The sequence below is a fragment of the Schistocerca americana genome, chromosome 6 (genome assembly GCF_021461395.2).
Source record: "Schistocerca americana isolate TAMUIC-IGC-003095 chromosome 6, iqSchAmer2.1, whole genome shotgun sequence".
Lineage (NCBI taxonomy): Eukaryota > Metazoa > Arthropoda > Insecta > Orthoptera > Acrididae > Schistocerca > Schistocerca americana.
Window position 1 is genome coordinate 63,203,503 of NC_060124.1, and position 144,179 is coordinate 63,347,681.

General features: G+C 38.3%; 1 protein-coding gene across 7 annotated transcripts; it reads left to right on the forward strand.

Annotated features, from left to right (window-relative positions):
* The first annotated feature begins 9,876 nt into the window (after nucleotides 1-9,876).
* Nucleotides 9,877-87,670, forward strand: LOC124619247 (far upstream element-binding protein 1). 7 transcript variants are annotated; one of them, XM_047145494.1, is made up of 17 exons: nucleotides 9,877-10,020; nucleotides 20,702-20,774; nucleotides 21,182-21,424; nucleotides 24,041-24,170; nucleotides 26,535-26,640; nucleotides 26,923-27,093; nucleotides 27,364-27,411; nucleotides 27,546-27,659; nucleotides 28,438-28,647; nucleotides 30,178-30,394; nucleotides 39,511-39,668; nucleotides 44,200-44,279; nucleotides 44,374-44,474; nucleotides 60,160-60,497; nucleotides 78,034-78,196; nucleotides 86,111-86,226; nucleotides 86,591-87,670. In XM_047145494.1, exons 1-16 carry the CDS (start codon nucleotides 9,937-9,939, stop codon nucleotides 86,212-86,214), a joined length of 2,340 nt encoding a protein of 779 aa, XP_047001450.1. In that variant the 5' UTR covers nucleotides 9,877-9,936; the 3' UTR covers nucleotides 86,215-86,226; nucleotides 86,591-87,670. The 7 variants fall into 7 exon arrangements, with proteins under 7 accessions (XP_047001450.1, XP_047001453.1, XP_047001454.1 ...); XM_047145497.1 differs by having other exon boundaries at nucleotides 44,389-44,474; XM_047145498.1 differs by having other exon boundaries at nucleotides 44,218-44,279.
* The last annotated feature ends 56,509 nt before the right edge of the window (nucleotides 87,671-144,179 follow it).

A 144,179-nucleotide genomic window follows, 5' to 3' on the forward strand; every position in this document is an offset into this window, starting at 1 on the left:
TTCTATATTTTTAGGTCTCTCACTATCTTGAAATATTATTTTGTTCAAAGCTCTGGCGTCCAAAACGAGCTTAGTTGAACCATCTTTTTTGGGCACCACAACCAGTGGGTTGTTCTACACGCTAATTCCCCTTTCTATGATGTCCCATTTAAGCAATTTCTGAATCATATCTCTCACAGCTTCCTTATGTACTTCCACAACAGCTAACGGCTTTTGGAAGAAATGTGCATCCTCTTTCACAGTTATATAACATTCGTAATCGCGAACTAGTCCTGGCTGGTCAGAAAACACATCCTGTTGCCCTCTCAAAATTTGTTTTAGCTCATCCTTTTGTGTTTCTGTCAAATCATATAATCTCTGTACTTTATCGTTAATTCTTATTCGGATGTTTTCTACCTCAGAAATATCTACTTCCTTCCTTTCGCAATACTCGCTATACCCCACAATATCCTCATTCTTTCTGTAGTAACGTATAGGCATATCACTTTTCTCATCGGATTCATATTGCCTTTTACCAACAAAAGGAATAGCTACTGTTCTTCCCTGCACCACAACGACGGCTTCATTACGTCCAGAATTATGTTCACATAATATGCAAAAATCTGGTGATTTCTCAAGATGGGGAACAATCAAGAAGGGAGTGCCACAAGGTTCGGTCTTGGGTCCTCTGCTGTTCTTAATATATGTTAATGACTTGGCATTCTATATACACGAAGTTGCAAAGCTGGTACTTTCTGCCGATGATACAAGTATAACTGTCACACCTGACAGATAAGAATTAACTGGTGATATTGTAAACAATGTTTTTCAGAAAATCAGTAAGTGGTTCTCTGCAAATGGGCTCTCATTAAACATTGACAAAACAAAGTATATATTGTTCCACACAGTAAATGGAATGACCCCATTAATAAATATAGACTTCGATCAGAAATCGGTAGCTAAGGTAGAATATTCAAAATTTCTAGGTGTATGCAGTGATGAGGGGTTGAACTGGAAAAAACACACTGAGGATCTGCTGAAACGTTTGAGTTCAGCTACTCATGCTATTAGGGTCATTGCAAATTTTGGCGATATACATCTGAGTAAATTAGCTTACCACGCCTATTTTTATTCTCTTCTTTCATATGGCATCATATTCTGGGGTGACTCATCTTTGAGTAAAAGAGTGTTCATTGCACAAAAGTGTGTAACCAGAATAATTGCTGGAGCTCATCCAAGATCATTCTGCAGACACATATTTAAAGAGCTAGAAATCTTCACTGTAGCCTCACAATATAGATATTCACTTATGAAATTTGTTATTAACAATCCCAACGAATTCAAAAGTAATAGCACTGAACATGGCTACAACACTAGGAGAAAGGAAGATCTTCACTACTCAAGGTTAAATCTAACTTTGGCTCAGAAGGGGGTAAATTATGCTACCACAAAAGTCTTTGGTCACTTACCTAATAGCATCAAAAGTCTGACAGATAGCCATGTAGCATTTAAAAGGAAATTAAAAGAATTTCTTAATGGCAACTCCTTCTACTCATTAGATGAATTTTTGGATATAGTAAATGGGTAATTTCCCAATCTCCACAAAAAATTAAAAGTGTTGAGTGCCATGTAATATTTTGTCTAATGTAATATCTTGTATAGACACCTTCTGTTAACCTGACACGTTCCACATCCTTACAAAGTGTCTTATTCATGATCTATGGAACAAGTACTAATCTAATCTAATCTATTCCAAAATCCACTATTCCTTTGTCCTTTTGTAAGAAATCTGCTCCCACCAGAATTTCCACGCTTAAGCGACTTATTATCAGAAAATTCTGGTCCAGCTGTACATCACCGATCCCGTCAGGTAGCATAACTTCATGTTTAACTACATTCTTACTTTTCCCTGTGGCTACAATAATATTTATGTGATACAATGGCATTATAACCACATCCTTAGTAGCAGGGAGAGGATTCAAAAAATCCTGTGACACTGCACATAAATTGGAACCTCTATCCAGTAAACAAGGAACTTTCCCATTAAAAATAGTAACTTCTACTATAGGCGGTCCTGTAGTTTTCTCTCTGACTTCAGAATCAGGTTCGTCTAACAAATCTTGCACTACATCACATCTATTGAATCCTACACCTTCTGTGGAAATTACGCACGTATTTACGGAGTCTTCTTCCTCTTTAAATGTGGCAAATTTAATTAGTCTGTCCACTGCTGACAAATCAAAACACTACTCCAAACACTCTCCTTCTTTAATAATAATATTGTATTCTGCAACCCTTCCTATCGTGTTGTCAGAACTATAAAAATAAGCCCCTGCTTCCTCCACCTCCGTTCCTTCTTCGCCACTATCAGGTACTACTACATCTAATCTATGTAAAACTTCTTCTGCCCTTCTATATGCTTCCTCAGGTACCTCCTACACCGTTTCCCCTATTATGGTGCTAATTCCACAGTTCACTGGAAGCTCCTCATCTACATTGCAGTGAATCTCACACTAACATCCTGTTCTGAATCGTTATTTTCTAATAGCTGTTCCTCATTAATGTGGTTCCTGTAATCGCTGTTATGACCTTTTCTTTCGCAAAAATCTACTAAACTTCACTGAAAAACGCATATTTTAACAGTGCCCCTCTCCTCTGCAACATCCGTTTCTACTACACCAACCCCAAGATGTGCAGTTGGTGGCTGCCTTATAAAAGGTTTTGCTGCAGCAGCCTGCAAACGCCAGCATAATTACAGATGGTGGTGGTGGTAGTTAGTGTTTAACGTCCCGTCGACAACGAGGTCATTAGAGACGGAGCGCAAGCTCGGGTTAGGGAAGGATTGGGAAGGAAATCGGCCGTGCCCTTTCAAAGGAACAATCCCGGCATTTGCCTGAAACGATTTAGGGAAATCACGGAAAACCTAAATCAGGATGGCCGGAGACAGGATTGAACCGTCGTCCTCCCGAATGTGCGTCCAGTGTGCTACCACTGCGCCACATCGCTCGGTGTAATTACAGACTGCCATTGGTTTTCTCTGTCTCCTACACTGTCATTGCCGAGTCCAGTGTGCTACCACTGCGCCACATCGCTCGGTGTAATTACAGACTGCCATTGGTTTTCCCTATCTCCTACACTGTCATTGCCACTGACATTTCTTTCGGCTGTCTGTCTATGTCACTCCGACCAGTCAGCGGACTGCTGTTGTCTATATTCAACGTTTCGATCTCTGTCATTATGTCTACTTCCAACAGGACCCCCTGCCCTCGGTACCTGCCTCTGTAATTACTGGATCTTTGCACCCCTATTCGACTTACACGTGCCTCCACTCTGTTTTCATTATTCTTAATGGGAGGCCTATAATCCTTCCTAGCATTCTCCTCCTCCTTTGGAAGATTTTCTACCTTCTCAAGATATTTTTCACCTGACCAAAACTTGTTTAAAACTTCCATCTGCTTTCGTTTGCTCCAATAGTCCTCAAAAAATGCCTATTTCCTCTATCTTGACATATTTGTCTACTGTCCAATTTCCCCACACTGTAGTTTCACCCATCAAATGTGATGCTATGAAGCCAAATTTTTGCTTATCATTCCATGATTTGGGCAAAAGTCCTCAAAATCACTCCAAAATTCTTTAGGATGTACATTTTTACTTGGATCAAATCACAAAAACTGCTGATGTGTCACATATACAATTTCTGAGGATTCTACAACACCATTGGATATTACATAGTCACTACTGTTTTTAACACTTGTGCTACTCTTTTTAGTCTACCATCATGGTTACGCAGTTGTTCACCTACAGTTCTACTAAACTGGGTTATGTTAATTTCCAGGTTAGTAAATTTAGCAGCCAATTGCACACAAAATTTCTCACACACATCATTTCCTTCCTTGCTTTGTTTTCCCATTACAGTGTGACTATCCTCACATTGTTTTTCCACATTATTTACTTGTTCCTCCATTTTATTTAAATCTACATGTACTTGTTCCCCTAGCTGTTTGATGTCACCAGCAAGTTGCTTAATCTGAGATGTCAATTCATTTTTTACTGTTACAACAGCATTATTATATTCTTGTTTTACTTTACTAATTTCACTTTTTACACTTTCACTAAACAAAGTCATATCGTTTTTCATGAATCTCTTAATTAAGAAATTTTGTTTTGCATTCTGGATTCCATTTCTACTGACATTTTAGTAAATCCATGATTAACTTCAGAAGCCAATCCATCAGCTGCAATATGCAACCCATTTATTTCAGTGTTCAACCCTTTTATCTCAGAACTTGAAGAATTCCTTATGTCAGAATGCATTTCCTTCATTTTAGTGTTAATATCACAGCTTAATGAAATTTTAATTTCAGAACGCAAGCCAATCATTTTGATATTCATATCCCCCACATGTTTCAAAATATCTTCTAACATTGCTGAAACAATATCTTTCTGCTCACAAGCAACTGAAAATGGTTCCTGTTTTACGTCTGTAATAGTAACAGGTGTAAACTTAACATTAACCTCAGATACTGCTTCAATTCCTCCTGAATAGGAATAGATGTGGAGTTTTCAACGTTCGATTCACTTTTTAGTCTTTGAACACAATACAGTGTAAACTTGACATCAGTTTCCACTGTGTTCTGCTCATTGTCTGTCCCTTAATTAGCATGCATCGAATTTGGCAAGCCTCTATCATTTCCTTGTGATGCATCAGAACTAAATTCACCAGCCACTGAATCATCTACATGTATTACTTTCATCAAATCTACCCCCACATTCTCGTCTACTATAGCAGGGTTATTATTTTCTGCCTTGTTCACGAGTTTCTTTCCACACACACACGCCAAACGAAGTAGACTACAACGTAGCTTTTCTCGATCATCGTCAGCACAGCGAGATGTTACAGAGGGTCCGTTCGCCAATCTCTGCCCCCACAGATGTAGTTTCTGGGTCCACACTCCATCCACTGCCGCCAACTGCCGCAGTGCTGGCTGCTGCTGCTCTTTGTCACGCGCTGTTCAGCTGTTGCCGACGTCGTCAGCCGCCTTCTCCACCGGTTGTTCTAGCCACTAAATCTTCCACTTCGCTATTGCTGTCCTTTCTGAATCATCTTCCCCTGATCATATGGTTCCTCTGTCGTTCTATCAAAGTTTATTTATCCACTTGTGGGTCGTTCCTTTTCGGGTTAGCTGCACTGCTGCTTTTGAAGTTTGCACTCATTTGAACTTCACATTTCCCAGAGGGACGGTCGTCTACGTTGTTGTTAATGCTATCGTTCAGTCCACCTACCTCGATAGGATTCTTGCCGATGTTCCTTCACTGTGTGGTAGCAGATACTTGCTAGGCAGTGTAAAACAGCGTTGATGAAACAACTACCTAACACCTACCACCCTCTAGTTAAAGGACAGTTCATGAAAGTCCATGATTAAAAACTCGGGCGTTCGGAATATTCAGTCTACTTGCAGAAAGTAGATTAATTCTGTTTTTTATTTATATATAGGCCTGACGGGATGACGTGTACTACATCTGATGGTCACCTGATATCACTTAACATCTGCCTTGTTACAAGACTCCTATAGAGACAGAGGAGGAGCTGCTGGTATGAGATCCAGCTGTGCAGTAGAAACTAAGAGACAGCAGGTGGGATAGAGAGTGTGTACTGGAACATGCTTCGTACATACAATGTCTGTAACAACGTTGGTGGTCGCCACATCAAGGTGCCATTGTAATGCACCAGTACTGATGTGTATGTACTGTATGCTGGGTTCTTTTTTGCTTTGGATTAATGTTAATGCGTAATAATTATGTGGCTAAGTGATAAATGAATGTTTTCTTTCGAATTGTTACCTAATAATTGTACTGGATCACTCCTAACTCAATTCCTCAACAGAAGTGGATGAGTTATACATCTGAATTGAAACTGTCATATAATGGAAATAGTATGTTTCCAAGGGTTAATTCTAGTGTCCGATTCCACTCATCAGCTTTGAGTGATGATGTCATATCTAAGGTGGAGACGATACATAGGGGCAATCTTTGAAAGCAACTGGTCATATTCATAAACAAACGAATGTAGCATTAGATAAAATTACAAACAAGGTTCACATGATTAATTACTTAGCCACAAATTACACCAACAAGAATTAAAGGTAACGAAAATAAATAAGAACAGAAAAAGAGAAGTATATATGTCTGAAATAAAGTAATATCGTAATTTATACGAGTAAGAAAAGCACAAACAATTTTTAAATCCAGTACAGTATAGCACATGATGAAGTCATAACTTTTAATACTAATTGTTAAATCTAACAGGACCAATAAGCAACTAACAAACACTGACAAAAAGTAGAGTCTAACAAATACTGGAATCGATAACCGTAACTGACCTATATAGGTTAATTCTAGTTACCGATTCCAACCATTTCACTGTTTATCATTGAGGTCGTTTTAACATCGAGTGTGTGCAATAAAGTCTTACAAGATTTCTGCATACAGTATTGCCCTCTTCATTGCTATGAAAAAGAGAAAAATTTGGAAGCTGTACCTACAATATTTATTAGTTTTTTTAGTAGTTTTGAGATCGATAAGAGATCTAGAAATCCTACAAAAACAGATTTAATGCAAAAATGTCCAAAATTATGAACCATCGAATAGTTCGTGTCAGTAATTAGTATTGACCTCCTATATTTGTCAATTCAAATCGAATGGCTGGAATCGGTAACTAGAATTGACATATATAGGAGGTCAATTCTAGTTATCGACTGCAGCCATTCGATGATTTTTTTCATCACTTGTGTGCAATGAAGTATTTGTTGTCATTCGTTTCATTTTCCCGTTTTTCTGATACATTTTAGTTTCTCTCCACCCAAAACCGCAACTTTCCTGCGCTTCTCCTGTTGGATTCAATAATTAATAGTAAAATTAACACTATGGTGTAACGGTATGACTTCATCATGTGTTTTACTGTAATGCAATTTAGAGGTTCTCTGTGCTTTTCTAGTCGAGAATAATTACGAGAATACTTCTTGCCAGACATGAAAATTTGTTTTCAATTCTTGTTCTTAATTATTTTCGGTACCTTCCTTTCGCTTCGATATAAATCATGACTAAGTAAATAACTGAGTGAATGTGATTGTAATTTTATCATATGCTACATTCATTTAATTACAGTATGATACATTGCTTTCATTAATTGCCTATACGCAGTATCTTTGCCTTATGTATGATGTCACTGCTCAGATCTAACGAGTGGAATCGGACACGCAGAATTTACCACATTTCCAGACATCGGTTCCTATTCAAAATATTATGTACTCACTGCCCTCTGCATGTCCTAGAAGTTTGTAGCAGAAATTTCCTAACACCCTGTAGACTATGGCCATGACCTTGCTGCAGTGGATACACCGATTCACATCAGATCACCGAAGTTAAGCGCTGTCGGGCGTGGCCGGCACTTGGGAGGGCGACCATCCAGGCCACCATGAGCTGTTGCCATTTTTCGAGGTGCACTCAGCCTGGTGATGCCAACTTAGCAGCTACTCGACCGAATAGTAGCGGCTCCGGTCAAAGAAAAAAAACCATCAGAACCACTGGGAGAGCGGTGTGCTGACCACACGCCCCTCCTATCCGCATCCTCAGCTGAGGATGACACGGCGGTTGGATGGTCCCGATGGGCCACTTGTGGCCTGCAGACGGAGTGTTGTAGACTATGAATCCCCATTTAGAATTCAGTGTAAATTGAATAAATGGGAATTTAAAATCCCCAGACACTCAGCAGTAAAGTAAAAGAAACCTTCTTGGCCACTCCTATTACTTGTTATTGTATATCGATTTCAAAACAAATGTAAAACTTTTAAAATATTATCTATAACTTTGCACAATTAACATATTACATAATTGAAATATTTTACATGTCTTCATGAAATCCTTCTCCAGGACAGTAAACATCGCTTAGCTTGTGACAGTTATTATTTAGCTAGGTACTCCTTTGGACATCAGCATCAGTGTCGAAAACTGCGAAACCTTTTAACTTCTTCCTTTTGTCAGGAGTCGGAATATCGTTATCAGTCGTTCATGTAGTGAAATTACTCTCCTCATACAAGTATTTTGCGGTGTTATATGAGGAATTACAGGTCTCAAAAGACAACTATAATAATCCATGTCCATTTGGAAATAATTTCGCCAGTCATCAGGTTCGCTGTGTAACTCTTGAAGTAAATTAATGTATGTATACTGCCGTTCATTTAAACCATTCTTTCCTCTTCCGATACACTGTTAGCATTCTTTAAGTATAGTTGTGAAAACAGCAGAATTACCTGCATTACGAGTTGAGCCGGATTCACATACACGCAATAAAAGTACCAGCACAGCTAGTGGCATACTGCAGTTGCAGGTGTGGGCTACCAGTTTTTAATGGCGCAGCTTAAGAGATGGAATTTATGTCATACCATAAAAAGTTCAACTTTGTTGTACTTTGTTGGGCCACTTTCCTTCCATTGCTGCCCCCTGGTGGCAGTATTTCAGAACACGAGCATCCTGTCACGGTACCTTGGAGTAATTGCTGTTGTACTCCATTCGATTTCAGCATGTTTTCATTTTATCACTGAAAAGAATAAAAAATGTTGGGCAGGTACACTTTCGCAACTTTTGGAAAGACAAGAACAGTAATCTATGTTTCATTTTCTGCAGCTGTATATGAGTGTGTATGTGAAATAAATAATCATAATACATGTAACCAAAAAGGCGAGTAGTATCAACTTTGTGACACCAATCGTTGAATGAATTGTGGATTATATGCAGGATATAGCTCCTGAGTGTGATGTAGCAGCTATTAAACTAAAAATTAGTCATTCGAAATGCCTATATCAACGAATACAATAAAATTTTAAAGTCTTGGAAGAGTGGCGTGCCTGCAGATGATATTTACTCGGCAGCTGTTGGTTAGTTTGCAATGCAGACAGCAGTTTCGGCTCCGAGTGTTATTTCTTTTATAAATGTGTTTGTGGCCCCTGATTTCTCTGGATGCAGAATCTATTTTCGGATCCAACGTTTGGTTTTCGTCTTCTTTATTCGTATCTCTTGTCTAATACCATAACCTTCACACGCTCATATGATTTCAGGTGACATCATATTGAAAGCTGTGTAACTACGTAGAATTTGTGGCGTCCTGTGTGAAAGGCAGCTGACGATGCCACTACAGAGAGCCACAAACTATGGCGCTACATTAGTTGCATGTGTGAACCGGGCTTTAACTCCTGGATGTCCTTTGTTAAACGGTAGCCACTGAAAGTTTTTTCCTGTACCAACAAATGGCAGGCCAGCAGTAGATTTGCACTTTACCGTTTGGTCGAACGAGATTCGCGATGATTTATTGCATGCACAGACTCCGGTAGAGATAGATCCTTACGTGTGGAAATGCCAATGTGAATCGACCTAAGTATTTTTATAATCGATGTGTGACTATTATCTCTGCACAGAATGACATACGTAGGCAACATATATATTCTGCGGGTTCCAAAATCAATGCGAAATACAGCGTAATGGCAGCTTATGAAAAGAGGAACTCTGAAATGTTTTTTAAAGTAAATGCATTGTAATATGTCACCTTAAATGAATTGTCACCGTACTGGAGTGTTTATGCCACTGTTAGAGTAATCTCCACAACTTCGCAGTGCCAATAAAGCATGGAAATACCGTTAAGCTTTTCGATAATTGTGACTCACAAGCGGAAAAAGTCTTACACGGTATTACACAGAATGATAACACAACTAATTAGTTCTCGCTACGTGAGTCCATCAGCATGAAATGCATCGCATCATGTCGGAATTTGAAATGGGCGGCAACTGGAATGGCGGCTGATCACGTGAGGTGATGTTGGCGTCATGTTAGCGCCCCTGGCGGCAAACAGCCTAGATCGGTCATTGAGGAAGGCGCCATTTTCCCTATTCTGCTTCATGGTTCAACATGAGTGATTATTCAGCGGTTGCGCCGCCATCAAATTTCAGTCAAAGTTCAGCTTTTGCTGCCGCCCTTCAACGTGCGAGACAGGTACGAATTCAATATAAAAATAAGCAGTAAATGAATTATAATAACTATGTTTTTCGTTCGATCTTGTCGTTTAAAATGGGTACCAAGTGTGGCTGAGCGCCATGCTTTTGTGTTGCATTGTTTGCTTGAGTGTTATCGTAATTATTATGTTTTTCTGTGTTTTAAATCGTCTTTTGCCATAATCGTCTAGGAGTGGCGTGCAGTAATAATTATATTAATACTTATTCGTGTCGCTTCAGCTGGAATGGCCGGCCTTGGAATTTGTAATGGAGGACAGCCACCTTAAGGATGAGTGTAATTTGTCGAATGTGATGTAAGGAGTAGTGGTTCGGATTGTAAGTAGGGTTCACAGTTTGCAAGTGTATCACTTCTATGTATTTCGGCCGTCACCGGCCATCTTTCAGGTCTACTCGAGCAAAATCGATATTTTTTGCGTAGTCCTTACCGCGGCGCGAATACAGCAGAGCCATGGCCCTGCAGTACACGACGCTGAATAGTGTGTTAATGTACACTGACAAATTTCACTGTGATAAATAGCATTTTTAAGACTTGTTCGGATATTCATGTACTTCCGTTACACTGAAGATAAATGTAAGCTGTACCTTTGACTTGTGGAGGACTTGCACTAAATTCCGGCTCACAATGGAAAATGCGCTTCAGGTATATTACTTGCTTAGGTTGGTGTTGACGCGTAGTTTCTAATTGTTACAAATAACTAATACTACAGGGAATGGCTGATAGGGGGCGTTGCAAGTCTGCACCCAATCAGCTTACTAAAATTTACCTGAAAGTAATGTGAAGTTTTCATAGACTACATAGTCATTTGTGTGTTCCTGGTGATTTGTATTAGTTGTTTTCACATTTGAGCGTGTGTAACTAAGCATGGTAATCTTCGTGTATTTGAATGTGTAACAATGAGCTATGGTATTGCACTTCTTATTATATGTGCTGAATGACAGATTGAAATCTGCATGCTATCTCCAAATGTTACTGTTGAATTAAATGATTCCAGTCCCTAAAGTCGTTTCTTTAGTTAGGAGACTGATTAGCTTAATAATTTATTAAGAGATTAACCAGGCTGCATCATTTTTAGATGTAAACATGTCAGATATCCAGTTGTTTTGTTTTGATGTTTATAAGTGTTTAGTTTTCAACCTACTTTTATTATGGTCCTGGAGAGCGGATGTGCTTTCACATTTGTTATATTTTGTATATTTTTGTTGTAAGATGTCTAATTTTCTTAGTTTCTTATTTGGATGCTCAGTTGTAGGTGGCTGTTTAAGCAGTTGTTTCGTGTATGCTCTGAAGTGTAGAAGTGTTCTGGTGTTAGTTAAGACGTGGATAACTGAATGTAGACATTTTCCTCTCTGCAGAGCGTCTTTTTGCAGTTTACTTATAGTATTGACTACTATTTACACAATGTAACAAACTAGTTTGCATTGGTTAAAGGTTTGCATGGAAATGAATGGTTTGAAAGTTATCAACACACAGGTTGATCCTGACCGACAGAAATCGTCAGTAAGCATTGTCTCTTAAGAAACTGTTCAACAGTATATAATATTGAGGATGGTAGTGTAGTTGTGAAATCTTTGACTGCTGTAGATAGTGAAATTTTCATGCTCCGCCACTCCACAGATGCTGTTTGAGGTAGTGTCTGCTCTTGTTTCCCTTCAGTGCTAATGCTGAGTTAACTTGGGTGTCCTTGCTGATCCTTGAACTTCACCACTCGGGTACTTCAGTGCTGTGATGAGCTCAAGCTCACAGTGCCTGCACCATATCTCAATAGTTCTGACCACTAGTTGTGTTTTGGTCGGTTTATTGTTGTGATCGTGTGTTGCGTCATTAAGTTTTGATTTACATCTGTTTGTTACTCAGGATTTGTCTGTTTTTCATTTCCTATAAAGAAAATTAGGCATCATGGTTACACATGAAGAGATAATGGATATATGAACGAGTGTGACAGTCTGTATGTATTATTTGATGTTGACATGAGTGGTAACTCATCCATAGGTTCTGAAAGTTGCAATCCTAAATTGCCTGCATCAGCAGGTGTGGTGTAGCACTCCTGTCTCAAGTTTCAACAAGTGTAATTAATAATTCTTGTGAATATGAAGACTCAAAAACTGATATAACTTTTAGAATGGAACACCAAATCTTGTTTAATTTACTGAAGGAAAAGCCATCTTTACATCTGTGCATTTGTAACAATTGTGAATTTGCAGCTTAGCTTTGAACTCAGAAATTGTTTGCCTCAGTGGTGGCATATCTGTGAAGAGACTTTGTGGAAAGCACTCTAGTGCAAAAGATGAGGGAGGGCTCTTGGATAACAACAGCCTGGGTAGAAAAATATACACAGGCTCCTATGCTGTCTGAAATAGCCTATTAGGTGATTGTCACAGTTCTCAGCTGCTACTGTAGCAAGCATGTTTGCAGGAGCCAAAGGGTAAAGAATTTTTCTGAATTGACAAAGTGCATTTAAGTGTGCTGCAAACCTGGAGTTTATGCTGCGTTACAGGTAACTTCATTAGAACCTTTATTTGGTATTTACATTTGTTGGCTTCGCCAACTCGCAGTTTGCCACCTTCCAATCTGACCTAGACCTTGGGCTGCTGTTCAAATTAGTCTGCCAACACAACCAAGATTTGGGGGGTTTGCAATATTACACTCTACCAACTGATTTTAATAATTTTGCATTTGAAGTGAATGACTTTCAAACTGTGGTAAGCATATGACAGGGTGCAAATTATTTGAGGGGAATTGAAAGGCTTAGTGAAGTTTGCGATACTGCCATAATGGCTTGACCACGGATGATGCTGTTGGCACTCTTTTTTTTAAGAAGTTTGTGGTGGTGGTATGCAGTGTAGTCAGGTATCTTGTTACCGTGGAAGGGGGCATTTTGTTTAATGTGATGATTTGTGTACATTGCACATTGTGTAGTTGTTACCATATGTGATGGAAACCCATAGTTTCAAAATGTGACCTGATATTTTCAAATTTTAATGTTTAAAGGTGTTAACATCCTAGGTTCCAAGTAATTTGATTTTTAGAATATGTTTGACTGTGCCATGTATGTCTGTATTTATGCTATGCCTTACATACAAATTACGTGGTGACAAGCTTTTTGATGGCTTTGCCTGCATACCCATGGTCTTTGACCTGAAAATGTGTGGTTGACACATTGAACATCGTTAGGGAGGCAGATTGTGCTTAATACTCTTTAAAGTATTCAGCTGACTGAGCACAGGAAAGAAACAATGAGATTGTTTTTGGATGTTTATATGTGTTACTACTTCTCATCTCATACCCAGCAGTAATAGGGCTCCCACAGTATTTGTATGCAAATAATGAGTGTCACATTTACACTATTTTTTTTAATCGCTCCAGGTGTTCCACTTATACTTCAGTCATGTCTTTTCACTGCAGACCCTCAGCGTTAGGGGTGTCTGTTTCAGCACACTACTCGCATTTGGGAGGACAACAGTTAGTTCTCTGCAATTTCTCTAAATAGTTCCAGGCAAACAGAATGGTTCCTTTGAAAGTGCACAGCCAGTTTACTTCCCCACCCATAACACAATTCAAGCCTGTGCTCCGTCTCTAGTGACCAAGCTGTCGATGGGACATCAAACCCAGTCTCCATTCCTTTTCCCATCTGAACAAGCCTCTGTAGTCTCACCAGTGCTGACCGACTGCAGTGTCACACTCGGCTGATACATCTGTCACTGGATGCGGGTATGCAGGGGCATGTGGTTAGTCTACCACGCCCCTGTTTTCATTTCTTGTGACTGGAGCCACCACTTTTCACTGAAGTAGCTCCTCAGTTGGCCTCACAAGGACGAAGTGCACCCTGCTTGCTGCCCACCACATCCAGTCTGTCACCCATCCAAGTGCCAGCCAAGCCTGACAGCACTTACCTGATCTGAAGGGAGCTGGTGTTAACCACTGTGGCCAGGCAATTGGCAGTAAAATGTTTAGTGACCCTGGAAGTATAATTTGGCATTGATATCTTCAATTATCAAATATTTTTTCATATCATGTCGTCCCACCCTCGCCATCATGCTGTGGGATGGTTGGGATATATTACCCCCAAAATATATTTACAGAAATAATTATTCAAATATTGATTCAAGTATATACAAAATTTCATTGCTTAACTCTAGAACTGGAGCAATTTAACTTCCACAAGTACAGTGATGGTAGGTGATTCTTACTCCCAAAGAAGCCATTATAATTGGGTGCATGGTATAGGAATCCATAGAAGATTAACAAACATGCATCAAAATACTTGGCGGAGATTTGTTCATTATGTAATACAGTTCTGAATTTACGTTGTGCTTTATTTATAATTGTCAAACATGGGGCGAAGAAAAAAATATTACATTTTTTAACCTATATGCTATACATTGATAGAAGTGCCGTTACAGTGAACAGCATTGTTGCTTTCTTTAAACTGCAAAGCACACAATGCTGTTGGTGGTACCAGAGGTATGTGACTGAAAACAAGGCATCTGTAAAGCTACAGCAACAATGAAGTTGCTTTACATGATTGGAGATGCAAGAAGCAGCTATTCCAAATTAATTTTTGTCATGGCACCTTTTCATGTACAGATTGCAGGGGCAATGCTGTGCCCAGGCCATTAAAATGTTACACTTGACATATGTGTTTAAAGTTGGTAGCGTAACAGGTTAATAAGTGAAGTACAAGAAGCACGAGGTGTTGGATGGGGGGAGGGGTCATGAACCAAGCACAGTGTGGTTATCTCTGGCGGTCGTGATGTCAAAGCTCGCATGTTTGCCGGCCTCCTTTGCTGTGAATATAAACTATGTGCATTGTGTATGGTTTCTACCGTGTTCTTGTGTTGTACTGTGCTATGTTTCACTGTGTTTTAGAAAATTACACTGAAAAAAATTAGTTGGCCCAGTGACAATCCTTTGCGTCAAGGTGTGCTGCTATACAGCGCAGCACCGAAGTTGCTACGGAGAACTTGTGAGCTGTAAGAGCAGGAGGAAGAATATGCAAGTATTCATGGACAGCTATCAGTTCCTGCTGACAAAGTTGTGGAACAAACATCAAAAGATCTTGGAATTAGTGCAAAAACAGTAGTAAGCAAGGGAATGTTATTGTAAAAGTAAAAAATATGTAGATGTGAGCTGTAATGATTCAGAGCCGTCCTGATCAGATAATATATTTTTAGCGAGCCCTGGAAAGTAGGAAAGGCAGCCTCGCCCTGTCACAGGCACGGATTCTTGCAAGGCTGATGCAGTTTGCAGGCATATTTATGCTTACTACAACATGAGAGTATCCTACAGTAGCAAAGTTAACTAGTATCATTAAAAGAAAGTGAACTTTTCAGGGGTGAAAAGTTACTGAAAATTGTTCTGTAACTGAAAATTGTTCTGTAAAGTACTGGCTTCTGTAACAAAACATTAAACAAATGCAAAGTCCTGTTAGAAATTGCACATATTGTTACACCTTGAACCATATTTTTGCACAAAATTGCGGCCAAAAACATTAAGTAAATTTTTGTTTTTAATGACCATGAATACGGTTTTGGTGCTGATTCCGACTACAGTGACGATGAGGAGCTGGATAGAATTGCACTATTGTCACCATAAAATGGTGAACGGAAATCTATGAATATCGGTTATTTATTCCATCGATGCCATTATAAAATGTAGTGAGATATTAGCATCTCGGTTATTATTTATTTTGTAAACTATGTACTGTATATTTTTTCAAGGTATCGGTCATCGTTAAATGTATATTTTCTGTTTCTTTATGCAGTTATCGAAACCGTGTGCTGTATTATGAATATTTCTGCATTGTTATGCAGTTGTTCATTTGCTGTCATTGTGGTACTCATAAATTAAGGATAATCGCAGAATGTGGCGCCACACAATGTGGCACTAAAAAAAACTGGCGTCAATAGCGTAGGCACATAGGGAACACACACGACAGGTCTGTAAGTCCATGGTATTGGTGATAAGTTGAGAAAACAGTCACAAAACAAAAAATGCCACTGTTTCCTGCACATGTACTCAGACATCAATATGGGATATGAACACCATGCACATGTATGCAGGCCGCACAACGGGTTGGCATACTCTGGATCAGGTGGTCGAGCAGCTGCTGGGTTATAGCCTCCCATTCTTGCACCAGTGCCTGTCTGAGCTCCTGAAGTGTCCTGGGGATTTGAAGACGTGCAGCGATATGTAGACCGTGAGCATCCCAGACATGCTCAATGGGGTTTAGGTCTGGAGAACAGGCAGGCCACTCCATTTGCCTGATATCTTCTGTTTCAAGGTACTCCTCCACAATGGCAGCTCAGTGGGGCCATGTGTTGTCATCCATCGGGAGGAAGGTGGGACCCACTGCACCCCTGAAAAGGTGGACATACTGGTGCAAAATGACGTCCTGATACACCTGACCTGTTACAGTTCCTGTGTCAGACATGCAGGGGTGTATGTGCACCAATAATAATCCCACCCCACACTATCAAACGACAACCTCCATACATGTCCATTTCAAGGACATTAAGGGGTGGGTATTTAGTTTCTGGTTCACGTTAGATGAAAACCCGGCAAGAATCACTGTTCAGACTATACCTGGACTCGTCCGTGAACATAACTGGGACCACTGTTCCAATGACCGTGTACTGTATTCTTGACACCAGGCTTTAGGGGCTCTCCTGTGACCAGGGGTCAGTGGAATGCATATTGCAGATTTCTGGGCGAATAAACCATGTCTGTTCAGTCGTCTGGAGACTGTGTGTCTGGAGACAACTGTTCCAGTGGCTGCGTTAAGGTCCAAGGCTACCTGCTGTACTCCGTGGCTGTCTGTGGGCATTGATGGTGAGATATCGGTCTTCTTGTGGTGTTGTACACTGGACATCCAGACTTGCTTGCTTCACTGTACTCTGACATGCACTAGCACACCTCTTCGCATGTGGACTGCTGCCAGCATATGACGACCGCAGGTCAAGTGCACCACATGGTCATACCGCGAAGTGATTTGAACCCGCAAACTGCCTACCAGAGCGTTGTTTCACTATGTGTCAGCATTATCGTTAGGTTATGAGCACGAGTATAAATGGGACAAAAAACTGTATTGTCTGCTATGTGTATAGAGGCTGCAGTTGCAACATCACTATTCCAGTATAGCCATTGTAACTTGATGTGTGAACTGTTAAGTTGAATGTTTCTCCAGTGAGGGTTTAAATACCAGTCTTCTGCTACAACCAAGTTTTCAAGTGACACTGCTATGCGAATTGTATACATGTGGACTAATGTTTTCCAGTATCAATATTTTGGAAACAGTGTACATGTGGTTAGCCTGCCATGTGATTGCCATTTCTAGTTCCAATGTTCAGCAAATTGACATTTCATTGAGTTGCGGCAAATACTTTCCAGTTTGTATGAAATGTTCAGTTGCCAGTTTACATGTCTTACTCCATTCGTAGTGGAGTAGGTCAGCATTGCATTTAGCCTGATAACAAAACTTTTTCTCATTTTGTAGCCGTCATTAAAAGTATTGATTCTTGCTGTCTCGTAGTTTTTATGTGGATGTTGGAAGAATTTACTTTTGAGTAAGTATCACTAAGCTGTGTTTGGTCAGTTTGAGCGTATGAAATTGTTAAACTAAATGGTGTTAGATGTAATGGAAAGTTCATTTGAAGGAAGGGTATTATGTAAACATAAATTTGTCATTGTGCGAGGATTTCTTTTATACTGATCTGTTTCCACAATGGTAACAATTAGCAAGTTAGGTGTCATGTTAGTAATTCACACTATTTACACCAAATAATGTAAACCATGTTTGTTGTTACTAATGTTGTCACACACAAGTTTTTTAGGCATTCATTGCCTTGTATCTGAATTATCTGAATTTAATGTAGCTGTATTTCTGTGGCCTTCCTTGCATTTTCAGCAATTTGCTATTCACAAATCATTCACTTCCTGTAAGTTTCCAGTAGAGTCATACATATTGACTACACTGTCCTGTCACAATAATGTGATGACCATCTTTGTTAGAAATCGGTGTGCAATAACCACTAACAAGACTGCAGGTGTCAGCACAAGCTGTGGAGGGTATAAGAATGAGGGGATGTGGGGAAAAAATGCAATTGTCGTAATGTGGAAATGGAGTGATCTGTCTGACATTCTAAAGGGCATGAACATTGGCTTTCACACCAGAGGTGGAAGCATATCTGAAATGGCAAAGTTTGTAAACTGTTCGCATGCCATTTTGGGCAAAGTATACTGTGCCCGGCAAAATGGAGCTATCCAAAACTTGTGCTGAGGCAAGTGTGGTGCACTATGGGCCTTAGATGACAGGTGGAAAAACATGGCAATCTGTATTTGCAAGTGGTTGTTAAATTCTTGAGTAACTGAGTGCCCAGGTGAAGTGAGGGGCTACCAACAGTCTCCTCAGTGACCATTCAGCGAACATTGCATGTGTGGGTCTCCAGAGCAGGTGCTAGTTTCATGCACCCCTGCTGACTGATGTTCATTGGTGACAAGGCTGGAATTGGCACAGCAATTCTGCAGTTGGCCTTTTTAGGTGAATCAAGTTTGATCAATGGACAGATTGCTGTTGGCATGTACAGCGTGAAATGCCTAAAAGTAAATGCCTTGCAACAATCGTCGGAAGGGGCCAGACTTGGGGGTGGCAATTTTATGGTCTGGGGAATGTTTTCGTGGCATTCTGTGCGTGATCTCACCATGCAGTGGATCAACATAAGTGCGCATCTATCCTTGGGACCCATGACCACCCAAACAGGCAGTTTGTTTTCCTTTGGCATGATGGCATCTGCCAGCAGGACAGTGCACCATAGCTCACTGTTTGAATTGTACGTGTGTTGTTCAAATAGCACCAGGATGAGTTTACCATGCTCCCCGGATTGAAACCCAGTCAAGAATCTGTTGAACCAACTCAATCATGCTGCATGCACCATGGATCCACATCCTTGTCAGTACATTCCAGAACATCATTGACATTCTTCCTGTGTGTGTCATGACAGTCAGCACTTGACCTTACGTAATTTATTCATATTGATACAACCTGTGTGTAGTCTGTGAACTTAAGGGTTAGTGGTGTTTAATGTATGGTTCTTTGATAGCTGTCGTAGTTCAAAATTTTTCACAATAAAGGATGGCAGCCAAAAACAGTTGCAGGATAGAATTTTTTTATTAAAATTCTTGACCAAGGTTTCGGTACATATAAATATACCTTCATCAGAAGTAAACTTCCTGAATAGAAAGACACATTCATTAGAAAAGCCATATCAACGAAAGTGAGAAACAGAAGCTTAAATAACGGTGAAATTGCTAAAGTAATACAGGCACACAATCTTTAGTACTTACTAAAATTACATCATGCACTGGAGAATAATGAAACAATTATGCCAAAAGGCGTCGTCAGTAATTAAAATATCATCTCCATTTGTACAACATGTGTAATGGGCACAGGATCAAAGCGAACAGTTTAACAATGTTACTTCGCCTATGAACTGTTGAGACACGAGTGTGAAGGCACTAGGTAGATTGTTTCGCCGAGAGAGGGCACTTGCATGTGCCAGACTCGCGCATATTACAATCCATAAATACATACATAAGCGCATCAAAAATTACACAGCACTAATCACACTATTGTATCCTTCTGGTCAAGAATTGAGTCAGCTTCATTTATGCAGTTAATAAAATCAGTGATCGGCTTATGTTGATAAGCTTCGCGTGACATTGCCTGAAGCAACTTTTTTAAGGCTGTCAATTGTGACTGGGACACTAGTCATAAATACGGAGCCTTTTTCTGTATAATGGTGTAGTGTAGTGCTTAAAGTATAAACATTGAGTAGAAGGTCAAAGGTTCAAATCTTGTCAAATACTGTGCTGCATCATTTCCATCATAGTACTGGTTTTTTAGTTGCTCTTCTTTTTCATTTTGTCGGTCTTTTTTGTTTGGAATCTACTTGTGTTGCCTATAAACAACAATCAAGTGACCACATGAACTGCTTATTGATTGGTGATGTGGAATTCCATGTAGCCAATGTGAGAACAGTTTCGTGTAACCAGTGACAGTGGGAAATTAGTTAGTATTTATTGCTAAAACTGAAATTCTGCTGCAGACGATGGCTATGCAAACAAACATATTGTGTTCATAGTCAGACATTCAAGTTTTTGTCTTGAAATTGTTCGTAGGGTTAGCTTTAAATTCCGTGAACAAAGTGAGCATGATTTTAATTCTGCTGCAGATTGTTGATTGCCATTTTCTTGGATAAATTGCACATCATGAGGCTGTGGTTAGTTTGGAACAAGAGTTTAAATTCAGATCTACAAAATCTGTCTGCCGTAGTTCAGTCATTGATCACCAAAAATCAGCTATCGACAGAGCATCTTCCATTTTCATCATCCCTTGTGATGGCTGCTTCCACCAGTGCTCCGTGTTACACATCAACTGCATTTGTGAAGTGACCTGCTGTGTGTGTGTGTGTGTGTGTGTGTGTGTGTGTGTGTGTGAGCGCGCGCATGCATGGGGATGTGCGTGCCTCCTGTAATCAAGCGGGCTTGGCAGGATATTTAGATATTGTTTTATCTTGTTGTAAGCTCTCAAACTAGAGCATGTAGGGTGGTGTTGTAAATAGCAATGGTATGTTAATTTATCTGTAAAATAAATCTCTGTTTACAGATTGCAGCCAAGATCAATCCTGGTGGCTCAAGTGAGAGCACTGGTCAAAAACGGCCTTTGGAAGAGGGGACAGGTAAGACTTTCCAAGAGTGTAATATCAAACTTGTCAACTATAAATTAAGACTGAAACATACAGTTTCATTCATGTGTAATATATGTGTATTGTTCCACTATAGCAAGTTTTGTTGAATGGAAACTCTTTCCTATTAATTTATCTAATCACCTCTGCATAGTACATATACTTTTACATTTTCATCAGCGGAAGTGTGTTAGCAGAACTAAATTTGCAGTGTGTTTGGTGCTTGGGTGATTAAATGGTACAGCAGGAAAGGAAAGCTGTACACTGTGTGTGTGTGTGTGTGTGTGTGTGTGTGTGTGAGAGAGAGAGAGAGAGAGAGAGAGAGAGAGAGAGAGAGAGAGAGACACTTAATTCTGTTGTGTGACTCTGTGGAACAAGTTGAATGGGGAAAACAATTGCAGGGGAGCCCGAGGCCAAGAAAGCGGCCACAACTAGTGATCCGCAGATAGCGGCACTTCGGGCACAGCAGACTACTTCACAACCAGTGAACAACGCAGCGGCAGCTGTTCAGGCGGCTGCCGTGGCAGCCAGGGTGGCGGCGGCTGCAGCAGCTGGACTCCCAGGCCTGGGGGGCGTTGGTGTCCCAGGCCTAGGAGCTGTTCAAAATGAAGACATCAGAGTGCCTGACAAAATGGTTGGCCTGAGTAAGTACAGTGTTAAGCAGTTGCTACTTATTTATTTTGTAAAATCTGTAGGACACTTGATAGTTTTTTTTGACAGAACAGAACTTTCCTAATAGTTAAATTACATGAAATGGATGTGGATATTAAATTTTTAAAGATAGATACATGATAAATGGCAAACTTATTTGCTGAGTTCGTTATGAATCTAAAGTTACTGTAATTTGAGAATATGAAATGGTTATTTCCAGTTTTTCCGTAATGTGATATACCGTAGAACCAATTTCGGTTTGAATGACACAATTTTTATTACAGTGTTAATTGTTCACTTAATAAAGGTAATGAATGCTGAGCTATAAAAATGAACTGTAAGGATTGCTTCCTAATCTCCCTCAAACCGTAATGTTAAAGACAAAAGACAAACACTATTTTCTGTAGAAGGGGAGATGGTTTTGGGTAAGCAGAAAAAGGCTGTGTGCAGGGTGGAGCAATTGAAAAGCAGCTCAATGGGCAGTTGGTCTGCATTGGCAATGGGTTGCTGACCAGCTGGCAACACTGCTCTGCACACGGGGCAGCGGCGTATTGGCTTGTTGCACCCAAGCATGTTCCTTTTACACTTGTCATGTAGAGGATAGATTCAGGCTCGGAGGAAGATGTTGTTCCTTGTTGCAAACTAATAAGGAAATGATCAACATTCTGGATTCATTGGTTCATCCAAAGAAATGTAAACTTCAGGCTATATGTAGCAGCCAAGGAGATGTAACAGATTAGAAATTTCTAGCTCTTTATAGAACAACTAAACAGTGCTACTGTGATTTGGTGCAGTTGATTTCTTGTGCCGTGACATAATGGTGGTTTTATAGCCCAAATATTGAGAGATTTATATACATGGAAATGTGCTGGTGGTTTGTGCTTATCAAGTCGGTTAATGTGAACACCATCGTATTTACATTTGTCGGTGATTTGTCTTTGCACTGTTAGTTTCTGCTTGACAGTGTAATTTTGCAGAATGATGAAGGGTATTTAGTCACATAAGAGAACACTATCGGTATGATTTATAATTCTTTTGCACATTTGCTTCCAGTGACGTATGGGTAATTTTACTTTAAATAGTGAATGTTTGGTACACTACATATTTAATATTATAAATTCCTTTTTCCATTTCACACCCTGCTTTGTCTGTCAGATGACTCCTACAGTAGCATAGGAGTTTGTAATTGCATAAAATGGGATGGTTTTAGACTTCTGTACACACCTAATGTTCACAGCCTGCTTGTTCATCTTGAAATGCTGCAAGTTTGAGGCGCCATGTCACGAATTGTGCAGCCCCACCCGCCCGAAGTTAGAGTGCTCCCTCCCTCACGCATGCGCGCGCGCTTGTGTGTGTGTGTGTGTGTGTGTGTGTGTGTGTGTGTGTGTGTGTGTGTGTGTGTGTGTGTGGGGGGGGGGGGGGGGTCGGTTGGTCAGTCCTTGGCATAAGTTATAGTAGTGTGTAAGTCTAGGGACTGATGACATCAGCAGTTTACTCCCTTAGAAATTCACACATATTTGAACCGCTTCAAATTAAACTGGCACACAGCTTTATTAGAGACATGACACAACTCAAATCTAGTGGTAACAAGGGCACCGAATCGCTGGGAACTGATTCGCAACAGGTTGGAAGTGATTGGCTGAAGTCGCTCCAGTCATGCAGTCTGTAAAGGTGCATTAAATTACACGGTTAAAGATTCACTGCCAGCTTATGCGGACAGTGTTGCTTTTGAATGACTCCTTGTTTGGAGGGCCTTCGTATCTTTTCTCCAATTGATTGGAGATTGGCATTCAGGATGAGGTAAAGGAACTAGTTTTACAGCTGTGTGGTCTGAAAGCCAGTGTGTTTTAGTAGGGGTTTTAACTAACAATATCAATACTGTGGTGATTATCTTCATCCAATTTTAGTATGCTGTTATATAATACGTTGTAGTGTAATCTTCTGTTAACATTTTACTGCAAAAACTTTCATTTTGTTTTTTGATCAAAAAGTTCGATGATATAACAGTACACCATCATGAAACATACATTTAATTGAAGTTTTGCATTATTAACATCACATTTTGATTCTGTAGCATTCTTTAGTTTGTGGATTGTCATTGTTTGTGAATATTTGTATTACAAACCATTAACAAGAAGTGTTCAGAAACATTAATGCATTTAGAAGCTCTTGTAGGGGATTATAAATTCATGAACTTCTTTGTTAATTAAAGATCCCTCACTTCCATGGCAATCTTTAGTGCCTCTCTTTTTCTTTCGGTTTTTTATGTTTTGAATATTGCTAGAAAGTATTGAGGGAGAAAGAAAAGAAACTTGATCAGAAGTTACTGTTAAGAAAGAATTCTGAAGGTTGTTGATACTGAAAATAGGTAGTAATTGTTCTCAATACATTTTTCCATTCAGATATTTCTTTAAATCAGCAGAATAGTTCTTATGTCTAATCTATCCAGTCTTATCTATAAGAAACGCCAGTTCTCTAATGTCATTGGTTGTGATGATTGTGGGATTTAAAGTAGACTTGGATTCAAGAAAAAATTTTCGTAGTTTGCTTTCAGTTCTATAACTATAATAACTTGGTAATCTAATATAACTTGTACTATTAATTTACAGTTATTGGAAGAGGTGGTGAGCAGATCAGCAGATTACAGAATGAATCGGGTTGTAAGATACAAATGGCTCCTGATAGTGCTGGTATGCCAGACAGAACATGCACTCTCACAGGAACACGGGAGGCCATTAAGTAAGTACTTCAGAACTATTTTGGTGCCCTTTGCTTGACTGGAAGCATAGTATGTGCTTATCAGTTTTCTATTGGGCAAATAATAAGAGATGAAATTTCTCAGGTGTGAACCAATTGTTCATTACACCTGTAGCCCGATTCATCACACACTAGTCTTTTTAAAGAATTGTTCGTTCAGGTACATTGTTCAGGGCCTATTTTCTTCAGTTTTGAGGCTTGTCCCACTTTTTGTCCCAACATATTTTTATTGAAGTGCTACAATGAGATGTATTTTTAAAGTATTTGTAAGTGTATTGTTGAGGTTGATTGGTCAGATATAATTGTTATAAACTTTTTGTTTATTAAACTCGACTATTTGAGCAGTGAGTTTTTTTTTTTCCCCTCTCTCTTTAAACTTCATCACATTGGTCATAGCACAAACCAAATTATTGTGCCACTGCAGAAGTAGCTTCTGCAAGTTAGTGGAAAAGAGTATCTCACCTTGCTGCAAGTAGTTGCAAGATGCTGGAAATTCTTCTCAAACTTGCAGTAGTTCTGTGTATTCAGTACTGTTACGAAAATGTGTCGAAAAGAATGGGGCAAAAGCAGTGCTGAGATAAATGCATTGATGCAACCCTTAAACATTTCTAGTTGGCCAATGCAGCTATCGAAGCTAAAATGAATTTACCATTTGTTTTACCAGAAGGGAAAGTAGAATGGCAGTACAGACATCTCTAAATTTGAGCTGAATTTTTAAGGTTGGCAGAAATATCAGTGTATTACAATCGTAATGAAAGTAATAAATACTGTTTGCGAAAATAGAATGTTTTGTAATATATTGGTTATATAGCATGCCTCACGTTTGGCTCCAGTTTTCGAATACTTGATGGTATAATAGAAATGTCCAAAACTGGACATGACATCCTCAGAAAATTTCTAATCGGTGTGAAGTCCACGGATTTTATTTCATTTAGTTATTGAAGCTGAAATAGGTATGCCTCTGTATGCATTTTCACCCAAACATTTCATTTTTTCCTAATTATGTTCTTCATAATAATTTTTCTTGCCAACGATAACTTCAGCAGATACACTTCTGCAAGTATGTGCAGTGAGTTCCTGAAATTAATTTGGCAAAAGAACTTGCAGAAGTGAGCTTCAGCAAGTTTTTGTTCTTTAACATTTCAGAATGTGGTTGCAAAAGTTACTTGCTACTGTACACTATACTTTTGTCCCTCTCTCCCTCTCTCCCTCTCTCCCTCTCTCCCTCTCTCCCTCTCTCCCTCTCTCCCTCTCTCCCTCTCTCCCTCTCTCCCTCTCTCCCTCTCTCCCTCTCTCCCTCTCTCCCTCTCTCCCTCTCTCCCTCTCTCCCTCTCTCCCTCTCTCCCTCTCTCCCTCTCTCCCTCTCTCCCTCTCTCCCTCTCTCCCTCTCTCCCTCTCTCCCTCTCTCCCTCTCTCTGTGTGTGTCTGTGTAAGACTAGCAGCTGAAGTATGATGTGTAGAGCTGACGTAAGAATCATGCAGTGCATATCCAGTGAAGTAAACAGTTGTATTAGTGGAAGTACATATTTCTAAATTGCTAGGGAAACAGTGCCATTATAACAATGAAATTGGTGGTATAGATCAGTTTGCAAAAAAATATTCTAGTGCGTAAAGGAGGCTGCATTGTTACAGTTAGTTCACACAATCACTAGGCATGGCCTTTATTGTTCAGTGAAGTTACATTCAGTGCATCAGTTTCAAAGTTATTAGCATAACTTTTATGGACATGTCAGTGTTTTCAAACATTTGCAAATGAATTACTGCTATACATATCAGATTCAAATGACAACTTATGTCAACAGTGAAACATCCCTAATTGCTGCCTGTGAATGGTATTTTTTGTGGCTAGCATGTTGTCTATGAAAACAGTGTTGTTCAGCAAGTGTGCAGTGAAGAAAGGAAAAGTCGTAACTAGAGACATTGATTTATTGCTGACTTCACATCTGGGCCAAGAAATTGATGATGAATTAACAATTGCTGTTGATTGTTAGTAATTTGACCTAATATTTTTGTTAATGAACAGCCCAACACTCTAGCACTTCTGAATTGGATTTTGTTTTGCTACTAACTTGTCTAAGTTGGCTCCCATTACTTAAAAATATCGTGAAGGCAGTTGGAGGGCATTTTACTTGGTGTCAGAAATATTTCTTAAGTTCATTGCAGCTTAAATGGCACTTAAATTGTTCACTATTGCAGGATGTGCTGTAATGTCATTTGCAAAATGTTTGTCAATGGTGCGTAATTGTGCTGTATTCTTCCAGTCGTAATTAGAATTAACATTAAAAATATCCATTTTAAGTTCCCCACTTGTTGTGTCCTAGTAATTTCCTATTTTCTTTCCTATAGTCGTGCGAAGGAGCTGATCATGAATATTGTCCAACAACGCAGTAGAACTGAAGGAACTGGTTCTGGTATGGGTGATATGAACATGGGCTCATCAAACCATGCACATGTAAGTGATAAATCAAATTTAAAACAAAACACCACTTGTAACCAGGAAACATAGATTTATAATTTCATACTTTCTGCACTTTGCTGAAACAAGAGGAACATTTTTGAGGTCTCTTTAATTTTATGCCAAACTTACTTTCACCATTCATATAAAGTAAACTTACTCTATTAATTGTGAGCAAAATTTAAATTTTCATTTGAAGAAACAAGCTTGTAGAAATATTTTGAGAGAGTGAGAGAGGGTAGGGTAGTAGAAACTGGGGAAGACTATCATGTTGTACAGGTGGAGATCATGGTACCTGGTCCAAAAGTAGGACTGATTATTGGGAAAGGCGGTGAAACAATCAAGCAGCTACAAGAAAAATCTGGTGCTAAGATGGTGGTCATCCAAGATGGCCCTGCTCAGGAGCAGGAAAAACCACTGCGAATCAGTGGAGATCCTCAGAAGGTGGAGGTGAGCATTGCAAGAGTTGACTTGTTTAAAAATAGTTGGTGTGATGTTCACTGCTGTGAGATGTGTATTATTATCTTCAAATTGTTGCTTTTATTTTTATGTATAAGAACTATCAGAATGATGTTCCATACTGCAGAGCATGGAGTGCTTGAATTTAATCACTGCTGGATTTTATTACTTCAAATCATGATTAGAATTCTTTAAAAAATAAGATTCAAAATACAGCTGAATTTTGAAGACTCGGTGTTACATGAATTGGTTTCATTTCAGTATGCGAAGCAGTTGGTGTATGACTTGATTGCTGAGAAAGAGATGCAGGTAAGCATGTCAAGTTGCAGATTCGGACAGTGTTTGATATATCAGTAGTTTTTCTACTGGAATCACTGAGAAATGTCGTAAGAAATAAATTGTTTGTGAAGCACTGAGTGACTTGCAAGTGATTGACATGTCAGCAGGCATTCAGCCGCGGGGGCGGAGGGCAGCGTGGGGGTCAGGGGGGCAACCACAACTACGATGAATATGGTGGAGCTGGTGGGGGTGGTGAAGCAGGCGGAGACACAGCTGAGGTTAGTTTTGCCTTCACTTTGTCGAACCCTTAGTGTCCTTACTTAGAAGGCCTTTTCACAACCTGTGGATATGTGCCTCTTTTCAAATTGGTGTTACCAGCATCATAGGAGACCTAAATTTGTTCCTTGTTCTGCATTTATTTGGAGACCTCATTTTAATAATGTTCACATGGTTACAAGTGGTGCTTGTTGCTGGACATGGTTTTGAATGTGAAGAGGCCTCCTAATTCTTAATTTTCCATTATTCTTTAAAATTGTATTGTAATTTTGGGTGATAAGATTCAGGAGATATTTAAAGGACACTCATTAAGACAGTCTCTTGGAAGCATGCATCAGTTGGTTTAAGCACAATTCAATATGCTATCCCCAAGCGTCTGTATTTGTGTCGGTGCTAAATTTTGTGACATAATAAATGGTGTGCAAAAGTTTACTTATTGAAGTTCCCCAGCATGTGCAACACATTGCATCAGTACATTATTGTAACTTGAATTACATCAGACCTGGATGTTTTCTTTACTTTGACTATCCAAACCAACTGATGAAATGCTTCTTGAGGACTGAGCAGCTTGGTAGTGATTTTTGCGTTGTTTCCAGACAAATATTCTTTAATTTCGAAGAATAAATAGTCCTGAATCATTAAATCACCTGCTGCATGTACTTGGATACTTGGGAATTTATAATGAAATCTGCATGGTTGGATTGAACTAACTCTTTTGATTAGTGAATTTAAAGCATTCAAGTAGTTCTGTATTGAAGGTTTGTTGATGTCTATTTTCAGGTTGCAGTGCCAAAGGCAGCAGTAGGTGTTGTTATTGGGAAGGGGGGAGATATGATCAAGAAGATCCAGAATGAAACGGGGGCTCGTGTGCAGTTTCAGCATCAGGGCCGTGACGAAAACCCTGGAGAGAGAAAGTGCCTATTAACAGGCAAACCTCACCAGGTGGAACAAGCTCGTAGAAGGATAGAGGATCTCATTGAGAGTGTCATGGTGAGAAGTTTCCTTCCGCTCCTGTCGTGTCTGTCAATATAGGCTGATTTGCATATTAGTACTGTGGCTTACCACTATGCTACCACTGCACCTATGCCACCCTTTAGGGACATATATTCATATTTGGCTCTGCATGTTGCTCTCTTCCCCATTTTCTTGGGATTTACTTATTGTCTTAACCTAAATTAATACATAAGATATCCATCTACAGTTTCAACATATAGGGCTCTAAATCGCTGCTACATGCGTCTAGTTCTTTAGAGAAATGATAAAGTAAATTTCAGCTTAGTAACATAGGACTTCTGCTCCATGAATTACAGTTAGCACAATGTTCTACATAAATTAATGTAATGCACTAATTCATGAAATTCTTAATTGGCTATTAATATTGGGCAGAGGCAAATTCCTACTTAACGCAGTAGTTTCTGTTGATGGAACGAATTTTTGAAATTGCGCATGTGATGAAAATGAAAAGCACAGCTTCAGACAATTGAGGTTTCTCTCTCTCTCTCTCTCTCTCTCTCTCTCTCTCTCTCGACATAACTGTTCTTAGTTATTGCTTCTGTTTTGTCTTCTCTATTTACCTTAGTGGGGAAAGTCCATGAAAAGTAGCTGATGTTAAGTCTGTCCTTGGATTAGTAGCAATGCAGCTGGATCTGATAAAAATTAGGTTTTGGTAGTTTTCCCTTCAGATTGCAGTTCTTGAATATGTATGACATAGAGGTTTAACATTAAAAATAATGAATTGACGGTTTATTCAGAATATAACACTTAGCTGTCTTGATGCAGGTAAACATTTGGAGAGATTGATACAAACTAAAATTGCTCTTTTCATACCGAAAACAGCCAATATCCTTCCTCAGTCATGTCTTTACTGGTTCCTTCATGCTTTTCTAGTTGGTAGTTCCTTTGCATTGCAGTACTTGTGAGCTGTGGTTGTGGAGCTTTTTTTGGCAGCCTTATTTCAAATACAAAAGGGTGGTATAGATTTGAGGTGCTGTTGATCTAATCCTTGGCAGGGCATAGTTGGATAATTTCCTTGTAGGATGCGAATAACATTCAATGCTCACAAACAGTTTATTTCTTCTGTGTGTTTTAATTTTTAATAAACGGTTCTTAGTATAATAAAGTTAGTTTATTGCTATAAATAAGTGGTAATGTAAGAAGTTTCTCATCAACATAGGGAATAATGTGCGGTGCTAATTAGTCTACATTAATGTAAGAACAGACGTGGAAGCTCATTAAATGCTTATATATATATATGCCTATTTTGGCAATGACAGTGTCGGTATACTCATCTTAGAGAGCAATTTCTTACTGTTAAAACAGAATGTGCTATATCGTTTTTAAAGTGCAAAATTCAATAAGATAATCCAAATCTCTGTGAAGAGTTCAGTTAAAATGTTGGCGTAATGCCTGTGGTTATGCTAATTTAGGTATGTATATCTACCACAACAGGAGCCATAGCTTTTCTTTTGAGTTTACAAATCCACTTTTAGCATCATATTGACAAAATATGTGTGATTACAGCGTCGTGACAATGAGATGGGTCGCGGGCGGGGCCGAGGTGGTCCAGGTGGTGGGGGCGGACCACCTTATGACAGAATGGGCATGCGAGGGGGGGGTGATTTCAACAGTGGTGGTGGCTGGGATCGAAGACCTGGTGGGATGCAGCAAGGACAAATGGATAAACAAGAGGCTACATTCAGTATACCTGCTGCAAAGTGTGGTATTGTGATAGGTAGAGGTGAGTGAAGTATTTCTTTTAATACCTATAAGAAATTGGTTTGTCTTAAATTTTAGTTTTTTTAGGGTACTGGTGTAATTTGAAATACTAGACTGTGTTTGCAAGTCATACAAGAAATAACTGTTAACTTGTTAAGCATAAGGAATGGAAGCAACAGGATGTGGGAAATGAAACTGTAAAACAGTGTGCAGTGAACTTGACATTCAGCTTTTTGGTTGTCGTCTAGTCAGTAATAGTTAACATTTGCACTTATGAACAATGATACGTATTTCAGTATCAAAGGGAATGCTTATCTGGAGGCAAAATGACTTGCCAGTAATTGGTTTAAGAAGGTGGATTCAAAGTACAGCCATCTCACGCGCGCAACATCTGCGTGCACACGTAGACAAAAATTGTCGGTAAGCCCTATCATCTCCAGATTGAAGCTGGACCAGTGCTGCCTCTGACCTCTGTCCTTTAGTCCTTTATATTGCTGTCTCACACCCCTAAGTCTGAGTGATCTGCGTGTCCTTAACCCCTTCCTGTCTCTCCTCGTTACTTACGTAATTATGAGAGTTAAAACTGTTCTTTGTGTTTGCATGTATGTCTACTTAAAATTTCACCTGCTGGAGATACTGGCAAGTCGTCTTGTTACAAACATGAACATTTTCTCAGGTCGGTTTCTCCTTCTATTGCAAGAGGAATGATTTTCACATGCAGATTAGGTAACTTTGGGAAGAGAATCGCTGTTTTTGTTGGTCCAAATATTTTTCAAATGATTTTTCTTCCTAGGACTTGAAGATTGTTTAGTACTGAACTACAAATTACACATTCACTTGCATAAAGATATTCTGGTTTTACTACTGTGTTGTAGGGCTGTATCTTCAAATTTTCAGACAGACACCTTTTGTTGTAGACATTCCTAGTTATTCCATAAGCTTCCTCCATGTTATATACTCTTTCTTCTATAGTGAATTTTTCTAAGCCATTTTCTTGGATAATTTCTCCCAAATATTTAAATTTGATTACCCTCTTTATCTGGCCAATATCTTTTGCTATGGATTCTGGAGCATTTTTAATATTTGTCATATTTTTTTTTCTACAGATATTCTTAAACCTGCTTTGTTGACTGTTTCTTCTAAGAGATTGATTTGTATTCCAGCATTTGTTAGATTTTCAGAAAGAATGGCAAAATCTGCAAATGCTAAACAGTGAATTTCAATACCTTTGTTTTTAGTTCCCAGTTTTGATTGGTGATTGCTTCTCTTCTTTTAGTTTTTGTTTCCATTCTCTACTATTTTCTGTAGTACACAGTTAGAGAGGAGTGGAGACAGGCCATCACCTTGTCTTAACCTGTTTTTATGTTCAATGCCTTAGATATTTCACCCTGTAACTTCACTTTTGATTTGGTGTCTGTGAGTGTTTCACGAATAAGGTTTGTGCTAATTTAGATTTGATGCCAAATTCTCTGATCACTTCATCTAGTGTTACCCTATCAACTGAATCAAATGGCTTTTTAAAATCTATAGATGTTGCAACTATATCTTTGGAGTTTGTAAGTCTTTGGCGAATTATAGACTTAAGGTTGAAAATTTGTTGGGAGCAAGATTTGCCCTTTCTAAATCCACTCTGATACTCTCCCAATTGGCTATCAAGTGGTGTTTCTACCTTGTTCAGTAGTATTGTTGAAAATATTTTATAACCCACTGGCAACAAAGATATACCTCTGTAGTTATTTACATTTTGCTTATCACCTTTCTTGTGCAAGGGGTGGATGAGAGCCACTTTCCAGTCTTCTGGTATCTTTTGTTTCCCATATTTCTTCAAACATGAGCTGAAGGTTAGCTATAAGTTTTGGTTGAGACCATTTAATAAGTTCAGCTGTAATTGAGTGTTCTCCACTGGCTTGCTTGTTTTTTTAGGGTACTTACTACTTTTTTCATTTCTTCAGCTGTAGGTGGTGGATCTGCTTCTGTATTTTCATGGGGATCTGAAAATTCTAGTTTATAGTTTGGTTCTTCACAGTACAATAATTTTTCAAAGTACTTTCTTAGTATTTCACAATTCTGGCTGTTGCATAGACCTACTTTACCATTTTCATCTGTGAAGCAAATGCTTGGAGCTTGGTAGCCCTTTAGATGACTTTTAAACATCTTATAGAAATTCTGGAAGTTATTTTTTACAAAATTGTTTTGTATGTCAAGAAGTTGTAATTGCTCAAAAGATCTTTTAGCAGTCTTTTTATTATTCTTGCTGTTTCTTTCCTTTGCATTCTAAATGAATCAAGGTGTTCAGGCTTCCCAGAACATTTCCATTTCTTCCACTGCTTTGTTCTTTCTGTAACTGCTTCTTCACAGATTTCATTCCACCAGACTTTCTTCTTCATTTTGTTGTTCCAAATACATTTTTTGCTGCGCTTTTGATTTCTTTAGATATTTCTTCCCATTTCCCTCCTTTAATTTCTTCCTGAAAATTTATTACCTATTTGGTGATGTTGAGCCTGCCTGTATTAATTGAATTTTTGCTGTCTCTTGGTTTTTATTGGAAAAAAGATTGTTTAATCTTAGTCAGGTAATGATCAGAATCAAATTCCTTGTTTCTTGCTATTTTTACATTCATGATTTCTTTAAAATTGCATTTAGAAATATCCACGTGATCTAACTGAAACTTCTCTAGTGTTGGATTTGGAGAGATCCATGTTTTTGTCTTTTTTGTAATTTTTTGAAGGAGGTTGACATTACCTTCAACTGAAATGTTCTACAAAGACTCATTTAGTCTTGTGCCATTTTTGTTTGTTCTTTTATGGGCTGGATAATATCCTATTTTTTGAAATGATTTTTCCCTCCCTATTTGTGCATTAAAATCCCCTATTAGTATAACAACATTTGATTTTGGAATTTTTGATATTTCTTCTTCTAGAAGTTACCAGAATGCTTCCACTTTACTTGGATTTTTCTTATGTCGTCATTGATTGGACCATGACAGTTAACAATGGTATACTGTTTATTTTTGCATTTAACTGTGAGAAGAGAGTCTTTCAAGCATGTAAAAGTTCTTATGGAATGATGTCATTTTTCTTCAGTTACGCTGTATACTAGCTAACCATGATCAGCTGATCATCAGTTTTTGACAACGGAGCAAAGAACGTCCTTTTATGAAGTCTCTGATTTTCCTCTCAAGCAGTGTGATTTGTACATTAGTAATTGTAATACTTCTATTGAGTACCTGATATTGCACTTCCTGTACACTTAGGAACGGAGAATTCTTCTAATAACAGCTTAAACACATTACTTCAAAGTTATCGGTATTTAGATTGAGAGATCAGCCCATAGATTTACTGCCTTTGTGCAAATATAGGCCACATGCAAATAGTGGATGCAGCTGAACTTTTGACACAATATTACAGGAGAAAAGTAAATCTTAAATATAGGCCCCACTACTTAATTCAAAAATAACTTCAATTAGACAGTATTTTTGAGTTCTCTCTCGTTGTCCTTTTTCAATGCTAGCATAACTAGTGTAACTATTAAGTTGGCAGAATAGAAAGGTATGCTAAATTGTAGCTTCATCTGCTCTGCTGCTAGATGGCAGGCTGTCTAAACTCGACACGTGTGTTGTGATACTACTGGATTTATTGGGAGGTGTGGTGATGACTAATTCAAGGAATAGTGTTATGCAAGTTGAAGATGAGTGAAAAGTTAAGTGACAGTGGGAAAGGAGCATATTAGTTATGTGGAAAAATTTCAGATTTATCAGCCATACAGAGGAATATGGAAAGTGGAAAGATGGACCCAGATACGATGTTGTTGAAAAATACTTTTGTCGGTGGTGTGCAGCTGAGCTGAAATTCATAAGTACTTCGAAAGGTTGGTGTGCATTTTGAGGCAAAAAGTGCAAATATCCAGAGGACTTCCTTGACTTTTTACTTCAAAGTAGGAAATGTGGATAAACTGTTATGATTGAAATGATTCAAATTGAAGGCTGCAAAATAGCACGTAGTAGAAACATTGCCTGTAGAATTTAAAGTTTTGTGTGGAAAACAGTTTATTATTTTTTCAGTGGTACGTAATCAGACTAAGATGTGAAAATTATAATTTACTCTCCCACATAAGGAATGTAGACCAAATTGCTGGTATATTTTGATATGCCAACTAGCACTGTGGTACATAGTGTGCAAATACGAACATTGCTGAAAAGCAACAGTGCATAGTTACGTTAAACATTATGGCTGATGTTTGAAAATTGCCACTGCATATGGTTTTAATTGGAACACCCTCCCCAAGGGAGAAAGCTTCCCACCTGTTATCACAATAAGAGCTTGTGATGGGTGGCAAAGGAACTGGTCTTAGGTAGAATTTCAGCTGTTTGGAATAAGTGGGGTGGGCTCTTCTTTGCTCAAAATCCGTGCTTATGTTGGAGAATTTTCATGGGCACACTGGTGATTGAGTGAAACTGAATCTGAAAGAAGGAAACTGACTTAGCCTATTTGCAACGTGCTTGTTGAGAAGTGTGCCATTGGATTTTGGCTGCTTGATAGTCAGTATTGGAAGAACTTTGTGTTAAGTTCTAAAAAACCGAAATCTCTAATCATTTTGTTGGGGCTGGGGATATCCTTATTTATGATTGACTCTGAGCAGCATTCTGGATCATCTAGCAAGGGTGAAGATTCAGGTGCTCTTGATGCTGATAAGTGATTGTGCTTAATTTGGGTAAACTGATACTTGAGTAAACTGGATGCACTATACTCCAGTAAATTGGATGCACTATGTAATGTTTCAATGTCTTCTGATTTAATGTGCTTGTAGTTCTATATTTTTGGCAAAAACAATAAAGTTTGTTACTGGTAATCTATTCAATGTTACTTGAATTTTGACTCCAATCTTTGTAAATTAGATTTGATTACAATTCTTAGTTTGTGTAGTCACAATGTGTGGAAATGCTTCATGCTTCATGCTTCTTGTGGGCAGTTGAAATACATATTTGCAACTGCTAAAAATGAGAAAGTGTATGACATCTCCAGATGTAAGTGGAAATAGGACAAAAATGCCACAACTGACGTTTGCAATTTGATAAAATTGAGTACTTGAAGTAGAAGATACACATCTTTAGAAATAGGAAAAGACTTCCAATTACCTTTAATATTAAATTTGACTTACACAGTAACTACTACATATTTTGTAGGAAAGAGTAGAATTGTTGAACACGTATCAGATTTAAACCACAAAAAATTCAAATGTATTTAACACTTGTGTGGTGTTATGGAATTTTGTTATGTGTCTGCTTCTGTTTACAAGCACATATTGAACACGCTGCCATCTGCCACCTATGGTTGGCTGTTGGCTGCAGTGAAACAGCTGTTGGTACAGACTGAGACCATTTGATTTATATCGAAACATCAACTTGCATTAGGTGCCGTCCCATGGCTTTTAAGAAAGTGACCAAGTGGTGCAAACAAGCTGACACAGTTTTGCGAAGCAGTCAGTTCTCTTTAAGGACAGCTACTGTTTTAGGTTTTTCAACCTACAAGATACGTGTACATTTAATTTTGAAAGTGACGATTGACCTGAGTGCAGAAAATCTTGATTGTAGGCTGCATCATCATTTTTCAAACCAAAATCCAGGAAAAAAGTGTGGCGTGTATTTGTACAAGAATGGTATGCAGATAAGTTCATTGGCCTCTCATCAGTGTTTGATGGGTGCACTGAGTCTCAACCATTGACCTTACATAAATGAAACTAAGCTCTTTGCCATTGATTAGTGTGTCTCGAGTAGTAACAAATTACAACTTCATCCTGTGCATTAGACATAAGATGCTGGTTAGGGAACGAGTTGCTGAGCACATATCTCCTAATGACGTATTATTAAATTGGAACATGAGTAAATGCTGATACCATTGGAGAGGGATATTCAGTGATTTCACGTTTACATTTGATTTAATATTCTGTTTTGCAGTAACTTAACAGTTCCCAAAAAGCAGCAAATTACCATGCTCCTAAATGTTGCATAGTTTTTCCTTTTTTTAATTGCTTTTCTGTTTGCTGTGTACTTTACCTGAGTTTTCTCTAAAAGGCATACCAGTAAAAAGGACATTCCCTGAATAGCAGAATAATTCAGTTGTTGGCCACACATTAGAGAAAGAAAACTTGCTAGCTTTCAGAATAAATCCTTTATCATGCCTGGCAATGTACATACTGCCCAAGATACCTCCCAACCCGCATTCTGTCGCATACCTGATCTGCACATTGTAGTCCATCTTCTGTGTCACTCCCAACCCCTTGCCACTGGTATCTTATACCAGGGGAAGACCCAGGTACAAAACCTCACACTCACCCATCACTTCCTATTCCATTCTGTCACAGGAGTAGCCTATTTCATTAGGCAGGGCCACCTATGAAATGAGCCATGGCATACCAACTCTGCCACAATCACTGTACAGCTTTCTGTGTTGGTATGACAATAAACTGTCAGCCAGAGTGAATGGCCACTGCCAGACTGGTAAAGAGCAAAGTTGACCATCCATTGTCACAACATGCTGGAGTTCAATGGCTGCTTAACACTAGACCTTTCAGTCCTCCCCTTCATCAGCTTTTCTGAATTAGACAAACTTGCAACACATCCTTCACTCATAACCCTCCTGGCCTCAGTCTACATTAATTCACTGTCCCCACAAGCTGTACCCAACAGTTTCCCCTTGCTCTGTTCTGTGAACTCCTTCCAGTTCATGCTTCCACGTCACCTTCATTGTGTGCCACACCCCACCTGCTCACAGACCGATGTATTCCCCCTCCCTTGCTGCATTCCAAGGCAGCAAACTGGCTACATTCCTCCAACCCACCGGCTATTAATTCCCAACCCCTCTGCCTTCCCCCTTTCCCCTCTGCCCATCCCAGCTCTACTCCACCTGCCAAAATAAGTTACCAAGTTTTCTTCCTCGTGCGTGTGCGCACCTCATGACGACTCAGTGGGTGAGTGGTCACCTTTACTCATAAATTATTTATGTAGAACAAACACTAGTAACACCACCTGTTTGTCATAAATCTTCATTTTCCCTTGTCAGTATTAACTATTTTTTCTGTTGTAACGATCACTTAGTTTGGCTGCAAGGATTTTAGTAATTATTGTGGGAGGAAACACTTCCGTGATTCACTGCTTGTGATTAGCATGTGACAAATGGAACATCATATGAATCCTTGAGGATATCAGTCATTAGTAATTAGCCCCTGTGTAGTTCCTAATATCTTTGTGCTTACATGGCTGTGTCATTGCTTATGAAGGACTTTGATACAAGGAAAGGCTGGACATGTACCCGGGGGTGATGAATTCAGATTACTGTCGGACCATCCTGATCGGAAGACCATGGTTTCCTAAATAACTTAAAACGGATTCTGGGAGGATTGGTTTGAAAAATGACTAGCTGAATTTCCTTCCACATTGTTTTGTTTCTAATACCCTTGTCATTGACAAGGTGTTAAACAATAATCTTTTTCTTTTGGAACTGGAGAGAAGGCAAGTTAGATGCACTGAACTGTGATGTCCTGTAGTTAGACAATTTTTTAATGAACAGTCATTTGACTGTATTATTGATTATTTAATTACAACCCAGGATTTGCCTTATTTGATTGAGTTCGTCAATAACATATATTGCTGGACATCCAGCTTACAATTCTTCATACTTAGTGGGTAAAAACTTTGGTGTTGCTAACATGTATTAAGTTGTTAATCTTGAGCAGTTGTGACTATTCGTGTCGCCAATTTGTCAGAAGATAAACTGAGTCAGGATGTAGTATGTTTGTAAATAAAAGTAAAGCTTAACTATGAGTTACTGAAATGTCGTGTTGTGACACACTTGAACGTAAGGTGCATGTGTAAAGAATTAGAGGAAAACAAACTTTGCCATTGATCATCTTTGTGTTGTGTGTGTGTGTGTGTGTGTGTGTGTGTGTGTGTGTGTGTCTGTGTGCGCGCGCGCGCAATGAAAGTTGCTAGTTAATGTTGTAGTTTGTATGAAGCAAAAACTGGGTATAAGAAACTAGTGTGAGAAATTCTGCGGCATGTACAGGTGTTTCAGAATTTTTGCTCAATCCTCCAGCATACCTTGAACTCCTATTTTTGTATTACGTGCCATTTTTCATGGCTTGAGAATACTGCACAGTAAAATAGTTGATGTACTTCCATCTTAAACCCCCTTTCTTTTGAGCAGGAATTGAAAACAAAAATGAGAGGAAAGGTTTAATTAAAGATAGTGTACAAAAACACACTTCCGATTTTTGTTGTAACTATGTTAATAATTTTAACTTGGTGTTCTGAACTATGCAATAAGCATTGTTTAGTAATTAGTGGTGTGTGGTAGCTGCAGTTGTCAAATGGAGTGTAAAACTGTCTGATGACAATATAGTGCCATCCAGTGCTCCAGTTGCATTGAACTCTTGTTTGGATAATTGTATATTAACCAAAGTGAAAACTAAAAGTTAAATTGACAATATTTGAAACTACTACTCACAGGATAGTTACTTTTGTAAGTACAAGGGATGAACCACTGATATGATAGTTATTATAGTTGCAGTCAGTATTGGGAAGGTAACATCTTGTCTCATTGACCTGAACATCTGTAGTAATTAGACAGGACTGAGCTCCATGGAAAATTGGAGACTTTTAACTGATTGATTGCGTGTAGGAATGAGATTAGTAGTGTTGGTTCCAGTGAGGAATTTTATTTAGACATACACAAGCATAGTTCTCGTGTATTCTTCCATTGTTTATTTCTCGACAATCCACGTCACCAAATTCCTTACAAGAGGACATCAGAAATATGTCTCAAGTAGTTAAAATGATTGCAGGATCAGTAGTTGTTTCCAGAATTTGTGCATTTAAATCTGAAAGCCTTTATAATTTTTTGTTAGCTTCTTTGAATGTTTTGGTAATAATGAGTTGGAAATAAATAACATAACTTTATTGCCAGAAATAAATGCTTGTTTTTGAATATTAGGTTATAATGCTAGTACATTTAAATGCTGCTTTTGTCTATAAACTTGTTTGGAAGTAGGCCTATTTAGTTCCTTTATTTTCACTGGGTTTAGTTATCAATTTACTGAACTCTGTCAGAGGTTAAGATTTGTTCAGATAGCTGAATTTTTCAGGTGGTGAGACAATCAAACAAATCAACCAGCAGTCGGGGGCACATTGTGAGTTGGACAGGCGACCGCCCCCTAATCCTGCTGAAAAAGTGTTTGTGATACGTGGGACGCCAGACCAAATAGAACAGGCGAAGAGAATCATTAGTGAAAAGATTGGAATGGTAAGATCTACTTTCATAACATTTAGTTTCGTATAAAAATAAGATATAGAATTATTATCCAGGCACTGAGTGTTGGCTAAGGAAATGTGATCTTTTGTGTTGCTAGACACTGTGAAGTAAAATAAGTTGCTTGCCAGCTTGAAGCGTGGAATAGTTAGTTTTGTACACATGGTACAAATTGAATTGAGTGTTTTGTTCAGATAAAGAAAAACTAGTGTGCCATTAAGATTTACGAACAAATTAATAGAAATGGTGCTTGCTTGATGTGTGTAGATACTGTTACCAAATGAGACTAACTTCAGTATACATTTACTTTAACAATTACCCTTGTGAAAAAATGAGCATCAATTGATGGAAACTTTGAGAAAGTGCTGGAGTAGGTATTTGAAGTGTGATGAGCTTTTGACACATAGGGATGAAGTACTTAATGATAGCTATTTTGGAGAAAATGCAAGAATTAATTTCTGATATTGTGCCACAATCTATTGTGATTGAAATGTGGCTTTCTTTTAATGTTTGAAACAGTAATCAAAGCAGTGATTGGTGCTGCATCAAGTGTCTGGCAGAGAAGAAAATTATAATTTTCAGAATATCAGAAATGTTCCGCACCAGCAGCATGGCAGAACAATGAAATGTCCTCTTACTTAAAAAGCTTTCTTTAGGGAATACATATGACTGCAAGGAGTTACGCCAATGTGGATGATGAGATACTTACCGCACTAATTATTGTGAATCAAACAATGGAAAAGGCATAATAGAACGACAATATTGTGAACAGGATGGAATACTACTCACCATATAGTGGAGATACTAAGTCACAGACAGGCACGACAAAAAGACTGTCAAACAAGTAAGCTTTTGGCCAAGAAGGTCGTCATTGAAATTGTGCGTGCAGCCCTTCCTGCCTAGTGTGCAGATTGGTAACAACAAAGCAATATTTGTTGAGTGTAGTGCATAGATTTGTAGTGCACACACGGGAATTTTATGCACATAAACCACACAAAAAATTTCACATTAGCTTTTTGAATAGCTTGTAGTTCTTATAGACAGCTTAACTGTTGGAGACGTAATTCTTACAAAGAAGACTGGCAGAGGAAATAAAATTGTGCCAGTGTTTGTAACTTCAGAGACTTGCACCAATTGGGACTTCAATCTGTTGAAGTGAGATTTCTTGTGCATATGTGATTTTATTAAAATTCTTGTAACACAGTTCTTATAACTGGTGAAAACTGCATATTTTGCAAACTGTGAAATGGATCCTTGTTCATTCTCCATTGTTCTCACAAAAATGCAGTGTACGTTGAATGCAGTAAACGTATTTCTTACACCAGTCACAGCTGACAAAAAATTAATGCATTGAAGCACCTCACAGTAATTACTGCTTTTATTTAGACAGTAAAAATGGTCCTGGACATTGTTCAGCATACTGTGCTACATACCAGGTTTACTGCACCAAATTTCAAAAAAATGGCAGGGCAAACTGATACACACAAACAGAAGTTTAAGGATACTGTTCTGTTGACCTGAAATTACGAGAGCTATTGGAAGTTACACTGACTGAAAAAAAAAATTGGAAACTGAATTACAGTAGTTGTTTGGATGGAATTACTGTAGTTATTCTGGATGGAATCTGTCAACAGCCTTTTCACTGTCCACAAAAACGAGGCAGCATTATGGCCAGGCCAAGAGTTCAACAAAAACAATGAATTATTTTCTGTAACAGATGGGAAGACATTAAGAATGAAATGTTGAAAATTCTTTCCTATTTTTCCTGATTTTTTTTTTATGTTCTTTCCCAGATTTTTGCAGTTTTTTTTTATTTTGGTGCTAATTGACCTTGAAGTTGCTGAAGACAAATACAAAGATAGAGGAACAGTAATCCACACATATATGCCACTGACATTACCATGTACATCACAGCATTCATTGATTGCACAAGTGACCTTTTTTTTTTGCCCCAAAGACAAATCACAATTTGCATGCAGTTCTGCCAGGAAAACTAACTTATTAGCATTACACACAGCAGCTGTGGGAATAACAGCGAGCTTTGTCTTCAAATGAATTTCTTTGTGCATAATATTGCATATTACAGTGTATCCTTTACATGTTTACTTGAAGTAAACTTGTAATTTTATTATGTACTGTTCTGTATGATCGCCTAAACCTGTTCAAGGCTAGAGCAGCCTAGAAATAAGAAATTCTCATCTCTTGCAATTTGGTGGGGCCAGTCTCCTAGATATCCATCAGTAATGGTGCATTCTCTCTCATGAACGATTCCAAATCTTTCAAATTCTTTTTTTCCTTTTTTACCATTGGTTTCATTTTGACATGCATTTCATGTTACAAATTCCTTGAATTTATACAATTCCCGTTCACATTTTACAGAACAGAACCACACTAACACACAGCTTAATCCAAAGCATTTTCTCCCATGTTTGTTCAACAAAAAGCTCAGTTTTTTGTCACTGAAAGTTACTGCAATAAATGTTTTGTTTAGGCTAGCAGGGTGTTCTTTTTCCAGGCTCAAATTTGCACAACTACCTTCGATCGAACCACAATTCATGAATCATCAGAATTATTTCCTATTTCTTCCACAGTCAGGTGAAATGTCATCATTCAAATGAATGTCCAAGGAATTAACTAGCAAATAATTTATACGGTTAATCAGCAGAAGTAGGCGATGTTTACTGGATACTATGTTTTTGGTATTAAGCTTTGCAAGATTGAGAATCTCATTTGGATTCCAAATTACAGTGAAACTCCAGAAACTGCACAAGGGTAGATGTTATTAGTGATTATCAACATTAAATGAGATATAAACTCTGGCAAATAATTTCACTAACAGATGTTTGGGCACAATGAACAAAAACTTAAATTCGCGTTAGAAATTAAGATTGTCATGTTATCTGTTTATCGATGTGCTGTTGACCGAGGCTGTGTGTGTCTGCTGTGTTGCACACGCACAGTGCGCTACAGCCATGGTAGTAATTACTATTAAAAACAGTCTTGATCACGATTTATTTAACAAGGTGACCGGTTTCGACCACTACTGTGGTCATCTTCAGACCATTGAGTAGGAACCTCATTCTGTTGGAGTATCAGTACTGATTTCAGTAGTGATTCTCCAACAGAAAGAGGTTCCTACTCAATGGTCTGAAGATGACCACAGTAGTGGTCGAAACCGGTCACCTTGTTAAATAAATCGTGATCAAGACTGTTTTTAATAGTAATTATTTATAAGACATTGATCACTGCTGTTCCCGTAATGCATTCAAAAGTAAGCCATGGTAGTGTTGTACATTTCTCCATTCACCTGGTGGTCTTCGCATTTGGCATTTTTGAACTCTTAATGCAGTTCTTCTTAACAGTTGTAAAATTTTGACTGCTTTCCTTTTGCTGTATTTTTCCAGGGGACTTTTTATGTGTTGAGTTTGACCCTTCCCTTGTTAGATCATTTTGCAAGGAACAGATGGATAGTCTAAAAGTTGGGAGTTTTTGTTGTGGCTTTGATTCTGTTTGATAGTTTCTCCATACTTCCATAGTTTAAAGTATCCGAGGAACTAAACCTCTCATATGAGTTAATTTGTTTAGGTACTTCGGCATCTCTTTGTGCTTAAAGATTCTCAGTCCTGCCACTGGACCTCTAGCGGTCACACTGTAGCCTTTTTTATGTGATACAATGAGGAGGATGCTCACAAACATTTGAATTATGCCTTCAGTAGCAATTAGTTTTTCAGAGCTGATCCAATATGAAAGGAAAAATTCTGTAACATATATAGATTACTGTAATTATGGCCTTGCTGTGCAGTATAAAAACAGAAAAACCTCATAACATGTTTTCACAAGATTGAGAATATCACTATTTGGTCACAGCACATGGTAAACATGTTTTTTTACTGAAAGAGTGCTTCATTTTTCATTCCTGAAATTCAAGACCTGACAGTTAATTCTATGCAAGGAAAGGTTAAGCCCGAGGAGCGTACAGGAAGTCTACCCATTAACCTTGGATATGATCATCATTATATCGTACAAATCATCACATAACATAGAGTTGTGCAGCCTTTTAATTTTGTTTTTGTCCTTTCTGTTCAGAAAGCCTGCCCAAAACTAAAATGCAGGTAGTTATTAAAATAATTATTCTGCTTGAGTTTATATTGTAGATGTCTTCAAGTTATGCAGATATTTTGCTAGTTATTTAGTATTAGATTAACAATAGGTTTTTATTAATCATTTAGATTGTGGGTAATTTAAACAGATGTGGCAGCATTAATACATTACATATCTAACTATAGCTTGTTCAAAATTCGATTCCTATTGTCAGCAGTTTGGAAGTTAGATTAAAACCTTTATTTGGTATGGACTGACCATAAAGTGTCCTCATTCTATTCATTTATATTACTTACACAGTTGAGTGTATTCTAGAACCTTTGCTGTAGTGTTAGAAATTTAAAATTAATAATGTTATTTGTTTTTTTATTTTGCTTGTATACTGTAAAGTCTTGCACGACAACATTAAACTATTTCGAGACAGCCGATTTATTTGTTTCAGCCACCTGGTCCTGGCGGTGCGCCCCCAACGCAGTACCCCATTGGTCAAGGCCCACCTGGAGGGTAAGTTATGAAAATATAAAGAGCATAGTTATGTACTTACAATATCTTTAATCTAATAAGGTGGTGATTTAAGCCTAAAAAGAACTATTGGTAGGATGTATTATTCCAGGCAAGGCCCTCCCCAACACTTCGCCCCGCAAGGATGGGGCGGAGGCTATCAGCCATGGCAGAATCAGCAACATCCCACTGATCCAAGTAAGTGAAACGTATGTTACAATCTACATTACATATTTGTCATTGCAAAATGACAAATGGCTGAATTTTAATATGTATATTGCTTTGGAAGAATTTGACATTTAAAAATATGTAGATTATGTTCATGACATAAAATTGAGCAGTGGACAGGACTGGTACTTGTATTTCCTTGGATATAGAATTTTGTAGAAAAATTTCATTATGTATTGGGCAAAGTAGGATGATATGAAAATGGTTCAGCTTTTCCATAAGCTACATGATGAGTCTAAATGTTGAATAATTTAGTTAAATTTTCAGTCGCTAACATGGTAATATTTATTTCTGTGGTTTGAGGTCAATTAGTTGGCTAAGTTGATGATACCAGTGAAAATTCTTGTGTGCATAGAATAAGAGAATACAAGTGGTTTACTTTATTGGATTGTATGCAAGTTAGTTGTATTGAATACTGAATGGTATACACACACTGGTTTTAAAAAATAATATTAAGTATGAACCCAGTGATGTGCTGCACCTTCGTTAGGTGGTTATCACTAGAAGGTTTAGCAGCCAGAGACACTTGTCATTCTGTGTGTGTGTGTGTGTGTGTGTGTGTGTGTGTGTGTGTGTGTGTGTGTGTAATTTAGGACTTTCGGCGGAGACAGTCTTTGTCGCATGTTTTTGACTCTGCATCTCCACTATATGGTGAGTAGCAATCTAGCCTTTTCATAATATGACATTCCATTCTGGATTTTCCATTGGAGGTTTGTCTTTAAATTTTTCTGTGTTGTAGAGTTACATATTTTAATGTTATTAAATGCAACTAACATCTTACTGATATGGGGAGAACCTCAACTGATTTGACTTCTATTTGGTAATTTGCTTGTGTACAACCTAAAATGAGACGCAAAGTATCTTAACACCTTCCATTTTTTAGAAAGCCATCCTCAAATTTCGTGATGCACAATCTCCTCAAAATTGACGAGGTTGATAGATGATTAAAAATTGAGCATTTTCATCACATATAGGGTGTGCAGTCCTCTATTCTCCTATGACCAGTGTAAAGAAACTTGTTACACAGCTGTCCCAGTTTGCACGCACAGAGTAATGAAAGCATCACTGGCATGTTGGCATAGTGACAGATGCATTAGGCTGGGGAGCAGGAAACCTGTGTTAGATTCCACAGCAAATTATGCAGTTCATTTGTACTTTTTGCACATTTATTTTTAGGAATAGTAGGGTTCATAAGTTAAGCAAACAAATAAGAAATAAGGTAGGCAAGTAAATTTCTCTAACGGCTTTGATTATTAAAGAATTAAATGTTGAGCCCGTATCTCGTGGTCGTGCGGTAGCGTTCTCGCTTCCCATGCCCGGGTTCCCGGGTTCGATTCCCGGCGGGGTCAGGGATTTTCTCTGCCTCGTGATGGCTGTGTGTTGTGTGATGTCCTTAGGTTAGTTAGGTTTAAGTAGTTCTAAGTTCTAGGGGACTGATGACCATAGATGTTAAGTCCCATAGTGCTCAGAGCCAATTAAATGTTGAAGCCTCATGGTATGAAAACCATATCGAGTAAGACTGGTGCAAATTTAATAATGAGGCACCACAGCTGTGTGAGCTTCTTTAGTCAAGTGTGGTGCAGAATTTTATTCTGAGGCTTCAAAATTGCAATGCCCTTAAACCCAGTCGGAATTGGCCAATCACGTGGATGCAGTCACGATTCATAACATAATTAATGCTGGACTGTTAGCACTAATTTTTCAGGCAATGTTAATGTGTCTGGCAATTGTCAAAATTACTTCTCTAAAAACAAATATTTGAAACGTTACCAAAGTTACTTGTTGGTTCTTCAGATGAAACAGCATAATTGCTCAAAGATTGTATTTTAGATGTTCTTGATGCCTTGAGTAAATTTGCTTTGAGTGTTCATGGCCAAATACATCCATGCAGTTGTTCAAAGGAAAATGGAGATATGGAACATAGAGTGAAAAAAGTTGTAGAGGTCACCAGGATAAAATTTTAGTTCTTTACCAGCCAGTCATTTCAGAAATTTATTTGCATACTTTCTCATTATTCATTATTGTTTTACTTGCCATATAAATCATCCTATTCCCACAAAATTTGATATGGAAGAAATATAGTTAAGAAAACCGCAGAATTAATTTTGAAAACGAATTTTTTTTCCATTCCTGGCCAAATACCTTGGTCACTATGCTAGCAGTCCTTCTGCTCACCAGCTTGGGCTTATGGATACATAAGCAACAGTCATAACATTTTCTTTTTTAATTTCTATGAAGTTTTTGGACCCTTCATATTATGATAAATGTTCAGATTTCAATTATTTATTGATCACGTTGATTCAGTTGTGTGTGCTGAGCTTTAGAGGTGCTTTTCGCAAAAAATGGAAGGTGTTAAGCTAAAATATCGAGTCTTACAATGTAGGTTGTGCACAAGCAACCTGCAAGTGAGCTGAATCAGTTGGCCATGTCTGAGGGCTTCCACTTATGAGGGGTGTGGTGGACTGGTGGGACATTCACACTGGGTGGGTAGTGTCAGTTAGAACCTTTTTCCCACTGTCCAGAATTTTGTTCGGTGTGTTATCTAAATTGGTTAAGGTTATGAATACCAGTGTTGTTCTTTTGAAAAGCATTACTGATTTCCTTCCACAATGTGAGGTTGGTCTGTCAGAATCCTCCCTACAAACTGAAGTGTATTGGTAAATTGTCCATTTCCTGAGTAGTTGTTAAGTAATTCTGTTTCCTAAATAGTTGATTTCTGGTCTGTTCAAAGGACTTGCAGTGTGTTCAAAGCCACTATGTTGTGATATGCTGATGAATTCTGTCGGTGAACAGCAATAGGTATATAATTCAGTGTTGCATTTTTTCAACAAAATCTCCATTCAAAATGTTTGATTCAATTACAATGTTTCGTTTTTTGCCATATCCATTCCTCTGCATGCCATACTGCCATACTTGCACAATAGTGGTGATACAGTGATTAGAAGACATCTAAAAAGTGACATTGTGGGAACTGTTTCTCACTGGTAGTTGAACATGTTGAAATGTCTTGAAGCATTGTGTATACTCTTTTGTTTCAAGTAAAAGAATCTACTAATGTTAAATAGGTAAATAGTTGCTTTAAGAGCTATTAAGTCCCACAGAATTAAATATATGGTGGATTACTGGGTGCCAAAAACTGAGAATTCGGTTGTTGAAATTTCAGCCTTAAACATTTTTCAACATTTGCTTCAAGAATGGTTTGTCGAAGTCTATTGATACACAAGTTTTTTACGTGCTGTTGCTGTATGTTCAAAAAAAAAAAAATTGAGGATTGACTTCAATTTAATGCACATACATTTAAAATTTCTGTCAAGAGAATTTGATGGAGCTCCCTGTGCAGCCAGGACTGTCATGTTTTGTTGCATCTGTTGTTCAGAAGGTCTTGATTTGACTATATAAATTCAACAATAATGTTAGAGGCCACGTTCTGCTCCTCAAGGATAAGTATGGGGATACAGTGTTCCTCTCTAATGATTGTTTAACTTGTGTCTCACAGCTGTAGTGCCAGCACATAAAATTTTGCCCACTGGGCTTTGTAAGTAGTCAATAGGCAGCATATTGCTCACATACACACTTGTGCTGGTCATACTGCATCCTGGCCATTCAGATTAGTCAGTAGCACACACGTGGTTGTTGGTGCTTAAAGGTTTGACACTTTATATGATTTTGATACAGTTGCATTGTTACCGAATTTGTCTAGATACAATCTTCATGTGAAATAAGACAGAAACATAACACATATACATTTCTTTACTGCTCCAAACAAGCACTTTCACCTACTCCCTTGTCAAACAATAGGGTTTTTCCTTTCCAGAATCACTTACCAAAGCATGTGCATCATAACAAATCCATGCCGTTGTAATACCTGTAAGTCAGCAGAGTGCAATTTTGTAAATCAGTCATTTTTAATTTCGTTTCCAATGGTGCAACTAAAAATTGTGTGCTAGATAATTTAAATCCTTATCTCAAAATTAACAGATCTGCATAGTTCAGTGGTAACAACAAAATAAATTAGTAGGTATTTTAATGAAAAGATGTTCAAAAAATTTCCCAAACCAAGCTGCCTAAAAGGGGCTGTGTTCCAATGGCCTAACAAGGCCAATATATTAAAATAGGGGTACCTTGTGGATAGCAGACTGCTTTGCCTGCTTTTTGATGGGGAAGATGCAGGTGTCATGTGTTTTCATTCATGCCAAATTAGAAGATTTCTCATAAAATGCAGTATTTGAAGTTGTCTGGCCTTTCAGTACTAGTTTATTTTGGCATGCTGTGAGGAAATTTTTGACATTATAATTCTTATGCGAGTGTGAATGGGTAGCTTGTAGAGTTTCTTTATTCCATATTACATTATACTTCTCTGTGAACTTCATTTCTGAAAATCGTGTCCTTGGGCATGTTGGGCTAGTTCACAATGCAAGCTCAATAGGTTTTTACAATTCACTGATCTTTGACAGTTCTTTATCTCCAGCCAAGAAATGATTGTTGCTGCATCATTGTTTTGGTAAAGCCACCCTGTCTCTCAGAATAAATATTAAAAATTCTATGTGTTGACTTATTCTTTGACAATTAGCTTTTGCCCCTTACTTCTATAGTAAGTATTTTGTGGGCCTGGACATACTATGCCATATGTACAGTGCAGATGGAAGTGTGATGGAATTTCATGAAAAATTTTTTAATGTCTATTTGGTTTTCATAGTGGGAAAACTACAAGCATTATTGTTCGTTCTTCAGGAAGACCTGTTTCTCTGCAGTTACTTACAGAAAGTGATTTTACAAATTCTGATGAAAACACAGGTCCAAAGAATAAGAGACTGAAATGTGGTTTATATACTTCATGAAATTCTTTTATTTGCTAGTAAAAAATATAAATCCTGAGATGGTTTAGACTGAGCAGCAGGGGGGGATAGTTTAGACTGAGCATGCAGTCTGTGAGCCATCGGTAAAAAACATATGATTGTTGCCAGGATGTTATTGTTATGGTAATGGGAACAAAAGTCACAAAATTTCATGAAATGTGCAATTTAACGAGTAAAAGTACATGAATAGAAGCAAAAAGTATGAGGTCTATCCAGGACGTAAGTACCACTTCGTTCTATCGCCAACTGCAGCACTAGTGTCACAGTTCTCCACCTTCACCCTCATCTCTCTTGTTTGTTGTCTTTTCAGCTGATGCCATTACAGCAGGATTGTGCTGTTTGCATTTGTTAGTGATTGTTCAGTCTTTGATAGTCTCTTGAGTCTGTCAACTGTGAAGTGCATTCTGTTCTATGGTTTTTTTTTTTTTTTTTTTTTTTTTTTTTTTTTTTTTTAAGGCAAAGAATGCTAAGCCAGCCGAGATTAATTGTAAACGTGTAGAGATTTATGGTGGTCTGACTGCTGGAATGAGGAGGAGGGGGTGAGACATTTCAGTGGCCAACAAGCCAATGTTCATGGTGCATGGAGTGTTTGGCCTTCTATTGTCAATGATGACTTAGTAGAGAAAGTTAATGAGAAAATTTTAAAAAACAGACAATTCACAAAAATAGTTCTTCTTGATGAATTTCCACAAATTTCAAAAACTGTCTTGCATGCATCACAAATTGCCAAAATTGTTACAAGTTGTTCTTGATGGATTCCGAAAATGCTTCTGGATGTACACAAAATGAATTGACTTTGCAGTGCTTTGACATTTCTTATCCAATGCCGTGATGAGGTTGATGAATTCTTAACTAGAATTGTGAGTGGTGATGACTTTGGTTTGTCTTGTCACTTCAGAATCGAGACAAGCCAGTGGAGTGGAGGCACTCACTATCCCTCAAAAACTAAAGTGTGCAATTTAAAGCAAAAGGTATGCAATGCTTACTCAAGGCATTGTGTTGCTTCATGACAGTGCACGTCCCCATTCTGCTGATGTCACTCGAAACCTCATTCAGCAGTTCGGTTGGGAGCAGTTGGATCACCTCTGTACAGTATCGATCTTACACGTTTTTTTACCATTTGTTCTTGAACTAGAAATGTGATTTTTGGGGAAAGGTGCTCTAATAGTGATTATGCAAAAAAGGTGTTCAGCAGTGGCCATATTCACTAGTGGCATCACTCTACTAAGAAGAGGGCAGAGAAAAGGTGGTTTCTCGCTGTGACAAATGGCTGAACGACGATGGCAACCATATGGGAAAAGGTTTTAGAAATGCTCTTTCTAGAAAAATGTTTTTGTCCAAAGTGGTATATACTTAATGGACACGACTCGTGCTGTTGAAGCTAATGGGAAGGAATCCTGTTTTCAGTAGGAGTTTTTGAGCTGTTTTGGTGCAATGGCAATAAGTCGCAACTTTTGACGAGAAGACCACTGTTAGCAGTGCAGACCAATGGTGACATACCTACTTCCACTGCATAATTTTTGACAGGCAGTCAGCTATAGTAATTAATAAACAAATAGCAATACTTAACGTCCACAAATATTCTGTATGTATCTGTGATAATCATGTAAGCAATGAGTCACACTGCCCTATTTCTTTGACCCAGAACTAGTGTTGGAGCTGACAGAAATGATCTCTCTGATTTGTTCTTCCAGTAATCCTTGATTGTTTCTCTATCTTCTTGGTATGGCTCATAAATGGAGACCAGCCTGGTGGGGCAATGTCTGTTAATGGCTTCTTTTGTCAACATTTCACCTCACAGAGGTTAAAATTCTTATTGTTTCTTGTGAAGTAACTTTTCACCTGGTCATGGAAATGTAGTAAGACTGAAATGAGTATGGCATAGAGGAAGCCTTGTTATTGTATTTGTTTGTCGATATGGTGTGTGCATATTTTGACTAGTACAGCTGTAAAAGTTCCATTGATTCTGCCTTGCCCATGCGAGGTTCAATTTTTGCCAGAGGAGAGTATGTTTTCTTCCTTTGCATTATTGGAGCATCATTAACATAACATAGTAGTATGGTTTATCGTCCATTACTACTATTGTTGAATTCCGGGGAATACTTCATAGCAACAAGTTAGAAAACCATTCAGCAAAACAGTGGTGTTCATTTCTTCATGGTGTAATCCTGCTCTTTGGAATGGAATAGAAAGAATGTTTCAGAGGAAGCCATGAGACAAACCAGCATGAAGGACAGTCGTTCTGCTACCTTGCTACCTTCCTGTGTGCGCTTCTCGGCTCCTTTGCCTGTGCAATGTGTCCAGACTTCTCAGCAGCATTAACTTAAATTTTGTCAAACAATATGCTCCTCATAGTGTATGGGAACTGGCATCTCCAGGCAACTATCTCACTTCCATCATAAAGATAAAAATCATTCGTGCTGGAAACAAAGCTTGTGAAGAAAATTTTGAAGAAACACCTTCCATCTGTTAAACAACACTGCCTTTTTCAGGTTAAAATGAACTATCTTTAATGTAGTGTAATCCTTGTGCTGATAAGAACCATGTGGATATCTTTGTATTATTTCCGGATAGGATGCATCCTCTGAATTGCAGGGTCCGAGGTTCAATTCCTGGCCGGATGGGGGATTTACTCCACTTGGGGACTGGGTGTTTGTGTTTTGTCCTCGTCATTTCATCATCACTGGACTGTGAAAAGATTGAGAATTTGTATGGATACTGATAACCATGCAGTTGAGTGCCAAACAAACCAAATATAATAATCTGTTCCTTAAAACATCTAAAATTGGATCCACACTATTGTAGTCCAGTTCAAAGTACTCAACTTATAGAGTACAAACAATTCCAATCTTATCTGCAGACTGGAATTCACCTTCCAACTGTCTATAACTTCGAAGTTGGGCTATGTGTTGTTAGGTGACTTACTTTGTGGCAAATGTCGTCTTCACAGAGATAACATTGTTACTGAACAGTGCGAATACAGTAAAGCTACTTCACAGCAACAGCTGCTGAAAACTGATCAGTTAAACACACTTTACAAAACGCTGCACTTCGCAATGGGAGCAGAGGAATACGAAACAATGTGGGCTACCTAGCACTTACTACTGTTTTGACAGGATGGTAACAGGATAATAACTGGTTAATGATGTTAGAGGCTAAATATGCTCATCATTGGTGATAACTGAAAAATGGTGTCACGTCCCACCACTGAGTCAGTGTTCAGTCACAAGTTAATTAGTACAGTATGTAAGGAACTAAGTGGTTTATCATGATGCGTTTGCTTTGCCAACCCAAATCACTTTCCAGTGTAATCTAGCTCTTGGTCTATGCAGGCGTTCAGTCACACAGCAGATGTTATCAGTCAAAAGTCAAATTGTGGCAAGTATTGCTAAGTTCTCCTCATGATGGTATGCTACATCAGTTCATTGACATGATGTATTACAATGTACGGAATAAGCCTAGTAATAATGGTCACAAATACCAAAGTAGCACGCTAAACTAAAAGGAAACTTGTCAAGATAATATAAAACTTATATTTAAGAGAACACAAAATAGAATTTGAAGAATATGTGGGAAGAGATAATGCCATGTTGTAAATTGCCAAAAAAGAATTCAGTGCACTGACAACTCATTCTGTATTGCCACCTCCTCCATACATACTCAAATAAGGGGGAACTGAATTTGTGTGCAGTGGAGTGAGTGCTTTGCAGCATACAATGTCCTGCCTTGAAATTTCCAAATTTAACAAGTGTTCACACAGATGCTTGAGATGCTTAGTCTTCAATGGAGAGACCTGTGACGGAAGGCAGTTGTAGGTAAGCATTGGTACATGGGTAATACTTCATTAGATGCTTTTAGCAGCACTTCCTTAATTTGCATTCCATCCCACAAATGAATCATGTCCCACAACCTCTTAGCCTAAAAACTGGGTATCCTGTGCCTAATACCCTTCCCCTAAGCTTAGATTAATCTATTTTGGTCAGTGCATGTTTGCAGCCCAACTTTTTCAGTCCTGTGATAGCAAGCAGCAGGACACAACGTACAAAAAATAAAAATCCCCTTCATATAATGAATGGTGACAATTTTCTTTCATGTGACTCATTTCAAGTTTGACAGGAAGTAGCTAAGTTGTGAAATGTGGGTTGTATGAGGAATGAAATGTGGGTTGTATGAGGAATGAAATGTGGGTTGTATGAGGAATGAAATGTGGGTTGTATGAGGAATGAAATGTGGGTTGTATGAGGAATGAAATGTGGGTTGTATGAGGAATGAAATGTGGGTTGTATGAGGAATGAAATGTGGGTTGTATGAGGAATGAAATGTGGGTTGTATGAGGAATGAAATGTGGGTTGTATGAGGAATGAAATGTGGGTTGTATGAGGAATGAAATGTGGGTTGTATGAGGAATGAAATAATGGGTTGTATGAGGAAAACAGAAATGTACTTCATTCTCTTAATTTTGGAAATTATTCCAGGTTTGCACGACTTAAAGTAAGACTGAGAATATACTTCACCCGAGAATGTTCTCAGCTTGAGTAAAAGGATAGATGAATTTTGTCAACAAGAACAACACTCAGATTTCATATGAAATCCTGTTTCTTGAAGCGAGCTGTGTAGCGTACTTAGTGCTGAGTAAGTTGTGTTGAGGTTGAGTTCTGATATTTATTTTTCCTTTCCTTTTTAGTAAAAATGATAGAATTCATGTTGCTTGGGAGCAAAAAGGATGAAGGTAGCCCCAAGAAATACCGAAGAGAGAAGCTATAGAAGTTAAACCGTATAAACGTTATTTGGTTGGTGAACTTCCTTCCCAAAAATCATGAGAGGAGGGATGAGCTTTCAAAAGAAGCAAAAATGAGAACACTTTTGTGCTATTTAGCAGACACAACTTTTCAGACTGATGTACAGAAGACCTAGTGGGTACACATCAGACAACTGTGTCACCGACATTTTCAGAAATTCATCATGTTTTCTCACAGTATAAATCTTACATTTTGTTCTGTTAGTCTGTTAACGAATGACTGTGTATTTGAATGTTGAGCATGCCGATTCTCTGGCATCATAGTGTGAACTAGCATGTTGGGGAGTCTTGCCATTGTGTGAAGCAGTATCTAGCTTGTCAGAAATGTTGATCAATGAGATTGCAGAACATAATCTGTCACATACATGCTGTTGCCCCTCAGTACAGAGCTGAAAACACGCTGTTAATTATGATTTTTTAAATAAAATTATGAGAACCATCAAATTCGTGGTTAAATAATTATTGTAACTTGTGTATTATGAGAGTATACCATTTAAAGGCAATGGCAAATTATGAGCCATCAAAAATGCATTGTTTTTGGTATAATTTGCCATAATTAAATTCCAGTTAGTAACATAGCTACGATTAAAGCATTCAGGAGCTGTAACATGCTAGGTATACTTGTCAAACTTTTGGTTGTTGCTTTAGAGCAGTAGGTAGCCTCACAGACCCATAAGCAAAAGTGTGATGTATTGGTGGTTCTTGCCTCAGTATATCCAGTTTTTCTTTACTAACCTTCATGTTTTTATAGGTTCTGATACTTTCTTGTTAGTTTAATATTTATCTGTACTACACGATTCAATGTTACGTAAATGTAAGTGCACTCTTTTTTTTGAGGAGTGGGTTCATTTGATTGGCTTAATCTACAGGACTGCTCGCACTACTCGCAGTAACATATTTTCCCTTTCTCCTTTTAAGTTTTGTATTTCATGCGTTGCAAAGATTCTGATGCTGAATAGGAATAGTGATAAAGTAAGAACGACCTTATGGTTTTACTAAGAAGTGAGAATGATGAAATAATATTTAGCTCTTGTGAAGAGCTATTGTAAAGTTCTTGCACTGTTTCTGTTAAACTGAAGTCTTCATTGACTGGACATGGTACTTTCTTTTTTGCCTTATAAGATTTTCATGGACATTGAAGTCTTTATTTATGTATACTACAGACATAACAACCTGACTAGCATATTGGCAAGCTAGGAAATGTTTGTTTTAATAGAGCTAATATAGAAATTTTACACTCATAGATTTCATAAACAGTGTTATTTATGAGCCAAATACTGACAACTGCCATTGGAGTGCATTGCAATCACGAATACCATGTTGGGGACATGTATTGTATGCACAAGTTACATCGTTTCTGAACATTCAGCAGCACATTGAACTCTACACAATCACCATTGACGTTCGAAAGCATGGTCTGTGTGCACACAGATTTGGAAATAAGTTGGCAGATGAGGAAAATTAAATGGTTTATTACAAACCTAGCGATCTGTTTCTCCTAATGAAACGGCACGGGCAACAGCTAAAGTGCTACACATACGAGCAATTATGTGTTATATTTAACCAAAATTATCTCATTATAGAGTAGATAAAAATGTCTTGTATTTTTCAAATTTTGTGTGCATAATTTGTTCAGCTAATTTCAGTGGCAAAAGAAGTTTACCTTGTGTGAAAATCCAGTTATATTGTAAGAAAATACATTTTTGTAAATTGTAATTGTCTAAATAATTTGTTGCCTCACATAGAAGTAAAATACAAACAGTGCAATTCTTCCAGTATACATTGATGCCAGTTCCATATTTGTACATTGAATAGTTTGCCTGTTTGAGTGAGTTGAATAAAATGGAAGATTATGCGTATGTTCTGTGCTTGACACAGCCGATGACACGTCAAGAACCATCTCGAGGAGGATGGGAGCTTCAGAGAAAAAATCTGCGTCGTTGAGACTATACTTCAAATTTTATATTCACATGAATTTGAGAACTTTCTCAGAGAATGTTCTTTTCCTCTGAGAACCTTCTCTGCAAAGTGTTCTCTTTTTTATTCATACACACCAGTAAGGACATAAAACATTCTCACAAAAAATTACACTATGGGGAAGAAACACGCCCCAGAGCTGATCGGGTTCTCCGCATCATCTTAATTACATATCGACCTGTTACATTCCTCTTGACAAGTTGCATTTAAAATTTTAATTCTTCTCAGTGAAACCAGGCCCCTTACAGTTTTTCGCATTTCTCGTGAACTGCAGATGACGCAAATATGTTCAGTCAGTTTCTGGTTACTGTATAATCCATTTAAACATTCCAAAGCCAACAGCCCACAAAATGTACACACCAGACTAACAGACAGACAAGTGAACAACTGAAAAAAGATTATCAGTGCTTGATCTCATTATCTTTGGACACAAGGGAAACATTGATAACTGCAGTTGCATAAGACCATATCAGTAAGATATGTTGTCTTACAGCATGACTAATGTAGATCACAAAATGACCTGCTGCACTAGTAAGTAAATTTCTGTAAAATATGATGAAAGCTTTTTGACATTACCATCTTCCCTTGCAGTCAGGCTAATCCACATTCATCCCTCTGATTGCAATTTCTTGCAGAGTGGATAAATGTGCACATTTCGCACCTTTAGTGCAGCTCAAACTGGAAACAGTTTCATGAATTCCTATTGAAGTAGTTTGTCACATTGCCTATAGTGTCATTCCATGCCAGGTGGTCTAGAGGTTCCCACATGACCATGTATTTTGATGAAATTTTTTTAGTGTACACAGTTCCCAATGAACATTGGTAAAGTTTCACGATCACCAATACTTTGGCAATATTTTCTTGGAAGAAACAAAATGAGGCCATATTTTAGAATTTTATGCATTCTCTTGAGTGGAAAAATATTTCAACACCAATTTTCGTATAGGTGGTTTGAGGTAATGTATGTTAAAAATTTAAAATTTCTCTTACTGTTTTCCAGTAGTTCATAAATTGAGGGCAAAGTTGACAGTTTTTGGAAAAATGCAAAAACTAGTATTTTCAAACTACTTTCCCAAAACAGTATTTCCTGCAAAATTTTTAAAACCATTTTCATTAGAAAAATAATGTTAAACTATGTAATAAGTAAGATACGTTTTTACAATGCCAGCAAATAAGTCTCTAGAAGCGGCGATGTGAAGGTGCAGTGACAATACACCCATATTGATATGACATTTGTCATGTTTTACAGTTTAAACCTAGAGTGGGTGTGCCTATGAATAAAGTGCACCAACCACAAATAAAATTTCTTGGCACTGTTCTATTGTTTCACAGTTGCGAGCCCATACCCATTCCTTCATTATTGGTTCAACTAACACAGTGATGGCGTGTTATACATGCAAGTGAGCAACAGCAGTATAAAATAAACAGTGAGCTAGGCGAGAAATTTAAGATACGTGCTAAACAGTTATGAGGTAGCAACACTGTTCCATGATGAGGCTGTTGTAATGAGATAATTAGTAATTGAATTAGTGTTTGGCTGGGATCTGATGCAACTGCATTGTAGAATGCTTTGAGTCATAACTGCAGGGTAACTCCTGTCCATGGCAACAGTGATATGTTTCTTAAATGATTGGCGCTTTAGCTTGTTCTGTAAGTTTGTCTTATTGTCATTTAGCTAAAACTGTTTTTGCTCATACATATTTAGCTTGGTAACATAGACAGCCATTCTTTACATTTGTATGAAGTGCTGTGCCGTGGACCTGCTAGTGTTATGAAATAGGTAATACCAAAATTCCCCGTGAATAAAGTGAGCTAGTTGTTACAACACAAAGTACAAAAAATGATTTTTGTATTGACTCATCATGACATATTTCAGCCAGTTTTTGTACTGTGGTAACTACAGAATAACACTAGCTGTGAACTTCAGAAGTTAACCGTGTGTTGCTAGGGTGCTGGAAATTATGGTAGTGGAAGTGTTGCAGAACTGAAATGCATGTTTTTTGCCTTGAAAGTTTTACATCATTGTTCTGTGTGTAAATTTTGGTGAACTTCATAGCAATCTGCCTTACATTTTTTGGGAAAAGAATGTGTATAATGGGAATTTCAAATTTATTTTCTGATGCTATTGATGTGCTAACTTAATTCTGGTCTACAGTATAGCATATTTTGCGCGATGGAAATTGTATTCATGTGTTTGTGTAATCCATGGTACAGCAACTGTTGCTTGTTTATTTTGAAGTGAGAAAACCAGCATCTCTGCAACTCTTGGAGACCGGCCTGAATCTGTGTAACAGCAGACATGGGTGGGTTTCTTCTCGACAGAATCCCTAGCCTGATAAGGGTTTGTTCCCACAGGCTCTCGAGCCTCATAATTCATTTCTTTGAGTTGTAGGCCAAAGCTAAAGAGGTTTCTTTTATGATTTTAAGCTTACATTTAATCCAAGCTACATGAATTATTTATGTACTTCATTAATTTGCTGTTGGATATCACGAGGAAAACAATACTGTTAGCCAGATGCTGTTGCTCATGCAGCTGATGAAAGTCTGATGTTAATAATTTTCTTAAGTCTCATTATTTTGGCCAGAAAATACAAGGCATCATGTCTTCTGTTGACCTGGAGTTTTCATAAATTGGAAAAAAACTTTCTGATACTTCCTGTTAAAGTGTGCTCATGTTTAAACCTATCTTGTTGTGGTGCTTAATTTTCAGTTTCTTTTTTGCTGATGGAAACAAATTTAATGCCATTAATGCTTCTGGTGCACTAGCAAACAGACCTATAGGTGGAAGAATTGGCTTACTAACAGGGCCTTGCAATCTTGCTCTTCATGCTTCATGCTTCATGCTAATTACTTCGCTGTCCCTTCAATCCCATCATGAGATGACTTTCTGTAACTTTTAGCAAAAATATATATTTTCAATTCCAAACTCTCAAATTTTTGAAAGTTCTGTACTGTGTGTGCTGGAACACCATTGAAATAATGGATGTGGAAAATGTAAGCAAGCTGTTTCTTATCTATTTGATCAGCTCCTTGATGAAAACATGAGTTGTTGTTCTGCTGTGTTAGAGTCAGTCAGTGATAATGTGAGAAACTCATTGATCCCACCTTCTGATTTTGGAAAAAGTGACAAATGGACAGATTGATGCTTCTGCTTTTCCTGTGGAAACCTTGCACTGCATCCAAAAGGATAAAATAATAATTTTCAGCGAAATCCATTAGAATAATAATCTTGTCTTCCTTTGGATCAAATTTAAGGGCTTTAAGATGCAAACTTGTGTTTGTTTGTAGGAATGTTATGGTGGAATTATACACTTTTTGGATGAAATAGGCCATCACTGAAAAGCGGAATGTCGAGTTGTCAATAGGCACAAACAAAACTTGCTTTTTGAGTAATCCCTTTTCAAGTTAGTCTTGCACGCGCGTGCAGAGAGAGAGAGAGAGAGAGAGAGAGAGAGAGAGAGGGGGGGGGGGGGGGTATATTGGTAGTGTGGTGTGAAAGGCCGTTTCCCATTCTGCATGGGGTGGGTGTGTTTCTTCGACATTATCTGAATATAAGGTTTAATCAAACCATTGTGCTATTAACATTGTTATAAATTAGTACAACATTACACATTTGTGTCACTACTCACAGAATGAGTGTAGAAATCAGGCAGCTGGAAGAACTTAAATTTCATGCACATGGAGCACATTCTGTGGAGGGGACGCACTGGTGGCAGTTCTGGAATTCGTAAAAGTCGCAGTATTGATAGTCCCATATTTCCACCTTTACAACTCGAGGGCAAGCATGGTTTACCGATGGATGACACTTGGTGCAACAATAAACAAAATGCATAGCAGAATTAGTAACACAGTCAGCTGCCACAAACATTCTTACAGCAGCTTGATTATAGTACTCACTATATTCAGAGATGAAGGCTACACATTAAGAGAGCTGATTGTGTCTTTACAACAGCTGGTGTAATTTATTGTATGTGTACTTGAGTTTCTTTGTAACATTATAGAATTTGAAACTGTTTCCTTACAGGTGCTGGGGCTGGACAAGTTCAGGTTAATCCAGCTACTGGCCAACCTGACTACAGCATTCAGTGGGCTGAGTATTACCGCTCTCTGGGTATGCATAGAGAGGCGGAAATGATTGAACAGCAAGCGAAGGCGAGCAAGGGGCTGGCTGGCCCTGGTCAGCAGCAACAGGGTGCTGGGCCACAGCCTGGTCCTCAACAGCAGCCTGCTGGCCCTGGCCCTCAAGCTGCTACCACTCAGAATGGTCAGCCAGACTACAGTGCGCAGTGGGCAGAATACTACCGGTCCATTGGCAAGATTAAGGAAGCAGAAGCAATTGAGGCGCAGATGAAAGCTGGGAAGGTGAGTATGTAGAGGGAAACTTCGTAATAGCTGTTATTGACAGATGTTTTGCTGAAATAAAAACTGAAGTTTTAAATCATTTAGACGTTAATGCCACTTGTTAAATGCCAGTAGCTTTCTAATTTTTGTCCTGGAGTACAAAACAGTAGTTCAGAGTTGTCCAATAGAACAAGTTAGTTCTATTAAGTTTACAAATTTAACTTTCATATCGCATAGCTTATAATAGTAATAAGTAGTAAATAGAAATTGATTAGTCAAAAGTAATAAATGCAGACACATCAATAATTTAACTTAAACTTAGGCTTCAAGCTTTTATGAAGCAGAAAGATACACAAAACTTTAACGTAGGCAGCAGATCAAACTCAAATTATGATCAGATATGTAGTAGGAAAGAAGATATGACCAGACGAGTAGCCTAAGCAATGGTTGGTAGTGTTTGCCAAGAATGATTTACTAATTTTACTACAGTGGAAAAGGATGATCTATTAGCTACCAGCTTGTATTTCATTCATTTTGAAAAATTACCAAAGTTCCATGGAATTTAATGTTGCAGGTTGTGTAGTCCAATACTAACAATTTTCCATTTCAGGAATACTCTCCATTTCCATATTTTTTAATTTAGCATCAATATTGAATGCTTACTTAATATTGACTTTCAAAAAGAGTAACAGTGTTCTGGTATTGTTACTTCAATAGTAAAATGGCACAAAGAAGTTGAATATAAGTTTACCATTATGAATGGAATGAAGTGCAGCACTTCGTTGATGTTGAATATCAATGTATTGTTTTTGGCAAATATGTGAATAAAAAGCATGTAACTGACACTTCAAAAGACCATTAAGATGTAAGAGTGCTTCGGATGTCCCACTTGTCATTGTCTTTAGTCTAGGCCGACTTAACACAGATCTCTGTCCCAAAATAACTACCCCTTCTTTTTGTTGGGCTATGCCATAAATTTCTTTTCCCCACTTTTTTATTACCTCTCATTAATAATTTGATCAAACCATCTCACTCAAGCATTCTTCTGGAACACCACATTTAAAAAGCTTTCACTCTTGTTTTGCCTGAGGGGTTTCATCCATATTTCACTTCAATCTCTGCTTTTCATACAGATACCTCCCCAAGACTTAAAAACAGATTTTTGTTCACAAATTTTTCTTTCTCAGAAAAGTTTTTTCATATTGCAAGTCTGCATTTGATATCCTATTTGGCCATCCTAACTCAACTTTGCTACGCGATTAACAAACTCGACTACTACAAGGGAACTTGTTGCATATGTCATCTTGCAGTATGACTATTACACAAGAGTGGCACTTCGTTAGAACGGAGAGAGTAGTTGTTCTGGGCTTCCTGTGCACATAGTTCTGTTGTGGTATGAGGTGCTGGTTCATCAGTGTCTGAAATAGTGCTGTAGATAAGAACTTACTACAAAGTCATGGTGCAGTGCGGTTCACATGAGCATTTCATCTAAGTTGCTCAGATTCTCTATGAAATGCTGCCGGTAGATGGAATAAATACTGTACGTACATGAAAAATGTGTGCATATTTTTCCCCGTATTTAAGGGTGAAAATGGGTTTGTGAATTAATTATAACGACGTCGGTACTGCCCGGCCCATCTCAAACAGTAGATTCCCATTAGACAGGGAGGGTGTACGAAAAAGAATAATCAATGAAATCTCTCTTTTTTTTTTTTTTTTTTTTTTTTTTTTTTTCCCCATACCTTTTCATAGGTCTTAAATATGCCCCCCTTGAGATGCACGATATGTCATTGCTGTATTCAGATTGTTGCCACAATACAGTTAGCATGTCTGGAGTTACAGCTTCCACCATGTAAGGCCGAATCATTTGGACCAGTGCGACCATTCCATCTTGTCATACACCTTTTCCCGTGAAACTGCACAAAACACATTGTTTTGGACAGGCCCTCTCATGTTGTAAAACTTCATGTATTCCATATTCTCACATTGATGGTTCACCTTTCCATTTAAATGGATGTTGCCTCAGCACTACACACTAAGAGTGGAAAAACTGTCGTCCTCCAACTTGCCAGGGATTGAACTATAGAACTCCACACAATTTCTGTCACCTTCACAAAGAGCTTGCAGTAGCTGAATTTTGTTTAGTAACATGTGTAAATGTTGATGCAACACATGCCAGATGGACATCGGGGGCATGTTGAGCTGCATGGCGAAAGAATTTTTGCGGGCTCCTTGTGAAATTATGGCAGATGCGTTTGTTCGATGTCTGTCAGACACTCTGAGAGGAAGAAGGAGGTACAAGATGATAGACGACGTAAAGGGAAGAGAAAATTAGCAAATCTGAAGAGGGTGGCAGAAGACTGGACAGCTTGAACTACCATGTGAGAACCTGCCTTTTGGCAGAACACATGATGATGATGATGATGATGATGATGATGATGATGATGATGATGATGATGATGATGATGATGAACAACTATGCTGTAAATGGTGAGCTCGTGTTTTCCTCCTGCAAGCTTCTGATGGGTGCTCGAAACCAGTGACAATCTCTTCCAATCCAAAATCACACACATTGTTACCAATGTTAGTCACCACCCCCAGTTGGCTGTACCCTTTGCTCTTCATGGCATCTGGAAGGACCCCGTTCCACGTTTGGTATGACACCACCTTGTGTTTACTGAGAGTGCACATTGGTTTTCTTCCTCTGCATGACAGCCATGTCCCTAATGGTCCCCATACCACACCTAACATTGGAAATTCCAGCTACCAATAACCACACTCCGTGATTGCACGGATCTTGCAGGCTGAGAGATTTCCACTGGTGAAGGACAAAGGACAAGTGACTGCGTCTGGCCCCTGTGCATGCCTGGGGGTTAGAATAGGCTTGAGGTATTGGGTTTGATTTACATTTTTCAAAATTTTCCTTAAGAGCGAGCCAATTGGGAAATGACCATCCTTCCAGGTGGCCCTTGCTGTGGCTGGGTGGCGTTCGTGGTGAGGCCCCCTGGCCAGAGTGGGTGACATCAGGGTGGATAACACACCATGAAGGATAGTACGTCATGTCTTGCTGGTGGTCCGCCACCAGCAGTCTCTAAACGGGCGAAGTCTAACTTCAATGCTAAGAAATACGACCGCAAATCATTCCCCTCCCTGGCCACACCATGGGAGGAACACCAGGGTATTCAACACGGTACCTCATATGTACAAGAGTTGATGGTGAATCTTACATATGTTCATGAAGTGTGTTTTTTGTGGAGTGTTTGGAGGAAAAGTCTTTATAATAACAGCATCCTCTGCACAGTCATGGGCATTACTCAGTTGTGACAAGTTGGGGGATCTTTCTGTTACTATCATGCCCCATAAGAGCTTAAATATCATCCAGGGTATTATATTCCACAGGGACCTTCTTTTGCAGTCTGATGACGAGCTGCGCGCCAATTTAGAGCAGCGAGGTGTTCATTACATGTGCAGTGTCCAACGAGGTCTGAGGGATAATCAGGTTGCCATCGGTGTCTTCATCTTGGCCTTGGAGTGTGACACATTGCCCGAAAAGGTCAAGGTGATGGTCTACTGCTGTGCCGTCAAGCCATATATCCCTACCCTGATGTGGTGCTTTAAGTGCTGGAAGTTCGGCCATATGTCTTCCCACTGTACTTCCAGCATCACACGTCAAGATTGTGGACGTCCATTACATCCCAATACTCCATGTGCCCTGCCTCCCATCTGTGTCAACTTCGGAGAGCATCATTCACCTTGTTCACCAGACTGCAGGATTTTACAGAAAGAGAGGAAAATCATGGAATATGACACTGGACCGACTAATCTACACTGAGGCTAAGAGGAAAGTTGAGTGCTTACATCCTGTGGCAATGACCACGTCTTATGCCTCCGCTATGAGAACAGTTGTCGCCCCATCAGTTCATGTTCCTGTCGCCTCTCAGAACCAGTAGACTACACCTGCCCACTTGATGTTGGGGGCACTTCCTTCCCTGTTCCTCCCGCACCACATTCTTCAGGTGCTACACCCCCCCCCCCCCCCCCCAACCATCAGAGATTTCAGTACCCACTTCTGAGCCAGAGAAGCATAAGTCTTCTTCAGCTCCTCTCGCTAGGAAGGGGTCCCTTGGGTGACTCCCTTCCCAGGTGTCTGCTAGTGGGAAAGATGACACCTGCCAGTGGCTGAACAGCCCACAAGCAGCTGGTCGTAGGGGTTCACCCTCATCCTCAGTCCCTGAGGAGACTGAATCAGTGAAGTCCTCCCAGCCGGGGAAACCCAAGGATCAGTGAGAGAAATCCAAAAAGAAGGTCCCCAAGACCAAGGGAATTGTGGTGGTACCCACACCACTGCTACCCACAAGCTCTGCGTCTGCGGATGAGGTGGAGATTCTGGTGTCCGCTGAGGACCTAGATCTCGCTGGACCCTCAGACGCAATGGATATAGATTGCTCAGGCAAAAAGTCACTGGCAGTAGGTGACCCTGAGGCATAAACTGCCTCATTGAATGTCCCATGCCTTCCCATTCTCACGACGATGTCATCTTCCAATGGAATTGCGGTGGTTTTTCCACCACCTGGCTGAGCTTATGGCGGCTGTTAAGCTTTACACCTGCTTTCTGCATTGCCCTCCAGGAAACATGGTTCCCAGCAATGCAGACTCCTGCTCTCCGTAGCTGTAAAGGATACTACAGGAACTGTAGTAACTATAATGGAGTGTCAGGTGGAGTTGGCATTTGTCCTAAAATCAGTCTGTAGTGAAACTGTGCTCCTTCAAACCCCTCCTGAAGCTGTGGCTATCAGAATAAGCACGACACAGGAAATAACTGTCAACAATGTGTATCTTCCTCCAAATGGTGCAATATCCCTGAATGTGTTAACTGCACTGATTGATCAACTTCCGAAACCTTTCCTACTTTTGGGAGATTTAAACACCCATGATCCTTTGTGGGGTGGCACCGTGCTTACTGGCCGAGGCAGAGATGTCGAAACTTCACTGTCTCAGTTCGACCTCTGCCTCTTAAAGACTGGAGCTGCCACACATTTCGGTATGGCTCATGGTAGCTACTTGACCATTGATTTATCAGTTTGCAGGCCAGGACATATCCCATCTATCCACTGAAGAGCACATGACGACCTGTGTGGTAGTGACCACTTGATCTTCCTATCACTCCTCTGTGTCAGGCCCATGGACGACTGACCAGACAGGGTTTAAACAAGGTGGACTGGGAAACTTTCACCTCTGCTGCAACTGTTGAATCTCCTCCACACAGTAACATCGATGTGATGGTTGAGCAGGTGAATACAATAATAGTTTCTGTGGCAGAAAACATGATCCTTCACTCTTTCGGGTGCCCCAGCGAAAGGCAGTCCTTTGGTGATCACTGCAAGTTGTTGAAGCAATTAAGGAATGTTTGTGAGCTTTACAGCGGCATAAGTGGCACCCTTCCCTGGAGCACCTCGTAGCCTTTAAAGGGCTCTGTGCCCATGTTTTCCAACTTATCAAACAACGGGAGCAGGAGTGTTGGGAGAGAGAATTCTCGACCATTGGGTGGCATACATCACCTTCCCAAGTCTGGCCAAAGATCAAACTTGTTTTCGGGTACCAGACCCAAACAGGTGTTCTCAGTGTTAACATAAATGGCGTGTTACCCCCCCCCCCCCCCCCCTTTTCACACTCTCAAACGGCAGCTGGAAGGAAAAGTCCTCTTGTTTACTACACGCCACAGTGCATCCTATAATGCCCCATGTACAGAGTAGGAGCTCCTCAGTGCCCTTGCACATTGCCCCAGCACAGCTCCTGGGCCAGATCGGATCTACAGTCAGATGATTAAACATCTCTCATCTGACTAAAAGCAACATCTCCTCATCTTTAACCGGATCTGGTGCGATGACATCTTTCCATTGCAGTGGTGGGAAAGAACATCATTCCAGTGCTCAAACCCGGTAAAAACTCGCTTGATGTGGATAGCTATCGGTCCATCAGCCTCACCATCGTTCTTTGTAAGCTGCTGGAATGTATGGTTTGTCGGTGGGTGGGTTGGGTCCTGGAGTCACGTGGCCTACTGGCTCCATGGCAGGGCAGCTTTTGCCAGGGTCGCTCTACCACTGATAATCCTATGTCCTTAAAGTTTGCCATCCGAACAGCCTTTTCCAGGTGCAAACACCTGGTTGCTGTCTTTTTTTTTTTTTTTTTTTTTTTTTTTTTTTTTTTTTTTTTTTTTATGTACGAAAAGCGTATGACACCCCCTGGCGACATCATATCCTTACCGCATTATATGAATAGGGTCTCCGAGGCCCGCTCTTAATTTTTATCCAAATTTTCATGTCTGTTCGTACTCTCCTTGTCCATGTTGATGCCTCCCATAGTGCCCCCCCCCCCCCCCCCCCTTCCCAATATCCAGGAGAATGGTGTCCCGCAGGGCTGTGTATTAAGTGTCTCTCTATTTTTAGTGGCCATTAATGGTGTAGCAGCAGCTGTAGGGCTGTCCATCTCACCCTCTGTGTATGCAGACAACTTCTGCATTTCGTACTGCTTCACCAGTACTGGTGTTGCTGAGCGGCACCTACAGAGAGCCATCCACAAGGTGCAGTCGTGGGCTCTAGCCCAGTTTCCAGTTTTCGGCTACAAAGTCGTGTGTTATGCACTTCCGTTGGTGTCATACCGTTCATCCAGGACCAGAGCTTTACCTTAATGATGATCCACTCACAGTGGAGACATATCAATTCTTAGGACTGGTGTTTGACCCTTGATTACTTGGCTTCCTTACCTTCGTCAGCTTAAGTAGAATTGCTGGCAGCACCTCAATGTCCTCCACTGCCTGAGCAACACCATCTGGGGTGCAGATAACTCTACGCTTTCACAGCTCTACAGTGTTCTTGTTCAATCCCTCGTTGACTGTGGGTGTCCGGTTTAAGGTTTAGCGGTGCTCTCAGAGTTGCGTTTACTTGACCCGGTGCACCCCTGTGGCATTCGCCTAGTGACAGGAACTTTTGTGATGAGTCCGGTGACCAGTCATTATGGAAGCTGGGCTCCCTCCATTGCAGGTTAAGTGTGCACAACTGCTGGCCAGTTACATTGCGCACATTCGTAGTTCTCCTGCACATTCGAATCACCGTCTGCTTCTCCCACCCATGGCAGTTCATCTCCCACATCAGCGGCCCAGGTTAGGGCTTCCAATTACACTCCATGTCCAATCCCTTCTTTCCAAACTGGAGTCCTTGCCTTTACGACCTATATTTGAGGTCCATTCACGTACATCTCCGTGGTGTACGCCTAGGCCACAGCTTCGCCTGGACCTTCCACACGGCCCAAAGACACCCCCCACCCCGCAGCTCTGCTGTTGGTTTACATCAACGGCTCGATGACTGATACGTCAGCTTAACGTATGTCCAGGGAGGACATATTGAACAGTATTCATTGCCGATGGCTGCGGTGTTTCCATGGCAGAGCTGGTGGTTATATCTCATGCTCTTGAGCACATCTGTTCGTGCCCTGGGGAGTTGTTTCTTCTGTGTACTGACTCCTTGAGCAGCCTGCAAGCTGTCGACCAGTGCTACCCTCGTCATCCTTTGGTAACGACCATCCAGGAGTCCATCTATGCCCTGGAATGGTCCAGTATTTCAGTGGTGTTTGTATGGACCCCAAGTCAAGTCGGAATCCCGGGCAACAAGCTTGCCGACAGGCTATGTGGAAAACACGTACAGAGATCGGCTTCTCTGCAACTGACCTGCATTCGGTATTACGCTGCAAGGTTTTGCGGCATTTGGTGATGAAATGGCATAACCTCAGCCACGCACAACAAACAGCGTGCCATTTAGGAGACTATGAACGTGTGGCAGTCCTGCATGTGGGCCTCTCATGGGGACCCCTGTGGTTCTCTGCCAGCTCCGCTGACTGGCCGATATCTTGGTGAGCTGTCCTCCTTTGGCTGCCCTGCGATGGGCTCTTCAGTTACCAGGTTTTAGCTGACACCACCTCATCGACTAATTTAGTTTTACCTTTTACTTGTGTCGGTGGGTTTTATCGTTCTATATAAGTTCTAGCGCATGTCCTTTGTCCCCTTGTGTTCTGCGCTCTAATGCTCTTAGGGTGAATGTTTTAATGTGTCGCAGAGTGGCTGGCTTTTCCTTTTTATTCTTGTGGTTGGCCAGCCACAGTCATCTGCTCTCTCTTTTTACCCCTTCTACCTGTTTCTTGCTTCTCTCTGTGGTTTTCTTTTTCTGTTTTGTATGTAATGGTGTTGGTTGTCCTCCTGTTGTTCTTCTGGTTCTTCCTTTCACCTGTTGTTCTTCTGGTTCTTCCTTTCCCCTGTTGTTCTTCTGGTTCTTCCTTTCCCCTGTTGTTCTTCTGGTTCTTCCTTTCCCCTGTTGTTCTTCTGGTTCTTCCTTTCCCCTGTTGTTCTTCTGGTTCTTCCTTTCCCCTGTTGTTCTTCTGGTTCTTCCTTTCCCCTGTTGTTCTTCTGGTTCTTCCTTTCCCCTGTTGTTCTTCTGGTTCTTCCTTTCCCCTGTTGTTCTTCTGGTTCTTCCTTTCCCCTGTTGTTCTTCTGGTTCTTCCTTTCCCCTGTTGTTCTTCTGGTTCTTCCTTTCCCCTGTTGTTGTGCTATAAATCTCCTTTCTTTTCTTTTTTCCATTGTGTAATTATTTTACTGGGAACAAGGGACTGATGACCTCACAGTTTGGTCCCTTCCTCCTCTTTTAAACCAAGCAAGCAAACAACCAACCAACCAGCTATATCTGGCTCAGGGGCAACGTCAGCCACAGGCAACACCTATAACCTGTTTGTCATATGTACCTCTTGGTCTGAAGGATCCTCCTGGCGGGGCGTAACAATACTCAGAACTGCCTCAGGTGCCTGTAATTGTTGTTTCCAAGCCATGTTCGTATAACAACTGCGAAAAAGATGCACAGTAAAATTAGTGACTTAACAGGTAAGGTCGGGTCAGATACGACCCAGAACACGCATAGTGAGCCAAGATTACTTACACGATAACTGCAGTCAGTCCAATAAGCAGAGCACGACTGGCTAGTAGGGCTCTTGGTCGACTCACTTCCTGCACTAAGCGGCTAGAACAGTGTAGGGGAAAATTGAACAGCTGGGTTGGATCTGACCCGCACCGTACCATTTGAGGGTTGAGGTCACCAAAAAGTAGTTCCAAAATTAGTTTCCTTATGCTCCAACTGTCTAGGAACATTTTGGTGAAAATATTAAGTGCAGTATCTTCTAATATTTCAGCGTTACAGCTTATTTTAAACAGTGTTCTCTGACGTGCCTCAAGAGCTCCCCTTCACCACCACCACCACACCACCACCACCACCACCCGATGTCCTGAGATCAGCTTTTAATTTTCCTGGAGTCTAATTTTGTGTTTAGTGAAATTTGTAATCACACAAAATGTCGAAACTAGAACTTCTACTTATAGTCATCAGTTTGAAAGCTAAATGTCTCATACTTGCAGCCATCTTGTGTGAAGTAAATTGTAAACATTTGCATATGATATTTGAACAGCTCCTGTGTTTAGTTTAAGTGTTTTATGATTGATCATGTGGAAGAAGAAAGTATCCTATAAGATGATTAGTCTTTCTGTGGCAATCGGTATAAGAACATATATTCAGCCAAACAGTATTATGAAAAGGGCAGATAGCTACACGGACAGGCATGATGAAAAGACTGTTATGTATAAACTTTTGGCCAGAGCGTCCTTTTATTTTCTGAAGGAAGACTTTGGCAGAGAGCTTATATGTAACAGCCTTTTCAACGTGCCTCTCTGCAACTCAGCACGTCATCTTTTCGGTGAGTAGCAATCTGTTCCTTTCCTAATATATAATATTGGTGATATTCCAACCTAGAATTTCCATTTTTACATTAAGCCAAAGATATCTGTGAAAATAACAATGTATGTGCTTAGAAATGAAAAATTTATGAAACAGGATAACTATTGAAACAAACATGCTTCAGGCATTACTGATGTTACAGGCTGTGTTATTCTGGACATAAATGTACTGTTTGCTGAATTTAATATGGCTCTGCTACCTATGTGTTGGAAATATAAATTTTAATATAAACGATATATCAGTGTTCAATTGCAAAAATTGCCATAACACGTTAACTATGCAATGGTAGGCTCATTTCATAACTACCCTAGTCAGAGAAAAGGAAAAAGTCTACACTATTAATTGAAGACCAGTGTATGGAAGGATATGTTCAGGACAGGGTCCAACAAGTCTCAATATTTTGTTGTATAAAACACCTTCATCAACAGTAAAATTAATATTGATTCAGGGTATGAAGAAGTTATGTGTCAGTAACGTTGCAACAGAAGAAATTAGACTAAAAAAAGAGCACAAAACAAGTTATAAGTTTTGTGTGATAGTGAATGGTGTACAAGGGGACATCATTACATTGAGGAGTATGGTCTGTAATAGGAAGTAAATCTGGAAAAGTTATGAATGCCAAAGTGGTCACTACTTCTTGCAAGGGTTGCAAAGGTTGGAAAGATGGTAAAAATACTATGGCTTATGTGGAATTGTTCAGTTATCCATATGGGTATAGCATGTGCTACGTAACTGAAGGGAATCGAGAAATTTTTTCTGCAATCAGAGATCAAATGTGATGCACAGTATATTAATTACAATAGGTAATGATGATACCAAGTCCGTCAAGACATTCAGAATTAGTCTTAATGGGCCTAGTAACCTTATCACTAAACTGGAATATGTTGTCCAAAAGAGGATGATTGCGGAGTTGCAAAAAATACAGTTAAAATATAAGGGTAAAAAGATTTCCGATAGAAAATATGCATGTGGTAAGGAGGTCCTCTTCTGTTCTTCATCTACATAAATTATTGAGGAGATTACACCAGCAGTCCTTTTAGATTGTTTGCAGATGATGCTGTCACTTACTGTCTAATGAAGTCATTGGAAGATCAAAACAATTGCAAAATGACTTAGATGCAGTACTTGATTGGTACGAAAAGTGACAGTCTCTGAATAAAGAAAAGTGAGGCCATCCACATGAGTAAGGAAAAAATCCAGTAAATTTAGAATTACAGTTAGGAGTAGCTTTTACAATGGCCACCTAGATACTTTTGTGGGGAAGGCAATCCAAATACTGTTTTACTGACAGTACACTTGCACACTATTAAGAGTGTGGAATGGCAGGGAAATAGTCTGAAGGTGGTTTGAAGAACTGTCGGCCCCCTGAAGGTGGTTTGAAGAACTGTCTGCCAGGCACTTATGTGCGAGTTGCAGAGTAGTCATGTAGATGTAGACTGACAGATGCTGCAATAAATACAATAACCTCATTTTGTTGGAATGCAATGAGAGATAATTATGATTCCATTTTTAACATGAAAGCCTTTGTGTGCTGTATGATACTGCAAATGCTCTTCTAATTCCAACCAAATGCATTATGTTTGTCCCAAGGGCAAAAAGGCATGGTGTCTGTATCGATGTACAGTGTATGAAGGAACTGTTCACAGCATTAGGCACAAAAATACTTCACCACCTGCAGTGATGGAAGCTATTAAGCCTGTGCTAAATTTATTTGCCAGAGAGCTCGTAAAAAGATGTGTTGGAGCTAATACAAAATATGTTAATGAGTCACTGAACAGCAAAATTTGGAAACAGGATTTTGTGGGGAAATTATTATTATTAAAATTACAACTAATGATGCTGTAATTACATTCAATGAAGGCATGAAAGGTAAACAAAAGTAATTAAGTATGGAACTTTCTGTGAAATTAAATTGGACCCAGTGGATACAGTGTGAATAATCAGCAGAGAAAAGAAATCGAGAAACAACAAGAAGCAGAAGGAGAAAGCTCAGACTAAAGATGGATAATCAGTCATCATTTGATGGGACGATCTACTGTGTTGGCGGCTTTTGATTTACATTAAAACAACCAAAAAGTTCTGATAACCACGTTAGCAATGTTTCACTCATTTCCTGCACTTCATCTCAGTTGGTTCTTTTCCCTCATAACTCAAAAAGTAAATAACATGAAGCTTTTAAATTATTTGGGGTGTATGCAATTACATATATCAACAGAAGGAAGCAAAATCAGGTCATTATGTTCAGTAGCTTCTTGGTGAAAAACGTATTGCAATCTTTAAAAAGTTTAAAAACCGAGTTCATAATTTTTAACATATCTAAAAATATTATTTATTGTTGTATATAACTAAAAGAGTTAAGTTTTGTAATGCTCGGAACAGTCCATGGGTGTACTGCTGGTCCATAGTGTCCAACAGGCACAATATTTCGGCGATCAGACATGTCGCCATCGTCAGGTGCGTTGACAAACTGAGCTACTGGGGGTGGGTGGCCATCTTAAATCCCCTCCCTGTGCGAAGCATTCTTTCCGCGGTCTGCGCCCCTCCGTCAGTGGTTGGTGAGATGTCTGCGTCTGTGGTGGTGGTATCGGTGTAATTGCCTCTTCCACCCTAGTCACTCGTTTGTTTCCTTTGCTGAGTGTCTTTTTAATTAGACTCGGTGCTGGTTCCCATGGTTGTAGCTGCTATCTTAGTTGATGAGTCCATCCCTGGTGCGAATTTTGATAGCCTCTCTAACGACGCTGTCCCAGTATTTAGATGTCTGTGTCAAGAACCTGGTTTGTTTGTAGTCCATTTCGTGATCTTCGGACAAACAAGTTGGCGGTCGTCGAGCACCTAACAGTGGTACGAGGGAATTACCCATTATGACAACAGATGACTGATCTTAGCTTAAATCTCCTGTACCAGATGCAGTTCCAAACAATAAGTCTTGCACCTTTTCCCATGTGAACAGAACTTCCCAGTATGCTATCATCTGTCAAGTCATATCTGACTGAATGAAAGGTGTTTATCAAAGTTTCATCAGGCCACATAGTGTTTGAAAACTGCATTTTAATGATATTTCTTAAAAATTGGCAATGCCAAGGCTGACTCCCTCATAATCTTCCGTCCATTTTTTTTTTTTTTTTTCTTTTTTTTTTCTTTTTTTTTTTTTACTGAAAACCAAGGGCTCTGACAACCATTAACAAAGGAGTCTAGCTGCCACAGAATAACTCTACCTCAAGAAGAGTAGAGCACAGTTTTTTTGTAGTTGGATGTTCTTTTCCCTTGTAATATCTATATCTGTGACAACAAACAGCATCTTGTTGAAGAGAGTGCAAGTTTGTTACTAGTGTTTTTGTATTATTTTTACTGGATGTCCACAGTTTGGATGATCCAGGCTCTTCCCCATCTGCACAGTATTTTTCCTTACAATGGTTGATCACAGTATTTTGGTATATCTTTGAAGCGTCTGCAGTTCTCTCGACCATCAGATTGCTCAACTTTGTTTTGCATCCTTACTTCATTGCCCACTTCCACTACAAGCTTAAGACATTTTGTAGCACAAAATAAATTCACCACACTGAGAAACAAAGCATATAATGAAACGGACAACTGTTTAAGTTACTGGCCATGAGTGTCGTCTGCAACTGGCTACAGTAAAGTAGCTGCTCGCTGCTGTAGCAGAGAGATTGACAACAGTAAATGGAACAGGTGGTGCAGCCAAGGGCATTCTCTGATTGGCTGTTCCTATGGTAGCAGCCACGCAAACGGCTAGATGTCAATCAGTTTGTTATTCTGATCTGGGCATATGGTACCTACCTGTGCAAGCCACCTACCTCTGAAAGGTTCATGGTGGTATGTCCCAGTACAAACGAAAAAAAAAGTAAGAAAATTATCACTAATTGCTGAGTCAATCTGAGGGGGTTTGTGACTGGAACATTTCAGGAATGAAGCCTATGGCAGCAAAATTTGTTCCCAAATTGATTTCTGTATATAAAACTGTATCAAACGAATTTGCACAGAAATAGCTAACGTATGTTCATTATGTCTAAAACCATTCAAATTGAACATATGTGCCTATGAAGTAAGGATGTAGGGATATGATATTAAAACTAAGGCCACGTCATCTCAGTAAAAGCTTCCAGAAGAGCAATTATATGAAAAAAGAAAGTACTAACAAGGGAACCTCCCCATCGCACCCCCCTCAGATTTAGTTAGAAGTTGGCACAGTGGATAGGCCTTAAAACACTGAACACAGATCAATCGAGAAAACAGGAAGAAGTTGTGTGGAACTATGAAAAAAATAAGCAAAATATACAAACTGAGTAATCCATGTGTAGGATATCCAACATCAAGGATAACGTGAGCTGAAGAGCGCAGTGGTCCCGTGGTTAGCGTGAGCAGCTGCGGAACGAGAGGTCCTTGGTTCAAGTCTTCCCTCGAATGAAAATTTTAATTTTTTATTTTCAGACAATTGTGAAAGTTCAGGCACTTACACATAATCAACTTCGCTTTCCAAAATTTCAGGACATGTTCAGATTTGCTTGGACATATGCAGGATTTGACGGTCTACACACGGAAGAATTTGAAAACGTTAAAAACATATGTTGTGGCAGAGCACAGTGAAAACTGTGTGACTGTGAAACTGTTGCATTCATTTGTTGCAGTTTATGTGACAAACACTTATGTTTTCATCACTTTTTTGGGAGTGATTATCACATCCACAAGAAAACCTAAATTGGGCAAGGTAGAAGAACCTTTTTACCCATTCGCCAAGTGTAAAAGTTAGGTGGGTCGACAACATATTCCAGTCATGTGACGCACATGCCGTCACCAGTGTCCTATAGAATATATCAGACTTGTTTTCCTGTGGAGGAATCGTAAGACCTTGCGATTAAATGTTTTCGGTTCCCATTGGAGAGGCACGTCCTTTCATCTACTAATCGCACGGTTTTGCGGTGCGGTCTCAAAACACAGACACTAAACTTATTTCAGTGAACAGACACATCAATGAACGAACGGACAGATCATAACTTTTCGAAAATAAAAAATTAAACTTTTCACCCGAGGGAAGACTTGAACCAAGGACCTCTAGTTCGGCAGCTGCTCATGCTAACCACGGGGCCACGGTGCTCCTGATATCGCATTATCCATGATGATGGATATGTTGCGCATGGACTACTCAGTTTGTATATTTTACTTATTTTTTTGATAGTTCCACACAACTACTTCCTGTTTTCTCGATTGACCTGTGTTCAGTTTTTCAAGGCCTATCCACTGTGCCAACTTATAACTAAATCTGAGGGGGGTGCGATGGGGAGGTTTCCTTGTGAGCAGCAGATTGTGCATTTAATCAGATGTATTATCCAAAAGTTCTAACCAGCATGGTGACTTGTCTGGAAATGAGGAATTAACAGGGAAATAAAATTTACATAAAAAGGCAGGGAAATACCAACAATAAGATAAACTTACTTCCAACACAAAGAAATGTGTGAAGTCATTCTCTTGCAGACTACTGTGAGGTCTTACAATGGAAACAATTTGTTCGGAATTTGCATAAGGAAATACAAATGTGCAGGGAGCATAACATTTCAAAATTTGTCACATAACTGAATCTTTCAAGCTGAGTTGCTCATTTTTATTTTTTTAAAATATGCGAATACTGTAGTTACACTGTTTCAAAATCTGCTGAAATGTAAAGGAATTTGTTTCTATTTGTAACAACTGCTAATATTGGGAATAGTTTATCAGACAGGGGGGGGGGGGGTAATTAAATGAAGTAAAAATACTGTTTTTCTTTGCTGCAACAGTTGATTCTCATCGATAACCTGAGATTCTTCTGATCTACAGACTTTCATGTGTGATATGTATAATAATAAAGTTTACAGATGAACCATTTTAAATAATACTCTATATTATCACATTGTTAGGTTTGATCACGAACATATTCCATCTCAGAATCTGACTGAAGACTGGCCTGCTGGCTACAAAAATCTGCCGGTGTTCGTTGTAAACACTACAGTGGGTTAATTGTTACAAATGCTTTTAATTTTAATGCAAAGTTTTACATTCAGTTGACAGTTTGGGTGGCAAAATACTTCTAATTTGCAGGTACATGTTTTTAAATACAAAGGTCACTGTAATTTTTATGTATTGGTAGTGAAATGAGTTGTTCAGTTCAACAATTCAATTACTTCTTTCTTTACTTCTGCAAAACGAGTTAATAGAGAATTTGTACCATATATTGAGAGATGAAATTAAAAATAGAATTTTGTGATGTGGGCAGAACTTACTTATTTGGCGTGATTATCAGAAAATTAGATTTGTTTATATTTTCTCCTGCTATCATTATGAATGAACATATTAACTTGTTTCTGTAACTGTGAACACATGAAAGCTTGAACATTAGTAGAAATACATTTTGGTTAATATTAAATTGAAGTATGATGGTAGTAAAGTTTGATGAATTATGTTGCATCACTCATTGTTTGTGATTGTTTTTGGGACTTATGAAAGAGCAAGATACTCTTATTCTACCAATGTCAGCAGTACAATTCAAAACACAGGGCATTATTACATAGTTATTATTTTCACAATATTACGCAAAGGCATTTAATCAGTCAGGTAGTTTGAAGTAATACTTCGCTAACGTTCTTCTGCTTGTAATGTGTGTAGGTATTGAAGTTTGGTGCCATGCTCCATTGACATCAGGTTGAAGCGTGTTCACTTGAGGATTTCTTACACATCTACTGGAGCAAGGTGGTGCATTGCTTAACACACTGGACTCTCATTCGGGAGGACCTCTGTTCAAACCAGTGTCTGGCCATCCTGATTAATGTTTTCCATGATTTCCCTAAATTGTTTCAGGCAAATGCTGGGATGGTACCTTTGAAGGGGTATGGCCAATTTCCTTCCCTAGTTCGAGCTTATGCTCCATCTCTAATGACCTCGTTGTCAACGGGACGTTAAACACTGATCTCCTCCTCCTCCTCCTCCTCCTCTTACATGCCTGGTTGTCTCACAGATGACTGTGTTGATGGAATTTCTATTTAAAATTTAACTATAGGAATTGTTGCAAAAACCTTAAGATTAGTAGTATTTCTATACCAATTGAAAATTAGTTTTGTGTAAATCTTGATTTTGGTGCCAGTTAAACAGTAACAATACGGGACATTGCAAACCAAAAAAGTTGGCCCCTAGAAAACCTGCTCTTTTCTACAGCAAAAATTGTATGAATCTCAACCTCTAAATTGTGAAATTTTTTTGATCAAACAGTTGCCACCAGGCTAATCCTTTTCTGTGAAGCATTCTGAAGAAAATATAAAAAAAAAAAAAACTAATAATGCATAATTGTGTTGGCTTACATTTCATTCTCCGTTCGTGATTTTTTAAAACACACACACACACACGCACACACATGCACACACACACACACACACACACACACACACACACACACAAAACCTAAAGATGCAATTTTGCCACTATGAGAAGAATTAAGTTCACAATTTGCATGTTTTGCGTGCATTTAAATACAATTCCATTAAGCCTGATGTAATTAATACTTCATTTCAAAAACTGCAGTGAGAAATGAACTAAAGCTGTTAATAGCTTTTACATTTTTTAAACCTTACCGTCTAAGAGCCTTTGTTGAACACCCTTTGGAAATGACCATATTTTGAACTGTCACAATATTTTAATGTAGGATAAGTGTGTTTGGATGTGCTAATTGTTTTCTGTATTCACTTTAGGTTGGGCAAGCTGGTCCTGGAGGACCACAGCCTGGTCAACCTCAGCCACAGGCTCCACAGCAACCTGGTGCAGCACCACAGCCGACCCAGCCTGCCCAACCACAGCCACCATACGGCCAGCCATATGCGTATCAGGCTGCTGGATACTACGGAGGAGCGCCAGGTAGGTGTCCTTGTATACCTCCCTCGACTCAGTATTCAGATAATGATAAGAGTCTGCCCTTATAGACAGATAACTTACAGACTTCATGATGTCAGTCAGCCTCCACAATTCATAAGATCAGGATATTTGTCCTATAGAATCTCATAAAATTATTGGTCTTTACGGTGTAATAAGTACGAATTACATAGTAAAACTTCAGGTAAACTATTAAATCGATTGTATGAAAAGGTCAGTAGTTTTCCCTCTGGTAGAGAAGCTGAACATAAATACTTATAACTTATGAAATATTACATTAAAAATCTGCTCAAAACTGTGAGAGCCCCCCTTTGTTTGATTTTTGCCGTTTATATCTGTAGATTAGCTTGATTGGGCCTTTGGTGGTGTACTTGTTACACTAATGTATACTGTGTGAAAGCTTATTAAAATATGGAGGATGTCTCATTTCTTGACTGAAAAAGCGTGATGTTGCTCATGAGTCTTAGCTCCTTCCTTTTAAATCATCAGTTTCAGGTCTTCAAAAAATGCTGATTTTGCTTATTGTCAGGTGGTTTCGATCTCCTCAGTAGTCAAACGAAGTGGTACTTAAGTACCTCTATAATCAAGCTTTACTATATACTTTCTCCACACATGTAGAAAACTGCAATGACTGTCCCATGCTGAAAGTATCAGGAAGAAACAAGGCTATATTCCTGTCCATTGTGTATCATTTCCAGGGGCAGATGTGGATTCTGACCACAATCTATTGGTTATGAACTGTAGATTAAAACTGAAGAAACGCCAAAAAGGTGAGCATAAGGGAACAGTTAACAGGAATGAGGGAAAGAAATACAGTAGAAGAAGAATGTGTAGCTCTGAGGGATGAAGTAGTGAAGGCAGCAGAGGGTCAAGTAGATAGAAGACGAGGGGTAGTAGAAATCCTTGGGTAACAAGAAGTAATATTGAATTTAATTGATGCAAGGAGAAAATATAAAAATGCAGTAAAAGGAGGCGGCAAAAAGGAATACAAACGTCTCAAAAATGAGATCGACAGGAAGTGTAAAATGTATAAGCAGGGATGGCTAAAGGACAAATGTATGGATGTAGAGGCTTATCTCACTAGGGGTAAGATAGATACTGCCTACAGGAAAATTAGAGAGACCTTTGGAGAAAAGAGAACCATGCATGAATATCAAGAGCTCAGATGGGAACCCAGTTCTAAGCAAAGAAGGGAAAGCAGAAAGGTGGAAGGAGTATATAGAGGGTCTATACAAGGGCGATATTCTTGAGGACAATATTATGGAAATGGAAGAGGATGTAGGTGAAGATGAAATGGGAGATAAGATACTGCGTGAAGAGTTTGACAGAGCACTGAAAGACCTGAGTCAAAACAAGGCCCCGGGAGTAGACAACATTCCATTAGAACTACTGACAGCCTTGGGGGAGCCAGTCCTGACAAAACTCTACCATCTGGTGAGCAAGATGTATGAGACAGGCGAAATACCCTCAGACTTCAAGAAGAGTATAATAATTCAAATCCCAAAGGAAGCGGGTGTTGACAGATGTGAAAATTACCTAAATATCAGTTTAATAAGTCACAGCTGCAAAATACTAACGCGAATTCTTTACAGACGAATGGAAAAACTGGTAGAAGCCGACCTCGGGGAAGATCAGATGGGATTCCGTAGAAATGTTAGAACACGTGAGGCAATACTGACCCTACGATTTCTTAGAAACTATATTAAGGAAAGGCAAACCTACATTTCTAGCATTTGTAGACTTAGACAGCTTTTGACAATGTTGACTGGAATACTCTCTTTCAAATTCTGAGGGTGGCAGGGGTTAAATACAGGGAGCGAAAGGCTATTTACAATTTGTACAGAAAGCAGATGGCAGTTATAAATCGAGGGGCATGAAAGGGAAGCAGCGGTTGGGAAGGGAGTGAGACAGGGTTGTAGCCTATCCCTGATGTTATGCAATCTGTGTATTGAACAAGCAGTAACGGAAACAAAAGAAAAATTCGGAGTAGGTATTAAAATCCATGGAGAAGAAATAAAAACTTTGAGGTTCGCCGATGACATTGTAATTCTGTCAGACACAGCAAAGGACTTGGAAGAGCAGTTGAACGGAATGGACAGTGTCTTGAAATGAGGGTATAAGATGAACATCAACGAAAGCAAAATGAGGATAATGGAATGTAGTAGATTTAAGTCGGGTGATGCTGAGGGAATTAGATTAGGAAATGAGACACTTAAAGTAGTAAAAGAGTTTTGCTATTTGGGGAACAAAATAACTGATGATGGTTGAAGTAGAGAGGATATAAAATGTAGACTGGCAATGGCAAGGAAATCGTTTCTGAAGAAGAGAAATTTGTTAACATGGAGTATAGATTTAGGTGTCAGGAAGTCGTTTCTGGAAGTATTTGTATGGAGTGTGGCAATGTATGGAAGTGAAACATGGACGATAAATAGTTTGGACAAGAAGAGAATAGAAGCTTTCGAAATGTGGTGCTACAGAAGAATGTTGAAGATTAGATGGGTAGAGCACATAACTAATGAGGAGGTATTGAATAGAATTGGGGAAAGAAGAGTTTGTGGCACAACTTGACAAGAAGAAAGGACCGGTTGGTAGGACGTGTTCTGACTCATCAAGGGATCACAAATTTAGCATTGGAGGGCAGTGCGGAGTGTAAAAATCGTAGAGGGAGACCAAGAGATGAATACACTAAGCAGATTCAGTAGGAAGTAGGTTGCAATAAGTACTGGGAGATAAAGAAGCTTGCACAGGATAGAGTAGCATGGAGAGCTGCATCAAACCTGTCTCAGGACTGAAGACCATGAATGGTACCAAATTTATTGGAGGGCATTACAATTTGCTCACATTAAAGTGTTTTTCCCCCCACAGAAGGTGACATTGTGTACAAAAGCTGGGTAACATTTGGCTGACAGTATTACATGCACTCTCATCACCACACAAGAAAATACATTTGCATTAGCTTTTTGTTTTGACTGTAGATTAAATGCACTTGGGGTTTTGAAATTCCTGTGCTTACTTTCACAACCCGTGCAGGTATGATCGTGTGTTCACAAAGTGAGTTGAAGACAAAGAAATGCTGGATTTGTTTGCTTGTGCATAGATGTATATACAATTTTTACTGTGTTGTTGAAGTAGTGTGATTGTGCGATAGGAGTGTAGTCATAAATATGCCGGCAGATTTGTTAAATGTGTCGTTAGGTTAAGTGGTAATACTATTGTTGTTGCAGTAGTAACTGAACTTTATTCATTCTGAACTTTATTCATTCTGAACTTTATTCATTCTGAACTTTATTCATTCTGAACTTTATTCATTCTGAACTTTCTTCATTCTGAACTTTCTTCATTCTGAACTTTCTTCATTCTGAACTTTCTTCATTCTGAACTTTATTCATTCTGAACTTTATTCATTCTGAACTTTATTCATTCTGAACTTTATTCATTCTGAACTTTATTCATTCTGAACTTTATTCATTCTGAACTTTATTCATTCTGAACTTTATTCATTCTGAACTTTATTCATTCTGAACTTTATTCATTCTGAACTTTATTCATTCTGAACTTTATTCATTCTGAACTTTATTCATTCTGAACTTTATTCATTCTGAACTTTATTCATTCTGAACTTTATTCATTCTGAACTTTATTCATTCTGAACTTTATTCATTCTGAACTTTATTCATTCTGAACTTTATTCATTCTGAACTTTATTCATTCTGAACTTTATTCATTCTGAACTTTATTCATTCTGAACTTTATTCATTCTGAACTTTATTCATTCTGAACTTTATTCATTCTGAACTTTATTCATTCTGAACTTTATTCATTCTGAACTTTATTCATTCTGAACTTTATTCATTCTGAACTTTATTCATTCTGAACTTTATTCATTCTGAACTTTATTCATTCTGAACTTTATTCATTCTGAACTTTATTCATTCTGAACTTTATTCATTCTGAACTTTATTCATTCTGAACTTTATTCATTCTGAACTTTATTCATTCTGAACTTTATTCATTCTGAACTTTATTCATTCTGAACTTTATTCATTCTGAACTTTATTCATTCTGAACTTTATTCATTCTGAACTTTATTCATTCTGAACTTTATTCATTCTGAACTTTATTCATTCTGAACTTTATTCATTCTGAACTTTATTCATTCTGAACTTTATTCATTCTGAACTTTATTCATTCTGAACTTTATTCATTCTGAACTTTATTCATTCTGAACTTTATTCATTCTGAACTTTATTCATTCTGAACTTTATTCATTCTGAACTTTATTCATTCTGAACTTTATTCATTCTGAACTTTATTCATTCTGAACTTTATTCATTCTGAACTTTATTCATTCTGAACTTTATTCATTCTGAACTTTATTCATTCTGAACTTTATTCATTCTGAACTTTATTCATTCTGAACTTTATTCATTCTGAACTTTATTCATTCTGAACTTTATTCATTCTGAACTTTATTCATTCTGAACTTTATTCATTCTGAACTTTATTCATTCTGAACTTTATTCATTCTGAACTTTATTCATTCTGAACTTTATTCATTCTGAACTTTATTCATTCTGAACTTTATTCATTCTGAACTTTATTCATTCTGAACTTTATTCATTCTGAACTTTATTCATTCTGAACTTTATTCATTCTGAACTTTATTCATTCTGAACTTTATTCATTCTGAACTTTATTCATTCTGAACTTTATTCATTCTGAACTTTATTCATTCTGAACTTTATTCATTCTGAACTTTATTCATTCTGAACTTTATTCATTCTGAACTTTATTCATTCTGAACTTTATTCATTCTGAACTTTATTCATTCTGAACTTTATTCATTCTGAACTTTATTCATTCTGAACTTTATTCATTCTGAACTTTATTCATTCTGAACTTTATTCATTCTGAACTTTATTCATTCTGAACTTTATTCATTCTGAACTTTATTCATTCTGAACTTTATTCATTCTGAACTTTATTCATTCTGAACTTTATTCATTCTGAACTTTATTCATTCTGAACTTTATTCATTCTGAACTTTATTCATTCTGAACTTTATTCATTCTGAACTTTATTCATTCTGAACTTTATTCATTCTGAACTTTATTCATTCTGAACTTTATTCATTCTGAACTTTATTCATTCTGAACTTTATTCATTCTGAACTTTATTCATTCTGAACTTTATTCATTCTGAACTTTATTCATTCTGAACTTTATTCATTCTGAACATTATTCATTCTGAACATTATTCATTCTGAACATTATTCATTCTGAACTTTATTCATTCTGAACATTATTCATTCTGAACATTATTCATTCTGAACATTATTCATTCTGAACTTTATTCATTCTGAACTTTATTCATTCTGAACATTATTCATTCTGAACATTATTCATTCTGAACATTATTCATTCTGAACATTATTCATTCTGAACATTATTCATTCTGAACATTATTCATTCTGAACATTATTCATTCTGAACATTATTCATTCTGAACATTATTCATTCTGAACATTATTCATTCTGAACATTATTCATTCTGAACATTATTCATTCTGAACATTATTCATTCTGAACATTATTCATTCTGAACATTATTCATTCTGAACATTATTCATTCTGAACATTATTCATTCTGAACATTATTCATTCTGAACATTATTCATTCTGAACATTATTCATTCTGAACATTATTCATTCTGAACATTATTCATTCTGAACATTATTCATTCTGAACATTATTCATTCTGAACATTATTCATTCTGAACATTATTCATTCTGAACATTATTCATTCTGAACATTATTCATTCTGAACATTATTCATTCTGAACATTATTCATTCTGAACATTATTCATTCTGAACATTATTCATTCTGTGTTACAGATTTTGCCATTCCCTAGGTTTTACTTTTTCATTTTATTTGTTGGTATTATTTCCATTTTTCCCTGCAGTCCACTTATCTTAAAGAAGTTTGTAGTGGTTGCTGTAGTTTTACATTGTCTTAGTCATCACATGGTGTGTGGTAAAGTGTTTTCTCCATTAAACTTGCAGATTCTGTATGGGATACATTCTTAGGGTATTGTAATTATGGAGTAACTGTGGTAACAGTTTATGTAGCTGTTACCATTCTTTTTATCGGCCCATTCAAATTTCTCATGTTAACAATGTTACTAACATAATTACAAAATTTTCCGCCCTCTCCATGTAATGAAACAGCATTCACAGGTGGGGGAGGGAATGTGTAATTAACAAAATGTTTCTTGAGCCCTGTTCTGAATTGGTAGAAGCATTTGGTCCGTGTAGATCTTGTCGCCTTTAACACTGGCACCCTGACAGTTATATTGTGTATAATGTTGCCAGTTTGTGAAGGAAGTGTTATTGGGCTGACTGAATGAATGAATGGAAACTTGGCATCCATAAACAAGAGCTATGATAGAACCTTTTGTAGGTATTAATGTGAACTACGTATAAACTGTTGCTGAAAATATAGGGACTTGGTTGGGTTTATTGGGATATTATTTAATTTACATATTGAAAGGAGACAATTGTTGAGTGGTATACGGTGTTCTTTTTCAGTATATAGTGATACAGTGAGTCTTCAGTCTTACCAAAACATTACATACTTATGGTTCAAAGAGGCTTATTAATGTATAAAGAACTTTAAAGAGGTACATTAAGTTTCCCTACAAATCACCAGTATTTAAAAAGTGAAAGATGATCCCCATTAGAGTTGTAACTGGTATACCCTCTCTCATATTTGTATTGGTTTTAGTGGCTCTTTAATCAGTTGCTTCTAAGATATTTGAAATCATGTTTTGAGATACTGGTAAAATAGTAGGAGAAGTGCATATCCAGCATTAGTTAACAAATTATAATTTCTAAAACATGCTGTTGGTTAATAAAGAATACACCCATAAATTCCAATCTCTTGTTCTTTCTAATGTTATTCCTATTGTAATGCAACGGCGTGTGTACCACACTCGCATCCACTAGTGTGGGTTTGTCCATCTTATGGCAATAGTGTGGCCTTGTGTAAACACTTCTGACCCAGAAATTGCATTGCTGCAAGCAGTGTTGGGCAACAGTGGCTGGTAATGGCGCCGTACATGGGGCTGCAATGCTGCCAAACATTGTCGTGATATACTGTCTGTAAATTATTATTATTATTATTATTATTATTATTATTATTATTATTATTATTATTATTATTATTATTTGGGAGGGATCATAAGTCTTCTGCATAGTTTGATGTGTGTCAGAGTAGCATTTGAAATCTACATCCTCAATTATTTGCTGCATATATTCCAACCTCTTCTTTCTCTGAAGTCATTTCCTCATGTCCTTGCATCCTGTCCCTTCTAATTGCCAGTGTTTTTCACGTATTCCTTTCCTCTCCAATTCTGTGCAGAACTCATTCCTTACCTTACCAGTCCACTGTTGGTAACACAAAATTTCTGTGGCTTGTGTGAATGTACCTTCAGATTAAATATTGATTACTAGACACAGGGAAAAAGGATGCAGCATATATCCAGGTTTTGGGCTAAGCCCTTCATCAGATGTGAAAAACTCAAATATTCACAAAGCGAAACCTGCAACTGCCCACTTGTTTTATCTGAATGCTAAGGCTTGAGTCAGGCTGTAGTGCAAGGAAGTGGTAGTGGCCATGTATGTGAAATTTGTGCTTTTATGAATTTGTGTGTATGGGTACACACATACCTAATTCCTGAATCTTATAAAGGCTTTCAAAATCCATGTGGATCAAGATTGAACCTAAGGAAATTTCACATTTGCAATTTTACGTTAAATTTTCCCTCCATTCATCTACACTATTAAAATTATTTGTGTTGAAGATATTCCTGTGATATTTACTTAAGATATTTTGCAGTTGCACCACAACCTGCTCAGCAACCTGGTCCAGGACAACCTCCATATACTTACCCTAACTACGGAGGTTATGGTGCACAGCCTGGTGCACCTGAGAGCCAGTAATGGATTGGGACTGTAAGTAAATGTTTGCATTTCATGTCTTTTGATGTGTGTTCCATTTTTTGTTTGGCTTTAATCATAAGGAATTCATGTGTTAGTACAGATATATTGCCATATGTAGTCATGGCAGCAGATACTTATCAGTTCTTAATTCTTGCCCAGTGGCAATATTGATAAATAATGTTCATAATTGTCTGCCAGTAAATTTTGGTGTAATCACTGAAGTTGGAAGTAATTTCTTTGGTGTCAAACATTGTCACCAAAGGATAGTGTCTAGTGGAAGAGTTGTTAAGTAAGCATAATCGAATTTTCTTTCCAGGTACCTGAACTTCTTGTGAATATTGGATATATATGTTGTGTGTTTTACGTTTCCTTTCAGATTATTCTTCGATGTGGTTCATAGAAAAATAATCCGAGAAAATTGGCAAAAACTTTGGATTCGTGAATTTTTTAAGTGTTTGGTATTGTGCAAGGGTTTCTGAGTTTCCATTTCGCCTTGTGTCCTGTTTCTCAGATGGCAAGATCAGTTTGATGGCTATCGAATTTTAAGTCCGGTTCCCTATATTTTAGCATAAGCATTGATGTAACTGTGAAAAATTATGCCATTTTGTCTGATAGTTCTCAGCATTTTATGTTTGTGCATAGTGTAAGATTGAAATTATTCCCTAGCTCCTGCGACATGTTTGAGTTGATTATAATTTTTGTACTGAAAGTGTGTTGATTTTGACATTTGTTACTCAGATACCCATTGATAGAGTACCTTACTTATCACACTTGCTTAATGTGTATTTGCTTTTGTGTGATTCGTTGAGGAGGCATTTGTGGGAGGGGGGGACTTTCTGCTTTTATTTTGGGGTATGCCAAGATCTTCAAGAGGCACTTCAGCAGTCTCCTGCGGATGAAAGGTGACCATGGCACAGAATCTGGAGAGCCCTCCTGCACTGTATGGCTGTTCACATATGTGGCTGTCAAGAGAATCTTTAGCCACAGTATTCCATTTTAGTGACCTATCTTCAATGACAAATGGATCGAATAATATTGTCAACAGATAGTTAGAAGGTAAAATAGATAATAGTGTAGTATAAGCACACATGTGCCAGCTTCTTCATTTAACATTTCATAAATTATTTCTTACGAAGTATCACTTTCTGTTGAATTTATATGTAAGTGCACTTTGGTTTATACTGCCAGTATAAGCCTGCATATTGTCAATATTTTTATTGTTTGAGTAAATCTTGTTCCAAAGCTGATAAACTGCTAAAGATGTGCTGTTTGTAGATGGGAATTCGACAAGAAGCTGGTACGTACTAGCAATGAATTGTAACTCTTAACAGACATCTTCTGAAGTGATGTTCATCCTTAAAAAATTGTTGACATTACTCTTTCCAATTTCTGTTTAGTGTAACTTGTTAACATTTTATATAAAAGAGAAAATTAAACATTTGTCACTTGATGAGTATATGTGCATGTGATGTTTTCTTTGACTTACTTTTTCCTGTCATGATGCAAATGTTTACAAGTACAAAATGTGTAAATGAAAGTGTAGAAAATAAGAATGTTTCTGTATTCAAAAAAGGGTTGAATTGAATGTGTGTTTTAATCCTTCCATCATGTGCAGAAAGCTGTTGGTGGTATAGATCCCATCCATCTGTATTTGTCCTGATATTGATGTATTTAAAGAAATGCAGCTTTTAACAAGATGATTATCACTGTATTTAGAGAAAAAATACATGTAGAACTACAAAATATCCAGTCACATAAGGAGCTTCATACGTAAAAAAAAAAAAATAATAAATAAAATTGACCAATTTTCGTGGTTTGCTGAGAGTCTGTCGTTATAGAGCAGAATGTCTTCACTAAAGTGATCCAGATGTACCTCTGGTAGTTCTTTTTACCTGATTCTTGTTTGCTTGACATATATAAAATGTTGGGATTTCAGAAATTATACAATCTCCGATGATCTCCAGGTATTTAATCAAAGAACATAGTATAAAACTGCTTCAGTCTCTGAGAAAGGATACCCAGTGACCAGTGATGTATACTACGAGTGGAGGTAAAGATACACAAATCTGTAAAAGGTTGGTATTAAGGCGGCTCTTTATAAGTGATGGTTTGTACCATACAACGAAATCGTCGTTAAATATAAAGAATCATATATACAGAGATTTTGTGGAAATGAATGTCTGCAACATGTAATTTCTAACAAGAGGAGAAAATTGTGATGTGCTATAAAATTTGAAAATTGTGTAACAGTGTTTGCAGGCATGATGCACCATGAATTTTTTGGTTTTATTGCAGTGTTGTCTCAAATGTGCATGTACATTTTTAAGCACTTCACTCAAGCAGCTATCACCCAATAAGATGGTTTTACTCTCATGTATCATTAAGATTTTAATACAAGGATTTGATCAGAGTTTTTCGTGCATTGGGTGTGGTAATGCAGGAGTAGAGGACAGTTTAGAAAGGATTTTCAGAAAATATTTTTGTACGTCATGTTGACTGTTGATTTTTGAACATGTCGCATTACTCGGGTATAGGTTTGGATAGGTTTTTACTGAAGGGTGATGAGTGACTCAATGAACATTCTTTTTCCTGCTGTGAGAGGGTGGATTGGTGCAGCTTACTTCCAGAATCTTCTATAATGTTCATGTGCAGGTTGATATTGGATTTTTATTTAGCTGAGGGTTTGGTGCAGGAAGTACAGCTCCATTTTTTTGATTAAAGTCTAGCTTGAAATAAGTTTATACTTTCTTATTACAATTCTGTCACAGTTATGATTTATTAAACTGGTGAATAGTTTCAAACTACCAGGTTCATTTTCGAGCTAAACCTGGCTCAAAAATGAACTTGTTAGTTAGAAACTAGTCGCAGCTGTGACGGAATTACGATAAAGAATTTGCTATTGAATTGTTGGTCTTGCCCTACTTCATGTTGGAAATACAGATCTTCATACTTGTAAGTAGACTAGAGCTTTCTCATTTCCTGCCAGAAATTAGGTATTTTCACAAATATTGCACTAAACCAATTTCAGTTGAGATGTTTATATTACTAGTTTCGAAGGATTGTTGGTGTCTCCTATGTGCATGGTACCTTTTCTTGAGTCCCATTTTTCACTTCTGGTGTGAAATAAGATTTGTTCACTTTTTCTTTAGCTCTGAACTTGGAGTAATAGTCTGGATTCTTCAGGCAGTATATGTAGTTTGGATTTTGCCAGCCTGTTGAAGAAACAATTTTCAGTGTTGATTGAAATGAGTTGACAGTTGCTGGTCCGCCCAAATATAACCAACCACAGAGCAGACATCAGTGGTAGTCAAATGCTTCATTGAGTAAAAACTGCTTTTCCCAGTAATATATTGGATACAGACGAAGAACCATTAATTTGTATATGTGGTTGGCTATAAATTGGTGGAAACGGTAAGAGTTGTAATGTACTTAGGAGGAACTGCTCTGAGAAACTTAAAATGGAATGAGAGTCTTAAAGAAACTTAATTCATACACAAAGAAGTGCCTTAAGAAATGCACATTCCATCGGGGTGACTTATTGCTCATCTGTCTGGGACTCTTAGCATCTTTAATTGTAGGTCCAGCAGACCCAACTAAAAAGTGGCATGTATACAGACAGTGGTTTTTCAAGTGTGAGGTCATTATGGAAAAGTTAAGTGCTTACGTGGCATACAGTACAAGAAGTGCTGTGAATCATGAAGAGGTTTATTATTAATGTTGATGGAGCATACATTCCAAGAAGTTTGCGAACTTACTTCCACACATTTCATAAAAGGGCACAAGAAATTAGAAAACTATGGAGGCTTGTTGACAGCTGTTATTATTGCATGCCATTTGTGAATGGAGCAGGAAAGGAGAAATAAATGTTATCAAAAGTACTCTTAAGCACACAGTGTAAGATTGGTTAATGGAGTGTTGTAATTAGGCAGTTGATAGAGTAAACTGCCTTGGGGGGGTACTGAAAACTATCATCTATGAAGAGCTTAAGAACATTGTGCAAGAATGTGTATGAACTCCCAGTAAGAAGTACGTTTTCAGCTTCAAAACACATTATTCTGATGATCCATCTAAGTAGTTGCTTTCTGATACAAAATTAACTTAAAATGCCTTTTTTTGTCTTCATGAAACACCTGCGTTGAAACAGGGAAACAGATGACCATTGTTACACATCATTATTTTCAGTGAACTATAGTACTTTTTGGATAGTTCTAGAAAAAGTAGTTCTTTCCTTTCCTCCAGTTAGCATGAGACCTAGAAAGATTAGACATAAAAGGTTTTGACAAGTGCGTTTAAACACACTAATGTGGTCTCCAGTAAAAAATGTTGTTAAAGTGTACATCATATACTGAGTGGTTACATTTTATTGTGGATCTGAAACATATTGGGAAAGCAGGCACTTGGTTTCTATATCTGGACTAATCAATCTTATTTGTGAAAATGTTCTGCGTGAAGGCTGTAGTGGTTACACAAATCTTGCCAGAGCTGCAGTTTACAAAATTATTAACTCTTTCCACTTATGACAATATTGTTGACTGTGGAATTTCTCAACAATGGTAATTGAATGTAATGAACATTTCATTTTTCTGTTGGCATATTTATCAGGATGGTACTCAATATTTTCCATTTATTATGTTGATAGCCAACAAACATATTGCAGCAATGTATACATACATAATCATTTAAAGTACTTGTGACATCTGTCGGCAAATTTTAAACTAGTAGTTGCTTGGTGCAAAGTACAACAGTTACCATTAAAGTAACAGTGCTGCAGTGCTGAGTGAATGAGTTGGCTCACAATAAGGCAATGTTACACACTGCTATGCACTGTGTGTGGTGGGTTATCGGGGCGGGGGGGGGGGGGGGGGGGAGGGAGGGAGGAGGAGATTAGCTGCACAAATCTAAAAGGTTGTCATGAGTGGTGAAGACAGTCTTAGTGTCTTGAAAAAGTGACACAGAGAAGTGCATATTGGTGAACTTCTTGAATCAAATGTTTGTTTTCACACAAACTTGCAGTTTTTCCGAAATTCTGTTTTCTTCTTTCAGCTGTATGTAAACTTTTCAGCAAATGATTCATCTGTTTGAGAAACATAATCATTTGTAGCCAGTGAGCTTAACGTGTGTCTGATTTAAGGTGTTTCTCCACATTTTTCTTTTATCTCTCAATTCAATGACTTCACAATCTACAAAATATTATTTTCAGCCTCTTTTTTTTTTCTGGAAATTACTATTGAAACGTTAGGGGCAGAATTTTGGCACAGTTGAAATATGTGACTGGTTTTGTTTTGCAGTCATTACAGTGCAGAGTGGGAACACCATATACTTGCAGATGGTTGTGGGCATAAAGAAAGTGGTATCTTGATGACCAGAGGGTAGAGGAGCACTGGGGGGGGGGGGGGGGGGGAGAAAGGCCTTGCCTCCCTCTCACAGTGCAGCAGCCTGCACCCATGTTCTGTGATAGACTTGACACATTGTTGGAGGGATTGCTGATCCGTTTTGGTGTTGAAGATCGTAATGGAAATCTGTGATTAGTCTCTTTCCTCATTTCGGAACAGGAAAACGATCAACGCACAGTACAAAGCCTTTAGGAACGGCTACCTCATAATTGCTTCTTGACATTCGCAGACTGTTATTAACAACATAGCTTGGGCCCAGTGTGGAGTGGTATTTGATGCAACCACAGTTCTAAATACCTGCCATCTAAAACTGTCATGCGTGTGCATCATACCAACTTCTGAATTGCATCTAACAAACAGATGTACACTTCCCTAAAGGTTCTAAGATGCTAGGTCCCTCAGCTGAGTACTATGTTGGATTATGTGGCATATATCGTATACAGACCAGCAAACCACACATATTTGGCATGACACTAGAGCATAGAGTGCAATGATGTGTTGTTGCATTTTTTAATTTGGGCATATTCTTAAGCATCTTACTTCTGAAATTAGGCTTCACCATATGTACAATACCAGTGACCAAAAATAGGTACATTTCTTATATTTATATGCAGAAAATAATACTGTTTGAAACTATCTGTAATAAAATGGTTTATATGCGTACAGTTCACTGTCAAACAGTCTAAAGTAATTTCGTGTTTTCAAATTTGAGGCAGAGTTCGCATTTATCGCAAAATGTGAATTTTTCAGGTCCCTAGTCATTGTCTTGCATAAAATTTCCATCTCTCGTCTCTTTGGTTTTGTTCCACTATACTATAATGGAAAATGTTTTTGTTATCAGTTCAGAAAAGAATGTTTCGAATATCGTTTCTCTTGAATACATTTTTTGTTCATTATAAATGCCATGTTGATGACACCTTCTGTTGTGATACTTAAATAGAATTGTCAGCAAATTGAATGTTTTCATTAGAGAATTTTCAGCATAAAGCTTGAATTTGATAATTCTTCAGTTTTTAGACCACTGTAAGAATGCTTAATAGTAATTTGCACACCTTTGTCTTCACAAAACTCACATGATCTAGTAAACAAGTAATGTTTCAAAGTTTGGTGGACAGGACAGCAAATGCATTAGTGGGCACAGGGGGCTGAGTTAAAGGAGTAGTTGAAATAAGCTAAGGATAAAGGGAGGATAGTCATCTCACACTGGAAAAAGAAATCAGAGAAATTGGCAAATTTTCTTGAACCATCTAGTGCAAAATTCATGCACCATACAAAAGTATTTTAGAATACAACTTGAAACATTGGGTTTACAAAGATGGAACAAGTGTGATTATAAAATATACTGTAAGGCAAACAATTAGAGAACATTCTCAGTAAGAAAAAAAGAGCAAAGTGGGTCATTGCGGAAAAGAAACTGTAGCCAGTTGCTCATAAGACATGAAAAAAATTGAAGATTTAGGGGTTTTGCATTTGGAGAAGTGAAGGAAACTGATCTTCAAGCAAAATATCAGTTCACTGGGACAGATTTAATAATGTATGAATGAGATAGAGCCAGATTGCATTTCAGAAGTTCCTTTGACCTTTATCATTATGTAACACAAACCACGAATTAAAATGGTCAGATAATTAATGTAAATATTAGCAGTGTAATATAAATCATTTTAAAAGGAAGAAACAGTTGTAATAATGTGACATTTTGCATTTGTCAACTGGAGAAACTGTGGTGTTAAAAATCAGTGAGTGTGACAAAAGGACATGGTTGGGGGCTTTACTGAAGAAAATGAGGCACACTGATCAATAAGAGGTAGTATATGCCAGAACAAAGGGTGCCAAGTTGGAAATTTTATAGTAAAATGACATTTTAAAGCGCCTGTATTTTATTGCTGTTACGTAGCTTGTTAAAATTAATTAGGTTGAAGACAGCCATATGGTGAAGAGCTTCGTTCTTCAAACTAGAGGTGTGTTAACATTGATTTATTGTTTGTTGTGTGCTGAGTAAATGAAAGATTCGACTTTTACCTTAGGTTCATAAGATGGATCACATGAAAATTACTGCTTTTGTCTCCATCGTGTGATAGGCCAGAGGTCACTCTACTACCTGCAGACTCTGGAAGAGCTAAAGAAAATGTGAACAAGTGGTAGTAACCATTTCTTCTTGGCTATTTTAAATTCCATTTGAGCACTCCTATTGCTATTGTGCTGCATACATTTGAAGACTGGTAGTTGAGCAAAGGTGGAATTAACGGTCAACAATTAATCATGGAATATGAGCAGTACATATTTTAGGTAATTTCTCCAAGCTGACATTCCTGGTTATGAACAGAGTTAACAGAAAAAACCCTGTCAAAACTTGTTACTCCAATAAATTAACTCTTTCTAGATCAACTAATGTTAAAATTCTACAAACCAGAAATGACATGCTTGCGCTGATCTTAAAATCCCTTGGCAAGTACTTCTGTTATTTTTGTAGGATTAATGTATGAGGTTGGATTCTGTTTGTACAATGTAATTTCTTAGAAACCTAACACAGTACTGTTGGAAACGATATTTGTCCTTCTGCATACTTCAATGTTTTCGTTAGGTTTTATTTGGCATACAAGATCAGCAGTGAGACTGTGTTCGTATCTTCATCTGGTTCATTAATGGCAAAATAGGGAGCATAGCATGATGTAGTCATCAGCATAGGTGACCATTTTATTGCAGTATCTTGATATTTGCAAATTATATTTCACAAGTAATTATATCAGTTACAGAGATGTTTAATGAAGATATTTTTATGAAAAATGATTAAACCTAAGGTAATATTGATATAATTTATAAATTAGTTTTTCTAAAATTAGTATTTACATGTGCTTAGGGAACAGAAAGATTACCTAGAATTTCCTCTTTTCATGTGTGTCATTACTAAATTAGAAAGGTGATGTATTTAACGGTATGTTGAAGTGTTAGAAGGTGTAATATGCATGAAAGTGTGTATACTAAACAATGTTAAGGCACAGTTTTTGTCCATCTATGTTGATGAATCTTGGAACTTGTCTTTAATCTCCAGGTCTCTGTAATAGGTGGAACAAGTCTCTAGATTTCTACTGATAAGTTCTCTGAGCTTGGTATTTGGAGGCAAGTGGTGTGTTTGTTTTGACACACATCAGTCATTTTGGTTCCTTCAAAATGTTCTCAATAATAGCTATTCAGAATTCAAGCAGATCCTTTTTCTCACCATTTTTATTAAGTCTTCCACCAATAAAATTCAACAATGCTTAACAATATTATTTTTCTAATAATTATTTCTATTTTCAGTGGCACCAAGTCTACTATTAAGTACTGTTCTAATTTGTATGTTGCATGTAAAAATGTCAACATTTTATGCTCGAACTTTTGGTTAGTAGTTGTGGATAGTAGTAAAGATGTGCAAATATCTCTTACCTTTCTAGTTAATTGCAATTTTATTCTCCCTCTTGAAAGGCAATGACTTCACCTTTTTTCTGTTCCTTGCAACTAACATTCATGTCTCCTTCTGGTCGTCCACACACATACATGACATTTCTTTAAACAGACAGCAGACTCATTCTTTCTTCTGCTTATTTGATATCAGCCTCACGTGCCAATCTTAAAACTACTAAGCCATGAACATCAAGAATTCAAATAATACATTCTTTGGTTGTAGATATTGTTCTTATTATCTTTTTTGGTTGAGGATCATTCATAAACTTGTTTATATTTTGCTTATCTGCTGCAAAATGTGAGACGTTTGTTATTTTTGGCTAGTCAAGTTTACGGGAGCACTTGCAGAACTGTCGTAACCAAGGAATATTTTAGTATAAAAAATCTGGGAAAACTTGACAATCTTTTGATAGCATAGAAAACACAAGCATTGCCTGTTGAAGCTTAGTGACACACAGAATTAGTATTCAGATAGATCTAACACAGTTGGATTCACTATCAGTTTTGCTCACCAGATAATTATTGCTGCAGACACACAATCTCGCGACCACCATTTGTATTTGCCTGTGGCACCAAGTGTTGCTTTTAACCCCTTACTGTGTTACCTCCAGAGCAGTGATAATCTGATAGTGCTTTCATCTGACGAGTGAAACCAATAATACTGAATCAAATTGCATGCAATATGTGGCTGTATTGTCTGAATATTAATCTTTTGGAGAATTGATTGTATCATTCGTGATTCTGTTCAATATATTTCACATTGCTTTGAAGGAATGTAAACAGCAATGATCAGGATTAATTTTCTAATATAGAGATACAACCAGTGTCATAACCATTTGTTATTTGACTGCGTACAGTGAAATACTTAATCATCAAATTGTCAATGCTTTTTTACATTTGAATGACTTGCAGAAAATAACTCTTACGCAAGTATTATTAAACTGTCAGTAGTATTCATGTCACAGAATTATGTCAAATGGTGGTACTGGTAACAAACCTTAAACCTCGCACACACGGATGGATGGTTACAATTGACAGTGGTCAGTTGTCGCCTGTAAACACATTGTAGTAGTGCTTGTGATTGCCCACAAGTTATTCTGTTAATGACTTGCAGGGTTTACATAAACAGAAATCTCAGAGGGGCTGGCTGTTATACAGCAGCTGCATCTATCACATGCCACTACCAGTTATTAGTTAATCACATAATGAACTGTTGCTCTTTGACTGGGCTTAGGTTTTAGTGCTCATGGTTAACCAACTATGTAACATACATTAGATTGTGTCCCGTTTCAGCAAGCCGACTTATTCCCATCTTATGATGGTCCTCTATGAGGACACTCCTACATACATCTCGGGCCCGAGATCAATGGCAGAAGGATGTGGACATTTGGTAGTGCTCGTACAAAGAATTTATCATGATGCTGAGAACTCAACTTCCTTAAATATTGTACAAATGTTGCATTCATGTGATTCAGTACTTGTATTGGTTATATTGTCTGACAATGTAATGCCATTTTTCATCACTTCAAAAACCAAAGTTTGGTATCAAACTCAACATTATTATCCATCATTGACTGCAATTTGATGCTAAGTGGGCAATTTCAAGAACCAGCATTGATTATACAAAAGGTGTACCCTGGCAGGGTGGTCTCTAATGACAATAACTGCAACAGGAATGTAGCTGATACACTAAAAGGCCAAGTGAAATGTCATCTGTTCCAGGTTTTTTTAGTCTGTTTCATTTAGGGTAGTGAAACTAAATTGTTTCAATATTCTTGAGTTTTACTTGCTGGTGCTAGATTTCACAGTAACATCTACTGTAGCATTTTGTTACAAACCAAGTAAATCTGAAACACTTTCTCATTGAGCCTTGTAGTAATGGAATGAAGTACATTCTGATCTCGGCCCATGATGCAGTTAGGTACTGAGGTTCTCTCAAAGTTTGTCAAGCATGCTTGTACAACAAAGAAATGCTATACTCCTAATTGTTTTAGGGTTTTCTTTGGTTTTCGAAAGCCATTGGATGTGTATGACAAAATTTTGTAGTCAACAAATTCACATCAGACTAACTCTCTTCTTTATATGACAAGGATCTTAATGTTGTACCACTACAGGTCTTCAAACAAATAATAATGAAGCAAAAATGGGAACATCTTGATCAGCTTACTTTCAGTGAGTATTCATTAAATGTTAACTTCTAATGAAATGATTTAAAGTAGATAATCATGTTTCACATATGCTTATAATTTGTTTAGTATAGCTATTTTTGGCTATTGCTAATGCAACATTGTAAACTTTTGCTGGTTTTCATTCACTGTTTTTGCTGATACGAACATGTCTCCACTATTTCAAATGCAAAGTCTGGATTTGGTTGTTAATTTGCTTGTGTGTACAGCATTTCAGTATTATTAGTTGAACTGTCACTTGTACGTTATTTTCATATATACATGCATTCATTGTATGCTGGTATGTAGTAATTTGCATTAGCTCAAAGGATTGGTGTCAAGTATGTTATGGATCGTAACTGTATTTGAATCTGTGCTGTAAGGATATTTCTTTGAGCGATTAATATTCCAGTTTGGCAGCAATTTAAAGTTATTTTATTGAAGGTAATGTTTTTTTAGTATCGTGGGCTCATTCGTAGTTCAATGAATTGTGAGTGTTGCTTCACCAATGTTTCTCTATGGAAGAACAGTGGAGAGCAGATGTAAAAGTTTTAAATTATAGCTAAAAGTTTCAGTAGTTCTTATTACATAAAACACGCAATTTTAATAATTATGCACAATGTGAAGCATATTTTGTGACATGAATCATCTTATATGGCTTTATTGTGTATGATTATTAACAGTCAGTGACACATTTATAAATTTTCTGTCCTACAACTTTTTTGAAAGTGGAAATGTACATATTGGTTATCCCATAACTGCGACCACAATAAAACTTTTCAAATGAAAGGATTGCTAAGAAAGAAAGCAGCTTATAATATGGTGCTTGGGGAGGGGAAACATCTTAAGCTGTAACCACTGTTACAAATGGGGAAAGAGAAGTAGTGTCACTGGTGGCTGGTGCCATTTAACACCTAAAGAATTATTCTCATTGAATTTTCATTTGTTTCAAACAACATAATTCTTTGTGAAGGGTTGAGGTAAAGGGGATACTGAACCAGTGTGGCATCCTTTCTTAAAACAAAGTTTACTGTAAGATTCTAATGTGTTCAACTAGCAGATAAAGTAGTGCTGGTGTATTCTCTGGTCTACATGTGACCACTTGGAATTGTAAACTCACTTTCCATGCTTGATAAAGTGGTCCTAGGTGCAGCACAGCAGTCTTTTCAGAAAACACACACACACACACACACACACACACACACACACACACACACACACACACACACACAGTCTTTGGCCGTGATAAAATCTGTTATTTACTGATGGAAGAAAATTAATTCCAGTTCCCTCAAGATCTGTTGTTGCAACAGTGCATATGGAGTACATAAAATTATTACATTTAAAGATAAATAGCATAAGTGGTTCTGAGGTACTAGTTGTTGTGCATGCTGAAACACTGATATTAATACATGGTGTAGCCTCCATTGGCGGTAATACAAGAACTGACTGGCATCCAGTCAATCATACAGATGGCAAGTACTGTCCTGTGACATGTTAAGCCATGCCTGCTTGACCTGTTCACATGGCTCTGTAAGAGTTATTGGTTGACACGTCACTTTTCATCCCATAATATCTCTCACATGCTCAATTGGAGACAAGTCTGGAGATTGTGCTGGCCAGGGGAGTTCTTGCAACCCTTACAGAGCACATTGTTTCGTGGTCAATGTACGGACCAACATTATCCTGTTGCAACAACACATCGCATTCTGGTTGTAAGAATGACAAAAGAACTGGTCTAACAACATTCTGCATGTACCGAGCACAGGTTAGTGCTCCCTCCAGAAACACCAGAGGTAAAGACACTTTGGGCCACAAGCCCCCTTCTGTGCTGTAGTAGTTGTCTTTGTGGACATCCAGAATCTCGTCTACATATGTGAGAATATTCACGTGACCACTGATACCAGCATCGCTGTACAACTGATGCAATACGTCTAACTTCTGTGATATTTCTCCAAAAGGATCATCCTGCCTCACAGAAGACTACAATTTGATCCCTTTGAAACTCTTTTGGCTGTAGGAAGCAAGACTCTCTCTGCATGGCATAGTTGCCTGCTTGCTTCATACTTTTTCACCACATTGAGTCTTCTGGCTGTGAGCATTCCCTATTAAAGTGGAGAGATAGAAGGTGCAATTCCAGTATGCTGTCTGTTGACAGATGATATTGAAATCGTTATCAGTACATCTACTGTTCGCCAGGTGGTATATGCTGTCATTGGATCAAAACTGGTTTCTTTCCAGGTGTACAATTTTTTCTGTGGTAGTGTATGTTTAATTACAAATGATTGTTTTCCAGTATGTGAATAGAAATTGTGATAATTTTCTGCACTGGTTTCTATTGTTGCCGCTGAATTGTCATTCACTTATTGACAATATTATGGAAAGTATAGGTTGCTACTCAGCATATAGTGGAAATGTTGAGTTGCAGACAGGCAGAACAGAAAGACTGCTAAACAAGTAAGCTTTCGCAAATGTGACTCCTGTAGGAGTACTGTCTCTGGCTGCCATGGCCTTCATGGATGTTCCATTGTTTGTCACTTTATGAGATTCCTAGACCAGGCAAGTGCCTTAAGTACTCTCATCATTACAAGTGCTTTAATGGTAAATAAATTTTCTAGTTGGTTACAAAAGGTTTGGGAATGAGATTGACAATCTTAATAGTATTTAGTCATCAGATGTACGTCACAAAAAGTAGTTTTAAGTAAGTGAAACTACAAATATCTCTTAGTTTCTTTTTAAAGCTTCCACTTTTTGCATAAAAATTAAAAATCAAAAATCATGGTTTTTAGATTTGAATGTGTTCTGTGCTATGCAGACTTTCATTTGATTCTAAAGAGATTGTTTGGTAAAAGTTTTTTCCCCCTTCAAATCTTCACTGGTGTCCATAGTTAGTGTGATAATTCACACTGGGCGTATTTAGTCAAAAGTGTTCAGTGGAGAAGGTAGTTGTTGGCCAGTTTGTGTGGTGCATTTTAGTCATACATTGCTGTGTGCAAAATATAGCAACATGTAGAGACTGTTTTTAACTATGGAAAGAGGGTGATACTTATTTCTACTGTCGAGTTTGGCTGCTACATCTCACATGTTACTTCATTGCTGCCTGCTGTGGGGAGCTACCTAACGTTTCACTTTTTCATATGCTGCTGATACAATCTCAGTTCTTAGCCGATAATACTGACTGGATGTGTGTTTGTGCTCTGTGATCTCGGGAAACTTTGTGATAGACATAAAAGAAATTGATAGCTAAATTCCTGTTGTTTCTTTATATGAGGAGCTGGACACAATGCCAAAAAAGAAATCAGGGTTTTCCTTATCAGAGGCTTCTTCCATTCATTTCTTCACTCACTCTCCATCCCTATGCAGAGTTTGCCACCCTCTGCTACACCATAGAAGGTGGCAGATCTCACTTCAAATCTAGCAATGTTTCTTTTGAATTCTCCTCTAGCTTGGTGAAATTGAACAGCTGTAGAAATACTTTATTACTATTTGTAACTATTATTTATAGGTGTAAGGTGGTCCTATGAAAAAGTAAATTTTTCTTGGTTACATTTTAACTTCATTTATATACTTCCAGTAATTTGTCGTACTATAATGATCAGGTGTGTGTGTGTGTGTGTGTGTGTGTGTGTGTGTGTGTGTGTGTGTGTGTGTGTGTGTGTGTGTGTGGGCGCGCGCGTGCGTGCGTATCCAGTACTTCTCTTTGTTAGCTTTAAATAGCCTAATAGTGCCTTGTTAAGAAGAGATTATGATTGCAACTGAATCAGAAATGTCATCCAGATACTCGGGTTAATTGTTCTATCACGAGTTGTACCATAGATCATATCACATATTGTCATCTCATTGGGAACACAAGTGTAGCACTGATAGGCGTCATGTCAGACTGTTTTTGCAATACATTGTATCGCATATTGTGCTTGACAGTGCTTAATTGCTTTTCAGTGGTAAAGTTGTTTGGCAAGGAACTATTGCGGCAAACAAGTCATTACATCATTATTTTACACTAACAGAAAGATAACAAAAATATGTGTGAAATTATGGTATGGGTGACACCTGAGAAATGTCTAGGGCTTGCTAGGTTTTACAGTATTGAGAAGGTACAGCTACTTCAGCTCGTTGCATTCAGAATTGTGATGCAGTAAGTCATGTACAGTGCAGAAACAGGAGGAAAAACTGTTTAGATGTGTCTGAATGACAGTAGTAAGCCCATCCCCTTGAATGTACTAAGTTAGCAGGTAATAAGGAGAAAAATTCTGGATTAGTGAGGATTGACAGGTCAAAGTATTAAAAGGAAACATCCAAGTATGCTGAATATTTGAGGCGATAGTTCAGAGGAACACTTACTACAGTGACTGTTTGGAGAGAGGAACCACTGTTACTCTTGTAACATAAGGGAAATAAAAGGAAAGACCTGGAAATGTTGAATCTGTTAGCTGTATGGATTTTTCATTCATGTTTGAAGCAAGTAGATGCAGGTGGCAGACAACATAATTCTGGAGAAAACTTTGATGTGAACGGAGGACAGTGCTAAAGTGGATAGTGACTATAGTGGTAACAGATCAAGGCACAGTGATGTGAAGGCAGTGCTCTAGAGCACAAGATGTGATTTTAATTGAAAGTACACCTGGATGATAGTTTTAATGGTGGAATTGTTACCATTAGTACTTTCAATTGAATTGAGGGTAGTAAATGTAAAAAATTGTGTGGTAAGTATAACACACAATCATGCACTCATGATGACTGTTCTATTGATAGTCATAGCAAAGATTGTTGAATAGTAGGTGCAATAGAGTTTACCGATGAGACAGGCAGTTTAGGTGTGGAAATTGTTCTTAAGTAGAAAATAAACATAAAGTATTTCAAGCATTGGCTGCAATGATGAGTTTGATTGAAATAGTATAATCCAGTAAAAATTTTGGCATAGAGGAGAGGTAGGGTGCTGGTATTAGTGATTCTTGTATTATTTGGTTACTTACGAAATAAGTTTTAGTAATTGGGCTTCAAAGTTTAATACTTCCTACTTACTGAATCAATTCTTGGGTGGTAAATGTGGGAGAAAATTCAGAATATTGAGAAAGAGCTTAACAAAGCACTGAATTGGAATATCAAGGCAACAAAAGGTTCTCGTTACTGACATAACTTTTTCTGTTGGGACATTTAATGGTCTGTTGACATGGTCATCAGATAATACAGCATAAATCAGCTGGTCTGCAGCTCGTGGTCGTGCGGTAGCGTCCTCGCTTCCCACGCAAGGGGTTCGATTCCCGGCGGGGTCAGGGATTTTCTCTGCCTCGTGATGACTGGGTGTTGTGTGCTGTCCTTAGGTTAGTTAGGTTTAAGTAGTTCTAAGTTCTAGGGGACTGATGACCATAGATGTTAAGTCCCATAGTGCTCAGATCCATTTGAACCATAAATCAGCTGGACAAGAGTAAAATAGGAGGAACGCATTTGGTTCATAATGTGTAAGAAAGCTACAGGAAAGCTAAGTGATGGCACAAGTTCATTTCAATGTAATTGCTGTGTGATTCCAGTGAAACATGGTATTGTTGGCTATACACACACATTTAATACAGCTCCATTTACTTAAACACTAGACAAGGCTTTAAAGTTTATTTTAAATACAAAGAGGAGTGCACGTTGAATCTAGATTTGAGTTTTGCTGGCAGACTTGCAAATTAAATGTTAGGTAGGTGCCTGGTTTTCCATGCATTTCTCCAATTTAGAGTTCGTGGAGGTGTTTCTCTTTTTGGCAGAGAGAAGTTTTGCGAAGACAAAGTTTGCTAGTTTTTGCTGTGAAAGAGATCTCATGAAAGTATTGTGAAGATTGCTTTACTATGCCCATCATCATCACCACCATATTCTTCTTTTTGGACAGTTACCAGCCTCTGACCGGGTCTCTATGGAACGTAGGCCTCTCCATGGTCTTCTGTCTTGCCACTATCTCCCTGTATTCACCTTGGTCCAGTCTTCTCCTTTCTTCTGGACACGTTTCTCTACTCCTTTCAGCCATCTGTCTCTCGGTCTTCCTCTTGGTTTCTTTCCTTCCAGTTTCATCACGTGTATCTTGCTGGGTATCCTCTTCTCTTACATTCTGTTAATGTGTCAATACCATATCAGCCTTGATTTCTCTCTCCCCTCCTGTAATGTTTCCACCTATATTAACTCTCTGATCCTCTCATTGCTTAACCTGTCTATCTTTGTCACTCCAATACTGTTTCTCGAGAATTTCATCTCACTAGCTTGTACTTTGCTTTTCTCTCTTCCTTTCATAACCTAGGTTTCTGATGCATATGTCAGGGTCGGAACACAGTATGACGTATATAACCTTTTTACTGTTTTGGGGTACTTCCTTGCTCCATTTCAGGCTTCTTGACACTCTTCTGAAATGCTTCTGCTTTTCTCCTCTGCTCATTTATTTGTCATTTTTCCATCTTGCTTTATCAGGCTTCCTAGGTACTTCACTCTCCACTCTTCTCAGTCGTTCCCCCCCAATTGTTATTCCCATTGTTCCTCTCTCCTTTTTTGTTGTGATAATCATCTCACTCTTACTTATACTAAATTTCATCCCATATTCTTGTACTGTTCATTCTCGTACATCCAACTGCTCTTGTACTTCCTCCTCCTTATTCCCCCAGATCTTCAGATCTACAAACACCATAACTTTCATTGTCCTTCCACCAATTGCTTGTGCTACTGTACTCATTATATCATCCGTCACTACGATGAAGAGTAATGGTGAAAGTGCACTTCCATGCCTCAAGCTATTCCTCTGTTCAATCTAAGCTGATCTCTCTCCTCCCACTTTCACACAGCTCACACTCACGGTGCATTTCCCTTATCTACCAAATAATCTCCTCTGTTCTCCAGGGCTTTCCACACTTTGTTTCTACGTGCACTATCATATGCTTTTTCGATGTTTTGGGAAGGTCATTAGTAGATCTATTCCATAGTGCTGTTCCTGCAGTTAAAGTTTTGCACAATGACTCATCAGTGTCATCCCCTGATAGTTCTTGCACTCTTTTCTGTTTCCCTTCTTAAAGATCAGGGCAGTTATTCCCTTCTTCCAGTCTTTTTGGATCATCTTCTGTCTCCGCACAATTTTCATTACTCATTATAGCCATTGTATCCCCACCTCTCCTGCTGCTCTCACCATCTCTACACTTAGCTCATCCAGACCTGGTGACTTCTCTCCCTTCATCTTGCCCAAGGCCTCTTCCATTTCTCCCCATGTAAATAGAATGGGCCTCGGAAAGGACTATGCCCGTGTGTGAGAGAATTTTCAGTTGTAGGTGAATTATTTTTTGTGCGTTAATAGGCAAGTAGTTTCGCTATCTAATGTTGGAAGAATGAGATTAGATTACCATAACACATTGACTTGAACTTATTATTATTATTATTATTATTATTATTATTATGCATGCAAGTTTGCTAGGCATCAATGAGAAACGTTGACCCCATGTTGATGATTGTAGTTATGCATTTGTATTTCTTCACCAAATGTATGATCTTTTTTTCTGTTACATGCCTTACAGGAATTAGGTCTCCTGTCTTTCTGGCAATTTTTACTTCTCATTTAAGACATCAATGTTTTCTGGTCATCTTACGTAACTAAATATTTTGGGATGGTCACGTATTTATGGTGCTGGGGTTAACTACATTAGTTTGCATGAATAGTTCAGGAACCGGAAGAAAAGATGCTGACATAGAACATATGTTCTGGACACTTACATATGTAAGTGTGCTTATTAGGTGTTACTAGTGTTCGGTACTTTTCTGTTAGAAACTATCAGATAAATGCCAGTTTCTTTCAAGCAAGTGTCATATGCCTAGGGTGAGGGAATAATGTGTGCTTGAAGAGTTGCTTACCTATTAGGTCTTATTTTAAAATATTGCTGACTGCCACGAGGCTTGCTGTGGCTGCGAGCAGCTACATGGCAGCAAGCATGTAAATGGTGCAAATGTATGGAGACATTGCAGAGTGCTAAGGTTCTTTTTGTTATTTTGGAACACTGTTTAGGGATGCTTATAAATATTCTTGTAAATGTATACTCATACTTTGTTATATATTTCATGCTTCCGTGAAAACACGTCTTTTTCCAAGAATTGAAAGTTATGGCAGAGCTAAGTTTGTAGGGCTCATCCATAGGCCTGCCAGCTACCAAGTGTTGAGTGCATTACCTGATCTATCACTGCACTTGTTGGTTAGTATAAACGCAGTACAAAGGATAACTCAGAAACACTGAATTAATGTCATGAAACAAGCATAGATGATATGGGTATAACCTCAGTTTTGACCTTCGTTCGTTCCTTATATGCCATTGTATTATCATTTTAAGGAAAAGCTTAATCCAAGATTAAGTAATTTTAGTGTTACTTGCACTCGGTGTTATGAGATCTGTATGCTTTTGTTAATTTTTCTTCCTATTATAGTAATTTTTCATTATCTTGCTATTTTAATCATTGATTTCTCTGTTGCAATTGTTCGTGTAATATTTGGTAGTTTATGTTCAGGCATAATTGAACTGAAACAAAATATATCTGCAAATGACAGATTTGGTCATGTACAGATTCTCGTTTAATCACTTAATAAATCGTTTTTGTGTGCTTTGTTATTATGTTAGTAAAATTTTCCTTCAGTCTGATTTTGCATGAATGCTTGTGATCATGAATCTGTACCACCTCTCCTTTGGGGTTGTTTTTACTGCAGAATGATGAGACTTGGAGAGAGAATTTACCTGCAAATTGTAAGTAGTACTTGCCTTTTGCCCCAAGCAACTGCACTTCAGTATGTTGTCCTGCAGATATTCTTTTTTGTGTGCAATAAACTGTTAAAATAGTCTTTATTTTGCTTTTCATAGGCAAACATGTGAGGCAGGAATACAGTTACATTAGTTTAAGACTTGGTGGTGTTATATATGTAGCCATTGCATTACAGTAAATGTTTGTTCCAGATGTGGGATTTGATTACATAATCATGAGTGATATTGTTATCCATGTACAGGTTTCTCCAATAATTTTCAAAGTTTTGTGTGTGTGTGTGTGTGTGTGTGTGTGTGTGTGTGTGTGTGTGTGTGTGTGTGTGTGTGTGTTCTCTATTAAATAACTAGTTTATTACTTTTTTATTAGCTGAAATTTTATTTCTTTGCAAACTGTGCTTCATTACACAATACTTCCACACTTCTGATACCCTCTGCAATCCAGCAAAAATTGTAACAGCTTCACCTGTCTCGTGTGTTCCCTATGGCTGTCATTAGCTCATGAATGATCGTTTAATGGAAATTTTCTTACTGACCAAAACTCCTGCCTCTAGTAAGTGCTAGATAGTGGCTTTCATTGTTGAAACTCTGAGATTACCTGTATAAACATCGCAAGTCAGAAGGGAAAAATGGCTTAATTTATAGAAGACCGTCAGCAATCCTGTTAATGTAATTGCACTGCAAAAGTTTTCAGAAATGAGTTCCTATGTCAACTTTCAGGATGCTGTTAACCATAATACTGCTTCATTTTTTCCCCTCATTGAGGTGAACATTCAACCATTCCTCATAAATTTGCTATCAGAAATTTTCTGCAAAATTGCCATTAATGTAATTGGTTTTCAGTGCTACAGGCTTCATCACATAAGATTCTATTGGCGGTGGTATGCACTTGCATACGAGAACTCCCAGTTCTAATGTACTGTGGATTATAATGTGTGATGTATCCTCCTATTTATTCAAGTTGGTTTTTCACACATTGAAATGTTAAAAAGGCGAGATCATATTAAATGCAAAAAAAGGGCTGTCATTTAGTGTAGCGATTGGTGTTCAATTTTGAACTATCAGACTACATTCTGATCAAAAGTATCTGGACAATCCTATGTAATGGTGAATTTACGACTACCTGTTGAGAGGCAGACTAGACAGTATAAAAGGAGGTGAAGAGTATTTTGTTGTCAGTAGAAAGCAGTAACAGCATGATGGGTTGGTGAGGAGAGCTCAGTAACTTCAGATGTGGACGACTCATTGGATTTCAACTGCGTACATGAGGTACATTTCAATGCTTGAAAAGCTGCCAAAGCTAACTTTTGATGTGATTGTGAAGTGAAAATGCGAAGGAACCACCACAGCTAAAAGATCAGGTAGAGATCTGTACTGACAAGTGACAGTAGAGTATTGGGGAGGGTGGGTGTAAAAATTAAAAGCAAATCAGTGGAAAGAATTACTCCTGAGCTGTAAAGTGCTGCCATCGGTACAGCCAGCACATAGATTGTGCGTAGGAATTTAAAAGATAGGCTACAATGGTCAAGCAGTTCCTCATAAACCACACGTTTCTGTTATAAGTGCTAAATAACATTTGAGGTGGTCCATTATAATCATTGGACAGTGGATGACTGGAAACAAGTGATGTTGAGTGATGAATCACACTACGCACTGAGACAATCTGATGAAAGGATTTGGTGAATGTCTAGAGGTAGTTACCTGCCATCATGTATAGTGCCATTCGTGAAGTATGGAGGATGTGTTATGGCATGGAGGTGTTTCTCATGGTTTCAGTGTGATCCCCTAAATAGAACTCAAAATGTGAAAGGTTATGCTGAAAGTGTCTGCAGTAGAGTTGGAAGCTGTCATAAGGTGTCCACTAGTAGTTGTTTGGATACTTCTGATCAAATAGTGTGTTATGGCGCAATTTTCTGTTTTACTTACAGATAGGCAGGTTGTGAATGTTCAATAAGATCTCCTTAGTTCCCTTAACAAAGGAAGATTTGCTGGATTAGTTCTACATCTACATTTATACTCCTCAAGCCACCCAATGGTGTGTGGCGGAGGGCACTTTACGTGCCACGGTCATTACCTCCCTTTTCTGTTCCAGTCGCGTATGGTTCGCGGGAAGAACGACTGTCTGAAAGCCTCCGTACGCGCTCGAATCTCTCTAATTTTACATTCGTGATCTCCTTGGGAGGTATAAGTAGGGGGAAGCAATATATTCAATACCTCATCCAGAAACGCACCCTCTCGAAACCTGGCGAGCAAGCTACACCGTGATGCAAAGTGCCTCTCTTGCAGAGTCTGCCACTTGAGTTTGCTAAACATCTCCGTAACGCTATCACGGTTACCAAATAACCCTGTGACGAAACGCGCCGCTCCTCTTTGGATCTTCTCTATCTCCTCCGTCAAACCGATCTGGTACGGATCCCACACTGATGAGCAATACTCAAGTATAGGTCGAACGAGTGTTTTGTAAGCCACCTCCTTTGTTGATGGACTACATTTTCTAAGGACTCTCCCAATGAATCTCAACCTGGTACCCGCCTTACCAACAATTAATTTTATATGATCATTCCACTTCAAATCGTTCCGCACGCATACTCCCAGATATTTTACAGAAGTAACTGCTACCAGTGTTTGTTCCGCTATCATATAATCATACAATAAAGGATCCTTCTTTCTATGTATTCGCAATACATTACATTTGTCTATGTTAAGGGTCAGTTGCCACTCCCTGCACCAAGTGCCTATCCGCTGCAGATCTTCCTGCATTTCGCTACAATTTTCTAATGCTGCAACTTCTCTGTATACTACAGCATCATCTGCGAAAAGCCGCATGGAACTTCTGACACTATCTACTAGGTCATTTATATATATTGTGAAAAGCAATGGTCCCATAACACTCCCCTGTGGCACGCCAGAGGTTACTTTAATGTCTGTAGACGTTCCTTTCAGATGGATTAGTTTCACGTGTATTTAATTTCCAGTATTGATTGGCTACCATTATACAGCAGAATCCTGATTCTTTGTCAATGTGGATGTGAAACTGCAATCCTAAATACATATTTATACTGGAAATTGCCATTTACTGTAATTACGAGACATGCTATATATTGAGAAACTTCCTGGCAGATTAAAACTGTGTACCGGACCGAGACTTGAACTCGGAACCTTTGCCTTTCGCGGGCATGTGTTCTACCATCTGAGCCACCCAAGCATGACTCATGACCCATCCTCACAGCTTCAATTCTGCCAGTACCTTGTCTCCTACCTTCCAAGAAGAGCTTCTGTGAAGTTTGGGAGGTAGGAGACGAGGTACTGGCAAAACTGAAGCTGTGAGGACGGGTCATGATCCGTGCTTGGGTAGCTGAAATGGTAGAGCACTTTCCTGCGAAAGGCAAAGGTCCCGAGTTCGAGTCTCGGTCTGGCACACGGTTTTAATCTGCCAGGAAGTTTCATAACAGCGCACACTCTGCTGCAGAATGAAAATCTCATTCTGTATGCTACATGTTTCATTTAAAAGGTCACTGCATTACTTGTATTGATGTACTGTCAACTGGCGCGCCCGCCCGCCCAAACACACACACACACACACACACACACACACACACACACACACACACACACACACACACACTCCCCCCCTTTCTTCTGTATCTTTGCTTTCAGTTCATTTTTGGTGAAATGATTATGCGATTTTTTTCTGTTTCTCATTGTCCTTTGTTGTCCGGTTCTCATTTTTTGGAGAATCAAAACTTCGGCATAGCAAAATGAATTTTGTCCTGCCTACAGGATCCTCAGGATAAAATGTGAGTAATCTAAATAATAGGGTTTTCTAAATAAAACATTCGCTGTAGGTGCAACGAAATGCTAAGGCTTAGTTTTTTATTTTTCAAAGATTACACAATTTTTTATATATGGAAAAGGCACAAACTGCGTATTCCACATCCAGATAATCAATAACTTGCTGTACTTGGAAGAACTTATTATGTTCAGAAACTGCAGATGCTTACACTACACTACACTCTACAGTGTAAGAAAAGATAGATCCTTACTTACTATAGGAAGACATGTTATGTTGCAGACAACCACAATTAAAACACTAACATAAAACTTACAGCCACAGCCTTCATCAGCAAAAGAGAAATACACACCATTCATACACACAAGCAAGCACATCTCATGCACACAACTGCCAACACCAGCAGTTCATGCCGCATGGTGAGTATATACTACCACTCTTAATCTTCGGAGGTATCCCTAAAATCTCTTTCAATAAAACATAATTCCTTTATGATTCACATTGTTGATAGGTAATTTTGGGTTGTGAAAAATTTGGAGAGGAGTCCTCTAGTGTTCTAATGTTGTACGTAGCGACATGATTTCTTGCCAAGAACTCTTTCACTGTGTTTGGTGTTCTTTAAATGTGACACACACTAAAGAGGTGAATTCTCTGATTTTGTACCCATTTTTCCAATGACATGGGAAATTCTGAGCAACTGTTAAGATGGCTGTAAACTTTGGTATTTAAATGCTCTTAAAATTTGTGGCTGTTAGCAGCAATGAACAGAGAAAACATGTTTTTTATACTTGGCATTTTGTCTTAAGTCCCTGTATTTATTGAGCATATAAGAAGTTATTTTTCCCATGGGAAACTTTGAACATTAATTGAAAAGTATTTTGGAGATAGTAATGTTGGAAACCATCAAAAAATTGCTCACAAGTTTATTGCTGTATGAGAGTTACAGTAGTAGAGTGCAATATGATGTTAAGTATATATGAAGTTGCCCAATACTTAAAATTAAGGCAGCTTGGAGACAATTTAGAATAATTGGTTGGTCATCAGTACAGTGATGTGTGTGGCTTTCCATTCATGTGTAAATTTCAGTTAGTCCTGAGAATTCTACGGAAGTCACCTCAGCAACATGTGATAAATTTCTCATCAAAGATCACACATTCCCATACTGCATCAGATGGCAACTGCTCCCAGTTAAGATGAGATACACAAATGCATCATCTGTAAGGTAATCAGAAAAAACTGCTTACACAGAATGAAATAATCATTATTTGCAATACTGTGCAAGTAGGTACTGTGTGGGAGTGACAATTTGAATATGTTGTAAGGTAGATGTTTGAAACATGTATTGCATTTTGGCTCTCATTACATAGTTTGTGACTCAGTTGATACAAAACACAATGTTTTGCTGAGGTTGTGTGTTAACTTCAGTTGGTAATGTGTACCTTATTGTGAGAATTTATGCGTCCATTCTGTAAAAATGAGTTTCCAATAACATGTGCATTGTGTGATTCTGCAGATTGATTTTTATCAAGCAGAGAAAAGGTTTTGTTTGCATACAGTTTTAATGCAGTGTCTGTACTAAATTCCAGTTTGGATAACAGCACTGAACACAACATTACTCACTTTGAGTGAAGCTGCTCAGAGACTGAAGTATCTAAAGAAGATTAGTAGATCTGGAGGTATGGCAGCGATAGTTAACATGGCAGGTAGGCACAAAACTTACACATGAATTTCCAGTTCGAAAGAAATAATGTATGTTGAAGATTGTGATTACTGATATTTGCATTACTTAAATTTTATTTCTATTACATCTGCAATTAGTTGATAATTCGATGTCACCTGATAGAATTGTGTTGGTTGACACTAGATACGTGGGATGAACAAAAAGGGCGGTGAATAATGCTTTTAATATTAAAGAAATTGTTCTTCTCATCTGTACAGAGAGCGTTATTTAAAGAGATTGAAGTTTGTGTGATGTTTTTAATGAAGTTCCTTTTGTTCACATGTTCAGAATGCGTGTTTAATTTCAATTTCTTGTTGGTTTGTAATGTTTTAAAATGGTAAGAAGTTACAGTGGGGCACAAAATTCCTGGGAAGGATGCAGTGTGTGGGTGTCCAGTTTGGAGTCCATGACCATATTTTCCTGCAAATACATGATGTGGCAGCAGTTCTTTCATTTTGAATTACATCCTGGGGGGGGGGGGGGGGGCTTTTATTGTGACAGTTTCACATATAGATCTTAATAAATTAACGAGTAATGTGCTTCATTCGTGTAAGGAGAAGTGTGTTCATGTAGACAGCCTCTCTTCTTCAGGTGTTTAGGTTTCATGAGTACCTGTGCTGTATAAATAATGGAAACGAGTGCAAATAAAACATGAAACTTGTTACCTGTCATGCTATCTGTGTATTTGTGAGAAATATGTGGAGGTAGCCACAGAGCTACTCCACTCCCGACAGGAAGCATCAAATAAATGGCATTGATTTTAATTTATAACCATCAGCATCCCATGCCCACAGTGTCTGTCATGTTATATGTCTTAAAAATGGGCCATCACAAGTTACTAGCATCAGTGTTGATTTATTGACGTTTGCCGCCCTCCGCTCCCCAAAATTTAAATTCTCTAAATGAATATCATTTCTGCACATGGATAATCCAGTGACAATGGGGGCACCCTGCATAAGTGTGAGTGGAAGAGAGGATAGCATCCACACATACACCCCCCCCCCCCCTCCCCCCAAAGTATATAATCTCCCTTATCTGTCCACATTACAGCACGTGCTTTCTTCTAATTTACTTTTCTTTGAGCCATGATTGGTTTAGTCTCGTGCTCTCTTGAAATTATCACACGGTAGCCTTAAACAATGTTCATTTTGTGTAAATGTCTGTTGCTCTTCTGCAAAATAACTATTAAATGTGTGGCAGAGTTGATATGATGGCTAATTTGTGATCAAATAGTAATTTTGCTTTTAGTGATAGACGGGTGAGGAAGGTATCCATCAATTGGTAGACTGACAGTGTGTAGATTATTTTTAGCTCATTGTTTACTGTAAATGTAAGTTTCCTAATCTTTCATGCTATGCAGAGCATATATTGCTGTTTGTGGGAAGGAATCAGGTAATTACAGTTCGTCATAAGTGAACGAAAGGAAAAGTGGATCCACTTGTGCATTTAACAATCTTGAAAGGCATTAAAGCTGAACAAGGGTGTAAAAAAACTGCTTTAAAGTTTGGAATGAAAGAGAAGTAATCTTCTGCAAGTTAGTCACAGGCTGATCTTTCATTGAGAAGAAACAAGCTTTAGTAAGAGGAAAGATGCAGTTAATTTTCATTCTTTGAGATGTAACAGATGTGACATTTCACTTGAAATGTCTGTAATTGTTCTCACTGCTTTCTTGCTAAATAAATACAGTTGTTGCAGCAAATAGAATGTTTGTGTAAGTGAGAATTAAAGAAAGTGCAATAGGAAGATCGAAGCTGTTCCTTACTGACACAGGTTTTTAATTTATGTAGTAAGTAGATCACTTGTAATACTTACATGCATAGCCGCTATATGTGTGCATCCCATTTTGGCTCCAGTGAGTATCCAGTAATGTGACAGATTACTGTTAACCAGTAATTTAGTTTATGGAGAAAAGTTTCAATGCAGCTTTTATTTACTATTAATTTTTGTGTAGCCACTGTGCAGAAATTTCAGTCAATGTCAGTGTTTTTCTTTTCACTTAGTCTATATTGGAATTGCTCATTACAAAGGTTGCATCATCTGCATATATCGTTGACTTTTCGGGCAAAGTACTATATTGTTCTTCCATCTATTTTAGAAAAAGAGAAGGGATCCAGCACGAAACCTTGTGGCACTGCTGTAGTAACAGGTGGGGCATGTGATCTGCGATATCTTACGGTGACAACTTGCCTCCTATCTAACAGATAAAGATTTATCCTTGATACCACACTTCACAAATTTTGATACTGGAATATCATATTATGGAGAGTCAAATGCTTTTCTCAGATTATTGAGCCTAGCACAGGTAAAAGAATGGCTTTCAAAATACTGCAGAACATCTGAAATGAGAAGACTTAACAGCTTTGGTTGTGGGTAGGCCAACCTTAAAGCCACACAGTGAAGAAGTGGTTAACTTATTCTCCTCACAGTAGTTGCATAGTTGCTCTTTCATACAGCATTGATATCGTGGGAATAGGTGATACTGGCCTGTAATTTTCAGGACTTCTGATCTCTTTCGTTGTATATAGGGACACAAGTTGTGGATTAGACCTTTAAGGGGTGTTCGGAACAAACTAGTCATTCTTGTTGGTGTGTTTATTACATAATGGATAGGTATGTGTCTTCATGATCTTTGATACTGTTTCTAGGAAGTAATGTGTGACCCTTGAGTAGAAATAGGATCTATAATGGAAACCGGAGTTCAAAGAAAACATGCAACAGTATTCTTTGGGGTGGTGCCAACACTCTGTATGACACTTTCCCATCATTGTGCACTAAGAAACCTTACAGTTGTATCCCATATCAGCTGCTTGTCTGTTGTCACTTTGTGTAGTTAATTCAGCAATGGATCCATATGAAGTAGAACAAGAAAGAGTGTGGAAGCTTCTGCAAGAGGCATTTGACGAATTTTCTGATGGAGAGGAAATGGACTGTGAAATTCTCTCTCATCAAGGCAAGTGCTGTTTCCATCAGTATGTACTAAGCAAGTCTGCAAAATAGGAATTGAAGAGTACATTATATACTTCGGGCATGGAAATCTTATTTTGGAGGGAAAAAAAGGATCACTTCGCATTGTCAAACTCGTCTAAAGAGACAGTAAATTAACTTGTGCAGAAGCTCCTAGAAAGAATTGAGAGGGAGCTACTTCTTGAGTTTCTTCACATGAGAGGTCGTGAATTAAGAAGTAGAATTTTTTGGTCCAGAAAGGATAGTACCATGTTTCGTATGTGCTGAAGAAAGGGGAAGAAAATTATCCACCTTTCATTGTGATATTGTCATTGAAAACTAATACTATGGATGAGGAGAAACCAGAAATTATAACATGGCACAATAAGACCAGAAAATGAGTAGACACAACAGATGAAATGTGCTCTATGTATTCAACGTCAAGGAAAACCAGATGCTAACCACTTGCCTGTTTCTCCAAATGATTGACATCATTAACACCTTCATCATATATGCAAGTAAAACAGTGAGAGAATTTCCCAAAGAATGTTTTTATGTGAAGTGGGAAAAGCGTTAGTAAACCCAATAGTGCGCAAGAGAGCAGCCACTCATACCCTGTCTAAACATGTTACAGAGAGAGAGAGAGAGAGAGAGAGAGAGAGAGAGAGAGAGAGAGAGAGAGATATGCTACAGTGGTGGAAAACAGGTGGCAACAGTGTAGTGCCTTAACTTCGGATACTAAAGCTAAAAGTTAAAGCGTGGTGTATCTGATGTATAAAGCCCATGAAGATTGTATGTGAAAAGTGTTATCCGTTGCAGCCAGTGACAGTAACTGAACTCATAAAACATTTGTACAAGTTGTTAGTGATATGTGTAGTGATTTAACTCTCTAGTATAGACTGAAGAATACCAGAATATAATTATTTTACAAAAGGTTGTAATAAAATGAGAAATATTGTACGTGCCGAAAAATATAAAAAAATACTCACACAGTGAGGTAGCATTCTGAAGAAGCATTTATTCAGTAAATGTATTTATAATGATACACTTTACAGCTAAATTGTTGCGTTGCTTGTGTTTGGGATGTCAGCAGAAAAACACACACACACACACACACACACACACACACACACACACACACACACACACACACACACACACACACAGTCCGACAAAAAAGTGGAAGTGCTCAGAAGATGCGGTCGGATGTCGACGTAACTTCATAAACGTATGTGCCATCGACAGGCATGTAAATTATTACAGTTTCAGCTCTCTCTGACTGGTAGAACAGCTACCAGAGTATGTCAATGTTGTTCGTGTTTAGTGCTGTCAGACCTGGGTATGTAGGGGTTGTGAAGAGCACCAGGTGTCACTGTGAACGACACAGGAGGTGCTGTGTACTCACATGAGAAAGTATTATCAGCACCTTAGAGTTTGAAAGCGGCCTCATTCTGGGTTGCCATTTGGCTGACAAGTTGAATTGTATATACCCAGGTTTGTGGGCATTCGGGTATGACAGCGGCCTGTTGTTCGACAGTAGGCAGACGGTAACCCTGTCATATGGGTACCTGCAGCCTAAGAACAAGTACTAGATTCATGCAACATTCAGTTTCAACTCACTCTATTGGTTGGAGACTAACAACAGCTGAACTAGCAAAGTAACTTTCCATGTGTAGGCTTCTGATAACACACCAACAGAAACGGCTGTTTGGAGTGATGCTGCGAATGGGAAGCGTGGATCGAATTGCATTCAGTGAAGAATGGCAGTTCTTCAATGCCCCAGATGACCATCATTGGTGGAGTATGGTGGCAGCATAGGGAGAGATATCCCATTCTTCCAATGTTTCGGAGAGGCACAGCGGTGTTACTCATAGCTTCATGGTCTGGGAATCATCAGACATGTCTTAAGGTTACAGCTGGTAGTCCTTGAGAGAACTCTGATGACACAAAGGTACTTCAAGCATTTTGCATCTTCATGTGTTACCTCTCTTGCTGCAGTAAGTGGTACCATTTTCCAACAGCATAATGTTGTTTCATACACAGCTCGTGTGATATGAGGTACTCCATGAGCAGCAAGTTCCCCGATCTATCCCGTATACAACGTGTGGGACCAGCTCAGATGTCAAATACATCCCAGTGTCAGTATCCAGAGTGTCAAGGACCAGTTCGAACAGTAATTTCGTACCCTCCTTCCGTTCCTGGTGCTTCACTTTGTGTGTGTGTGTGTGTGTGTGTGTGTGTGTGTGTGTGTGTGTGTTCTCATGCTGACAGAGCTTGAAGTGCATGCTTTACTTCAATAGTTTTAATGAGTTTAATTTGATAGGCAGTCACATATGTTTTTACTGACCAGATAATAGGGTACTACGTTGGTGCGTTTTGTGTTGCAGCATAATAATGACAGTTCTGATAAATATTGTGGCTGAAGATCATCACTAACGTAAATAATTCCGTACACAAGCCATTATATTCGTTGCTCGACTTGTAAAAGTAGTTACATATGTTTATTTGCTTCAAAATTAGCTCTTTTGCATACCAGAACTGTAACTTCAGTAAAATTAAGATAAAAATGGATATCTGCCTCAGTTTGTGCAAATGCATAGTTACAGTGCTTTATTCCAAGCATTGTAATGATAAAAATTTCTGAGTCGTATTTTGATAAATCATTCTATTGTTAAAATATGTTGTGAAGGGTTACGCATGTCAGTAAGAGGGTGTCCTTGCAGTCTAGTAATCTCAGTGGAACCTTAAATTGTTAGTATTTCTTCCTATTACATGTAAAGTTTCATAGTATATCGTGTTCTTCAGTCTGAATTTGAATATTTTATTTTGGAACTGAAACTGCTGTTACTCGTTTCATAACTGTGTATATTTCTGAAACAACGTAAATCACACCTTTCTTATATTTTCCCCCAAAAATGGTTTGTTCCTTCAGTATAAACCATTTGTATTTTGAAAGTATAGCTTCTCTCTTAAATTAATATCCACCTTGATGTTTTGTAATTCAGAAGGTTTAAAAATATTACCAGAGTTGTAGTAAATGTTTTAGTTTATAATTTAATTTGTTGATGGTCTCATTACAAAATATAAAAGTCAGATAAATCTTGAAGTTTGATAAATTAAGTTGGAAGTGGAAAAATGAGCCTTTGTAGATAATACAAAAAGTTATACTTTTTGTGCTTCTATTATTTTTATATTTTTTGTCCTGCATGCATTGATGTATTCTTAGATGTGGAGATGTGGTTTGTAACTTTGTGATTTTGTGATCTTCTTCCACTTTGTAAGCAGTGCATTGCTATTTAACTCTGATGGGATAATCAACTAGAGTTCATTTTTTAAAGATATATTTATTCACATACGAGAAACTCGTGCTCCAGTCTAAACTTGCAGAGAGGAACTTCTCTTAAGTTGAGGTTTATTACATTAAATATATAATATCACGTGTTACTTCATCTACTTCTTCCCCCTCCCCCTTTTTTGTGTGTCCTTGTCATGCAGTTCTGTTAGTAATTCTGAACATTACTACATTTTAGTTCTGTGAGTTTTAACTGAGTTAAATTCTTGCCTCATAAGAATCGGATATTTTTAAATGCGTTGCTCTGCTTTTGATGTATTTAGTTTGTTTGGACGTGTTGTGACGCATATTCAAGACTTTCCCATATTATTACACATATGTTAAATGAAGCTATGTCAAAGGTAGGTAGATGTTTGCTATTCCAAATCTACATGGGTTGGTGTGCAAACTAACTTTAGTGCATTCATATGAGCTTTTGTGAGTCAATGATACTTACCCATGCAGTCTGTTATAGTTGATTTTTTTAATCGGTACGAGTTGGATCTGCTCTCCACTTATTGTCCTCCTGTCTAATACCATTCCACCAACCCAGTTTTGCCCAGTGTGTAACTCTTAGACATTTCTAAATTCGTGCTTTCTCTAATGCACTTGTTTGTGCACAAAGTCGTTTTTGTTTTGTAGTATCAGTAGTTATCATCTTTGGCTACGGATTTTGTAATAGTATTTTAGGTTCCATATGTTGTTGGTTTCATGACACTGCTTGCTAGTAACTGTATACAGAAAGTTTGCCTGTGCATATGTCATTACCTGTTCTGCAAGGTCTGCGAGGAGGTACAGCATGAAACAGTTGAAATTCACTGGCCATAAATGTGCTAAATAGCTTGTATTTGTAATTGGTTCTCTGTGTTAAATGAGTGATTTTTAAACTACTTTATTGCTCTGCAGTTGTACAGTGTTTCATTAACAAGGCCTAAGTGTTATACTACCTCCTAATTTAGCTTCTACATTGGCCATATTACGCTACATGATATTCACTATTCTATACTATATTGTTTGTGTTTGACTTTTGAAGGGCAAGTGTGAAGCCCCTGTAGGTGTAGACATTGCATAAAAGAGGTGTCTTGTTGGCAATCTTAACAAAATTGAGTTTTTAATTCTTTCTTGCCTAATTTGTAGAGCTTTATCATACGCTTATAGTAGATAATCTGACCTTAATTTAATTTTGACCACTTTATAAGAGCATTTACGAAACTGTAGGGATTCATTCTCGACGCCAAAACTTGCGAATAGTTCACTTGAGGGTGGGTTCAAAACTCCTTCACTAGTGAGTTACAAAGAGACTTACCTTTAGTGACTCCTGGTTGAATAAGCTACGTCAAATGTGCATTTTTACTCACTTTCTTGTTTATAGTTAGTCATGGCATGACTCTACCCTAACATGGATAGACAAATGTCTCACTCACTTAATCCTTGAACACATTGAAGGTGATGAAAATGCTGAAGATTTTAGATTTTTGTGCAGAATGTTAGAGACTGTCGAGTGATTAATGTCTTCCCTTTTCACAATACTCCCTGTATTATCCAAAGTATGAAAAACCCTTTCCTCAAGCTCAGGTGTTCATACATCACATGGATTCCCACCATCTACAATTCTCTTCTGAAATGAGGTTGTCTGTTGCAAGTGTTGGTCGAGTTGTACCAACATTCTTGCATAAGGTAACTTTCAGTATAGAGTTGACTTGATGCATCTGTTCTCACATCAGATAGTCCACACATGTACTGCATACCCGTCATACCAGATGTTTAGTACATTTTTGTAATGTGTTATGATGGAAGTTACTCTAAAACAGAACAAACTACAATCAGACAGAATAAAAAATGGCATGGTCACTATAAAGAAGAAAGTGAGTGAAAATGCACATCTAAAGTAAATTACACAACCAAGAGCCATTACAGGGAATTCTTTCATAACTCCTTATTGAATTATTTTCTAATCCAAATTCATATTAACGTTTTGTAGTGATTGTTATTGAGAATGAATTCCTAAATCTTCTGACACTTTTTACACACACTGTATTTACGTTCAGTGTCCAGTTATCCCAGAAAACATAGACTGTCCGTAAGTATTTTTCTGGGCAGTTGTGTCCATTGCAAAATTGTTATTACTCCTGCAGTATTGGCAAGAAAAGCTTTCTGATGCAATGTTTCCTTAAGTTTTGATCACTTTAAGCTGCCAGCTATGTGGAATTTAATTGTATCATTTAAGAGGGCTGGTCATTTAATTATGCGCACAAGGTGTAGTGGTGTTTTATCTCTCCACAACATGGAGAAATATTCACTTCTTTGAAGAAGGTAGGTTTTAAATTTTGCTGTGGAATGCTTACCATTTTTGTCTTGGTGGAGTAATTGTTTAACTGGGAAAAAGAGTGCATAACTCCCAAAGTGAGTGTACTTCCAGCTAAAACTGATTGTTCTTGGAGTAATGTTTTATGGTTCATTAGCGAAGCTTGAGTTCACTTGAGTGTAACAGTTTCACTTCATTTTATTACGATATACTTAAGCTTAAACATCAAACGTCCAAATCTAAAAGTTAATATAATGTAAATCCCTACAAGATGGTTGTAGCTGGAAGCCAGTCTCTCTCTCTCTCTCTCTCTCTCTCTCTCTCTCTCTCTCTGTGTGTGTGTGTGTGTGTGTGTGTGTGTGTGTGTGTGTGTGTGTGTGTGTGTGTGTAAAATTCTCAGGGAAATAATCCTGCTGCCACCCCTCACCTCCTTTTCTCTCCTTGTGCACACAATTTCTAGGTTTAATCCTACCTGAGTACTACACTGTCATTGTGAGTACTGCTTTCTGACAATACTATCAGTGGTGGTCAGTCTGACCCCTAATGCCCACTAATGGGCATTCTAGCTTTCATATTGGGCGATGGGGGTTTCAAAAACATTTTCATTCGGTTCTCATGAAAGTTTGACAGTATTTGGTTAGTAATTATTATATGGTTTAACTTGTTGTAACTCTCCTTTATAAAATTTTTAAAGTAAATTTACTTCCCTTATTTTATAAATCACCATTGCTGTTTAACAAATTGGCTGTTGGAAAATTTACTGCTAACAGAGATACAAAAGTGGGCCCTAGGTAAAAAAAAAAAAGGTTGGCTCTCAACCTGCTTTAGGTTGATATACAATGATAGCAATATTGATAACCAATTATTAATTAAAAAAAGACACTTTGGAGCAACAGATACTTTCAGGGTTGCCATCAGTTGCCAGAAAAAACTGACCCTTGTCAGGGAGGCTACATTTACTACACCATAGATGTCTCGTGTAACATAGCTTTTTGTTACAGAAAAATAATTGTCTTGCTATCTGCTATTGTTGACAATCTGTACATTGGGGTAATTGAAATAGTCTTTGGGAGGCTATGATTTTCTGATGCTTCTATTTAACAGTTTCTAAAGAAAGTAAAGTGCATGCATAAACAATTGTCAATTTTCTTGTTATGTCAATGTCTTGTATTGTTTAGGTACTAAGGAATCTCTGCAACATTTGTGACTTACTAATTTAGTCATTTTACTTAGCTGGGTTGGAAAACACATAAGTTAATAGTTACTTGATTCTGTGTGATCTTTAACTAGTTACCACCAGCTTTTTAATGGGTTTAATTTTGTTTATTAGTGCTGTTCTTGACTACTTTATGAAAAATCTTTTTAATCTGTGATATGCAGTTAAGATGTAGAAACTTGTGCACAAATTTGTTTCCAGTATTTGTGTCAAATGCTTCTGTTGTTTTGGCATTTAGTTATTACTTTCTAGCTTCCTTTCCAATATTATGGTTATAGAGAACAGCTAACAGAATTTGTAGAGCATTTGTCTATTAATGAATTTCAATTTATGTCTATGCTCACTGATGTCTAACAAATTCTTCATCTCTTGATGCTGACAGCCTTCTCACTTTCTTGCTGTATGTTTGTGTATGTATTATGTTCAAGCTGTAGGAACTGATAAAGTATGGTTACAATGAAGACACACTTAAGGCATAAGACTTTCCCTTCCCTGTCACTAAGTAATGGAAATGAAAGAAACTATGCATCTACTACCAGTCGTATTAATCAACAAATGACTATTTGCATACATGCTGTCATGTCCTTTCTTATTCTTGTGTTTTTTAACCTAGAAATGACAGGTAACAGTTAAATGCCAGAAAAAGATGTCACGTTTGCATTAGGATCTCCAGGGGACAAAAAAGATAGACTCAGTGATGGAAGTCAGTGAAAATAAATGATTGAAATGGCCTGTTAATAGTAAGTAGTTGCAACTAGCATAGTTCGTTGTAAATGTATGAAATAGGTGAATGTACTAATAGAATGCAGTTCTGTGTACAGAAAGTTTTGTGTGTGTGCGTGTGTGTGCGCGTGTGTGTGCGTGTGCGTGCGTGCATGGGGAGGGGAGGTTCCATGTGTGAATGTTACCATAAATTATGACTGTGATATACATATTTGTGACCAGATAATCTCCCAAAAAATAAAAAAAATACGTGGATCTCTGTGCCAGCAGTAAAGCAGGCTATTCGATACAGTTCACAGATGTTGCATGAAACTTCCATATAGTTGTCATTAATGATCTTGGGACACTGGAGTGTGAAGTATTATACTGCTTGGTATAATATTCTTTAAAGTTCATAATTTTGTTGCCCACAAACATTTTTAGGATTTGGGGGTAATTGTCACATTATTCTTTTTGATGCACCAGTAATATGATACAGATTGCTCTTTGTTCAGTCTGAAAGCAATTGTCATTGCTAATGTTAATTATCTGTAGAAAAACAATGATTTCGTTGGGCTTTAAAAATTTTTATTTAAAATTTATCTTAGTGTTCCGTGAATGACAGTTGCAGTGTCAACTATGACAGTTCTCTTTCTGTTAAACATTGTTTTCAGTTTTTAGTAATTGACTATTGTTGTCGTCATTTTACTGTTTTCATTTTCTGTTGGTGAGTTATTGCTTTTTCACATCCTTTTATATTTTTTATTGTAAAAGGTTTCCAGAGGAATTTTTGCTGCCACCAGTTCCTGTAAGCCTGTGCATGGCTGGTTTTTATTGGAGTAATACACATTGGCTGTTAGGCACTTCAGTGTCTTGGCCAAGATAATCAATTGCATATGGGCAGGACTTAATAATTACAGTTACTCAGTATTGTTTTGTGAAAGTGTGTGAAATTCAGTGAATGTGATAGGAACAGTACCATTACCTGTATCCAATAATATCGGTTTTCCATAATATGAAGAACTGAATGGAGCATTGTGCACCCAAATGAACAGTTTCTTCTGACACAACCCATCAGATGTTCATCAGCAACCATTTCGGTGACCACGTAAGTCATATTTTTAAATAATCCCACAGTTCTGGTATTTATTTGTAACTAAGGGGTACCTTCTTAGTTATAATGTGTCGTAGATAAAAGTGCTACATTTTCCTTGGGGTTAGGATCACAGTGGGGGGGGGGGGGGGGGGGGGAGGAATGTTAACCATTTCTGTTCTGCTTGTCATACACAAAGATTGTGGGGAGCGAATTTATTTATAATGTTTGAGGTCTTTTGATGTATTGAATTTTTGGCTGTTGAAAATGTATAGCATTGCTGTTCGAAATAAAACTTTTCGATCTTGTAGCTGTTGCATGATTTATTTGGACTTAACTGATCCTGTTGTTAATTATGTCACTATGCTTTTCATCTGTACTCATTGTTATTCATATTCATACATTGATAGGCCTATTTTGGCAATTGTCCTTCAGGTATATATTGCACATATGATACAGTTTTTCATGTATTCATGTTCACTTGGTAGTATTATTTCCATTGGTTTAGAGAGAAATGGTTTCTGGCTTTCATATGTTTGAAAATAAATCACTTTTTTTCCTTCTGACCTAGAGTATTCTTAAACATTTGCATTTGTCAGCTGATTATTTGCAGATTGTTAGAATCCACTCATAAATACGATTTTTTGAAATTATGTGCATCCAATGAAGACACTAATGCAAGCAATTAAGTATCTTCGACTCTTGTTGCGGGAATCTTTAGTGGCCTTGTCATAGAGGGATGTAAAGGTCTTGGTTTCTGACTTGTTACAAGGAAACTTGTGTTTTTACAAGTTTCAATTGTTTCAATTTCAAAGTGTTAGACTACCTTAAATTGAGCCATTAGGTAGATGATGACCAGTCAGTGTGACATATTCCATGTGTGTTGAAATACTGGTTTCGACAACTGACATAGTCAGCGGTAAGTACTAGAAGAAAACTTTGATATGTCAAAAAGATGGAGATGATTTTAGCTCTTTCTCACTGTCGATATGAAAAGTTGACAATACGAAACGTCTCTGGTGACACCTGTAAACAGAAATAAGATGCAGTACACCCACAAGCTGTCTGAAATTAAGCGTGGTAAAGTGATCTGCTTTAATGTAGACCAAAGATACGAGAGCATGCCATGCCATACCCTCTGAAGAAAGCAAGCAAATGAATATTGTTGCTAGTGACTAAGTGAAGTTATGCTGAATTTTATTCTCGGGCATGTAGCTAGTTAGTGTCAAGTCTGACAATCATTGCAAATCCCTTTCAGCCCTCTTTTTTTCCGTTTCAGTTTTATTAACTTCTAGTGTTCATTTTAGTTATAGTCTACAGTTAGGTCAGAAAAACACTGTTTTTCAGTACCTTCATAAAAAGACGTACATGATGGTGCACATTAGGGTTTATTTCTAAATTATGTGTTGTACGCTTCTCGAGTACATAAGATTGTGGTTGACATAAGAACAGTGTATTTGTATGTTGTCCATTTATAATTACATACTTTTTATTTACGTGTCTCCTAGGATATAAACGTGAATACGTAGTTCATAGGTTAACAATCGTTGAAAAATCATTAGTGAAATGTAGCACACTTACGTGTTACTTGTTTGTGTGAAACTGCAGAAAATACTTTCATTAATTCATGTGTAAACTAGAATATTTAAGTTTAAATAAATAATTGAAGTAATTGGAAAACAATCGTTGAAGTAATTGGGAAACAGTCATTGAAAAATCATGACTTAAGAGCATGTTACCTCTATCTGTGAAACTGCTTGAAACAATGTGTGTCAAGGCACACAGTAATTGGTAGCATCCAACCATCTCTCTGTCCTCAGTACAACTTAACATGTTTAGAGAGACGAGGCTCTCATCATCAGTTTGTGAAACTTAACTCATGGGTTAAAAAGAAACTAAGTTGCATTCAGATTAAGTAACTGACAAATCAGCTGTTGCAAGTCATGTATATGAAACAGGCCACCTCCTTCAGAGAATACTGGGAAATGTTACACATGGAAAAGAGGTGGGAGGAAATTCGACCTGCTGGAAGAATTTGAGGTGGCTATTCATGAAAAGAAAGTGCATGTGGGAAACAACAGGAAAGATCTAAGGGCTTCGTAGAATTATTTTAAGGTAGATACATAATCATAATTTTGTAATTGTGTTTGATGAGATAGCTAGAGGCTGAAATTAGGAAAAATAAGCAATCAATATGAACAGCATTATGCATGAGCCAGTAGCTGCACTCACAGTGATACCATGGACATGTCAGGACACAACCGCCCCTGGACCACCGCATAAGGATAAGCTTGACATACTTGCAACTTTCAACAGATCAGTAAGATATGACTTTTTGTGTGTGTGTGTGTGTGTGTGTGTGTGTGTGTGTGTGTGTGTGTGTGTGTAGGGGGGGGGGGGTGTTATACTCCATCAAAACAGGCCTTGAAGGCCCAACAGTACTGACCAACTACTATTTCATCCTCAACGTCACTGGATGCAGATATGGAGGGGCATATGGTCAGTACAACACTCTCCCAGCTGTTAAGTTTTTGTTATCAGAAATGGTACTTCACAATCAAGTAGCTCTTGGCCTCACAAGAGCTGAATACACCTGCTTGACAACAGCACTCGACAGACCGGTCGGTCACCCATCCAGGTCTATATATATTTTAGCCACACTACACCAGCTATTCTGGGTGATTTCCAGAATATGTAGATGCCATTACAACCGGATTGCTTTCTTTCCATTGTACTAAAACTATATTGTCATCATTGCCATTATCAACAAGCTGTACTGATTCTCGGATCTTGCTAATTACTAAATTGCAAGCAGTGATTTACGACTTTCTGCTACTGAATACATATTTGTGAATTCTTATGCTGAGGTAAAGTAGTCTTAAGAGAAATACTGAGACCACTACTACAAGGTGCTTTTCAGTATTACTAGAATTTGAAAGAAAAATTTTATTTCCTGCATGACATTCACTAAAATACTTTAAATAATTCATAGAATAAAATAACATGTACTTCACCTCTGTATTGGAAGCACAAGGAAGTAGAAAATGCTTCTCTACAAAATCCTTCTGCCCATAACCACCTACTCCACTGTAATCCTCAATTTTAGAAGGCTGCGAAGCCATTTTGTGGGTCTGCAGTGGTGTTATTGATGTCATGAACATGCACCAAGACAACTTTCTTCACCACTGCTTTCTTCATATGGTTTCTTTTACATCACTCTTGGGCAATTGTAGTGAACAATCAACGTTGGCTTTGTCATCTTGGAGACAAATTACTGACGTCTAACATTTCGTTCAAAATACAAAGTATTTCACTTTTGGACGAAATGCATTGACAAGTTTGCATCGTAAAAGCAAAACCAGTACCATCCCATTACAATAAATACTTTTTAATATGAAATCAATTCTAATTAATTAATATGTATTAGCTCAGAATTAATAACTGTTAGATTGTATGGGTGAATGATAAAATCTAAACAAAATACTAGCCATGATAGTGGTGGTGGTTATTTGGTCTACAATATCCACCATGGTTTGAAAAGAAATACACTGCAAATAATGGTGTACAGTTGTAGTTGTTACACCTCTTTTGATAAGAAAACATTAATATCATTGTTTATTGAAACAATATAATTAAAAATAATGAAATATCTTGCCTTGCAGTTGCAACAACTCTTGCCTACCTGGATTTTCTTTGCAGAGCAGTATGCTGCCAATATTGGAACCCAAACTGCAATCGCATCAGCTGGGATACTGACACAATTTAGGCGAGTGGGTATTAGCCAGAGAATTAAAAATAAGCTAAGAAAATAATTTTACAAACTGACCCTTATGAATGTCTGAAAGCAAGACAGCATCTCTCCCTCCAGGTTCAAATAATTGTCAGTTGTGTTGACAACCCAATATTGTGGTTAACTGCTGATATAGCAAAAGAGTACGAAACACTTCTGTTCCCCACATGCTGGTGCCATTGATGATTGATTCACTTTATCTACACATACATCATTACTCTACAATTCACAATTAAATGCCTGGCAGTGTGTTCATGAAACCATTTTCAAGATAGTTCTCTACTGTTCGACTCTCGAACAGCGAGCATTTACATCGGCTCTAATTTCTTATGTTTTGTCATGATGGTCATTTTTCACTATGTAGGTGGGTGCCAACAGAATATTTTCTGCAGTTGGAGGAGAACGTTGACAGAATGAACTGCCCTTCTTTGAACTTTCTTGATGTCCTCTGTCAGTCACATCTGAAGCAGATCTCTCACCGTGCAGGTTCTATAGGAAAGGGTAGAAAAGTATGGTGTAAGCAGTCTCCTTAGTTTCCCTGTTACACTTTGTGTTCTGCCAGTAAATTGCAGTTTTCGGTTTGTTTTCCTCGCAACATCTGTGCAAAGATCCCAGTTTAAAGTAATAGTAATTGTAATCGCTAAGTATTTATTTGAATATACATCCTTTACACTTCAGCGATTCGTCTTGTAACTGAAATTTAGCGGACTCCTTTGAGTACTCATGTGGAGGACTTCACACTTTTCATTATTTATAAGATCAGTTGCCACTTTTTGCATGTGCAGGTATCTTGTTTAAATCATTGTAATTTTTTATCATCTGATGACTTTACAAGGAAGTAAATTACAGTAACATCTGAAAACAAGCTAAGGGGGCTGCTCATGTTGTCTCCTGTGCCATTTATGATAATTAGGAACAGCAGAGGGCCTAAACACTTATTTGGGGAACACCTCATATTACTTCCAACAGTGTAAAATTCAGGATGGAATAATGACAATATTATGAAAAGGATATATTGCTGCTCGCCATATAATGGAGACATTGAGTTGCAGACAAGACAACTAAATGCGTAAGCTTTTGACCAGAAGGCTGTCTTCTGAAATAGACAATGTACACACACACACACACACACACACACACACACACACACACACACACACACACACACAGCATAGCATAGCATTAGACCACCGTCTCTGGTCGTTACGGTCAGACTGTGAGCAACTAAGCATGATAGGAGAAGCAATCGTGGTGGTGGTGAGGAGGCAGCCTGGAGCAAGGGGAGGGTGGGGAAGACGGAGCAAGGTATGGGTGGAGGATGGTCAAGTGCTGTTCGCAGGAGGGTCACCGGAGAGGGGGGGGGGGGGGCGTGTAGGGCAGCAAGGTGCAGTTGGGAGGTTCGACACAGGGTGCCTAGGGGAGGGGAGAACAGAAAAGGGCAGAAGTACTTAATGTTTTACCCAATTACTTTCGACCTTTCTGAGAGGAACCCAGGAATCGAGCTGCACAATTGAGATGATGCTCCATAGGCACACAATTTGATTAGAAGTCAAGGCATGGTGTCAAAAGTGAAAATCTAAAAATATGGAATCAATTTAGTGTTTCCTGTTGCTAGTACTTCTTACTTCATAAGAGCAAAGAGCTAGTTGCATTTCACCAGAGTGATATTTTCTGAATCTGCGCTGACTGTCAACAAATTTTCTTTCTTCGAGGTAATTCCTAATGTTTGAATGCAGTATATGTTCCGAAAGCCTACAGCAAATAGACATTACAACAGTCTTGAGGAATGACTCTTTCGATGAGCGATGGTTGTTACATGGTCGGCTGCTAAAGTGGCCACTGTGAGAGCAGTAGAACCAAATGATGTATGTTTTGTTAGAATGATGTACTATAACTAGGATGTGGGAGCTGTTGTGGTCCCCAGACTTTCATCAATGTCTGAAGATTTGTGTGATTTAGTAGGAAGACACATTGTATATAGGAAACTGCTCCTGTTACAGTAGCAGTGCTGTTTTCACCAAGAACTGGTCAGCAATTCATGTGAAACTTTCATTAGTAGTATTGAAAATTTGTTTTGACCGCATGCCTCATTAGACAAAATTCATATGCCTGTTTATTGAGCTACTTATGTCCAAAAGAGTGTCTTCTGGAGCCATCAATATGTTCAGTTTTCTCTGTATCTAATATTTGCGAGGAGCTGTTTAATTTATCTCCTAAAATATTGTAATAAAGAAATAAATTTTATTTGGGTACATGTGTATTAACTACTCTTAACAAAAACCAGTGTGTTGCATAAAATGGCAGCAAGATGTTTCTATTTTTTCATTGTCTTTAACATGGGAATTAATATCATCATACGTACAAAGATCTGTGAGAGTATGCTTGATTGTTAAAGGTGCAAATTTCTTCAGTAAGTGACTAGAGGGTGAATGATGTTTGCTGATGGAAAGTGGAATTGCTGACCTGCCATTGCAGCGGTAACTGCTTAGAATCCAGTACTGTGGTGGAATAGTTTATGCTGACATTGTTACTGTTGATGAAGTGCATCGCAAGATTTATGTAATTAGAGACAGTGATTGTCATTGATCCTGATAAATTGGGCCATACAAAGAAGCTGGCATGCTAGGTCCAGCAGAAGCTGATCAACCAGAATTCAGACACTGAAAGTGTAGCCAACTGCTTGTTGCAGGGATGTAATTAGCAAATGTGGTGAATTTGTTTCCTTAGATTTAAATGAACTAGAAAGTTGACTGAACTGGGATCTTGCTTGCAAAGTAGTAGTAATCCAAAACAGTGCCATCCACAGAGAATGACAGCGTAAATCGTTTCCGAAGACATGGGGCGACTGGTGTGTGTGTCACTCAGAAGTGATAGACAATTCTTTGCAGTGTCCTAAAGAAATTTATAGCACTGCCTCTTAACAGGCTCCATCAGACACTCTGGTGGTACAAAACCACACTCAAGTTCACAAACAGTGTGTGTGTGTGTGTGTGTGTGTGTGTGTGTGTGTGTAAAAAATAACTGGACTATAGAGCTCTCTCCATCAAACACATGACTTGGATGTACCTCTATCAAACTTACATGTGATTGCCAGTTGGACAGGGTAGAGATTTTACAATATTCCATACATTGATAGTTTGTTGAATGGAAAATTCAGACATGCCTGACTGTTCCATAAGAGGTCCCTGAATAAATAAAAAATAGTCTTTACAATGAATTGTAAGGGATCATTTTTACACGTCAATTAGTTTGACCAACTTGTTTATGGATGTGTCTAAATATTTAAACTAGTATATTTATGTAAATAAACTAGTTGTACAATGTCATTTGGAGATACCAAGTTGGACAGAAGTTGTGTAGAAGTTGAATAAATGCCCATGTATTGACTGCTGAACACGCAGTTGGTGCTGACTCACAACTCTAGTGGGGGGAATACTTGTGGATATTCTTGCAAAAGAGTTGCCAATTTCATACTGTTGCAAGGCCACATACTTTGCAAGTCTTGTGTAAGGGATTGTGAATGATGTGTCCTTTTTGTATGTATCTCTGTAGACTTTGTATGTGTTAGCATGTTGCTTCTCCATTTTAACAAGATTATTTTCGTGTCTTCGTTACTCTTTTTTCTCTTGCACAGTGGATGAAGCAATTGTCTGTGATTGTAATTATCAGTGACATCATCATGTGCATGACTCTGGGTTCAAAGTATCCAAAGTTGTTTGTATTATGGCTTCCAGTTTTTCTGGGTGGTAATGGATTTAAACGATTCAATGAGAAAGGTGTGATATTAGGTACTTACAGTGCAGAAATTTTATTTGATGCCAGTTTATCCAAGTGTGCTGCTTCTTTCACACTTGTTGGCAAGGACATTGTGTTTTTATGGTTGTTGGATGATACCTGCGTGAATTACACTCAGATGCTAATGTATAAAGCCTCCTGTACACCAAAGCAAATGCAAGCAATATGTAGGCATTTGCTTGAGCACACCATCATTGACGTGTACCTATAAATAACAATTTAAATTGAATGAGCAGAAGAGGCGGCGTACAATACGGGCTTTTTTTGGCTTCTCGGCTTATATTCCATACAATTTGATAGACAACAGAAACATACAACCTGGTTTATTTAATATGACAAGCACACTGTTGGTCATTAGGAAGTAAATGTGATGCAATAACTATCAATAAAAATAAGCAATGTAATGTAAAAATATGACAGACCAGCTGTATAGACTATTTCATATCTTGTACTTCACTCTGTATTGAATAAGACACATTATTATTATAGGGAAACTATTTTCACTTGTTCCGTTTCTGTAATTAAATTTCTAAAATAATAGCAAAACTGTGACAGTAACTCGGATACCTTGAATGTATGGCACGAGCCTTTCATATATTATTATTTTACATTAATGTAAGTTATCTGTTTTGATAATATTTATTTTTCTGATAGTGATCACATGAAACAAATCAAAAGTACGAAACTTCGTGGCAGACTGTGTGCTGGACGGAGACTAGATTTCAAAATCTTTACCTTTGCGAACAAGTGATCTATTGTGTGAGCAACCCATGCATGACTCGCAACCCGTCCTCACAGCTTTAATTCAGCCAGTACCTCATGTCCTACCTTCGAAACTTCGCAGAAGCTCTCTTGCAGATGCCTCCTGGAGACAAGTTACTAGCGAAATTAAAGCTGTGAGGACAGGTCGTGAACTGTGCTTGGGTAGCTCAGACGGTAGAGCACTTGCCCGCGAAAGGCAGAGGTCCTGATTTCTAGTCGCAGTCTAGTACAGTTTCAATCTGCCAGATAGTTTAGTACCAGTACACACTCCATTGAAGAGTGAAAATTTAATTCTGGAAATCAGAAGGAAAAAAGGGGGGGGGGGATGAGGAGGTAATGAAAACATATTGATTGTGAACCACATCTGTCAGTTGTGTAGTTCATGCAGATGTGTTGATGAGAAAGGTGTGTATTGTCACTAGACAGGACATCCTGAGAAGAGCAGTTGAAACTGCTTTTATATGCCTGACGATTGTTTCCTACAGAAATAAAAATAAATTCGCACAGTATTTTAAATAGGATAATGGGCAGGGGGCGAATGGCAGAGAAAATATTGTTAAGCTGAGTATTTACTTAGTACAGCTCTCTTGAAACTAAATAATTGCAAATAGCTGTTACTTCATGCCTCTGACTTTACTAAGCTCTGAACATCTGTTTTCCCTCACTTCGTATTTATCAAGTGGTAGTGACAGCAATTTGAAATCAAACAACTTGAAATTTTGCCATCACATTGCACCCATTCCCAAGGTTGTAGGTTCTTTGCACTGTTCTTGCCTAAAAGAAGATGGTTATGTCTTCTATTGGCATTTTTGCACTTTGTCAGTTTCCTGCGAAGCAAATTATTTATTTATATTTTTTATGCTGTAGATATCCAGGGTGCCACAAGCACCTGTGGGATCAAAATGGTTCAAATGGCTCTAAGCACTATGGGACTTAACATCTGAGGTCGTCAGTCCCTTAGACTTAGAACCACTTAAACCTAACTAACCCAAGGACATCACACACATCCATGCCCGAGGCAGGATTCGAACCTGCGACCTTAGCAGCAGCGCAGTTCTAGACTGAAGCGCCTAGAACCACTCGTCCACAGTGGCTGGCCTTTGGGGATCTATACTCTATCAACATAAGTATGCTATCATCCATCCACTCCATCAGCATAAAAATCACTTTCAGTAAGCTCTGTGTGTGAAAAACTGCATACCGAGGCAAATAGAGTGCTCTTCTTCACATAGGAGTTAGTGCTGAAGTTAAGAGGATGCAAACTACTTATGATGGTTCTCTCAAACCCTGACAACTAGTGAATCATAAATAAGTGTCTGCAAATGAGACATGTGCATGACTGAGCTTCATGTACATTGTGTGTACACCAGAGAGAATTCTCATTTGCTGTGCATTTGGTTGTGTTCACTTTGATAGAAAGGGTGGCGTAAGAAATTAATCTGTATTTAATGGTTTTCAAACTTCAACGTATGACAAGCCACAATATATTGACAGTACGGTGTTCACCAGTTTATTTCAAGACAACAGTTAAGGCGACAGAATATGAAAGTAGGGGATCATGGTGCACTAATTATTCAGATGGTCAGCAGCTTTTTTTGCAAGGTGTGTATCAGGTTAATAACCTCATTTAAAAGCAGGTAATCCAATAAATGTTACTTGTAAAGATTTGCAGTTTTTTTGACTATGGTTTGGGTTAGTTGCTGAATATCAGTTATTATGAAAGATGTGGTGGCATCATGATAGATTTTCTTACTGATTTGAATATTGAATCATGGAGTAAATAGTCATCTCTCTTTATTTACTGGTATCATTCATTTGAGGATGACCAAATTTGCATTATTCTTAATAAGTAAGTCTGCATAAAGCCATAGAAAATATAGATCATTGAAAGTCTGTCGAACTGGTGACACTTGTTTATTTTCATGTGCTAATACGGAAGGAAAAAGCGTTACCTCTGATCATATAACAGAATACAAGAATGTACTGTGGAGCTTTTAAATACTGTATCTGTTCTGTGGTTTATGAAAAGATATTTAAAGACATACCTCTTTGAAATTTCTTAAGAATCCGGCAGAATTGAAAGTACATTCAAAATTGCCAGCATTGTGAATTGCAGTGATTGTTAGAGAAATGTAAATTTACTATTTGTATCCAATCTGAAGTCAGTTAAGATGCATGGTATACAGGTCCTTAATTCAAATTTGAAAGCAAAATTAATGAGTGTTAATATTTAGTTCACTTCTCTTCGCAATGCCCGCAAATCAAGCAATGTTGATGACACCCTGAAAATAAACTAAAGTTCATATAAATTCAGTGTTAACATGGTTGGAGAGTCAATAGTTTTGCTGTACCATTTCTGTAGAAGTCTGTATTCAGCTCTACACAGTACTTGACAAGTTAAGCGGGTTCATAGAATTCAGAAGTTTAATCAAAAATAGGTACCATAAATACCTTCCTTAAACAGAAAGGCCTCTTAAGATCTTGATCATTTGCGGAATATTAAAATTGTAGTTTTTATCTTGTGAAGCTATAAATGTAATTATCTTCTGGACCTCCGTGAATGGCTTGGACATCACCAAAGCCTGCACATACTATGGGTTGACCTTGTGGGTTAGTTGCACCGATACTCAGGTGAGTTATTAAATAAAAATCACATTAAAACATAAGAAGTCCTCGCACGTCCGTGTGATTAATTTTAGATAAATTTGTTCTTAGGCCAGGGTACTGATGCTCATAGACACTAGCACTGCTGTTGTAACGCATTCCTCTGTATGCGTTGATATTTGGACACAATTGCCTTTCCTTTGATTACAAGGCATTCCTAATTAGAATATGAATATTTCAATACTTCGTGTATTTTGTTAACAGCATTAGCAGTGCAGGTTTGCAGTCGTAATAAAATACCTGTAGTACTTGCCTATATATTTCGAAGACAGTAATCTGAAACAGCTTTAGTGAGGATGCAAGTTAAAAAAAAATTGAAACAGGGACTTATAAAATTCAGTCCGTTCGGACTGTTTCTTCTCTTGTGCACATGAATCAAAACATTGTCTACCCCTAGACTGAATGCAGCCTGATAAGAGTTGTGGGAATGTGACATGATAAAGCAAATATGTCATCTGAATGGGGATGAGTGGGGGATCTTCCTAGTGGCAATACAGGTGACAATGGGGAATCTACCATCATCATCAACTTTGCTAGAGGGCATATTGTTCGGACTCATTGCTTGGGAATGAGTGTTTTAGAAATTGAAGCATGCTGTTGTTGTGGCATATGTGGAAAGTAGTTCAAGGACGGTGAAACCAGAACTAGCCATATGTTGGATGTAAGCACCTAATCAGTGAATGTTGTGGTCAAAGGCTTGCCCGCTTTGGAAAGCAGGATAGGTGGCGATCTTCTGCAGATGGTAATGATCGAGTGCACTGCTGGTGCAGGGTTGAGTTTCTGAGCAACTGTTCAGTGCACATTGTTGAACATTGTGCTCTGCAGTGGAATACCCCTGCGTAACTTTGTTGGTACTGTGTCGTGTGTCATTTACTATTGCATTGGCCCCGGCATCCTTGAGCTTGGGACATAGATACATGGAAATATCATCTGGTCGGGTAAATCATTTTTTGTTTTGCAATGTTGATGTTCAATATGAGGTACGCTGTCATCCAGGTTAGTGGCTGTTTGAAACATACAGTGTGTCTCGTAGCAAGGACTTGATGACTGCATGCCCTACAGAATTGCTGCTGTGTTGTTCCAAAAATCAACCCAAAATGCTGTTACACAGGTGTTCATAATGTTCCGTCTTTTCCGTGTACATAATGCTTCATCCTTTGCTATTTTTAGAAGTTGTTTTCATGTGTCATTCATATAATAAGTTAAAATGTAAAACACTACGGACTCTCATGCCCCACTTCCCTTTTGCACAAGAGACTAAGATTGAGTACATATTGTTTATCACATCTTCAAAGATTTCATTCATAATCTCCTTAGTTAGGTGAATGGAAGTATAGGTGTGTAATAGAGCTGTTAATGTCATATGGTAGTCATGTTGATAACAATGTTTAGCTAATGATCATTCAACTGATAACCTCCCCCTTCTGCCCAGAGTGTCGATGGTGCAGCTCTCAAAGGCTTGAGAAATTGTTTCTAGTAATGAGATATGCGTTATCAATGACACCACATGGGGAATTCACGTTCAGTTAGCTGCACAATTTTTTTCCTCCTCCACAGTGTTCTGCATTTTAGACTTTTTTTAGTTCCATTTATTGTTACTGAGTTTGAATTCTTAAGTTGATTGTACTCATCATTGGCAGACTCCTTAGAATTATCTAGACCCATGGCTCATGCATTGTGTGTCAATACCTTGAGAAAACTGTGGATTGATTTGGTGTGTAAACGTGAGGCTGTGGAGCTGACTGAACTACAGTCTGTGTTGCAAGTCTGTCACTGTTTTAGCTTGTCACAGGTGATTTGCTCTTGAATAATATCAGTTGATGCTGAGTAGTAGACAGAATATAAAAAATAACTATTTCCTGTAGAGTCACTTACTGTTTTTTTGATGTCACTGTTTTATTGAAAAGGGCACTGTGAGTTATTTCATAGTATAAGAAGTTAAAGGTAAAGGAAAACTAATGTAAATTGTTAGGTGGCACATTGTGATAGCAGCTGAATACTTCTGTCTCGTGAAAGTAGGAACTCATTATAAGTGTATGAAGAAGGCACATACCCTCCCCCCCCCCCTTTTGTAATAGTCTGTTCTATGCAAACTCTTCAGTGCACTTTTTTGAACTTTAGTGTACAGTGACAGTATTTCTTGCATTAAATTATAACTCATTACTACTGTTTGGATTCGCATCTGCAGCAATACTCAGCATACGTCATTGTTATGTTGTAGCTGTACTTCTGGTACAGTTATCTTTCCTCCACTAGCTCATTCGGATTGGTTGTTGGTAAACCTTTGTAAGAGCTGTAATTTTTTAAAATAATTTTCCCACTATTTTTTTATAATTTTCCCATTGTAATTTTGTGAGATGTTTGGGAAGAAATAATATGTTGCACAACTTACCCCAGAACTGTCAGAATTTCCGTAGTAAACAGGTCTCTGATGCACAAGCCTGTCTTGTGGGATATGTTGCCACTGTGTGGTGAGTATCAGCAAGGCTCATGTACCAACTAAATGATCATTTATTAAAACAAACTACTCGCTATTTTTCTCATCAACTGAAACATCTAACAACTCCACAGTAATATACACATAGTTCGCCCTTAAATAAAATTCACCGTAGAAACGAAAATGACGATGTTAAATATCTTTGAGCTCACAAGACAGAGGCAACCACCAACACCAATTCTTCATAAGCAGGAAAGTCACCAGCACAGCAGACACAAATGTGCATAATCATCATATTGCACACAAACTAGCCAGTTTTCAGTATATGTTGCACAGACTGAACAAAATTCCAGTGAAGACAACTACAAAAATGAATTACAGGTGATAATGAAATAGCTTCAGAAAATGGACATGATACAAACATTATAGAGAAACTGAATCGCAAAAAAGGGGATGCTCAGCAGAAAGAAACAAACCACCTGTCACCAACTTAGAAACACAAGAAATGCCCATAACAAGAAGTGGATGGTGCATGCTCACTTGCAACAAAACAGGCCATAGAATAATAGGCAACATATTCAAAAAACAAGGACTAAAAATAGCCTATAGGACAGACAAATCAATACAGAGAAATGTCAGAGCAACTTACACCAGCACAGACACAAGCAACATACCCGGTATTTAGCAATCGACATGCCAAGACTGCAAATCAATTTATATAGGGCAGAAAAGCAGACACTTTTAATACCAGATACACAGAAGAGCATTAAAAAGTACAGCTGTCATTCTGCATTGCTCAACACCATATGGACATGAAACACAGCCCAATAAACATCAATACTGATCTGAAAATTCTCAAATGTACCAACAGCCCCCCACAAAAACTAATTGGAGAAAACTTATCAAATACAAAAAGCCATAATTGAAGAAAAACAAACAAGTGCATATAGTTACCTGCCGTAGATTTCTGTTTAGTGTCAGACAACACCAGACTGTGAACAGCCCAAACGCTGTCACACACACACACACACACACACACACACACAAAGTAAAACAAAAATTAAATAAATAATACGCACATACAAATTAATGGTAGCCATAACACTGTGACCAGTTGTAAATTTACGAATAAAATAACTGTTCTACATTAAGTGCTATGTGTTTGCAGCATATGACACTGAAACAAAAGAACTGCAGTAAATTACACAAAATTGAGGAAATCCAGGGCGTGTGATAATACTTCCACGTGGAATGTTTCCCTCTATTATATACAAAATTTTGTCTGGTTTTTTTTTTTTTTTTTTTCTCAGGTGTATAAATGTCTAAAAAACCTTAAGTTTGTATGTTTACCAGTAGCGAAAAGCATTTTTCCTGTTTTATAGAATATGTCATAAAACCACTGATGATGCTGAAACTTAAGCGAAACATGTCGGGGTAACAATAACGTAAATAAAAAATTGTATTTTGCTCAAGGTGGGCCTTCTCCAAAACCAAATCTGTAAGCAAGCACGGACAGAAGAGCTACAACCTCAAACATTAAGTTGATTTCCATACTTATAAAGAGGGGTCGTCACATTTATATGTTTAGATGCTTTATGAAATTATAGATCATTTTTCCAGTTTCGTTAGAGACTTAAGAGCGAGTCAAATTCCCAGTCCTTTTTCCTCCAATACAACAATAAGTGTGCCCGTGTGTTTAAAACATACTTCATTCTCTTAACCATAGTAACAGGCAAAGCGATACTGCTGCACTTTTCGGTCGGCGTAACACAACGCTGTGTGCATCGGCAGCATGTTTGTGAAGAGGTAAGTGTAGTTGCAACAGGAAATGTGTCTGTATTAAAATTTTATATGATTCCTACCGCACCAGAACGCAATACTACATCCCTAGTGTACATTGCAGTCAGGTGTGTGAACGAACACATTGAGAGTAATCAAATTTGTTTAATAAGCAAGTGCATGAAATAAATTTAAGACTCCGGGTATTCATCTTTGTAGACATTAATGTACCACAGTCAGTGTTCAAACATACAAACTGCTTGCTCTCCTATCTGAAGATTTTCTACATAGAAATCCTGTGAATGTAGAAAATCGCCATACGGGATGAGGAGTGACGGCAGTATTCCTTTCTCAATGTTCAGTAAGGAAATCCATCTACAGGCAACCGTCTTGTGATCACCCAATTCCTGAAAACTGGAAAAAACTAATTTTATTTCAAATTTATGAGCTAGCCACAGAAACGTTGATATAATGCCCTACTGACTCTAATGATGGCTTCATGTTTAGTAGACTAAAAATAGATTGTTAAAAAAGGCGTGTATGTTGGGTGCAGTGCAGCAACATTAAACCCAGAACCCAGCTTGAGTTCTTTAATAGAAAGTACTTGTGCAACTGATATTCCATGGACATTCGTGTGCAGCTACAGAACTGGACGGCTGCGGCCACAGTAGAGCCTCGTTCTAAATGCGGGTCCAAACACGTCGACTTGTCAACAGTCATGCAGGGCTGACAAATCACGCAGCTATGCTGTGGAAACCTTCGCTCAGTCATTCGTAAATGCACTAAATGCGGGTCCAAACACGTCGACTTTTCAACAGTCATGCAGGGCTGACAAATCGCGCAGCTATGCTGTGGAAACCTTCGCTCAGTCATTCGTAAATGCACTACAGAGAACTGTCGGTTAACACGTTCGCTGCGGCTGACGCTTATAAGCGTTTCCGCGATCAACACACCAGTGCGGGTAAAGCCGTCGGCACGCGGACCGTGCTGTCGAACGTAAACGTTGAGCGTGCCCAGTTCAACGTGCTGCTGAACGCTCAGGAACGATGCGACTTGTGCATACGGTACGTGGGCCCCAACCTGGTATACGCGATCGCAACTCACTCCAGCGGCAGTTGAGGGATGTTTCTAGTTCGTAAATCACACTTTACTCAACCGGCGCGCGTAAAATTCCCACGTTAGGTCTATTAAAAATGCACATTTCCTTCATCGCCCACGAAAAGGAAAGTACCATGTCCAGTCAATAAGGACACAGGCTTATAAAAGTTCCATTACAAACAGTGCGGTACAAATTTGGAATACTCCGCATAAGATAAACATTATTTCATCATGCCCACATTTTAGTAAAACCACAAGGTTAGTCTTACTTCCATCACGGTTCCTACCCAGTAGCAGAATCTTTGCAACATGTGAATTACGAAGCGTAAAAGATAAAGGGTGTTACCAGCGATCTTCTTGATGTCTTTGTCCCATCTGTCTGGTGGTCTTCCTCTAGGCCTCCGGTGCTCTCTCGGACTCCACTCCAGTACTAGCTTCGTCCATCTGTTGTCTTTTCCTCTTGCGACGTGGCCAGCCCACTGCCATTTCTAGGAACCTACTCTAAGATGTCAATTATAACATATACTTATATTAAACTAATAAAGTATCAGAATCTAATAAAAACGCGAATGTCAGGAAAAAAAATTTGGATGTGTTAAGACGCGAACCACTCCCCCAACAAAAACTCATAACTGGACAGAGACGCTACTCATTACGCTAAACCAACAACACTCTAGATGTTTTTAGCCATATTGTACTACCCTATGCTAAAAACGTTAATCGTAGATAATTGTGTTACTAATTAGAACTTAATTATAACAAATCGTACCAAGAACAATGCGTTTTGGTCGATCTTCAGTGTGTCGCTGCCTTCAAATAGCATATTCTCATAATACGTCAGTTACAATAATTCTTTTGCCACGAATGTGATCTTTCTCTATTAACACAGGTAACAACGGGTTTTCCAGTGATTCTCAATTTGCTGGTGCTCAGAAAAGGCATATATACAGGATTATTACAAATGATTGAAGCGATTTCACAGCTCTACAATAACTTTATTATTTGAGATATTTTCACAATGCTTTGCACACACATACAAAGACTCAAAAAGTTTTTTTAGGCATTCACAAATGTTCGATATGTGACCCAATAGTGACTCGGCAGACATCAAGCCGATAATAAAGTTCCTCCCACACTCGGCGCAGCATGTCCCCATCAATGAGTTCGAAAGCATCGTTGATGCGAGCTCGCAGTTCTGGCACGTTTCTTGGTAGAGGAGGTTTAAACACTGAATATTTCACATAACCCCACGGAAAGAAATCGCATGGGGTTAAGTCGGGAGAGCGTGGAGGCCATGACATGAATTGCTGATCATGATCTCCACCACGAACGATCCATCGGTTTTCCAATCTCCTGCTTAAGAAATGTCGAACATCATGATGGAAGTGCAGTGGAGCACCATCCTGTTGAAAGATGAAATCGGCGCTGTCGGTCTCCAGTTGTGGCATGAGCCAATTTTCCAGCATGTCCAGATACACGTGTCCTGTAACTTTTTTTTTTTTTTTTTTCGCAGAAGAAAAAGGGGCCATAAACTTTAAACCGTGAGATTGCACAAAACACGTTAACTTTTGGTGAATTGCGAATTTGCTGCACGAATGCGTGAGGATTCTCTACCGCCCAGATTCGCACATTGTGTCTGTTCACTTCACCATTAAGAAAAAATGTTGCTTCATCACTGAAAAGAAGTTTCGCACGGAACGCATCCTCTTCCATGAGCTGTTGCAACCGCTCCGAAAATTCAAAGCGTTTGACTTTGTCATCGGGTGTCAGGGCTTGTAGCAATTGTAAACGGTAAGGCTTCTGCTTTAGCCTTTTCCGTAAGATTTTCCAAATCGTTGGCTGTGGTACGTTTAGCTCCCTGCTTGCTTTATTCGTCGACTTCTGCGGGCTACGCGTGAAACTTGCCCGCACGCGTTCAACCGTTTCTTCGCTCACTGCAGGCAGACCCGTTGATTTCCCCTTACAGAGGCATCCAGAAGCTTTAAACTGCGCATACCATCGCCGAATGGAGTTAGCAGTTGGTGGATCTTTGTTGAACTTCGTCCTGAAGTGTCGTTGCACTATTATGACTGACTGATGTGAGTGCATTTCAAGCACGACATACGCTTTCTCGGCTCCTGTCGCCATTTTGTCTCACTGCGCTCTGGCGGCAGAAACCTGAAGTGCGGCTTCAACCGAACAAAACTTTGAGTTTTTGTACGTATCTGTAGTGTGTCGTGACCATACGTCAATGAATGGAGCTACAGTGAATTTATGAAATCGCTTCAATCATTTGTAATAGCCCTGTACATATAGGCTTGAAATGAATGGCAGTATGGCGCACCACAACTCTGCAATGAAGGGAGACGGCGTGCGTGTGACGTAGGTGGCGTGCCATCTCATTGGTCAACACTCAGACGCATTCTCAGAATATCTGACATGCCAGATGTTCTGCACGTTCGGAAAGACTCCCGGACGTGCTGTTCCACGCTATGACGTCAGAAACTCGGCACGCTCAACGTTCGGATGCACGGCCCGTGTGCCGTCGGCTTAGCGGTTATAAGCGACGCGTTCGTTAGCTGAGTAATCAGTTTAGTTTGTTCGGCTGTGCACTCGTGTTGGTATAAGCAACCAACGACATATCGCGTAACGTTTTCTTGTCCGCAGTTGTGTGTGTTCGTCTCTCGTCGTCTGTGTTGTGATTTGTTTGCAGTGGTGTAGAATCAATCGACACCAGTGCCTTCGAACCTGTAAAGAGTAGGAAGAGTAAATAATATACTGACCAGGAGTTACTGAGTGTGTTAGATGATGAGTTCAGAAGGGACGCACCAGAGGGTGGTGGCTGGAATTTGCACACTGTAGAAACATACCATAGTGATGAGTGTGGAAGTAGAACTGTTGAATGTGTTTCGCGACAGTTCGGAATCTGACGATGATGATGATGAAATCGCAGAAGTAAACAAACCAGGTGTGACTTGGCATGAAGAACCCACATGGAAAGCAGTATCATCTGTTTACGAAAGCAGATTGTTCGCAGATAAATCCTGTGGGCAATACGCCAATGGGTTTCTTCAGGCTACTGGTTACAGATGACATACTGCAGCTCGTAGTTGATTAAACGAAAGGTAACGCATGCAATATATTTGCAAGCGAAAATGCATAAGAGGGCTCTAGTATTAGCAATAGGAGAAATACTAGTCTTCCTGGGTATTTCATTACATATGGATAATGTCAAATATGCCCGATTACAAGACTACTGGAAGAAAGGCTCGCTGTTCGAAAATAGAGGAATAGCGATGAGTATAGGCAGACAGATATTTGCTCATCTTACGCTCACTGCATTTTGCAAAAAATCTGGCGAGGGGACCCGAAACCAGATGATCAACTGTATAAGGTACGCACTATATTAAATTATTTTAACAGAATGTATCAGCTGTATTACTCAGGTAGGGATCTATCTTTAGATGAATCATTGATCCTTTGGAGGGAACGATTGTAATGTAGACAGTCTGTAAAGAACAAAAGAAAAAATAAATGCGTTGTGCACCTGGGGATCTGTGGTGGTGGTGGTGATGGGTGGGGAGGGGGAGGGGGGGGGGGGCATGCTGAAAAGATAGTATTAGATTTGTTGGAAGAGAAGCTGAACGTTGACCATCACGTTTACATGGACAATTTTTACTAAAGCTTTGCTTTAGCTAAAAGGCTGTTGAATGCAAAACACATTGCACCGGGAAGCTGAAGGTAAATACGAGAAATACCCCTGAAGACGTGGTATGCGAAGAACTGGGGAAAGGAGACACTATTGCTGATAATTGGACGGTCTAATGATAGGCAAATTGAAGGCTAGACGGGTTGTCTCCTGTATTTCCACAGAATATCCTAATGCAATGGGACAAGTGCCGAACGCACGCCAGCAAATAGTCTCCAAACCTCTGCGAATTATTGGATATAATAATTGTATGTCCGGAACCGATAGGCAGCACCAGATGATGTATTATCTGTGTGAACGAAAGACTTTATCGTTGGCCAAAGAAACCATTCTTCCATGTAGTTGACATGCTAATGTTCAATTCACATTACCTATATAATGAATATTCAGGGCATAAAATGACATCGTGTGATTATAGAACAATAAAGGGAGTACTTCCATCAATGGACGTTTCAAAAAAAAAGTGTGCAAAAGCGGGACGCAACTGAAGGGAAGAATTAAGTTATGAGGAAGTGATGTGCAGAAATGGGCAAGCGTACGGATACACGATACATGTGACCAGTCGACGTGCAAGCAGGGAAATCAGGACGCTCTCAGTGTAAAGACGCTTCAGCTGTCAAGATATTAGCAGTAAATTTTCAGTGTGTTCGGAATAAAGTTCTTGAATTTACTGCCCTCCAGGAAGCGTGTGGCGCGCAAATTATTCTCGGGACTGAGACCTGGCTGAACCCTGAGATAGAGAGTTCTGAAATATTTAGTGAGGGTTGGAACGTATATCGGAAAGACAGATTAGACACAGTAGGAGGTAGTGTCTTCATTGCAGTTAACAAAAATATTGTCTACTGAGGTCGAATTAGAGTTTGATTGTGAAGTTATCTGGACACGTTTAACAGGGCTAGGAGATACAAGGTTAATTGTTGGGTGTTATTACGAGCCACCAGGTTCCACCATGACAGTTCAAGAATCATTCAAAGGGAGTATACACTCTGTATTGCAGAAGTACCCCGATCATGCTATATTAGTCGGAGGCAACTTCAACCTACCTAGTATAGACTGGGATGTCTGTGGATTCATTACAGGTGGTACAGAGAAGCCGTCGT

Coding starts and splice junctions, on each gene's coding strand:
- LOC124619247 (XM_047145494.1), top strand. CDS start 9,937: ATGAGTGATTATTCAGCGGTTGCGCCGCCATCAAATTTCAGTCAAAGT. Junction 30,395..39,510: donor TGGTATTGTGATAGGTAGAG/GTGAGTGAAGTA, acceptor TGAATTTTTCAG/GTGGTGAGACAATCAAACAA. Junction 60,498..78,033: donor CGCAGATGAAAGCTGGGAAG/GTGAGTATGTAG, acceptor TATTCACTTTAG/GTTGGGCAAGCTGGTCCTGG.